The sequence below is a fragment of the Glandiceps talaboti genome, chromosome 17 (genome assembly GCF_964340395.1).
Source record: "Glandiceps talaboti chromosome 17, keGlaTala1.1, whole genome shotgun sequence".
Lineage (NCBI taxonomy): Eukaryota > Metazoa > Hemichordata > Enteropneusta > Spengelidae > Glandiceps > Glandiceps talaboti.
Window position 1 is genome coordinate 23,157,578 of NC_135565.1, and position 144,179 is coordinate 23,301,756.

Here is a 144,179-nt window from a genome sequence, read left to right on the forward strand (position 1 = left end):
ACTATAGGAATCGTCCTTCATTGACATGGCGATTTGACTCATAGCGGTAAGGCTATCGAACTGAGATACCAACCAGTAGTTTTTGCCGCTCCTATAGATAGATAACAGTTACTGTTGTTCTCTCTGGCAAGACAATATATCTTGTGGACCTGTCGAATTTCCACTGAAATGAGTCCACAGCAATGGAACAAAGAGACTTTAATATCATAATAAATGATTGACAATATACAAAGATGTCATGATAAGATGATGGTATAAACATGTAAAGATAGCAACTCTTTCAAATAAACACACTATTGATCATTTTGACGAACAAGTTGGCAGTAAGCTGTTCTGGTAATTGTCGATACCCCTAGAAAAAAACAATAAAATGACATTCAAAAGACCAGTACATTTAGGACATTTACATCCTCAGACAAAGGTTGAAAGGAAATATTTTAATGATGTTAAAGGAGAAGTGGTTAAAAGTAGTGAAGAATAAAATAATCGAGTTTCATTTTGAAATTAAGGTTTCATAATATTTACTTTCTTAATTCTGAAATTTACTTTTCTGTTCTAAATTTCAACTACTTCAGAGAAGTGTACGAACTACAGATTAACGTTATATATAGCACTGGTCACTTTCTTCCTCTGAAGTACCGATTGGGTCCCCCTTACATCTAATCAGTATTCGATTGAATATATCTATGTGTATAATATACACAGCTGGAAATCCGTGTCTATTATTGTACTATCCCCGTCGAGTTCACAGAATGACAGGATTACCACACCTCACTCCTTCTAAGAGTATGTGACGATAAAGTATGCACGGATAATGATATAAAAGAGCCTTCAATAATTACAAAGGGAGGAGTGGGGAATTATAGGGTGGGTCACTGTTTACAAATCCGTCCTTGGGGAGGGCCATATAAGAAGACGGCAGTTAGGAGAGCGTCACATTTTACATTTACTTATTGTTTTATCTGTCTTTGCATTATTTCGTCATTTTGCCATAATCCCACTGGTTCTAAATCATGGTGCTATCATATCCTACCATTGAAAAGTGATATCATAACATGTTGGAGAAATGCATTGAATTAGTGTGGCAATATATTTGGGATCGATAATGTGGTGGGGTGGAGATGTTGACCTCGGCCTGGTTGTCAGTTGCGTTGCATCTACTCTCTGGGAGTTGTGGTCTTCAATTCAATGAATAGATCCAAACACAGGCATTTGATTTAATATAAACACAAACGCACTGTGATGGTAATAGTGGGAAAAAAACAAATGTATTGATAACTATCAATCTTATTACAGAAAAAATTGTGTTGGAGATGAACCCTGGACCTCCAGACTACTAATGCTGAGGGCTAAGGGACTGGACAGAAATGACAGGGGTGGGTCGGTGTTTTTTGGGGTGGGTCACTATTTTCTGCGTAAGGGATTAGGGGGTCACTGATTTTTGTATATGCATTTAGGGGTGCCCACTAATTTTTAAGCAATGACAGGTTGATAGTCAATCAAATAAAAAAAATACTGATAGCCATGAAAAGAGAACAAGGTTTAATATATAAATGTTTTATCAACTCACAACTAAAGTGGTTGTGTGAAAATGAATTATCAAACAGGTTGTTAATCCTTGTCATACGGTTACGAAGGTAAGACAATACTTGGAACATCTAGAACATCTCCAGACCATGTGATGTATGAGGAAAAGCCAAAACCGCAAGAAAAGTGAAAAAAGAAGATATGAAGAAGACATACAGTGATATTGATTGGAAATCTTTGTATGAGAGTGGCCTACTCAGGAAGGAAAAAAGTAGCAGTGCTCAACATTTACATAGTTGCTCATAAGCTTGGGGATGTGAAGACAATGCAGAAAGGGGAGAAGTAAAAACTGATAAATGCACGCATTGCACAAAGCCTGTAAGAGATGACACACAATGCTATTGATCGAGTGGATACCATGGACACTGGTGATGATGATGATGATGATGATGATGATGATGACAGCAGTTTGGAGGATGATTTGATGTGTGAACTTTGAGGTGATTCAACTGAAAACACAGAAGAGGATCCACATGTAGAAGATGGATTCGCATATTGCAGTGATTCTGAGAGTTTCCAACCTATGCTACTAAACAGATATGGCAGAAAAACAACTGCATACTGGATGCGACAGAGATTTTTTTTTTTTTTTTTTTTTTTTTTTTTGGGGGGGGGGGGCTGACATTACTATGTTTTACAGTGAAGGTGCAGTTTCAGGACAACTTAGTGTGTTGAATTGTATTTGTGAACTCATTAGAGTTTGTCCGGGTCACTTTTTCATGCATGGTAGAGGGAGTGGGTCAGAATTCATTGTGCAAAGATTTCACCCCGCCTGTAATTTATGTTCAGCCCCTAACAATTAAAATGCATTTCATTTAAATAGGGGGTGTCATATTTTAGAGAAAGGAAATGGAGGGAGACTCATGTTTTAGCACAACCTTTTAGCACTGAAGGCTCCCTTACTGGTTAACAGTCGGTAAGGAACACACACAACAAACAATCTAGAAACCTGTCGAATTCACCTGAAGATGGCCATACTATGTGTATTTGTCATGTACTGTTATAATGATGTTATATTTGTCATGTACTGTTATAATCATAACATTGTCAATGTGACGTCACTAATACGTCAATGGTACCGTATTATCTTTATGAATCGTATTGAAAATATTGTATGAATCTTTTTTTCAATACTTGCTGCAACGCTTTTCCTCCATGAAGACGATCTCTTACATACATACATACATACATACATACATACATACATACATACATACACACACACACATACATACATACATACATACACACACACACACACACACACACACATACATACATACATACATACATACATACATACATACATACATACATACATACATACATACACAGTGCAATGTAAGTGAAGCTTTGATTGTGAAACAGTCAAGGGTTAATTACACGACATGTTCCGTAAATATTGTGGTAGCTTGGTAATACATGTATATATGTATACTGTACAGTTATGTTTTGAACTCATACGTGAAGTAATATTACATAATGAAAGAAACAGGGACAAACAAATAACACCGTTCAGACAATTCTATATGCCATTGTTGAAGAAAAGGATAGTTTCTTCCATCAAAATCCAAAACACAAAAAACTACTATCCACAATTTTCAAATTAGGATGACCTCCCTACTGCCAATTTCACAAATAGGGTGACCCCCCCCCCCTGCATATACCAATCCACTGCCCCCTCCCCCAGAAGAAACTGACCGGTCATTAATGTCCCGTAAAGACAGATGTAATTTAACATGCAGAACACATATCTCACCAGAAGAGGGCAGCAGATGATAACGAGCATTAAGAGAAAACATTTTTTACGGGTCTCACGGTAAATTTCAAGCGTCCTGATTGGTTTATTCGACGACGGAGTGTCCTACCCCCTTTCACACTGTATTTCTGGCTTTATATAATCGACAATCCCAAGCATGTAATGAGTTAAAGTCAAGACACAAGGAAAAAGTACATTTAAATGTGACCCATACATATTCAGTTGACTTCGGATTTCTCCGGAATTGTTGTCTCATTCCCCTGGTGTATGATAGTTCAGAGTCGCATAGTCGACTGAATGGCCCATGCTGTTCAAAACCATAATGCTAATGGGTATAGTTGTGGATTGGTCGGTTTCCATAACTTTCATTTGTACAGGAATATTGATAAATTATCCAAAATTGAGTTGTTTAACGTTCGAAGTGACTACAATGTACACAGTGTAACAAGTTACATAATCACGCCTGGACTGACCTCAATCACTCGCACTACTCGCGTACATACACCACACATTTAGTTCAGGTACCTTACGTGCGGATTAATATATTACATGCATGGTATTGACTATTTATGGAAGTACAATTTGTAATGATAAAATAATATCCTTGCAGCGTTTTTAATGGACATGACAAACTGTAATACTAAGTTAGTGTAGAGAAAATTAAAACACACAATTTACAATCATTTTTTGGTAAACCATCAGATTTATTCAGTGATACACTCACAACTTCAGCAGTGTTGTGACATACATAACTTTGAAACTTTGATTTTAACATTAATTTTATGGTGTCGGCTTTGATTGATATCGGTACAATATCTGAAAAGTGTTAGAATTTCCTTAGGTTGTCATCATGGTGATTGTGGAAGAGTCAGAAAGTGTCAACAAACTCACTGTCGCAGTTTTTGGACACATACAGACAAGTCCACAATCATCAATATTTTCTGGAATTGTTATATTGTCATGTTAAAGAATTCGCAAGAAAGATGAAGTTCACATTTTCCGAAATTAAGGGCTGATTTTTGAGCCGTGAATATTATATCATATTTATTTTTGACAGACAAAGGTCAAAGTCTAGTGTGACACAGATAAGTCGATTTCGAGATAAAAAGTTCAAAGGTTACAGCCATAGTATTTTAGAGGGGCTTTTCCAAAATCTGAAACTTCATTACATTATTCACCAGCTCAGTGCGCTCTGGGTAAGAAAACTCCATATTGTTTGCAGTAAACTTTGCAACACTGTTTAATCAATCCAAATGCTTTATGGAATACCATACAAATACACTTACATTGGACTGTATTTACATGAATTCGCTGAATGACGAGGAAATTTTACGACAGTTTGCTCTGAAATTCTGCGATGATCTGAAAACAGAAGCGATTACGGCGCATTGCAAATATTTCTTTCAGGGAATGTCATCGACAAAGTTATTAAAAGGTATTTTCACACTGATGTATGTTTTTGTGCACAACATTCATTTTGTTACATACAAATAGCAAGTATTACCACAGTATAATGACACACGTTTGATTTGAATTATTTTATGTTAAATGGTATTTAAGCACGCCCAATTAGCGATAATTACAATAAGGTTCTTATACTTATATATTCATAAACATAACCAGTGCTAAGCTTCAAACTGTAACAACTGGAAGTTTGAAGTAGTTGTGTGTGTAAAACTTTAACCTTTACACCTCCTACCCAACAACCAAAAGTGACATTCCTCTAACGTCATCCACCTATTTGTATTATTATTATGTAATATTAAACCCCTTGATATATAATAATAATAATTATTATTATTATAATTAAGTAATACTACTACTAATAATAATAATAATAATAATAATAATAATAATAATAATAATAATAATAATAATAATATAATAGATATAATAATGTATAATAATAACTTTAATAATAAGATAAAAAATAATAAAATATTCAGAGTAATCAAGATTTTTAGGCGTTGATATTAACTTCTTAAGACGAACATAACTCATAGACCAGGAAACCACTGAAGTTGGATACTGCTGAACTATGTGAAATTAGACGCTGGTTGTTTCCCAATAGAACCAATTTGACAAGATCGCCAGCTTTCAGTTGTAGAATTACGTTATTTGTAGCAGTATCACCTTCATCATAGTCACTATTTTCTTCTACTGTGAACTTGGTGTTGGTGTAGTTGTCATTTATATACAGCTTGACGACTAGACTCCGGCCAACTCTGTCACGATGTTGAATGTTAACGGTTAAGAAATAGAAACCACTGATGGGAACAGTAAAAATTCCTCTTTCAGTGTTAAACACTTCATTGGTATTCGCAAACACTTTATCGTAGACAATCGTAGTGTCTTCTGTGAATGGGCCAAAGCTTTTTGTGAGGGCCACCGAGAAAGCCACCCCATTCTTGATGGTGACAGGGTCGCTTCTTTCCACCATTTCACAGTAAACACTGTGTTCTCCCAAACATGAAATTGTCAAGCAAGCAACCATCGTGATAAAATGTCGAATCATTTTGCTTCTTTAAGTCTGTGTTGAGATTCTGCGATGTGCTGGGATTCTTGGAAAGTTCCGTATCTAGTAAGAATATTTAAAAAGAAAACATTGGAAGTTTACTTTTATTTGACATGTTTCAATTTCAAGAATGCAGACACGAAAAGGGTAATTTGTACATGTACATATAAGATGGCAAATTTATTAATTACAAATTAATTATCTTTGGAAATATTTTCTATGTTTATAATACCTTTACAACACCTTCTTGCCTATACATTTTATATAGCAGTTACAAACGTACTGAGACAAGGAAACACAATCCCTTTTTCATACAAAAATTCTGGACCCTCCGCATTTTATTGGAAGGCTGCAGGTTTCATATCACGAATACATCACTTCCCATAACGAAACGTTCAGACTAACAATTACTGTGATACAAGGTGAATATAGACGTTTTGAGGTGTAAATAAGATACCAAATGTATTCTAATTACTGACCGTGTTTAACAACCACTTAGAAGACCTCGAGCTCAAAGCAACTACTTGGCAATAGTACATAAACAATACAGATTCGATTACTTAATTTATAGTACATCTACTGAAAAAGACATTACTATTAAGGTACTATATGTGTTAACACGGCCAAATATGATTTCAGTGCCGTCAAAGGTGCGAATTGATAGCCAGGTCATCGCATTAGTTTCATCTTATCAATTGATACATACGGATTATGCGAAACTTATATAAAAATATGACAAAATTAAGTTTGAGTTTTATTCAATGGGCCAACATGTAAAACACAGTAGACTATTGGATTATAAAATGAATGTATCAATATTATTTAGTGTAAGCTACTTACCAGACAGGGACTTGATTGACGAGTTTCTTCGATTCAACGTTGTATGCAACAACCTCGTCTCACAGCGAGAGTAGTGGTTAAAAATATTCATTTCCCCCATCATGCACTCCGAAAGAGTACCTTCATAGAAAGCCGTTCTATCATTTAGATTCCGCCCACACTGTTTATATCAGCTTTTGGCAACAACAAATTACCAACAACCCTGTTACAACGTCAGAGCAGGATAAAAAATTATATAAGAATATTAAGTGTGGCTAGGTTTCTTTAATAGTACACTCTTTTCGATTAGGGGGCAGTGATACAGCATGGAACAGCCCATATGATAGTTTGAACACGATTAAAAGTATTAAAGATATAAATTTGTTATTTTGACACCTCTCTCGTGTTATTCTATACTTTCATTATACTGTCATACCAGTGAAATATACAAACTTTACACTTTTATCCTCTCGGGTATTCAAAGGTTGAAAACAAAGAATAACATATTTAGATTTTACATACAACTGTCAAGAAATGTGCTGGTTGTTAAGTAGTCTTGGTCTTTCTGCCTTACTTATACGTTTTGGATCGAATGTTACAAAACGGTTAATTTTCCGTTAGTGTACGCAGGCACTGTTTGTACCATTCCTACACTGTGGTTGAAAACACAGTGTTAAACCATAACACAAGATTGTTACCACGGTAACAACAGTAAATTATTTATATTATTATTATTAAATATATAAGCTTTTGAAGTAACGAATTTTGCAAGTGTGTGTGTGTGTGTGTGTGTGTGTGTGTGTGTGTGAGTGAGTGAGTGAGTGAGTGAGTGAGTGAGTGAGTGAGTGAGTGAGTGAGTGAGTGAGTGAGTGATATCACAACACGTGTTTAATATGATGACATATACCGAATTTAGAATGAATTGAACTTAATGATTGTTAATAATATTAATATTCTGGGATATAGCTTTGAGATGTACAAGAAATGCGAGCTTTGAGTATGAATACAATGCACTGCTGTAAATTCAACTATTAGTCAACCTAGATAAATGTACAGAGAAAAATCTTCTGTGGATTTTCCCTGAACTAAAGTTATCGTCCTTCAACCACTTAGCGATTTGACCAATAGCTGTAAGGCTATCGACCTTATATACCAACCAGTATTATTTTTTTGCCGTTCCTATAGATAACTCTTATTCTCGCCGGCATGACAATATATCTTGTGGACCTGTCGAATTTCCAATGAAATGAGACCACAGCAATGGAACAAAGAGACTTTAATATCATAATAAATGATTGACAATATACAAAGATATCATGACAAGATGATGGTATAAACATGTAAAGATAGCAACTCTTTCAAATAAACATACTATTGATCATTTTGAGGAACAAGTTGGCAGTAAGCTGTTCTGATAACTGTCGGTACCCCTAGAAAACAGACTGAATAAGAAATTCTGGTCGATATTAAATATTAAAGGTGTAGTGATTGAAAATAAAATAAAAATGAAATAAAAATAAAATAATAAAATGTGTCAGTTTATATTCAAAACTAACTTCATACGATCCAGAATAGTATTCGTGTAACTTGTTTAACTTTATAGTATATTTCAACTACTGCAGAGTTATAGTAGTAGCTGTATGTTTTCAATCCTTTCATGGAATACTTCCTATTATACGCCATTTCACGGATGCGTGCGTTTGAGATCATAGTTCTTGTAAAAATATTGCTATACGTTCTAGACATATCTACTGTATGTACTAAGTTGCCTTTCTGGCTATTAACTAATCAGATAAGTGACGACAAAGTCAGGTTCGGAAGTCAATCGCTTAAAACATCCAGGGTGACATTCAACTGATGGAACAGCAGCACGATGGAATGCTCACTATTTGAAGCTGTTTGAATGGAATATTAGTCATATGGTTTAGGTTTAATCTGTATGTTGTTGCAGATTATTAGACCAAAGGACCAAGCCATTTGAAGACAATTTATCAGGTAGGAACCTTTCTACAGCTATACTAATGTTACAGTAATGAATGAGAGAGAGAGAGAGAGAGAGAGAGAGAGAGAGAGAGAGAGAGAGAGAGAGAGAGAGAGAGAGAGAGAGAGAGAGAGAGAGAGAGAGAGAGAGAGAGAGAGAGAAAGAATATTTCATTTTACTTTCGCCAAAGTAGAGTGCTCATTCAGCTTCGAGAGCAATACATACATATATTTTTTGTGTACACTCTGCCGTTATGAAACCTCCTAACAGTGCACATACACCTTTGCTCTGTACCACGGTCGCGTGTGGGCTAGATATATATTTGAGAGATTGATAAATACATGTATTCCAAGACCTCTACATTTTATTTCTGTACACTGTAATTGCTAGTGTTAGCGTTTGCTTTACGCGATAGGTGCATCATCAATTTCAATTCTCACCTTGACTAGATCTTCACTGGGCATTCAGACACAAATGGTAATAAGGCAAAACATATGCAATTGAGGAAATGAAAATAAACGAGTGATGATTAAATTCGACGAATGTTACAGTTTGTGTTTGTGTTTGTGTTTGTGTTTGTGTTTGTGTTTGTGTTTGTGTTTGTGTTTGTGTTTGTGTTTGTGTTTTGATGTGTCAACTAAGTGACTGAACTGTACATTTAATAGATAAATATTTATCATAAAATTATTTAGTTTTGTGATTCCAATACAAGCGATAATTAAAAGGAAGCGTCTACAGAAATCAAAATCGTATTCAACAAACAATAATACTAGACATGTAACTACTATGTCACACACAACTCTGGTTATACGGAAACGTCGGAAAATTCCTGTTTTCTAGGGGACAAGATGATACTAGATGATAAACGTTTTGAATTGCTCCCTCTGAAATATTTTAGGTTATTCGGCTCGAGAATTGTAAGTTTTAACTGCAAGTTAATGAGACTTTATGTAGACTATTTCATCACGATTTCGTACTGTATTGTATTGTATTGCATTGCATTGTATTGTATTGTATTGTATTGTATTGTATTGTATTGTATTGTATTGTATCGTATCGTATCGTATCGTATCGTATCGTATCGTATCGTATTGTATTGTATTGTATTGCTTTATAACTAAATGTAAGTATTCGTTTTTTTAAGTTCAACGACGCTCAGACGCATCGGCTAGCTTTATAGTCGTTTGGGTTAATAATCTAATCTAATCTAATCTAATCTAATCTAATCTAAGCTAAGCTAAGCTAAGCTAAGCTAATAAGCTTTCGGACTCAGCTTGCACCACTTTAGAAGATAATTCGAAATGATATGAAATGAATATTAATCGTATTGAAAGACAACACAGATTGAAATCGTCAAAAACAGCAAGGCGCATTGCCTTTCTTGGCCAACGGCACACACGCTACAGTACATATTAGCCACCGATAAGATCATAACCATTACAACGGTCAACTTGAAGGGTTTCGACTCTTAACTTTACTTAATAACAAAGATCAACAAAAATGTTGGATTTATGGCAGTTATGGTTGATAATTTCCATTGCACACATAGTATATATTTATAAGTTGACTACAAAAAGAAATCTTGTTCAAAACACATTTGACTACATTGTTTCACAAGTACTTTGTTTGCAGGGAAATATCACAAAACTCCTGTTCAATCTGATCTTTCTGTCTCTTAACACTGTAGTCGGGATTTAAGTCCACTCAGGGTTTGATTGAATTTGTTATAGCACTACATATGTAAAGAAAAATCGTGTCCGTTTAGTTCGATTCTGCTAAATCTGACTATAATTTTATGTACGAATATCTTTCGTATATTGTAGTGGTGTTTTGTTTTTTGATTTGTTTAAACTTTATTTTGTTTTAAAATTTGTTGTTGTTGTTATTGTTGTTGTTGTTAATTTTGTTTTGGGAGCCTCTTCCTAAGCAAAGGATCAAATGTATTCAAACCAGATAAAAGACATGAGTTGACAAATAGACAATGTAATCTTGGATCCAAATACAAATTCGTAATAAAGAATACTTAGCTTACACTCTAACGTCATGTGTTCAACACATACTAGAACACTTAATTTTAACACTTTTTTAATGCAGTGTATGTGTTCAGAAAAAAAAACTTGAATGCATGTGTTCAGATTTAGAACATAGAGTGTCTTTATTTGAACACATAACATATGTTCAAAATCATATGAAATAGAACGCTGATGATGCATCAGCATACTGTAACAATTTTACCTGTGTTCAGAGCAAGTATACAGAATGCGCATGTGTTCTGGAAACCAGACCAAACTGAACACATGCGACGCGTCCTAGCGTCAAAACGTTTAGAGAGTAGAATTGATGAAAATGTCTAAACTATTATCATGTTGCTTAACTTGAAAACTCAATTTCTTCTATAAGATTATCTTGATGTCTTTTCACATATGGATAGTATATATTATGGGATAGCGATAGCAACTTGTAATAAACTGTTTTTGGAGCATTTGAGACTCAAAATGAGTGAGAATGGATGTATTATAGGTTGTGGTCATTACCCACATTCTGTTTCTATTCATGTTTTCTGTACTTGCTGACTGGTTGTGGTCATTACCCACATTCTGTTTCTATTCATGTTTTCTGTACTTGCTGACTGGTTGTGTATCGGTAATCATGTTGTTTATCGACAGTAATTGACACCATACACCTGTGCATACACTATAAACGATTCTTTCTCCATGCCCCATGTAAGTTTGTGCAACCCATGCAAAAGATTAAAATTATTAATTACTTTGAAAATGTCATTTTACCCTAATAAAAGCCAGGTGCATACGTATAAACTTTGAATTGAAAAACGACTTGATATTTCATGATTCTATGGTTCTGACTACACACATCTCTGCTTACCTCTCACTCGTCACTAATGACGCACCATATATTTGACTGCCAATACAAGTATCATATTGGGTCGACGACTCGACCCCAGCAAGGTAAACACCAATCGTCATCTGGTAAAGGAAAGTTTCGAAGTTGTGAAATCTTCCAGGCAAAAATGAATTTTAAAAAATAGACATGCATACATATCCCTACAACACACACGGCCTTCAGACACGTGCCTGTAATTTCAATAAAGAAAACACACAATACACAATACACACCACTATTCAATCAATGTAGAAATAAAGGAAAATAAAATAAAACTGGAACTGCACACATTTGGCCTGATGTATGAACATAGCCCTACAAGACATACATTTATAATGGAATAAAGAATATATATTGTATATGTTATATCAATACTACACATCCACCCTTCCTTTGTTATTATGGGATGGTTCTTTATTCGCGAAATCAAGGAACCTGGAATAAAACACACACATTTCACCTGAAATACACACCTCGCCCTCAAATACATACGGCACGAACGATTTATCATAATTAAGTCTATGTCTAGGAAGTCAAAGAAAATACGCGATTTAAAATGTAAAAGAGCACCGCCGCGGCCTGCAGTACTTTCCGCGACTCTATTGTCAGGTACTAGGTAATGTTCACGTTCCGTTCGAGTTTTGTTGACCCTGTCAACCTGTTACGGTGTTTCTTTAATATGTTCAGAAAACTATAGATGATTGCCCGCAATCGCGATCGCGATTGTTAAACTATCGTGCTATATACGATACTATACTACCGACTAGACTCGCACAGCAGTAGTTTATTAATAGTATGGTACAGTGTAGCGTACACACAGTGTGTGGCTACAGTTGGCGATACCCCTGTGAAATAAACGTACTTTAACAGTGTGGGTGTGAATTTGTAATTTAATATATGATTGGAAATAGTATCATTTGGGTATGGATATTTTTTTTCAGAATTTCCCTGTTTTGAAAGATACCTCAGTTTTGTGGTTATACGCTATAACACCAATGTCGAACATTGACCACCATTTTGATGACGTTTAAACGTGAATATCATGACGTTTAACACATTGAAAGTTATATTTCACGTTAAACGTCATCAAGAATGATTGATCTAGATCTAGGCATAAATATATATGATGAACATCCTATGCTAATATTGTGGGGGGGGGGGCAGGATTTGCTGCTATTACGTTCTAGACTTGGCTTTGTTATTTCTGATAAAGAAAACAACCATAGTTCTCTTCAATGCGATATCGAAGATGTGATTAATGTGTGGTTGTTTTCTTGTATACTGCCATTGTGTTTCCGTATTCATTTTTACAGGTGAAGACTTGTGTTGTTTATAGCGATGTTTTCGTTACGAATGTGTGGGTACTGTGTGATCACTATTATCATGGTGGTCCAAACAGAGTCTTTGCCAGTTGCCGCTAATGGAAAGGTACGGGATTTTGGTAAGTTGGCTGATATATTTTGGTAAGTTGGCTGATATATTTTGGTAAGTTGGCTGATATATTTCATGGACTGCAAAATTACTGTTATAGCGCCTTTCCCATAGTTGTGTTTATTTATTTATTTATTTATTTATCTATTTATTTATTTGTTTGTTTGTTTGTTTATTTGTGTCTGTGTGCGTGCGTGTCTGTGTGTGTGTGTGTGTGTGTGTGTGTGTGTGTGTGTGTGTGTGTGTGTGTGTGTGACATGAATGAAGAAGACATGCCCCTCACCTCTGAACTGAATGCGAGGACACCTATTTTAATTTTCTCAATATGTATTGTTACTTCGCTTCGTTACAGACAACATCAAAGGTTGTCTGAAAAGCCGCAGTCACCAGTTTATGTTAATAAAGGCATTTTGCAGTCTCCCCCTGTGCTCATTCCATCGTTTGTTAATTGTGATCTACAATGGGTTTCTTAACGGACCAATAGTACTTAGATATTTGTAGAGCCAGACATTGAAATGTAGCAATGTTAGGACGATTTTTGTAGAGCCAGACGGTGTTCTGTTCAGGTTAACTCACTTTTATTGTACATTGTTTTATACAGAAATTCCGGAATACCTGCATGACGTTTTCAAGAGGGCGTCTTCAATTGACACTGGGGTACCAGATGGGAATGTAAAACACAAACGGGTCGACAGACAGGTAGCGGCTGCTTTAGAGGCACTTGGTCCATTTTCAGACAAAGCCATGGAAATAGGCGGGAAATTGGCGGAAAAAACTGTGGACAAGTTATTTGACAAGATAGGTGAATCGGGAGCTCGGGCAGCAGATTATCTAAAAAATGGGGTAGGTTTTGTTTGAATATTGTATTGTGCATGTATAATTGGCCTTATAGCTTTTTAAAAGTACGCAATGTGCGGGTCAAGCCGATTGTCTATATTGTTGCTGGTTTATTCATTAAACTATTGGAGAAATTGTAATTAAATATACGTACTAATTCAAATATCTTTATTTTGTAATGGATGCTGAAAGTTGTTATTATTTCTTCATACCTCAAATAGAATTCCTCCCGTTGCTCGGTGCATCGTGTCTTAGAATTAACGATAGAATTCCTTCCGTTGCTTGGTGCACCGTGCCTTAGAATAAACGATAGAATTCCTTCCTTTGCTTGGTGTACCTTGCCTTAGAATTATCGATGTAGTTCGATTTATCGATTAATACCTTAACTTGATTAGTGCATAGTGTTTTATAGTTAACAATAGTTCGATTTATCTATTTATACCTTAACTTGATTGGTGCATAGTGTTTTATAGTTAACGATAGTTCGATTTATCTATTTATACCTTAACTTGATTGGTGCATAGTGTTTTATAGTTAACGATAGTTCGATTTATCTATTTATACCTTAACTTGATTGGTGCATAGTGTTTTATAGTTAACGATAGTTCGATTTATCTATTTATACCTTAACTTGATTGGTGCATAGTGTTTTATAGTTAACGATAGTTCGATTTATCTATTTATACCTTAACAAGATTCACGTGCTACACAGTTACTGCTCAGAATAAATCAGTCTTTCTGTTCTCTACTCATCCTCAACCAAATGATGAAATGCAGTTTCAGGCAACCAGACTTCAAATCAGCGGCTGTTAACCCTGACCTTGACGACAGATAGTTGACTGGACATAGTATATGACTGATGAATGATGTATTAATACAGTATTAATTAATAAAGACAACGTATTTGGATAGAACCTCCAGACTGTATCATATTCTCCGCACGACATGATTATTTTTGTTTCGATTGAAGGCCTCGGTCGATGTTGAACCCCAAAATGGATTCTTGTCTAATAACCTATTTGCACCTCCTGCATGGCATGTTGATGCTCATGTTAAATCCAACGACGAGCCAAAAGCCCAAAGCGCACAGCCTGCTTTCGTCTACCCTATGGGCATTGGTGAGTGCTTTCTTTAAAAATCACATATTTTTCACAAGTGTTACCACACCCGTCCCACAATCGAAACAACAACAAATTTAAGCAAATATTGACGGACATTTATCCGAGGAAAACTGTGAAATAGTGATATCGATACAGAAGATTCACTTCATTCATTTCGAAAGTATCTGATTCTATAGATTAATTATAACCCATTGCCAGATAAGGATATTACATTGAGATCTTTTTGGATCAAAAAGAATTACATGACGCTGTTTATACATGTCGCTAAACAAGTAGTTAAAGAAATGAATATCTTTTATTGCAATAGCTCACATGGGTGTCAAGACAATAGGTACACTAATATCGTATGTCTGGAGATGTCATTCAAGTTAAAGTTTAATGTCCTTTGTTTCATCTCCATGACGCTCATAATTATGCATGCCTGTTGTTCTCTCTGGAAACTAATCTCCTATGCGTGACTTATTGTGATTTGATTATTATAACGAACATAGCTCAGAACAGACTCAGGACTTAGATTTTGACTGTGGCGCGGGGAGCAACTATCCGGGCTCTGGCTTTGGAGTGAAGCCGTGAGGCCGAACTTGGGGCTTTGATAAATATAGTATATGTTCCAGTTGTACAACATACGTCGTCTCTCCTTTTCCTAATAATAATTGGTGATCCAAAGAGAGATAGAGAGAGGGGGAGGGAGGGAGGGTGGGAGGACAGACAGGTGTAATCTTTATCAAACTCAGAAAAGTACAGAGTGCACGTGATGTCATAGCTATATGTATTCGTATGCATCTTGATAGTTTGCTTACTGCTAACCCTTGTATGATCCATAACACGATCACGACTAATTAATATTTTTGTGCATGTCAACTCAAAAGGTCCTATAATGTACAATGGATGTTGGGGCACTGGATACAAACCAGGTGATCCTTGTTACCAAGCAAGAGTACCTTCGGCGTCAACATGTATCGTATGTATACATTACTACTTTATTGTTTTATTTTGTCTCAAAACTAACTGGGAGTTTACAACTCATGTCATTCACTCCTATTAGAATTCTTTCAACTCTGGCTTCAAGAATAAACACTCTTCAGCATTTATGAATTTCTCAGGATGGTTTGTTTTTCAAATAGTTTGCATAATGAAAAGCAGTGCCCCCAAAACGCAAATAATTCTGTAGTTTATTTTCATGACATTTTTAAATTAAGCTTGTTCACTGCACACACTCCCATCCACCACTCCTACCAATATCGTCCTGAAGGCTTTCATGTTTAATATATTTATCATGATTTTATCTCATATTGTATAATTTGCACTGTGTGTGTTTGCATTTTATGTGAATTTATATCTCATGGGGGTGTGGTTAAACAACATCAAGGCAAATCCTACTCAAGTTTACAGGTGTTTAGCTCAAAAGAAGTATTCTAATTCCGTTACCTTTATACTCTCTAACGTCTCCCAGAACGAGATTGATGCTGCCTCCTTCATTGGTGTTGGGTTTGATGGACGTGGTGAATACAGTCCAGACAGTCGTAAAATGACTATCATTCAAAGTGAATGTCCTGGCCATTCATCGTGAGTATTAATTCTATGGAATGGCCATTCATCGTGAGTATTAATTCTATGGAATGGCCATTCATCGTGAGTATTAATTCTATGGACTGGCCATTCATCGTGAGTATTAATTCTATGGACAGGCCATTCATCGTGAGTATTAATTCTATGGACTGGCCATTCATCGTGAGTATTAATTCTATGGACTGGCCATTCATCGTGAGTATTAATTCTATGGACTGGCCATTCATCGTGAGTATTAATTCTATGGACTGGCCATTCATCGTGAGTATTAATTCTATGGACAGGCCATTCATCGTGAGTATTAATTCTATGGACAGGCCATTCATCGTGAGTATTAATTCTATGGACTGGCCATTCATCGTGAGTATTAATTCTATGGAATGGCCATTCATCGTGAGTATTAATTCTATGTCCTGGCCATTCATCGTGAGTATTAATTCTATGGACTGGCCATTCATCGTGAGTATTAATTCTATGGAATGGCCATTCATCGTGAGTATTAATTCTATGGACAGGCCATTCATCGTGAGTATTAATTCTATGGACAGGCCATTCATCGTGAGTATTAATTCTATGGACAGGCCATTCATCGTGAGTATTAATTCTATGGACAGGCCATTCATCGTGAGTATTAATTCTATGGACAGGCCATTCATCGTGAGTATTAATTCTATGGACAGGCCATTCATCGTGAGTATTAATTCTATGGACAGGCCATTCATCGTGAGTATTAATTCTATGGAATGGCCATTCATCGTGAGTATTAATTCTATGGAATGGCCATTCATCGTGAGTATTAATTCTATGGACTGGCCATTCATCGTGAGTATTAATTCTATGGAATGGCCATTCATCGTGAGTATTAATTCTATGGAATGGCCATTCATCGTGAGTATTAATTCTATGGACAGGCCATTCATCGTGAGTATCAATTCTATGGAATGGCCATTCATCGTGAGTATTAATTCTATGGAATGGCCATTCATCGTGAGTATTAATTCTATGGAATGGCCATTCATCGTGAGTATTAATTCTATGGACTGGCCATTCATTGTGAGTATTAATTCTATGGAATGGCCATTCATCGTGAGTATTAATTCTATGGACTGGCCATTCATTGTGAGTATTAATCCTATGGAATGGCCATTCATCGTGAGTATTAATTCTATGGAATGGCCATTCATCGTGAGTATTAATTCTATGGACTGGCCATTCATTGTGAGTATTAATTCTATGGAATGGCCATTCATCGTGAGTATTAATTCTATGGACTGGCCATTCATCGTGAGTATTAATTCTATGGAATGGCCATTCATCGTGAGTATTAATTCTATGGACTGGCCATTCATCGTGAGTATTAATTCTATGGAATGGCCATTCATCGTGAGTATTAATTCTATGGACTGGCCATTCATCGTGAGTATTAATTCTATGGAATGGCCATTCATCGTGAGTATTAATTCTATGGAATGGCCATTCATCGTGAGTATTAATTCTATGGAATGGCCATTCATCGTGAGTATTAATTCTATGGAATGGCCATTCATCGTGAGTATTAATTCTATGGAATGGCCATTCATCGTGAGTATTAATTCTATGGAATGGCCATTCATCGTGAGTATTAATTCTATGGAATGGCCATTCATCGTGAGTATTAATTCTATGGAATGGCCATTCATCGTGAGTATTAATTCTATGGAATGGCCATTCATCGTGAGTATAAATTCTATGGAATGGCCATTCATCGTGAGTATTAATTCTATGGAATAGCCATTCATTGTTTTTGGATGATTGTCAGGCTTCATTTCTTTCCTGCCTACACTCCAATTTGATGTATACATACCATCTTAGCCAATGCCATTGCCATATTTGAATGGTTACAGGACTTTGAAATAGTTACCATATTGATGTGAAATGGATACTTATTTTAGATTTCTAATTGATAAATCTACATTACTATTTGGAAAAGAATTACAACAACTGAACTGAAGTATTTGTCTATAATTCATTCGATTTCGAAAAACTAATATAATATATTAAAACGTTTGTTATTGAGGTACAGATTTGTAGACTAATATTTGAAAATCCACCTCAGAACCAGTGACGTAGATGCAAGTTGTCATGACGTAGATCGACCAGGGTATAAATCCTATATTTGTGTTCGAAAACGTTCAATTTGACTACTTCTTATCGATAGATGTAATCTCTGACGATATCGACCGCAATGAGTGATTTCATTTCCCCTTACAATTTCCAGGTTTGATGGCTTTGCTATCCCTGACGCAATGGAAATACACGGCGTCTATGAGACTAGATCCACCATGACTACATTCAAGAGCCGTGAGGAATACAGTTCGTACTTAAAACAAGAAGCTGGTGTGTCGGGCAGTTATCTCTTCTTCAGTGCAGGAGTGACGGAGGCTTATGGTAACGCTAAAATGAGTAACGAACAGCAATTCTTATCTCAGTTGAATATTGATGTTATTAGGTGCGTAACAAACTCCAGTTCCCAGTTGTCATACTCTTCTGTATAAAAAAAACTTCCCAAAGGTTGTAGCTAAAAGCTTACGAATTTTATCATTTCGCAGATTCGTATAATATAACACTCGCGAAATAATACCGACATGTTTGCCTGCCCGCGGCAATCAGGAATGAGAGACAAGGTTCATGTCAAATTAAACATACAATATAATTAGTGTCAGCAACTTATCAAAGTATAAAACCAGGGATGCAAGATTCAATAATCCTGTTTAATGATTTGTCAGTGACCACATCTTGTATCAGTCAAGCGTGAATTTAACAGAAAGTCTATTTAATAACATTCCATAGAAAGAAAGAAACTAATATATGTAAAAAAAAAAAACACTCCGTCCAATTATATCAGGTGCACCCGCTCCTTTTTTTTTATTTGTTTTATGTCTCAGTTATCTTCCTGTCTTCTCTTAGCTGACTTAATGCAAGAAAACGCATCGGGGGTTTTTTCGCCGTGATCACCCATTGTAAAACCTTGCCACACTTACACACCAAACGTTTGGTAAAAGTGAGTTGTTGAAGTATAATAAAAATGTAATCAAGAGTAAGACGACATTCAAGCGTCGTTGACTATTAGTATAGTATTAAGAAATGTGTTCGATCATGTATTCGCAATTAACTCTGTGGACAGTTCTTCCAGGGAGAGTCACAACTCTAGTCAGAATTCTAATAACTCTAGTGAGAGTCACAACTCTATTCAGAATTCTAATAGCTCAGGGAGAGTCACAACGCTAGTCAGAATTCTAATACCTCTAGTGAGAGTCACAACTCTAGTGAAAGTCTTTATACCCCTTAATTTGTTTAAAGGTTTGAGTTATTCCAAGATGACATCACGGCAGATGAATTGTCAACCACCTTTCTTAAAGAGTTTATGGATTTACCGACGTCTTATCTCGCACCAGGAGCTCCATTTAAGTTTCGTAAGTATATTGTATATTGTCACATATCTACATAACACAAGCTTCAACGCCAACAAACTTCTTGATATCACAGAGCATTTTATACAAAGCATTTTATCAGACGCTTTCAAATGATACTTTATAATCCACATAATTTCTCAGAACACGTTGCTGTACACGGTACCATTTCCCTAAAATATATGATTTCTTGTCATTTCATGTATATGAAAATATAATTTTCAAATTAATGTTAGCAGGAGTTAAGATCCGACTGACAACATCGGCAGTCTCTTTAGTTTAATATGTATAGCCAAACTCAAGATTTATTTGCGAAATGCTAATTGGATGCTTTAATTTCTCCTAACCCACAGAGGATTTCATCTTGAGGTGGGGAACGCATTATATCAAATCTGGTTTCTTTGGTGGCAGACTTTCAATCCGAAAAGTTGCTCAGGCATCATACTACAGTGACGTGGAAGAGTTCTCTGTGGAAGCTAAGGTTGACTATGACTCGTTCTTTTCAAGTTTTCATGCCAAATCATCTACCGAGAGTGGATCCACGTCTGCAAAGCAGACCAGTTATTCATCATTAGCCATAGAAGCTCTCGGTGGCGATGCAAACATTGCTGCCCTTGTAAGTGACGGAGGTACCCCAACAACTAGAACCGGTAGGTTAGAATGTGGTGATACATTGTATTATACCAAGATCAAGCCAAATTGTTGTCCTTGAACAGAGTATGCACCCTTGTAGAAATGTGATTGAAAATGTTCCAAATCGCCATTATTATTTTTCCCGATTTTATTAGAAACCATGCTTGTCATATTACTCCCAAATATTTGAATTCTTCAGCTGAGGAAAATACGAGTGACCTAAACGGACCGTGTCGCTACTCGTCTAGCGACACGTACTGGCAAATCCTTAGGTCACTCATACCTTTACCCGGCTGAAGGAATAAAAATGTATGGGAATAATATATCTAATTGTATAAGGCTGTGCATGCATATTTTGGAAGACCCAACTCGTTAAAACCGTAGGCAAGGACACCCCCCCCCCTCCTTCACATCCCTTGATTACTTATACGAAGTAACTTCTTTTTGTAGAATATATATATGGCCGTAATTTGGTAAAGTGTTACCGTTTAATGTTAGTTAGAGGGTTCTTTTATAATTTGTGACTTTTTCATATCTTTTAAACACTGTGGTAAATGTTTCTTGGTATACCTGTATTTATGTTGAGGATATTTTCAAAGAGTTATTCGATTGTACTGGAATTGAAATGGAACAGTATTATTCGATTGTACTGGAATTGAAATGGAACAGTATTATTTAATTTACAGTTTATACCCCATTTATCAAAGTCGTAAGAGCAAATAACCCCACTCACATAGTTTTAAACTAGAATGGCCCCTTACCTATTCCTCCCCTTTCAGATCTCGTCAACTGGCTAGCGTCTATACATGACTACCCAAAGCTGTTCAAGTTTAGAATAGCTCAAATCACGGACCTATTGTACTTCCGACGAGAGGAGATATTTCCAACCAAAGATTCGGAAGACTGTGGTGAAAGAGACGACTTACAGATAGATTCTAGAACTGAAGAAAGGTACTATTATGTCGAGAAGACAGTGCAAAATGTCACTGTAAAGGAGAGAGTTTATTGTGATTATGAATCCGAACAAAAGTTTATGCGTGACCTATCTAATCGACGAAAATCCCTGGAAGAAGCAATAAGTGTATACATGTCAGAGGTGAGTTATCTGTTGTTGTATGTAGCAATAAGTGTATACATGTCAAATGATTACATTTCCAAGTCATATGATTAAACTTCTAAGTCATATTATTTCATTTCTAAGTTATATGATTACATTTTTAAGGGTCTGGTGTCTAAAGATGAAGTGAGTATACCTGGCGGAAGTGGAAACTGTGAGATAGATGAATTCGAACACAAGAAAAAATCAGAAACTCCGGACTGGGAATACATATCGAGTGGAAAATCATTTACTCTCATTTTTGACATGGAAGATAGCATAACTGGTGGTTACCATGACAGATCAATCGGAAAGAAAGCCATTTTAACGGTAAGTCATGTGTGTATTTTCATTCATAATTATATACATATTGCCAATATTCTTCGTAGTTCAGCCAAGGGCTAAATGAGTGACCTAAGGGGCCTTGCAACAACATGTCACTAGACGAGTAATGAAAAACCCTTTGATTACGAGTATTTTCTGAATGAATGAAGCATAAATCACGAATTTCGCGAAAAAATATTGGCAATAATAGGAACCAATTTTGAGTCATATTGTGAGCATCGTAGAACTAGTGACTTTGACATAGGTTGACATGACGTAGAACCACCAGGGTAGATAATCCATATTTATTTGTATAAAGACAATAACTTGGCTTGTACATGGCGTAATTATTATAAATTGCATACATACATACATACATACATACATACATACATACATACATACATACATACATACATACATACATACCGGTACATGTATCGTTTCCATATGAAAGAATACGTCTGAAATGTTGCACCTATAGTATGTAATCACATCGTCGTATCCAAATACATGTGTAAGCACACAGTTTCGACTTAAGCTAGACATGAAGAAGTTGTCCATGGTTTCTATAGCTACTATAAGATTCAAATTTAGCATTTTTCATCTGACAGTTTGCTCAGCTAACCTTTCTGTTGTGTTTGACAATCCCTACTAGATGCATCTCTTTGCTGGTAAGTGGTTCATCGAGGACAACGACGGACGAGCCAGTCTTGCCGATGGATATAGTAATGGTGGCAGTGGTAATCTTGAGAACTATAAAATCTCTATTGATGGTTTGGTGGTTACATTTATTCCTGAGGTACACATGGTTTTGTTACAAGACGAAGATTACAATGCATCAATCATTCCTTGGAAAAATCTCAATGAAGACCTAAAAGGTGAGATTACGTACCCCGACTTTCGTTAGTCATTGTCGTATATAAATGGAAGAGGGGTGGATAGGTGGATGGCTTCAGAGGGAGGTATTGGGGAGGGTCTGGGACAGACAGACAGACAGACAGACAGACAGACAGACAGACAGACAGACAGACAGACAGACAGACAGACATCAGACAGACAGACAGACAGACAGACGGACGGACGGATGGATGGACAGACAGACAGACAGGTAGATACATTGTGTTTTTCTAGATGTACTAGGTACTGTATTTGTCTTTTTAAAACAATACGTATTTCTATCATCACTATAGGTCGCTATGTGGCACGAGTCGAGTGGCCTATATCCCTCAGAAATGCGGATGCAGTAGAGAAGATCTTCATGAATGGAGCTGTTTCTAGTTTACCTTGTAATACACATTGGTCGAACGTTCAAACGTTTGATATAATGAGTAAGTAATGTTAATTCATCATTATTTAATATCAGTTCTAAATCTCGTAATGTCAGTTCTAAATCTCGTAATATCAATTCGAAGTCTCGTAAGATCAATTCTAAGTCTCGTAAGATCAATTCTAAGTCTCGTAATGTCATATTATGTTGTAAAACCACTCCTCTTTTCCAGCAACTCAAGATTTTAGATATCTACAAGCAATGTAGATTAAACACTTATTTACTCATTTTTGACTTAAATAAAGAATAAATACTTTGTACATGATACTAAAAAGTGTCAACAACTCATCAACTACTCAACACGACTTGCCACGAAAGACAATTTCTATATTCCAAAAGTACACATCTCAATAAACCAACATAGCTTCAAATACATTGGCACTCTCTGACTGACTATTTGAAAAAGAAACCCTGCAATAGAGCCGACTTTAAATTTACACTGCATTTGAAGCAACAATTTTCTCTTAAATTGATTTGTACATTGTTTCTATTCTCACTTTACTTTCTATTTAGTGAATTGGAATTTTACTAACTTCCAAGCTGTCAGTCTGACACAGCGCATCGCATAATCTCATCGTGTTCTTCTTTGAGCCCACAAGCTCGACTAGTCTAAGAACTATTTTTTGGCCCTAGCCAGGAATTTGTTTTTGTAATTCTCTATATTATCTATTTTGTGGCTCATTTGACTTGTAAATTTTGATATTTCGTACATTTGTATAATTGTTGTGTTTTGTAAGCCTATAATTTCGGACAATACAGTTATTATTATATTCTCGAGATTGACTTCTATTCTTAGTATTGAACACAAATAGTATATGATGAAATATTCAAATTCTGTCATCGTTCGTTATTTTTACAGAGGGAGGAATTTGCATATATTTTTCTGCTGTCAGTGACGGCTCTATTTACATTGTTTTTGCATCTGTGCCAAAGGACAAGACGACATGGTATTACGTGGAAATATCGCCCTCAGTGGCAGCCATCCACAAGGTAAGTTAAGCCTTTGGGTATACCTCGTGACTTGCATAACAGTAATAACTTTTCCGTACTATAATCTTTACGCAACTTAGTAAACCAGAGCATTTTTCTTTTCGCTGATGTCACGAAAAATGATTATGAAGAGAGGCGTATGTAATGTAGAGTTGCAGTAAAAATGAAAACTGAGTGTTTTGTGACGTCATTCCGGGGGGTACCCGGCAGTCAGTTGATGTCAACAATAAGTTGATGCGAAATACCTATGTACCTTCATGACTAGCAAACGCGAAAATAGTTTTTGAAAAATCACATTGGGATGACTAAGTTGTATTTTCTGAACTAAATATTTTCAAATAATATAGAATTGAATGAATTACTTTAATTTTAAAATGTCTACATATTTGGAAATATTTACATTTTTGTTATTACTCTTCTATTTTTGCCCGTAAGACTCAGCTCTTTATCTAATTATGATCTGTCTTTCCTTATTTCGCTCGAACATAAATATGGCAAATCACAATAAAATGCCAAAATTGTGTTTGCTTAACTGAATACTATCATCTTAAATGAAATGTTAGGGAATTGAATGATTTTTCCTTATTTCAGAGATTCCTAAATAATCTATCCGTGTACTTACTAAGTATCATACAATCTTACATCTATTAGTATTTACAGTTGTATTAATTGTGTCATCTCTAACATACATATATCAATATTTTTTTTTTAATTTCTAGAATAATCATGTGCTGACTGAGACATCAAACAACAATGCACGGGGCCTTGGAGATAAAATACTTCATCAGAATTACTTTGTTTGTATTGATATATTGGCACAAGAGAAGACAACTCTTATTGAATATGGAAAGTACATATATGACGAAGATTCTAAAGTTATTTATCTGTCGTACAAAGATACCCATGATCCTTTACGACCAATGTTCTATGCCTTTGGAAGTGGTGATAAGTGAGTACTGCCAGCTGAGTGTCTGTTTATGCGAGTCTCTCATTCTATGTACTTGCGATTGATATGATGTGATAGTGAGTTAAGTGCCTACTGCTAATTACATGCACATTTCAACTAGCTATCGAGGTCACAAACTTGGTTTAGGTCACTTATATAGTTCCTACGAGTGTCCTACTATCGTTAACTTACAAATGTTATTGGAGTAATTTATATTTAATTCCATTGCCATATTTGTAGAACAATGAACCCATTCAAAATTACAATTGTTTTGAATTGTTTGTAAGTATTTATAAGCCATTTGAAAGTTTGTTTCTGCTCCTCTTAAAATAATAAAAGAAATTTTAGATGGAATGCCATGTTCCTGATACATTTTGTGATAAAAATGCATTTTTTTTATACCTGCGCAGAGAAGTTACTATATTCCATGTGGACGTTCCAAGTCGTCAGCCACCAACGAAGGCGGCACAATGTGGTCCTGGAACTGTGTACGATGCTGACAACATGATGTGTACCTTAGATTGTGATAGCCAATGTGACCCCACCTATGGTAAGCTAATGTAACAATCCTGACAATCTAACTATTCGTTGGGAAAAAATGTAAAAACCGAAAATGCCACGGTGTGTTACAAATAAACAATGGTACTATGGGTATAATTAAAGTTGTTTTGATTCCATGAACATGTTTTTTGTTGTTGTTTGTTTGTTTGTTTGTTTTTGTTTTGTTTTGGGTTTTTTTTGGGGGGGGGTTGGGGGTTGGTTCGGTTTTGGTTTGATTTAGCTTTGGTTGGGTTTCATTTGATTTGGTTTTATTTTGGTTTGGTTTGGTGTGGTGTGGTGTGGTTTGGGTTTGGTTGGTTTGGTTTGGGTTTGGTTTGGTTGGGTTTGTTTGGTTTGGTTGGGTTTGTTTGGTTTGGTTTGGTTTGGTTGGGTTTGTTTGGTTTGGGTTGCGTTGGGTTATTAATTTGGTTTGGGTTGGGTTGGGTTAATTTGGTTTGGTTTGGGTTGCGTTGGGTTAATTTGGTTTGGTTTGGGTTGGGTTGGGTTGGGTTAGTTTAGTTTGGTTTGAGAGATTTGCTTGTGGTTTGATTTAGTTTCGATTTGGTTTTCAAGATTATATATATATATAACTTACTCGCTACTCTTTACTTTTCCAGGCTGTGTGATCTCGGAATCTGGTGCACCTTCTCCGAACCTTTGCAACGAATGTAAGACAATTAAAGTGAACAAGGGGACTACTTATGAATGTTCATCAACTTGTGAAATAGAGACCATTACAATCGATGGAAAGGAGTAAGTACCAAAGTAGACTTAATAGATTTACCAGCCATTGTGGACACTTTCTTATCGCTCCTAAAATTGACATTTACTCAGCCATCTAAATTAACAGTGGAACATTATCTTTAGATCGTGCACATACAGAAAACTGATACACGCCAGATAGTTAGATACATAGTGATGGACAGACAGACAGACAGACAGACAGACAGACAGACAGACAGACAGACAGACAGACAGACAGACAGATAGATAGATAGATAGATAGATAGATAGATAGATAGATAGATAGATAGATAGATAGATAGATAGATAGATAGCGAGACAGACAGACAGACACGATTGTGGATACAGATAAATATAGTCAACGATTCCACAGATACGGGAACAGAAACATGTACATGAACATATACCAAGATTTTACTGAAACTACTTGTGTACCGATCAATAAGATATCGTTTTAAGTTCGGTTAATTACATCTGGGACCATTAGCTATCTTTACCTGATACAAAAGTAGCATAAAAAGTGAACTCTAACGAGATTACTCCCGAGTTTATCAAAAACTATATTTTGTCGGGAAATTTAGAAGTGTATACTAGTGCCAACGTCTATAGATTCAGTTGTTCTCCTCTTGTCTGTTAATAGAATCTGTCCCTGTAAGTGGTTGGATGGTAAATGCGTTACAGAATGTCCGTCTGGTACGAGTATTGATCCAGCTACAAGTGAATGCATTTGTAAGTAACTTCATGTAAAATAAGTGAACATGATGTAATGTGCAATATGTAAGGTTACAACAAATGGGTTCTTGTAATGACTCATATTCCTTAGTATTATAAAACAAATTATTGCTATCTCGGTTCAAAAACTGAGGCTAAAATCTATATTATATTATACTAGTATATTGATGGCTCAAATCAAGAGATCTGATTGGTCTAGACATCAAATTAACACGTCTAACATGAGTGATAATGAACAGTTGGCTCGCGTCCAAGTTTTGATGTTTACGAATACTACATGACTTGTACTTGTAGTTCACTATTTGTTCTCTGCTCTGAACGTTGTCGTCCGCAGTAATAGTGAACTATGCAAATTGTCAGAGGAAGATTTTCTCTATGAGACAGAATGCATAGTCTGTGGGAAATTATGAAGGGAGTTATCGTGTGTTTGTACAAATCCTCGCCTACGGTCCTTACACTGACCAACTTACCATTAATCTAAATAGACATTTGTCTTGGATGATGGCCATGTCCTAGAATATCAGTCATCAATCTGAGTGGGAAATCTCCAAACCCGAACGTCTACTGACGTAACTCCCGTAAATGGATGTAATCAACTTACCGCCATGCCTATCTTTCTTTGATAATTTCATGAAGCTTTCACAAAAGTTTTGCATGGTCCATTCATCAATTAGAGTTTGGAATTTAAGTGAGCCATATTTATCACCCGTCGCACACTGCAAAGCCAAGACCTAATGATAATGCTCTTGCTTTTCAGCGGGATGCTCTGATCCACCTACCATTAGCAACGGTGTTATGACTGGTAGTACTGGTCAGGATTTTTCTCAAGGTTCCACTGTCACTTACACTTGTAATGATGGATTCTATCAGCATGGAGACGCAACTATCACGTGTACCCATGGCGATTGGGCCCCCTATCCACCAACATGTAAGTCAATATTAACAGATATCAAAAACAAGATGTGTTCAGACATTCAAATGTCAGAATTCTTATTTAGTCTAAAATTTGTATGGTGCCTGGTTTGGATCGCAACAGGAACTCATTTTTAATATATATATATATATATATATATATATATATATATATATATATATATATATATATATATATATATATATATATATATATATATATATATATATATATATATACATCACTCTGATCTGTGTGTGTTTGTGTGTTTATGCACGTTACTTGTTGTTTTATTCTGGAGAATAAGGTAGCCATCAGTAATTACAAGCAGGGGGGCAGGGGAATAAGGTGGTGTCACTTTTTGCAAATCAATCCTTGGGCGGGGGGAGGGCCAAAATGGAAATCAGGAGAGGAACACAGTTTATCTTGACTCAAGTGTTCATCTGACTTCAAATTATTGTGATTCTGGCAAGGCATGATCCCATTGCTGCTACCCGTTCCAAATACGTAACTGCTACCAGGACTCACCAATGCCACAATAAAGGTAAAGTAATATCATAACATATCAGTGAAATGTAGCGAATTAACCATTAGTTGTGGTGTGAGGAGAGGAGCAGGTCTCACAGTAGTAAAGGGGGACGGGTATATAGGGATAAATTAAAGTGTTGGAGTGGAGATTTTGACGTAGGTCCTAAGGTTGTCAGTTGTGTACCCATGTACTCTTTGGGAGTTATGGCAGTCACCTCGTCCAATTAGATCCCATGTAATCTTTGGGAGTTATGGCAGTCAGCTCGTCCAATTAGATCCCATGTACTCTTTGGGAGTTATGGCAGTCAGCTCGTCCAATTAGATCCCATGTACTCTTTGGGAGTTATGGCAGTCAGCTCGTCCAATTAGATCCCATGTACTCTTTAGGAGTTATGGCAGTCAGCTCGTCCATTTAGATCCAAACACAGGTATTGATTTAATACAAACACAAACCCACTTGCTGGTTATAGTGGGAAACAAATTCTTGTAAAACTACCAATGTGGCAGGATCTTACTACAGAATAATTACCTGTCTCTAGTGATCGACATTCCAACCCAGGACCTCCTGAGTACTAATATTGAGCTCTAACAACTATGTCACAGAGGGCGGTGTTTAAAATGTTTGTCATTTAAAATATTTGAAGGGGGTCATATTTTAGAGAAAGTGGGGGATGGTCCCCTTTTAGTGCAACGGACAAGGGGGTGGTCACATTTTATAGCACAGACCGGACTTGATTCCCCCCCCCCTGTAATTACTGAAGGCTCCCTAATATAAGAACAATTGCTATAAATTTGGCCGCGTCATTTTACCATTTAATCATGCAATATTACGTATATATACCTACCAACATGATTGGGCCTAGACGTATACCCAAACATGCATGCTACAAGCTGTGACAAACAGATTGACTGACACTTAATACATACATACATACATACATACATACATACATACATACATACATACATACATACATACGTTTATTTCTGTGTAGCATTACTCATCACTCGTATTTTGTTTTGTTTTCAGGTGACTTGAAACCAAGTAAGTCATTGTAAACTTGATATTTGTGTGTGTTGACGAAGTTACTGAAGAACATTTACCCGTGAAGTCCGCATGTTTAGTAATTTGTAGATAAGACGTGATGTGCCGTGTTTGTGCACACCACTCTGAAAAACGATAACACCATTGCTGGTAGAAGAACACAGAATATGTTACAATCTACATTTTGTAATAAAAAGCTTTATATAATGATGATGTTATAGAGAAAGTTATTTGTATTTTTCTAGCGGTAACGACTGTCATTTCAATATTTCATTTGCAGAAGACTGTTCTCAACCAGACCCAGTAAAAAACGGAGTATTGACAGGTGGTATAAGTAACGGTTCTGTGATGACGCTGTCCTGTAAGAGTAGTTACGACAACCCATCAGGTATCACTTCAATTAAATGCTACGATGGCAAATGGGACCACGAATTCGGCACCTGTAAGTTACATCTTTATTTTCTTCTAACGCTAGCATATAACCTAGACCATCGAGTTTTATGGTAGTGGCCAATGACCAAAATACAAAATCATTTATTAAATACAATAGCAATGAAATGTCGCAAACACAAGTAATATCATTTACTATTTTGCTCTGATCGTGGATAAAGCAAAAACAACAGAATAATTTATTTATACTACATCAGATTTTTGAGGAATTATCGTCTCTAGCCTATAAATCTTGGTTAAGGTTTCACATTAGAAGATTTTCGTGTGTGTTTTTAAATATCAAACAAGCAATATGTCAGTGTATTTTGTAAGATAATGATAGAACTGTACATTTAAAAAGGAAATGAACTTATCCCCTAGTTCACTTTTAGACAGTTAAACGACTCACATAGTGATGGCAACGCGAAGCACTATATTCATTTAGTAAAAGCACAATTTATCCGGAGAGACGACAAGTGAAGTTAAACAGCGATAACTTTGCTTCGTGTACGTAAATTTGATTATGTAAAATATTTTCTTTTGACATGGAAATTTCCATTTTTTGCAGGTGTCTTTTTCTGTATTGGTCGACGTTGTTGTTCAGCTGAAGGTCACATGTGTAATAGATGTGTGTAATAATTCGATGTTAAACCTTTATCGTGAAAATTGTGTTTTCAAGTATCTTTACTATTTTCTTTATTTGACGCATGTTTTATTTCTAGAAGACCTGATAGATATAGCTCTATTATTAACGAAAAATCCCTACCATTTAAAATAACTTAGTAACTATTTTAGATATGTTTTATTCGGTTGTTCTACACTTACAGCAGACAAGTTAATATGAATGAGATATTAAGACAACAATCGATTGCTGTGGAGTCGTGATGCATGATGGGCCAATGGTTAGAGTGGCGGGCTTGGAATCTGCAAGTTGTAGGTTTGAGCTCCGTCGATGCCGTTTCTTTCCCTATGACGTAACTCCTTATGTAAGATATGAACCACTATTGTGCCTCAGTCAACCCAGCTGTATAATTGAGGACCTGGTTAGACAGAGATTACAATGTGAATGCTTTAATTCTATGTGCTTATAAAGTCTGCATTGGATCGAATGCTCCCCAGGGAGTTGAGGAAGTAAAGGGCCATTGTGTCGATATAGGTCCATGCCAAATGTAATAATTGTAAATCACTCTGAGCACAGAGTAGGAAAGCGCTAAATAAAAACTAATTTTAACTTCATTTTAAAACTACAATCTTTGAAATGTACGTGACTTTATATTTAGCAATTTGGTATGTGGTACTCTGAATTTAGTACCACTTTGACAGTTTATCCAACATTGTTATATGGAATGACTTCGGATTTTGTTGTACTTTCTGACAGTTTACTCAAACTTTTAAACATTTAGCTCAATAAAGGTTGGTCATTGAATTATGTTGGCCTCCATGTTCGTTTTCAATTTATGTAGGCTGGGAGTGAAATAATGACTGAATCTTTCAGACTAGTAAGTGGTTACATGAGTGAACCAATGACTGAATCTTTCAGACTAGTAAGTGGTTACATGAGTGAACTAATGACTGAATCTTTCAGACGAGTAAGTGGTTACATGAGTGGACCAATGACTGAATCTTTCAGACTAGTGAGTGGTTACATGAGTGAACTAATGACTGAATCTTTCAGACGAGTAAGTGGTTACATGAGTGGACCAATGATTGGATCTTTCAGACTAGTGAGTGGTTACATAAGTGGACCAATGATTGGATCTTTCAGACTAGTGAGTGGTTACATGAGTGAACTAATGACTGGATCTTTCAGACTAGTGAGTGGTTACATGAGTTGACTTTTGACCGCATATTATTTTTTTGTACAACTTACCGATTTGGAATTTTACCGACACTTTTCTAGAACGTAGTTTCCAAGTTGATGATTTTTCGAGAAATGTTTGACTCCTATTTTCTGGCTGGCTGGAGACATTAGGCCCTTAAGCTCTGACTAAAAAGTAAACGTTCACCTTTCGTTTTTTAAATTTTTTGTAGCATTTGTGCTTGTGTGATTTTGATCTACCAGGATACCTCCATGATCATACAGATCTTCCAATAGCATTAAGTTTTCCTTCAATACAGACGTTATTTGATCACTATACGAAATTCTAAAACAGTTTCCCTAAACCTAAATAATTACTTTTGAACTTGATGATAAAAATATACAAAATAGTACACAAAGTCATATTTTGACTTCGACTAAACACCTTGGCAACTACACGACTGAAACTGACTGAAAAATAGTGTACTGAAAGACTGACTACAGGTCAGTGGCAGTTTAATATATGCCAAAAGATAGGTTAAAGTGGCCATTAGGAGTTTTTTGATAAATAATTCAATCAAGGCTTCCTACTTGAAATATACACGTGAAACAACATCGATTTGGCAAAGTCTGTATTTGTAACTCAAAAAAGGTATAAAAATGTGTAAAAAGTTTGTTATTGTACGTACAAAGATTTTACACATTTATTAATATTTTGCCATTTATTGAGTTACATACTTGGCCCGGTGTATGTTGTTAGGCCTTAAGACTTGAACTTAAACATATATAATAATGATCCGCATTAGTCAAGAATATGACTAACCTCGGGCCGCCTGGTGAGTGGCAGTGCGGCGTACTTGTACTATTAGTTTTACTGTTCGCAATGTTCTCTGTGGCAGTATTACCACGTCACGTGTTTAAAGGGTGAAAGTGCAACAGAGAACACACTAAGCTTGAGTGCAAATATCCCCGCATACCCACACTGGCACTTAACGTGGGGTTACCATGTGCACTCCATGGACTGATCACGAGCGCTCATTTGCATGTATTACGTGTATGCAAGAATATCTTTGATATTGTACAGCTGATCATATACCACTGGTATATACGCTGCCACCGATATGCATTAATCACTAGTACACATGTAACAATGTTGACTCCGGACATATCTTCTAAACTTATGTGATCAGAAATAGCTGCTAAGATCAGAGTAAAGGTAATAAACATACGATAGAAATGCACATAAATTTTGTGTCGATGTACGTAAATTTTAAGGAGGGTGGAAAACAAGGTCTAGATGACCTTGGATGATGATGATGGTGGTGGTGGTGGTGGTGGTGGTGGTGGTGGTGGTGGTGGTGACAACGATTTGGTGGTGATTGTTGTTATGGTGGTTTATTCGTGTACCATAATATACTCCTGTGTATTGTTAAGAACAGCATTTCAATTGAATTCTTCCACGCCCACTAGTACTACAGTCTGTAAATGACGTGTATATCTAAATTTAGATACCTCTTGTATTCCCTTTGTTCTCTGACCAATGAGTTCTACCTGTACTCTTTACATATGGTCACCTTTAAACATGTATGAAAGAAATCAAAGAATTAGTCACATGACTAGCGTTCCTTATATGGCCTTGTAACGTCATTATATTGTTGTAAATATTTGGCCCCACTTGGTACCCGGGCCGCCACACAGACGACGTCTTCGACTTCAAGACAGTCGATTCACTTTTGAAACCTCCAAGAGAAATCAACGTAAACTTGACGAGATGACGGGTAGAACTGGGACAGGTAAGTAACACTTTCTTGGGAAATACTCAATAATGATGGCTATGGGGAATATGTTTATAGCAAGACGAAATATTAGGCTGTTTTTAGAGTTGTGCGGTGAAAAGCGTGTTGTCATACGCAGTTCTTATTTATAAGACATTCAAGCAACACTCGCGGTAACTGGGTCTCACAACGTCCGTCAAAATACACGACTAGACACGACGTTGGACATGAACAAAACGTCTAGTCAATGGTACATGTACATGTATTCATCGTCTCAGTTAGTAACTTAGTTTTAACTTTCGAACTTCGCTCATTTCTAACGTTAACATTGCTCTATTACACTCCTACTTACTGCTGGGATTGGTGTATACAAATGTATATCTCTATCTAGATTCAATTATGTATGACCTGTGTTGTCATCCACTGAGTGTACATATGAAATCATTGTTTAATGTTCATCTTTAAAACATTGGTGGTTAGACATTATTTAAAGACCACTGCACATTTCTGAAACTAATATATCAATATTTATGTACAAGTAATAATAAATCAGATGTAATGCTTATTATAGTGCTTGTTACAATGTACAAAATGGAATGGTAATTGGCTTCTAAGTATATCATATCTATGGGAATAGAACACATATTGTACACCATTAAATTCTGCAAACTCATGCACGAGACGTTGGCAAATTTATATGCAAATAAACTAAGTAAATAGGGTCATCCTGGAGGTCAAATCAGGACAATAAATCCATGACGTCAGTAGAACCTGGCACCAGGCACTGACTGTTTTCTCAACAATACCTCTTGCACGACATCTATTCAACCACACCGAATACTTTCTGTATTGTGTCTGGCAGACAGGTGAAAACTACTAAGGGTTTTTATACGTAGCACTCACGAACACATTCATTTGAATCGAGCTGATCCCTATTTTTTTTCTTAAAGATACAAGAAAGCCTTGGAATAAATCAAAATGTCCCTTCTAAAGCTTCTTATACTTAGCCATTGTTACAAACTGGGCTGCAGAGTATTAAATGGCTACTTGATATGGGTATTAAATGACTACTTGAAATATGCTATTTAACTACAGGTCCACTCACAACCTAGACATGCACCACTTCCTTGGGAGACTTTTAAGACTCATATTTTCCGAATGTTTTGAGTTTGTTATTCACTTAAAGAATTTCTAAAACTTTCTTTATTTTTCATATTTACTGGGTCTCTACACAAAATAAAGTTGTCTATAAATACCATTTTATACCATTTTATACGATCAATACGTTAACCAATTATGCAATCCAAATACAGCATTACAAATATGTTATCTTGTACAAAAACTCGCATCTCAATGAAATTTAGATGTAACTCCGTTGGAGAAAACATATCCATCCATCTTTAAATGGTCTATTGGCCATAGCACCACGACCACACCCAGAGAAATTGACGTAAATGATGAAAAACTACGTCAATAAATTGGCTTATTGATAATATTGTATTTAAGTACCATAATTTCTAACATGGTTGACATTGTTTTCCAAATTTCACCATCAAATACACAGAACATGTATCTAATTTCACTTAATATTAATCCTACACTGTGATTTTTATTACTGCGAGGACTTGACACTTTGAAGGGTGTATTCCCGAAAACACCAGTTGTTTCAATTTTATGACATTGAGGAAATTTTACCAGGATCAATATTTTATGATTCGTTTCATTTTTCATATTCTTCGCAAATATTAAAAAATCTTTAATATATATATATCTTTCAGAGAACAAAGTTTCGCCCGAAAAGAAGCCAGAAAAGGATGGACTACCACCCCCGTATGTTGTGAATGATACAATGGTAAGTTCATATATGTAAGACGTTATTAACTTGGCTAAGCAAATGACTGAATGCTTTAATAACTAAATGTGTAGCACTTCTGTTGACAATCATGTTTATTCGATTAAATGTTATACAGATATCAAATACCTTAATCACCCTGTGATCAAAAGGACAAATCAACAACCAAACTTTTCCAATACAAAATAAAATGTACAAACACGGTTACTTTAGGGGTACGGTGGACAAGGAGAATTCTTTCCGGAAATGAGAATGCTTGCTACAGAACATAGATGTTTTGAAACCAATTATGTTATTATTTAGAAGTAATGTCAAATGAACAAAATGCATTTGAGCTATACAAACCAGTATGTAGACCTCAGTTTGTAACACATATGAACTTAAAGCTCAGCTGTCAGTGGGAAGCGACTCAACATACAAACCAGTATGTAGACCTCAGTTTGTAACACATATGAACTTAAAGCTCAGCTGTCAGTGGGAAGCGACTCAACATACTAGTGTACTTTTTATCATAAAAGTTGAAAAGTCTCCTTAATCTATGACAAATTTATCAGTTTAACTTTTTTTGACAACAGGTGTCTATGCCCCCTGCCATCGTTGGTCCACGATCTATTGTGAGTCCACGTGATGTACCTCGGGATTACTTGGGATTCTCTCTCTTTACCGCCATCTTCTGTTTCTGGCCAGTTGGATTGGTAGCTGTCATCAAGTCACGTAATGTAAGTGTTACAACCTTTATTATTTGTGTTGTTGTTGTTGTTGTTGTTGTTGTTGTTGTTGTTGTTGTTGTTGTTGTTTCGTCGTGAATCATCCCATGTTGTCATGGTTCCCGTGCAAGATAAAAGGAAAACAGGGTCCCTTGTAGTCTTCAAACAATTTATTTGTCATATTTGAGGGTAATCTCAATCTGATTAAAATCCGATGTAGATGTCGGCTAATCGTTCATTGCTATTTTACCTTCGTTATTTTGCCTGAATTGAACTTCTTGGTACATGTTTACATTTTTTAGCCGGATTTTAATCAGATTGGGGTAATCTTAAACACGTGCGAAATTACTGGACTATAAGCTTACGGCTAATATGAATCTGAGCATAAATTGATCGCCAAAACTTTGCTTCAGGGTAACCATGGTGATAATGACTATATATAAGTAACAAACAAGCACTGTTACAGTTCGTATATGTATGTATGTATGTATGTATGTATGTATGTATGTATGTATGTACTTACTGGTGGTGGTGGTTGTTGTTGTTGTTGTTGTTGCTGTTGTTGTTGTTGTTGTTGTTGTTGCTGCTGTTGCTTTTTTGTTATTTTTCCTAATGCATGTTTTGTGATCTATTTTAGGTACACCGTGATGTATGGAGAGGTGACATGTCTGCCTCACACCACTCTTCATTGTGGGCCAAACGTCTGTCCATCATAAGTCTGGTTCTTGGTCTCATCTGCTGGGGACTAATCATTGCCTGGAAGCTGCGATGGTTATGGTGTGATAAGAGTTTTGGAGGTGATCACCGTGAGGGACATCATCATGGACGTCATCATGATGATGATGATGATGATGACGACTGGCACTAAACACGGACCGGCGCGACTCCCGCACGTGCGGTGGCATTCGCAATACCGTTGTCCAATGAAACCCTAGCAAATCACTTATAAATTCATTCACACTTTGCTTTGTGTTCATTTTTGTAATCGGTTCACATTATATACAACACTTACTAGTTTTTACTTTTCAGTTCACCTCAATAATCATTATACTATATTTACAATCAAAAATGATTATACATTTACAAGGAACAAACTGATGAGTTTTTGGAGTTTATGTTTTGTTGTTCAAGAAACGAAAAGTACGTGAACAAATTAGACTCTTTTCTTTGGTTATACACTTTGTTTTCATTGTATAAGTGTGTGACTACATCTATTGTATAAGTGTGTGACTACATCTATTGCAAATAAATAAAATGTTTTCTAAATCAAAAGTCTTGTATATTATTGTCAGAGTCGTAAATACAGGCTCTGTTTACAGTTTTAAACACCTCAACAAACTTGGCAATTCGAATGAGTCTTTCGGTATAAATTATAGCATTTTAGCATTTAGCAGACAGACAGACAGACAGACGGGCAGACAGAGGGAGATACACTTTCCCTGTATGGTTATAAAATTGATGTAAAGTCAGTCAATTGGATACATGACTTGATTTATCTCTTCCGAAGTCTAAATTTCCTTGAATAATGATTGATTGACTGGTTGGTTGGTCGGTCAGTTGGTTGGTTGGTTGGTTGGTTGGTTGGTTGGTTGGTTGGTTGGTTGGTTGGTTGATTGATTGATTGATTGATTGATTGATTGATTGATTGATTGATTGATTGATTGATTGATTGATTGATTGATTGATTTGATTGATTGATTGATTGATTGATTGATTGATTGATTGATTGATTGATTGATTGATTGATTTAATGAATATATGTAGTGTGTATATGGACGCAAAATGAATAACATTGAATATCCAGACTTACACCATGCATTATTAAATAGACGTGGATTAGTTCCTGATATGGTTCAGTGCTAATGAACAAAGACTCCATCTGTTCAATTAAAGGAAGCAGAAGATGGTAAATTACTCTGGAAGCCAATCAATAAATTTATGACCTCATTTACTAGCTGTTGCACTGTCAAAGTCTGCATTTTTTCAATCGACACAGCACCCCTTTCCCGACGAGTATGACATAATCGGTCTAATTTTAGGGACGTCTTTCATTCAATTCGTCACGTGACAAGTAATGTATTAAATTTGACAGATAATCACCAATACGTCTATAATATTATATTGTACATATTGTAGACATGAAAGAAAACAAAGAACCGATCACGTGACTGGCCCGCTCTCCTTATATGGCCTAAATACGTCACTATATTGTTATGAATAAATTAGCTTGACTTTGTACTGAAACCGTGCGTCAGCTACGATTAACGACTGTTCCAACAATAAGAAAGTGTGTTTTTACAAAAGACGTCTTCGTTTTCGTTTGGAAGCTAACGTGACAAAATGAACGGTAGGTGGGCTAAACCATAGACAGTGACTGTCTATGGCTAAAACTGTTTTGACAGAGCATATTACAACAAAGATGTGTTTGTGAGCATGTATATGGTAAGACGAAATATTGGACACTTTTCAGACTTGCAAGATGCAGTGCACTATGGGAAACTGATGGCATACGTAGACTAAGTTCTAAATTTATATAAATATCATTATTGAAATAACACTCACGGTTAGTGCAAAATAGAGATGACGCCGAACAAAAGCCTATGGTATATCAAATTTAGTTCTCATTTTCTATCGTACATTTCCAAATGTGAACTTTGACCATAACTACCATTGAGAAAGAGAGAGAGAGAGAGAGAGAGAGAGAGAGAGAGAGAGAGAGAGAGAGAGAGAGAGAGAGAGAGAGAGAGAGAGAGAGAGAGAGAGAGAGAGAGAGGGGGGGAGACAGACAGACAGACAGACAGACAGACAGACAGACAGATTTTGACGGGCTTACTGTCCCTGCTTTAATTAACTCACGCATAATCGCACCGTGAATGAATATTCGTAATTTACTTTCAAAAATAATGTTGATGAGAGAAGAGAAAATATTTATTTATCAGGTAATCTCTGTAAATTTGGCAAACTGTGGCAAAAAACGTGTCCCGTATAAATGTTTAAAAATGACACATTTCATTATGTATAATTTTCAGAGAACAGAGTTTCACCCCACAAGGACGGACTACCTCCCCCGTATGTGTTCCCTGACACAGAGGTAAGTACGTATATAACGTAATAATCCCCTCAGAAATATCAGGGTTTTAGGTTGTGCGACAACTCAGTTTATAATGAAATTCTTTCAAAAACTTAAGGAAAAAGTTCAGACATGCTTATATCTGCTTTAACACACTTTTATTGATTACTTCTATGAACTTAGATAAGATAATGTAGCACTTATTATTATTATTATTTTTATTATTATTATTATTATTTATTTCGCGCTACACATGCGTCTCAGCGCGTTGTACAGACTGAAGTTTAAAAAATTGCAATAAAGTAAAGAAAATAACAGCACACAAAAAGGGACTAAGTGTAAAACTGACCGACTGAAATATTTTATTTTACTCATCAAATTTGAAAAGTTGTAAAGTTCTAATTCATTTGAAGTGTGTTCAGTCATTTGGGGGATTTTCTGCAATAGGTTTATTAGAAAGATTTGTTGATGAAATTACGAACAGTCTAATCTCCTTTTTTTGACATTGTATATAAATGCAAATATACCATATTTATGAAAACAATCTTTATTGATATTTTTTTATTTTATAGGTGTCCATGCCTCCACCAATTCTTGGTCCACGATCAATTGTGCATCATTCTGATTTACCTCGGGATTACTTAGGGTTCGCTCTGTGTACCGCCGTCTTCTGTTTCTGGCCTGTTGGATTGTTTGCAGTCATCAAATCACGTAATGTAAGTCTAAAAATCCGTAATCTCTATACTGCTATAATTGTTGCTGCTGATATTGCTGCCATTAAGCAAGACTATTCTAGCCTTTCGTTTAAATCAAATTTTTCCTGTGTTATTTCACTGATTTATTTTCATATACGTTTGGTGCATAACAAAGAAGATTCGGTACATAAGTTTAACTTAGTATATAATTTGTTTCAACTGTTTCAAACACACTCGAAATTTAACCAAGGCAATTTTTGCAATGCATGTTAATTAAACACGTACTACCAACCTTTATCTAATACTCACAATATTTACTTTAGTGACAAAAGAAAGTCCCCCTTGTAAATGTACACATTCGCCGTCTCTTCCTTCTTAGTAGCTAGATGGCGAATGTTATATATAGGGGATCGAAGTTTGGCTGAGCAGTTATCACGCTATGTGTACTCCTAGAGACTTAGCAATCATCACTCTATGTGTACTCATAGACTTAGAAATCATCACCCTATGTGTACTCATATAGACTTAGCAATCATCACCCTATGTGTACTTATAGACTTAGCAATCATCACCCTATGTGTACTCATACAGACTTAGCAATCATCACCCTATGTGTACTCATAGACTTAGCAATCATCACCCTATGTGTACTCATAGACTTAGCAATCATCACCCTATGTGTACTCATACAGACTTAGCAATCATCACCCTATGTGTACTCATACAGACTTAGCAATCATCACCCTATGTGTACTCATACAGACTTAGCAATCATCACCCTATGTGTACTCATACAGACTTAGCAATCATCACCCTATGTGTACTCATATAGACTTAGCAATCATCACCCTATGTGCACTCATAGACTTAGCAATCATCACCCTATGTGTACTCATATAGACTTAGCAATCATCACCCTATGTGTACTCATACAGACTTAGCAATCATCACCCTATGTGTACTCATATAGACTTAGCAATCATCACCCTATGTGTACTCATACAGACTTAGCAATCATCACCCTATGTGTACTCCTAGAGACTTAGCAATCATCACCCTATGTGTACTCATACAGACTTAGCAATCATCACCCTATGTGTACTCATATAGACTTAGCAATCATCACCCTATGTGTACTCATAGACTTAGCAATCATCACCCTATATGTACTCCTAGAGACTTAGCCATCATCACCCTATGTGTACTCATACAGACTTAGCAATCATCACCCTATAGCTATGTGTACTCCTAGAGACTTAGCAATCATCACCCTATGTGTACTCCTAGAGACTTAGCAATCATCACCCTATGTGTACTCATACAGACTTAGCAATCATCACCCTATGTGTACTCCTAGAGACTTAGCAATCATCACCCTATGTGTACTCATACAGACTTAGCAATCATCACCCTATGTGTACTCATATAGACTTAGCAATCATCACCCTATGTGTACTCATACAGACTTAACAATCATCACCCTATGTGTACTCATAGACTTAGCAATCATCACCCTATGTGTACTCATAGACTTAGCAATCATCACCCTATGTGTACTCATACAGACTTAGCAATCATCACCCTATGTGTACTCATACAGACTTAGCAATCATCACCCTATGTGTACTCATATAGACTTAGCAATCATCACCCTATGTGTACTCATACAGACTTAGCAATCATCACCCTATGTGTACTCATACAGACTTAGCAATCATCACCCTATGTGTACTCATATAGACTTAGCAATCATCACCCTATGTGTACTCATACTCATACTCATCATTATTGAACATAAAATAGTCACAAATATGTGTACATTCGCGCACATTCTTCTACTGTGCCCTGTGACAAAAGATGGTAACACTACATATCCACGAGTGACAGGGAGTGGAGTACATGTACATGTTCGATATATTTTGCAAGCAACATAAACTAATAGAATATTACATTTTACATTGAGAGCATCGTTTGAAGTCCAAAGTCCCTTCTCGTCTTTCGTAGATTCAGGACTTTTTGAATAGAAATGCATTTTCATTTGCTGCGATTCGCACAAGTTTATTTTGATTTATATTGATTGTGAAAATATACAAAGTGACAATCTTTGACAAAGAATATTCTTTCACATTTTATTCTACAATTATTTATGACTATTTAGCTTTTTCTGGATAATTTCTACTACTTAATTCTATTTGTGTTTGTAATTTATTCATAGGTACGCCATTGCATTTGGCGAGGTGACATAGCTGCCGCACACCACGCTTCACTGTGGGCTAAACGTCTGACCATCATAACCTTGGTTGTTGGTCTCATCCTATGGGGAATATACATCACTTGGGAACTCAAACTCCGATGGTTATGGCGGGATAGTGTGGCCGACGATGACAATCGTGACGATCATGATGGCAGTGGTGGTTATCATGGTGACGATGATGACGGGGGTCATTAATTAGCGAAAATTGTCATTATGCATTCTAGTTACTATCAGCTGATAGAAACATCATGAATGCACTCGTATTATACCAGTGTAATTCAGCATTCCGACGCATGTGCAATTTACAATGTACTGTTATATTGATGTATATTATTTCTATACTATTATATTATTTCTACACTATTATATTATTTCTACACTATTATATTATTTCTACACTATTTCTACACTATTATAATATTTATATGCTATTATATCCTATGATATCTTCATCTTATGTGACATACACTAGCAGTAGCCATCGTTAGTAGAGATGATGTTGTTGTTTGAATACCAAGTTACATAATTATATATAATTTACACATATATGTTCTGAGTTCTGATACTATTTACGAACTGGAAGAGGGTGGGCAGGGGGTTTTGGTGTGCAGTACAGTTTATCAATAAAAAGTGTAACTTACGATTTATGAAAACATTAATCCTCCATTTACATTTATGTAAAAAATAGCTTGTTTTTCAAACCATTTACAATGTTTCAAACAATTCATTACATAGTGTCAAATCAATTTGTCATTTTCCAAACAGTTACCTAGCCTAGTACTGATGACATCATTATAGATACAATAGTACAATATATTTGGACATTGATCAAATTTACATGTCGATAGGCAATTAATTATAGAAATTACACCATTGTGATCAGCAGGATAACAGCACCTTAAAAACATGGGTAAGTTAAGGGGACCATTTTTTGTAAAACATAGTAATTAAGCTGTAGATATCATAGGATATAATAGTATATAAATATTATAATAGTGTAGAAATAGTGTAGAAATAATATAATAGTGTAGAAATAATATAATAGTGTAGAAATAATATAAAATATTTACTACAGACGTATATCACAACTTTTTATCAGTTTGCAATACTGTTTAATTTGTAATATTTGTGTAACGTAGCATGTCTTTATGATTACACGTCTTGTTTAATTCCTATATGATGTAAATAGTTGATACATTCAATTAAAAAGGTAACACTACAACAGTTACGCTATTCCAGCAGCTCAAAGCTTCGATTGAGTACATTTCGTGTTTTCGCCTTTCTTCCTATTATCTCAGTAGTGAACCCACCAAAAGAGTTGTCGGTGGCCGAATAGTTAAACAAGTTGCCTCTTACCACTGCGGTCGGGATTCGATATCTAAGGGGTTGATTAAAATTACCACGCTGTAAGTAAGAAGAGTGTCATTCAGTTTGACTCTACTGAACAGCGCATGTATACATACATACATACATACATACATGCATGCATGCATGCATGCATGCATGCACGCACGCACGCACGCACGCACGCACGCACACACACACACACACACACTTACATACATACATACATACATACATACATACATACATACATACATACATACAGACAGACAGACAGACAGACAGACAGACAGACAGACAGACAGACAGACAGACAGACAGACAGACAGACAGACAGACAGTGAGGTGTATTGTGATGAAGTGCGAGGGTAATTGGAAAGGAGAGATGACATTAACTTGTTTCATTATTCATCGTCACTGCAAACCCATGGAGAGACGTTTATTCTAGCTACTTGAATAAGTTGGGACAACGTCTTTTCTTCTGTCATTTTTATTCAGTTAACAATAGAAAACACAGTGTACAAAGACATAACACCAGTATGGTCAACGTTGCCTTGACAACACATAGTAAATAACAAATAAATAAAGCATGTGTTTATTTAGGTCAATCAACGCGCTCTGTCATGTGACGTGAATATTAAATTTTTCTAATTACTTTGCCCAGTGTATTCAATACTATAAAGCGTTGTATCTAATAGTGCATGTCGAACACCGTAACCTACAATATTGCATCAATTCCACATTTACAAAGTCGTTACATGTATTAAAGTTGAATACATTTAAACTACGTAAGGACGTACTGTTAAGTCTCAAATGAGGGTATACATTTTCAGTGACTACGGTACATAGGATGACTCCAGCAAATATTTGATGTCTAGATGACACTAAGCAGCTTAAGAAGAATTCTTAACGTAAAAGGGGTCGGCTCACTCACCCCTCACACTCTAAATGTCCCCCTCCCCTCAATATCACTATATTATGACCCCAAGCTGAGTCTAAAATGGGAGGTGTAATTTCTGCTTATAATCGGTCTCAAATGGGGTCTGGGGTTATTATTGAGGATCAGTGAGAACCTCACCCCCCCCCCCACCCTCCCTCTCCAAAACGAAGAGAAAGTGGTAAGTACACCCAATCCCTGTGTAGTGTATTGATTCAGACGACGAACAGACATTGGGTATATAGATAATTTTCCAACATTTGAATTTCAAGTGAATGTTGCAACACACATGAAACAGTCAAGATAATCGTCACTGGCGTCTCACAATGTTTGTAGCCGTGATCATTCTACTAAAGGTTGTTTATTTGTGCACTACGTTGCACTGGTTCTGATGGGTGTTACGCTATAGTTGACACTATGTATAGCCCAGTGTTGCACTGGTTCTGAGTGATAGGTGTAACTCTATATCTACGTAAAGCACAGTGTTGACACTGTGTTAGGTTAACAACTTTCTTTGACATTTTGCCAACCCAACTAAGGGAGTGATCAGTTTCTACGACGGGAGTGGGCCGTTTGCTATTTCGTTGTTCTGAAATAGACTGATCCCACTCTCTGTGAGGTGAGCCCTTCTCGAAACAAACTAACCCCTTCAACATATTTCAATGTCGAAAATAAGACAACCCCCTCCCCTTGATCCGCTTTGTACAGGTGAAGACCCCCTTCTTTGACCAATAAATTAAGGTAAACCCCTCCCTCTGAATGGTATTTGAATTACTGTAACAGAAACCTAACACAGTCTAGTCCCTATACGGTATCGTTAAGATTTACACCTCATGGTAGACCACGCTAGCATCCAGACTATAGAAGTTGTGGCGAGAGAGCGCTTAAAAATAGGAGATTAAAACATCATTGGATGCATAATGTGGCTGCCTTTATACTTAATTCTATGTATCCCATGACCCGATCGACCCTTTATATATATTCCGTCATTCTCTCAAATTGTTTTTAAAATAGACGCCCTTTACGGCAGGATTAAAAATAATCACAACGTCACAGATAGTCAGATACAACCCAGCCCCACGACCGTAGATCTGAGTGAAATAGCTGGTGGGTGGATGGAGGGGTCGGGTGGCGGGCGGGCGAGCGAGTGAAGTCAGGAGGGAGGGTGGGACGGAGTGGGAAGAGAGAGAATGAGTCTCGAAGAGTTACATCAACACATATTCAAGGACTGAGTCAATGAATGAATGAATGAATGAATGAATGAATGAATGAATGAATGAATGAATGAATGAATGAATGAATGAATGAATGAATGCAAATATATATGAATGAACGAATAAATGAATGAACAAATGAATGAATGAATGAATGAGAAAGTGAGTGAGTGAGTGAGTGAGTGAGTGAGTGAGTGAGTGAGTGAGTGAGTGAGTGAGTGAGTGAGTGAGTGAGTGAGTGAGTGAGTGAGTGAGTGAGTGAGTGAGTGAGTGAGTGAGTGAATTATAACTACATTGTATAAATTTGTTTTTTAATATAAACATCATCGCTAAGATTATATCTGGATTTGAATGATACACTTGTATACATAGTTGTACCGATGTGAGAGATACAATACTGTTTTGTCATCTACTATCAGTTCACCCATAGACCCTCCACCACTTGGTGTAGAGACTATGGTTCACCACACTATCGTAAAAGTTCAAGGTTCAAAGATCATGTGATCCAAATACACTGCATAGCTGTCATCATGGATCCAGCAAACGGAGTTTTTATTGTCACTCTGCTTGTTTTCCAGGCAGTTCTGTTTTCAGTCAGTATAAATCAAAGGTGAGTGAATATTTCAAAATGACAAGGTATCATATATCATGTTATTTTGTATCGTTGTTTCACTGTCGGTTGTCACATTTTCCAAAATCGATTCGGCCTTGAGATATCGTGTTATGTTGTTTTTCCATGGACCTTATGAACTAAGAAAATTGAAGGAAGAAGTTCAGCAGATATGTAATATATATATATACATGTGGGTGTCTACATGTGGGTGTCTGTTCTCAAAGAGTTGGTATGTTAGGCTGGTATAACGTTAAACCTCTCAAATCATAATAATAATAATACCATAATGTTTCATGGTATTTCAAATCATTCCTGTTTTTCATGGACGTTGGTGCTATTGTTTGTGAATGGTCCTTTTAAAAAGTGACTTCTTCGTGGATTTTTTTATTTGTTTGTTTGTTTGTTTTTCGTGTATGTGTGTGTTAATATAAATTAATGTAAATAGGTCTGAAGCCTACTTTTTTCTGAATTATATGTTTCCACATGAATCACTTTTTACATTGCTGTGCAGTACTTCTCGACTCACTTGATCCAAAACTATTAGCAGAAGTGTTGTAACAGTGTGTAACAAGGAGTATTTATAAAAGTTATAATAATACTGTTGGACTTTGGTACTTAGCTGACAGAGAAATAATACTGTCACATGCTAGTCGTGTGCTGTACACTGTGTAGATATAATCGACGTCCCTGAAACTAAGCCCTTAGAACAACGATACAGAGCGGTGAATGAAAAGCATGTGACTACATTCATAGAGGATTAGTAAGTCTCAAGGTACGATACAAGCCAAGTCAAAACTAATCAATTACTTGTTTACTAGTCTGGACAGGAAGTAATAAATTACTTGTTTACTAGTGTCTACTTTGGGGACTGGACAGAAAGTACAAGGGGGGGGGGGTGCATGGTGTTTTAGGGGTGGATCACCGATTTTTATGCAATGATATTTTCATAGTTGAATAAAAATGACATATCGGAAAGATAAGATTTAACTTGAAAATCTTCATGATCTCACAACAGAAGTGATGTGTGAAAATCAATTCAAAACATGTCTTTCTTTTACACCTTCCCTCTCATACTTCTATCAGCTGTCATGTGTCGAATGTTTCATATCCCAACTATCATCTCCCATTTCACTATCATCATCATCTTCTCCAGAACGAGCAGTCTACTTGGTCTTATCTTTAGTGTATAGCATCATCTAAGTGATGTCTCTCAAGTTTGCTAAATGCATTGCAATGGGTTGACCACTATGGCGGCCATATTGGATTTTACGAAAATTTAAAAAATGATAACTTCTCCAAAAGCACTGCACTGATTGACTTGCATTTTGGCAAATAGAATCAACTACTTGACTACTTTAAAGTTTGTAAACGAGAAAAAATTCCAATGCATAGTTTCAGAGCAATCATTGATTTAAGAAATCCAGTGGTGGCCATATTGGATTTTCTCAAAATCATTTTAAAAATGTTCTTCTCTGAAATCAGTGTATAGATAACCTTAGAATTTGGCATGTAGAAGGAAGACTACTCCAACCTCAATACAGCACATCACTGCCTGCTGGGCAAACTGCTTGGAACCTGCAAACGTTGTTTGCAGCTTTAATTTTTAACTCTATTTCTGACCACTTGTCTGGTCTGTGCTCTTACAGTCTTCATTTAAGATATAACTTCTGCTATCTTTCAGGATTCAAAATGACATCACACCAGCTGTCGACAAATCATTACAAGGCCATCATGAAAACCACATTAGCATATCAATTGACAAACGAAGATGGATGACGTCACTTTATAACATCATAAAAAATAAAAATGTCTCTAATTTGATCATTCCTGGGACACATGATAGTGGAACTTTTGGCATCACATCTGACAACGGATATCTTGTTGATAAATCATTCAATGTATTCTACGATCTAGGATTACCGGAACTTCACCTATGGTCGCGCAGCCAGACGGGTAATTTTACAGCTCAGTTGGAGGCGGGTATGAGGTATCTAGACATGCGCATTGCAGCAATCACAAAAGGTGGCAACTTCGAATTCTACTGGTGGCATGGCCTTACAGGTGACAGAATCGAACCAGGACTTCAGGAAATTGCAAATTTCGCCAAAATTAACCCAGGTGAAATATTGATCCTTGAAATTCATAGCTTTGCTATACCAGGGAATTCACAAAGTAACACCCTTCCTATGACCCAGATGCAAAAGAAAAAAGTGAGTGATCTTATTTTCAAATATCTTGGTTCAGGTATCGTTCCCTCATCGTTAGGCAACAATCCTACAGTGCAGGACATCCTTGCATCCAAACGAAACATCATGGCATATGTAGATGATGATTACGTCATAGCCCAGCACCAAGAATGGTTCAGGAAAGATGTTGTCATCAATGGCTGGGTAGGGGAAAATAATCCCGAAGATGTTTTCAATAGTCGCTGTGAAATATTGAATAAGTTCCATACTCAATCATCCAATGATATTACAGTTTTATCCAGCTGTGTTACCCCTGATACGACGAACGTGATTGGTGGACTGTTCTTGGCGGGTATTGTCCCTAAGAACTTGAATGTCTATGCTCCTACTTTTGACCTTACGGAAGAATTAAGATCAAACAACAGTGTTGGTCTCAAAGTCTCTTCAATAGGGGGAGATTTAGCTAAACGCATGGGGTTTCAGGGCGTCGCTTATAATCTATTGGACATGACAAAGAAAACCAATTCATTGGGTATGAATGCCCGTGATCCTAAACGTTATTCATCTATTGGGTCTGTTCAGTTCGAAGGTTCTGATCACATGATACGATACTGGTTGGCGAGACCAAACAAGTATAAACCAAATATGATTGAAGTTGATGATTTTGTGAACAGTAATGTTGTCAGTCTCGCAATCCTTGCCAACTCGAACGAAATCCCACGTGAAGTCAGCATCAGTTTCCAAGGAAACACACGAGATGGTTACGTGAAAGCAGTACTTGATATCTTTTATACTGATGGGGATGAAGGCCTCCACTGTACTCCTGTCATGGTTGCATACACCATCAACTCAACTACAGGGGGCGTGCTTGTGAACATGTCCCGCTTAAAGGAACATACTTCGCTGAATCTGCGTGAAGGTCAATATCCTAAAGATGGCAACGTTACTCTATTTGTCAGCAGTTCTAACAGTAAACAATGGTATAAATTATACAGTGGTAATATCCAACAATGGATTACAACAAACCATGATGTGTATATACGGGGATCAGATCCATCACCAGGTCATGGGTCAGGCTTTGCTTACGTCAGCACCAAATATAATGACTTCGGCCCAACATGTTCCAAAGGTTTGAAGTCAGGTGTTCTTAATTATGTAGAATGGTAGTCATGGTGACTCCTTTACCTTTGATATCGAAATAATTATCAGGGTTAGATCTGCATATTATTCCAGTGATGTTGCATTCAAAATGGATTACAGCCCGTATCAAGTTACCAGTCACCTGTTCTGTTTGATAAAACTAATAATCTCTATTATGAAATAAAGCATTTAAATGTACTGCATCTAGACGCAGGTCTACATGCTGACACCAATGCTTTGACGTCGTGAGCTGCATATAATATCTTCATGGTACATTTCAAGATGATCGAAGACAATTACGACATCACTTGAAAAAAAACTTATTTTTTAGGAGATTTCCGTTTCAACTCATGTTAAAAGAACTACTGTCGCATAAATTAACAGTGTATTATATTACATTCTAGAGACGGATATCTACACTATCTACAGTTAAACACATCAATTATTTGTCGTCTTAGATAAAACTAGATGGGGATTAGATATAAGGAACAACAAATTAAAATGACTATGATTTAGTCAAATTGAATGGCAGGCAGGCAGGCATGCATGTGTGTGTGTGTGTGTGTGTGTGTGTGTGTGTGTGCGTGCGTGCGTGTATGTATGTATGTATGTATGTATGTATGTATGTATGTATGTATGTATGTATGCATGTATGTATGTATGTATGTATGTATGTATGTATGTATGTATGTATGTATGCATGTATGCATGTATGTATGTATGTATGTACCATGGAAGTGTACATAGATCACAGTCACTTTTGAGATAATCTATTCAAGGATGGTCATATATAATTATTCTTCATTTAGTAGCCCTCAAATGATACATAGTTAACTTTACAACTCACAACAGAATAAATAAAAACAACACACACACACACACACACACACACACACAAACTGAAAAAAGGGATGACACTCAATACCCAATGCTTCACATATAATAGTGCATTTTGAGGCAAAAGTTGAATGTTCCGTAATGGTAATCTAAATTGTTAAACAGTTCAGTATGAAGGGACTAATACGGATACTTTCTATTTCGGACACTACATGGAATGAACACTACAAATCACCACATCTCATCAGATTCCAGTTTCTATACATAGTAGGTATGACCACAGTGGGACCACAGTGGAAATAAGTTTTTAACTTTTCTGTGTTATCCCAGCACAATAACGTTTATGTTGTTTGTTGTAACTGTTTTCTGTATAACTATATACTGAATGTTTATTTTATTGTGCTGAAATAAATCAAATCAAAATCAAATCAAATCACTTAAAGTTCTCTCCATACGGTGATTTTATCCTATCTGCAATAGTACGTAATGCCACTATACCAATGTTACGGACACTGCGTAGCCAATGTTTATGTGACATCACGGAACTTTTATTAACCCCAGCTTTTTGAAGCCTTGAAATATTACCTTAAAGGCTTTGAATAGCTTACAAATTGCTTTAATAGAGCCCAATACTCCGGATCTACTAGGGGAAGACCTTCTAGGACTCCTTCACCCCCAGAGGTCATTCATGCAGTCAACCAACAATCGGATTAATTGCTAATTTTTGATGATACTGTCTCTTTAATAAAGATGTGAAACTATTTACAGGATAGTCTAAAAAAATACCAAAATTTTATGTGACGAAACAGAGGCACGGTGAATTAGACCATGGTTCAGGTAGACTGTAAAGATCAGCCCTTGGTGGCGCTCTTCTCATGCGGTTCCGGTGATATATTGTCCAGACCAAGGTTCAAAAAACTGTAAAATATGTCGTGTCGTTCACCTCTATCAAGCCACCTATTATAGTTATCAGCTGATAGCGTGGCAAAACACGTCGCGTATCTCAAAGACTAGTAAGGTAGGGCAAATCGTGACCTGGGCAAATATTGTTGGTGGGGGATGTTTACGATACCGTGTTTTAGTATTCTCTAACACGAAGTAGTTCAACGCCGAGGGCTAGGATAGGAAGTACTGTATATAAATTTTCCAAGTAGCTGCACTACGCTGATTGACATTGCGGTTACATTTCTGAGAATCGACGTTCTCAGTATTTAAACTTAAATGCCACAATCCATTTTATCAACAGCTCTTTCCTGTGTTATGGAAGACGTTTACTTAGAAGGTAATGAATTGGTCAATTTCTAACTTCCTTAAATTCGTTGACTGATTTAATTATAGCATTTGATACGGATGTTTTAACAGAAAGAGACCTTATAGTAGCAGCAGCAGCAGCAGCAGCAGTAGTAGTAGTAGTAGTAGTAGTAGTAGTAATAGTAGTAGTAGTAGTAGTAGTAGTAGTAGTAGTAGTTTTCAATTGAACTTTATTCGTCTTTGCCCTGATACATTGAAGTGCTAAATAAAATATTTACAAAGGAAATCAGCAGAGTACGAATGAAAGTATAAATTTAAAATCCAAATACATCGGTACGGTTAGACATGGAAAACGTTAAATGAGACTTGCGTGTTTGGCGAGAACAAAGTTATGTACATCAGTGTTCATCAGCGATACTATGCTTTCAAATGCATGAAGGGATTAGATTTCTATGTGTAGTTTTCCGCTTGATACGCGACAAATAGTGTTATTAATGCCCCACGTTGAAATAAATACATCAAGTTCTTGTCTCAGTTTATAGTGTTCGAATTCGATGAAAAGCCTTGTCCGAATTCTTGTTTTAAATATTGCGAGCGGGTCGGTCGGTGGTGTGTTACTGGTTCGGTTTCTTCTGGCGAGATGAATCGATAGTTTTGCTACCGATGTGATAAAGGTGAATAGATGTAGGGTTCTTTTGTTGGCGAAAGTGTTGTTTTTCTTGGCTGGTGGATTGATGATAAAACATGCCGCGTTCATCGGAGTGGTCCCGGTGTTCGTTGTAAGGTTTGATGCAATTTTGGTTACATAACTGAGCAAATGTTGGATGCGTTGACATTCCAGAAAAGCGTGGAAGAGAGAATCACTGGTTTCACAAAGTGGACAGTTTGAGTTGGGTCGAAATCCAGCATTATGGAGAAAAGTGCCTGTTGTGTAGGCTCCGTGGATAATTCGCCATTGCAGGTCTCCTTCTTTTTGTATTGTTGGTGGGTAGTAACAAGCCTTAAAGTTTGGTTTTGTTGAATCTGGTAAACTAAGAATGTCTCTCCAAACAGTGTCCAGTCTGATCGGTGATTTGTTGACATGTAGTACCATGATGAGGTATTTGTATATTGCTCCCTTTTCGAGTTTATAAAAGGCCAGATTAAGATCGACTGAGTGATGAAGTTCAAAAGTATAGTGCATATTTGCGTTGTTCTCGCTGGGTGTGTAGTTTACTAGGTTGTTTCGAATAATGTCTTTCAATTTCGGAGGTATTGATTGCTGGGCGGTTTTGATTGTGAGGTCGAGGACGCGTTCAGATCGGATGTTCACCCTGTCCTTAAGGTCATTTGAGGTGAACCAGCGACGGTGATGAATGTCAATGAGGTCTCCTATTGTTGTGATACCGGCGTCTACGAAGTGGGTCAGTGAGTAAGGCGTTGAACGAGTTGGATGTGGTAACAGTTGGTTGTAGAAGAGTGGTTCTTGCAGAATCTGCGTCATATTTTCGGGTTCCCCTTTTCTTATCTTGCTTGTTGTGTTCCAGCAGTGTAGCAGCTCGCCGTAGAAAACGGGTAAGTGGGTTGTTTGACAGTTGTTTCCAGTCGTAAGAAACAGCTGTTTTGTGTACTTTAGATTGTCCACTTTGCCGAGGAAATACTCCATAAACGAGAAACATGGATGAAGGTTGTCTTGGTATAGATACCTCTGGATATGACTAAGTCGTAGTGCGGTAAGGCGGGTTGCTAGGTTTACAAGTCCTTGGCCACCTTTATCGCAGGGAAGACATAAAGTTTCTAGCGGGATCCAATGTCGACCTTGCCACACAAAGCGAAGAAATAATGTTTGGAGGTAAGAAATGGTTGTTTTACTTGGAGTAGTACATGTCAGTCTGTGAATAAGTTTTGATGCGAAGATCTGGTTAATAATTAGAACCCTGTCACGATACGACATACCTGGTGCATACGATGTCCACTTTTTAATTTTATTTTCAATGGTGCATGTTAATTCGGTCCAGTTCTTTTGGGTGTATTTTTCGTCGTTGCCCTGATGTACGCCAAGAAGTTTAAGTCCGTTTGTGTTCCATTTTAAACCAAGGGGGTTGTCAGTTCGATGTCGCCAGCTCCCTGCCCATAATCCTTCCGATTTTTGGTAGTTTACTTTAGCGTTTGATGCTTGTTCATAGACAGACAGACATGTTTTCAGTTTAACGAAGTCTTCATCTTTGGTTTGAAATATTTCGACATCGTCGGCATATGCTGAGAGGTATGACGTGTGTCTTGGAATTGTGGGTATTTTTTGTCCTGTAATGCGGCTAGTATTTCTTATTTTGTGGAGGAGTGGTTCGAGGGAGATGATGTATAACTGTCCTGAGAGGGAGCACCCTTGTCTTACTCCGCGTTTAATGTTCAAAGGGGCAGTTAATGTGTCGTTTATGCGAATGAGGGACTGTATATCGGTGTACAATGTCTTGATGAAATTTATGAAACGTGTGCCAAAGCCAAATGATTCCAGGGTCTGTTGCAGGTAACCGTGATGAACTCTGTCGAATGCCTTTTCTTGATCAAGGGCAACGATTCCTAGTGAAGAATTAGTTTCATTTGCTAGGGATATACTGTCACGGAGTAGGTGAATATTGTCAAAAATTGTTCGTTGTGGAATGGAGCATGTTTGATCTTCGTGGATAATTGTTGATAGTACAGTACGGAGTCGAATGGAGAGGGTTTTTGCTAGAATCTTGTAATCGCTGCAAAGCAAACTTATTGGTCTCCAGTTTTTAACGTTCGAGTTATCTCCCGGTTTTGGGTGCAAACTTATGACCGCCTTTTTGCATGATAGTGGAAGTTGGCCTGTTTCCATGGATTTGATGAAGACGCTGTGTAGATCTTTGCCTATGAGTGGCCAGAATGTTTTGTAGAAATCATTAGGCAGTCCATCTATTCCTGGGGAGCGATCCGTTGATAATTGGGTGACTGCATATGTAAATTCTTCGTATGTAATTTCGTTGTCCAGGTATTTTCTATTGTCGTCATTAAGTTGTGGTAAATTATTTAGAATGATTTCCTGAGATGTGTTATCAACTGGTTCTGGCGTGTACAGTTTTTGATAAAAGTTGTAAATAATGTCACGAATTTCTTTAGGATCTTCGGTGATTGTATTATCTGTTCGTTTGAGATGTAGAATTGATCTCATTTTGCCTTTTTCTTTTTCGAGCGCGAAGAGGAAATTCTTATTCGATGACTGACTGTTGTTAAGGAAGGTGTGGCGGGAACGTACAGCTGCGCCCCTAGTTTCAATGTTTATGAGTTCAATTAGCAGTCTTTTCTTTTCATTGTATTCATTAATGAGTTCTTCATTGCTATTCATTGTTTTTTCAAGGTGTTGAATGTCTTGTTCTAACTCTGTTATTCGTAGTTTGCGATCACTGCGTTTAGATGCACAGTATTGTTGAGTGAGAAGTTTTATCTTTAATTTTCCAAGATCCCACCAAGTGCAAAGGTCTGTGTAATTGTCTTTTTGTTTTCTCCAATGTAGCCAAAAATGTGTGAGTATTTCGCGATAATTTTCATTAGTTAAGATTTCCGTGTTGAGACACCATAACGGACTGCGTTTACTTGTTTGCTTTTGTGATAGAGTCAGTTTGACGAGCGAGTGGTCGGAGAAGGCAAGTGAAGAGTTGTGGATATTTATTGATTTAGTCCGAGTTTTCATCCATTCGCTCATATAGATTCTGTCTAGACGTGCTTTTGTTCTGTTTCTGTGCCAAGTATAGTTTCGATCATTGTCATGGAAATCGCGCCAGGTGTCAATTAGTTTGTATTTGTTTATGATGTTGCTAAGGGAACGAACGGTATGGCGATCTGATTCAGAGCATTCTTGTCTATCTAGTTCTGGGTTCAAAGTGCAGTTAAAGTCACCTCCTAATATTATTGGATCTTCGTTTAAATTGGAAATTGTTGTATCGAGTTTGGCAAAACAGTGTAAGCGTTCCTTTGCATCGTTGTGGGCGTAAACGTTGATGATATGTATAGGTGTGTTGTTAACTTTAGCATGGATATGGAGTAGATGTCCTGGGATGGGTTCTGACGAGTGTATTTGTAGCAAACATCACTACTAGGACAGAAGTTAGATATACTGGGGTCAATTCAAACCAGAGTGAGAATTGGCAGTAATGAACTCTTTCATACAATGTTCGTGGTAAGAGACATGGTCAATCCTGTTATACTTGGTTGGGATTTCTTTCTGCAACATGGAGGACAGGTAGATACAGAGCATTGTATGTTATGGATTAATGGCCAGCCAGTCCCATTTTTGAGGAAAAGTCAGTTGGTTCCAGAGATATGCAGTGCTGTGGCAAATCAGACAGTTACAATACCACCACGTAGTGAGATGCCTGTAACTGTTCGCCTTCAATCTGCAACTATGGGAGAACCGCCACCTCATGGTTACACAGGTATTTTAGACCCTGATGAATACTTTCGAGATGATAGGGGTTTAGCTGTTGCCCGAACTGTTTCCAGAGTTACCAATGGTGTTGCGCTTGTACAAGTTATGAACATCACAGAATGGCCTGTAGACTTGCATGAGGACACGCCTTTAGGATCTTTTGTAGCTACTAAGACTGACGAGGAAAGCTATACAGTGTCAAGAGTATATATATATGAACTATGTGAAACAAGGAAGCCAACAGCAACGGTATCACATGTGGAAATCAGTAAGAACACATCAGAAATGGATAGTGGTATAGCCAAGATTTCACTTAATGATACAGCAATAACAGAACCTCAGAAAAGGAGAGTGGGGAATTTATTGAAGGAGTATTCTCATGTATTTAGTAAGAACTCGATGGATAGAGGTCGGACCCATCTAGTCCAACATCATATACGGACAGGGAATGCTGCCCCTATAAAACAACGGCCTCGGCGTGTACCAGTGCATCTACAGGCAGAGATACAACGACAAGTGAAAACCATGTTGGAAAATGATGTCATAGAAGAGAGCAATTCACCATGGGCTTCTCCGGTAGTATTAGCAAGGAAGAAAGACATGTCCATCCGCTTCTGTGTCGATTACCGCAAAGTGAACTCAGTTACAGAAAGAGATGCTCATCCTTTACCAAGAATTGATGATACCTTGGATGCTTTGTCAGGATCTAGCCTTTATTCAGTTGTAGATCTTTGTTCAGGATATTGGCAGGTTGAAGTGCACCCAGACGATAGAGACAAGACTGCATTTACCACAGGAGTTGGCCTTTATAATTTTAAGGTCATGCCATTTGGATTAACAAACGCACCACCAACTTTTCAGAGATTGATGGAATTAGTGTTGGCTGGTTTGGATTGGCGTACATGTTTAGTGTACCTGGATGACATTATTATATTCAGCAAGGACTTTGAGGAACACATACAGAGCCTTGAGGAGGTGTTCAAAAGGATGGGGGCTGCTGGTTTGAAATTGAAGCCAGAAAAGTGCAAGCTGTTTCAAGGCAGTGTGGTGTTTTTGGGACATAAGGTCTCAGCAGAAGGTATATCTCCGGACCCTGACATAACAGAACGTATACGGTCATATCCTACTCCAACATGTGTAGCAGACGTTCGCCGCTTCTTAGGCTTAGCATCATATTATAGGAGGTTTGTAAAGAACTTTGCACTGATTGCAACACCCTTACACCACCTATCAGAGAAGGAAGTAAAATTTGTGTGGTCCGAAGATTGTAGTCATGCCTTTCAAGTACTTAAAACTGCCCTTGTCAGTCCACCAATACTTGCATACCCAGACTTTACCAAGACTTTCTACCTTCACGCTGATGCCTCACATTCTGCAGTAGGAGTTGTTTTAGCACAGAGACATGAAGGGGGAGAGAAAGTAATAGCATATGCAAGCCATGCCCTTAACAAGGTGGAGAGAAGGTGGGCCACATATGATAAGGAACTTTTTGCTATTGTGTGGGGAATAAGACATTTCCGCCCTTACTTATGCGGAGCACAGTTTCATGTTGTAACGGACCACAAACCTCTGGTAGGATTACGGGATATTAAAGCTGGTAATGATCCCACAGGACGTAGAGAGAGATGGGCTATAGAACTGAGTATGTATGACTTCACCGTAAAACATAGAGGTGGGAAATATCACTCAAACGCTGACGCCATGTCTAGATTAAACTTCAAAGAGGGCACTGACGAAGAAATGTCACTTGAGCAGGAATGGTGTTGTCCAGTCTTGTCAACTCATGGTAACAATAACTCTGAAGTTCACCAAATTCAGAGTACACAGGTAACTAATGAAGCATCATACTCAAAGTTAACTGGTGGTAATACTCTGTTGGACTTTAAAAGGGGACAGCAAGAAAATGCAGTATTACAAGAAGTTTTATCATGGTTACAGACAGGAAAGAAACCATCAAAACAGTACCTGAAAGGGAAGAACTGGAGATTGAAAGCGTTATGGCATAAAGTGGACAGTTTGCAAGTGGTGAAGGGAGTAATATGCAAAAAATGGAGTATATATGATGGTCAAAGAGTAAGACATTTGCACCTTGTTCCGGATGCAATGGTCAACACTGTATTGAAAGAACTGCATGATGGTGCCATGTCTGGTCACATGGGAGTAAAGAGAACAGTAGAAAGATGTAGACAGCGGTTCTATTGGCCTGGAATGAGTCAAGATGTTAGGAGATGGGTTCAAAGCTGTCAGCTGTGCCAAAGAAGGAAATCACCAGCACCAAGGGCAAGGGCACCTATGCAAAATATATCAGTAACCCGCCCATTTGAGATGGTTGCAGCAGACTTGAATGAGTTACCCATGTCTAAAAAGGGAAATCGCTATGCTCTGGTTGTGATGGACTACTTCACTAAATATGTCAACATTTATGCTGTACCTAACCAAAAGGCAACTACTGTAGCCAGAAAGATATTTGGAGAATATATTGCAGAACATGGAGTATTTGAAAGATTTCACTCGGATCAGGGACGTAATTTTGAGTCCCAGGTGATGACAGAACTCTGTGCACTACTACAAATATATAAATCACGCACTACTCCATATCACCCGCAGTCGGACGGGATGGTCGAAAGGTTCAACCGGACTTTGGCGGAGATGTTGGCAAAATGTGTTGCACAGTATGGTGATGAGTGGGACGATCATATATCGAAGATTGCACTAGCTTATAATACAAGTGTTCATGAAAGCACAGGACAAACTCCATATTTTCTCAATCATGGGAGAGAAGCTAGACTACCAATAGATATACTGTATGGAAGTACTCCAGATGAGGCAGTTGCGGCTCCTAGTACACATGCAAGGCGTGTTGTCACCAACCTGAAAACTGTCTTTCAACAGGTACGTGAAACATTGGGTAGATCGCAAAGAAGACAGAAGGTTGGGTATGATATATGGGCTCACCATCAACCATATGACGTTGGAGATAAAGTGTGGCTACATGACCCAAAGACCAGAAGGGGTAGATGTCAGAAACTTAGATTGCCATGGGTTGGTCCATTTATAGTAAAGAAGAGAATATTGGGTCCAGATGGAGAGCCAGGTGTGGTATACCGCATACAACAGGAAGGACCCCACCGTAGGCGATTAGTGGTACATCACAATAGACTGAAACCATGTATAGGCTTACAACGAGATGACCCACATTCACCACCTTCAGTAAGTTTACAGAGACAAGGGGATAAGGAGAGTCAGAGGGAAATAGAAATTGAGAGTTCAATTCCTGCTCCTGGTGGCTATGTGATTATTCCTGGAAGGCAGCAGATTGAAAATGGGGAGGATGAGGATGTAAATGAGAGACTGAATGTAGCTGAAAACCAACATACTGGGGAGATGAGAGATGTGCCAGTAGTAGAAAATAATGTGCCAGAAGTAGAAAATAATGTGCCAGAATTGGAAGAAAATATATTGGATCCAGGGGAGAATGAACATGTGTTGCGCCCTCAGGTGACAAGATCAGGACGGGTAACCAGAGTACCAGCAAGGTACACAGAGTAGAAGAGGAAAACAATATGATAAAATGTGTACTTTGAATGTGTTATCAAGGACAATATCCAGACTGTGACTAAAGTCAATATTGTGTGTTTTGACGGACCCCTACCAGGACATTGCCACTTGGACATTATGCGGAGAATAATATGTACTACCAATAATAGGATATCAATGTGTAATTACTGGTTTACATTACCTGATGCCGTCCATGGATTTATTGTTAATTGTGTACAGTTTGCTGGATTATGGTGCATGCTGCTGTCCTTGGATTTATTGTGATTTGTGCACACATGTTGGATTATAATGAAACTTTCTATACGCTAGTCTGTATGTACTGGATGTACTCCGATCATGTATTTGAACATACGGGTAACTTTTGAACAATGCAGAACTTACTCTAAAGAATAAGAGAAACTGATTGACCAGAATACTTGTCAAGTTGTAAATATATATATATATATAAAAAAAAAAAAAAAAAAAAATGTAGAGTCCTTATTATTATATCTAGCGAAGTACGTTTATTCACCTTGATGAAATGAACAATGAACAGTCATATGAAGTTCTAAAGTTTAGTGTCCAGGAGAACACTCTTTTGGTGGGGAGTGATGTAGCAAACAAAAGGTTAATCACTGTATGACGTTAGGGGCGCTAGGCCTGACTGAACATTAACAGACATGCGCAGACGGGGAAACCCCGTAGACAGACGTGAACTAACTGTTGTTTTGGTGTATTACGTTGGCGGAGGCGCCCCGTTCAAACTGTTGAAGTGTAATATTATTTGACGTACTTGTGTGTGAGAATAAAGACTTTATACCCAACTACAACGTGTTATATATTATTTCTATTTTTGTGTTGGGTTGAAAGAGAATTGCAACTCCTCCGCTGTTGCTGGACTTGTGAGAGAAGACGCATTTTCCTCTCCACACTAGTGGCCAGAGTGATTCTTCATTAACTGTGGTGTGGGTTTCCTGTAAAAGGTAGAAGTCTGCCTGGTTGAACTGTTTCAAGTGTTCAAAGATTTTGTATCTTTTCATGGAGTCGCGACATCCACGGGTGTTTAAAGTCACACAGGAAAGGGAAGCCATGATTAGTGATATGTAAATAGTGTAACTTACTATCATAGTGAAGTTGTTGGTGATTTGACGGGGTTTATTTCGTTGTTCAAACTGTTCGTACGTGTTTCCTTATTTTCTTGACCAGTTTGAGGATTCGTGCTTTTGCGGAGACATTGAGAGGTTGTGTTGTACGATAATTGAGTAATTCTGTTGTGAGTTCTTTGAGGTTAGGATTGAAGTCGATGCATTGCTGGATGAATTTCTTCGAATGTTTTGTTTCCTGTAGAAATTCTCGTATTGCCGTAAATGATATTTTGGAGTTAAGTAGTGTGGTTTCTGAAATGTCTGATATTACGGAATCGTTGTCATCGACGTCACTGTCGTTCGTTGAACAATCTTGAGTTGATACGGTGGGAGTTGATTGGAGAGGTGGATATGATATATTGTACTGACTCGTAGATATTTCTTCATCTTCTTCGACTGCGACGGAGCGAGGCATTTGGGTAAGTCCGCTGAGATCTAAAGATGGTGACTGGTCGAAGGAAGGCACTGACGAAGGGAGGTCAATGGAGAAGTTGAGATCTGGAGTGGGAGGAAAAGGCGAAGGAGGGGTTTGTACCCTCTCTTCAACGGTAGTGGCGTCGGGTTGCGTTTCGTTTTCATTGACTGTTTCAGTTTCCATGTCTGCTGTTCGGACTGCCTCTGGCACAGGTGTTGTTACTTGCTTGTTTACGGTGGTTGCAATGTCGTTATTGTCATTTTGTGTATATTCTTCGTTTCTCTCGGTATTTCTTGTTTTAAGTTCGTTGGACGAGTGTTCTTTGTTTGAGGCTTGTGCGATGATTTCGTTTGCAGGTGATTGACTAATGTTCATCGGTTCTGTTTCGATGTTGACAGGTTGTGCAGTGGTATTGGTATGCGTGCTATTGTTATTTACATTCTGTTGGTTGACATCTTGGTTTTCGGTATTTATGCTATCGTTGTCTTCGGTTTCTTGTGGAGATTTACTTTTTGGACAGTTACGTTGAATGTGACCTTTTTGATTACACTTAAAACATTTCATTTCATCGGTTGACAGATATACTTTGTAGTTTCTTCCCTCATATTCAATTAAAGTTGGCCCGTTTACATGTCCATGTAGGTCGTTGTCTAGTAGAACGAATACTTGTCTGCGGAAAGACTGTACATGTTTTAGTTTATCGTTTTTGCAGCCAAGAGGGATTGTTTTTATTCCGCTCACCAGTTTTCCAAATCTTGACAGCTCGTATTCAATAGGTTCACTTGGTATGAAGGGGGGAACTCCAGAAATGACGATCTTAGTTGCTGGTTTTACCAGGGGTTCGACATAGCTTGTGTAACCACTTACTTGTAGGCCCTTGATGCAGACTGTTTCAACCCAAGTTATTGAGTTAAAATACACAACCACTGATCCGTATACTCTAGAGGCAGCTTTGATGTTATCAGCTCCGGTTATTTCGGCCAATGCAGTGAGATACGTTTCTACCGGGATGCCGTCGATGGGTTCACATTTGATGGCATGTTTACTTGTAAGTCCGGCAATATTTACAGATGGTCTGCCAGTAGCTTGGGCGGCCATCTTGCCTTTGTTGGCCGCCCTACCGACTATGGAATTAAATCCACCGAAATCACTCCAATCGTTCTTCGATAATCTTCTTTCCACTTCTCAAGTTGGATAAAACGGTATATTTAAAGTGTCTGTTGTAAAATTATTTGGCTATTTCCACAAAGAGACGAGAAAAACGTTGAGTTTGAAGAGCGCCTGCTACATACGACTTCCTATAGTAGTAGTAGTAGTAGTAGTAGTAGTAGTAGTAGTGGTGGAGGTGGTGGTGGTGGTGGTGGTGGTGGTGGTGGTAGTAGTAGTAGTAGTAGTAGTAGTGGTGGTGGTGGTGGTAGCAGTGGTAGCAGCAGCAGCAGCAGTAGTAGTAGTAGTAGTAGCAGTAGTAGTAGTAGTAGTAACAGTAGTAGTTGTAGTAGTAGTAGTAGTAGTAGTAGTAGTAGTAGTAGTAGTAGTAGTAGTAGTCACTCTGATTCAAAATTTTACAGCACATAAAATGAGCAGTACAGTAATCTAGTAAAGATATTATTTACGTTTTATCACAACAATGCAAATATATAAAAAATAAATAAATACAAACAAATATAATAAAAGAATTCGCCAGCCAACAGACAGACAGACATACTCACAGACGGACGGACAGACAGACATACAGACGGACGGACGGACAGACAGACAGACAGACAGACAGATATACAGACGGACAGACAGACAGACAGACGGACGGACAGACAGACAGACAGACAGACAGATTGCAAGCAGATATGCTGCAAAAGACAATAAATAAGAAGAGAAACACAACGGCGAGACGCACACACACAGAACATAAAGAATTTTTTTTAAAAACATGACTTTAAACTGGCGTATTACCAATGTGACATTTTGAGCTTTATACAATGTATGTACATGGTTTCAGCAAAAAACGTGCACTTATTAAACCCCGATAATGTACTTAGTCTCCAACATACACCTAAGTACATCTATTGTTTCACGGGTTTCTAGAATGCTATCTTCCTGTCATCACTCCGTCATTGTTCCTCGAAGAGCGGTGTTTTGCACAAGGTCAGATCCCGTTCTTCGTATCTTTCACGGTATAGTGGTCATCAACAGACAAGTCACTGACTAACATCCGGGCTTCGTACCTATAAATAGGTCGTGGTTAGGGCTTGTATTCATCCTACTCTGCAAAGCACACCAACAAGACGTCGACGTAACCACAGGTAAGTTGTTTTACTCAAATTACAGGTGATAGAATTTCATCTGACACTCTATCTTCCTCGGACAGACACAAGTGAACACTATTTTGGCGAAGTTCCATATAATGTAGATATATATTTAGCTTGAGTAATTGTGAGTTTACTTTCTGCCTTTTCAATGACTTGTCGGTCACACTTTCATGGTTAAAATACCTTCTTTTGAAACTCAGAATCGAGAAATATTTTTGACGAGAAAGAAAAACACAACTTGAACAACATCACTTTGCAGAAGTGTTCTGACAGTTTCGCCTGACTGAATGCCTTCTAGTGAAAGCAGTGTAACTCACAAGGAATGAAAAACACACTTGAATTGTAGTGTATAAAATATGCCAATCACTGTCAACGTCAAATTGCGCAAAATTCATTGACGATAATGTTTTCCCGCCAGATTTCCAGCAAGTTTGGGTCTTGTTTTTCTCATTCCTAAATTGTTTCCCAAATAAGTTACAAACAAGTAACTTGAGATTTTTATTTATCCTATATAGAATTATGACCATGAGTGATAGCTTGTTCTATCTTTACACTGACATACACTCTCTCGATCATCCCATCCAAAAGTCTCCCTTTTCCTGCATATATCTGACATGTTTGAAGAATTTAAGACAATGCGTCTACTTTCTTAATTAACTTGAAACGATTACGAAGACCTATTTGTTCGAAACATTACATTACAATAAATTCCGTATTTTTTCATGTATCTAGTCAAGTAGAGATGACCTATATGGTGAATGTTGTTAGATGGAGTTTACAACCACCTGTTGTTGACCTACAAGAAGTTTAAATTTGTCCAGCGTGTGTATTAAAATTAAACAAACCATTTGCAGCTAATATCTTTAAAGTCGAAATCTGTTGGCGTAATTTGAAGTGACTAAGGTGTACGCATATTTTGGGAATGAAGCCTGTATGTCAAATCTTTAACTTTCACATACCTCAAAATTTACCCCCTACCTGTACATTCTTTTCATAGCAGAGCGAAGTTGGCACATAGTTCAACAAATGATGAAGTTGTTGTCTGTCATCACCATTATACTCTCCATTTGTGGCCTAATGCAGGCCAGACCGATGGATAGTACGGGGGCTATGGTGAGTAAAACCACTAAACACACAAACATGTATGTATGTATGTATGTATGTATGTATGTATGTATGTATGTATGTATGTATGTATGGGTGGGTGGGTGGGTGGGTGGGTGTATGAGTGTGTATGAATGTATGTATGTATGTATGTGTGTATGTATGTATGTATTTGTGTGTGTGCGTGCGTGTGTGTGTGTGTGTGTGTGTGTGTGTGTATGTGTGTGTGTGTGTGTGTTCTGACTCCAATACAATTCCTTCGGTGTTTCTGTGTAAGATAACAGTAGAGGGAAGAGGGAAGAGGAACTAGCAAAAAATGACATGTTTGTTATGATGATGAAAAGTGGATTTAATGGATAGTAATTATGAACTGGTTGTTTTCATTGATAGAATTACTTGAAGTCATTTGGTTACCTAGCAACAGATGACTATCAAACCGGCGATGATGTACGTGATGCAGTTATGAACTTTCAACAAATGGCAAACTTGGAAATGACGGGTAAATTGAACGACGCCACCATGCGGATGATGGAAAAGCCTCGTTGTGGTGTCGAGGATATGATTGGCTCAACAATCATGGGGACTGATATGAATGACATCAATAATAGTATGTTTATGCCACGTCACAAGAGATACGCTATACAAGGTAAAATAGAGAAGTTGTTAGTTATTGGACAAAGTGTAACATATTTTGAGACAGAAATTAAGCAAAATATATCTACCACTGTCACTGACACTGATATAACTTTACAAGTTTCACTGATGACATACAACAATTAGCTACAATAATTGCTTCATTATTTTTTTTTAATTATATCGTATGATTCCGGTGTCTTCAATCAAAATTAACTCTGGACAATAAAATCGAGCACTAATAAGTTATCACGCTAACATTATTGCAGCTAATTATAACTCGACCCTCACACTTTCACTGTTTTGTAAGATTGATTTTTTAAAATCACTTTCTTTTTCTGTTCCTAGATCGGAAATGGAGTAAAAACGACCTGACATATAAGTTTATGTCATTCTCTGATGATCTCACAATTGAAGAACAAAAAGCAGCCATTCAACGGTCTTTCACCCATTGGAGTGACGTCACACCTTTAACATTCACTGAAATTACAGACGGGACACCAGACATTGTGATTGAATTTGCTATTGATGACCATAGTGATGGCCCTAATGCTGGATTTGATGGACCAGGTAAGACGGTAAACCAGGGTTTAAGTAAAAACAATCTTCCATCACGGATATTCATGACTATCACTGCTATGAAAGTCAGCCTTTCAACCAATCGATGGCGATAACAATCTTGTTTGTTTTTATACAGCGCTTTTCCAGACTGTGCCCAAAGAGCTTCACAATTCCTACCCTTGGAACAGACCTATAAATCCACAACGTCCTTTATACTTCCTCAATTGAGAGAGAGAGAGAGAGAGAGAGAGAGAGAGAGAGAGAGAGAGAGAGAGAGAGAGAGAGAGAGAGAGAGAGAGAGAGAGAGAGAGAGAGAGAGAGAGAGAGAGAGAGAGAGAGAGAGAGAGAGAGAGAGAGAGAGAGAGAGAGAGAGAGAGAGAGAGAGAGAGAGAGAGAGAGAGAGAGAGAGAGAGAGAGAGAGAGAGAGAGAGAGAGAGAGAGCATTCAATCCATTGCTGCTTCTGTAAACGCGTATGATGAAAGCATTAACGTAACACCCTCTATCTCGGTCCTATTATACAGCTGAGTTGACTGGAGCACATTCGTGGTTCAAATCTTGCCCAATGACTTCAGCCATTGAGAAACAAACAACAGTAGCAAGGCAACCTGTAGATTCCAAACTGATCATTCTATTAAACCTGTCGACTATAACTACCTCCACATCTAGAGTTTCCAATTATCCATGTAAACCAGAATTTTGGTTAACACCCTTGATTTGTTTTCAAGATAGACTCGAAAAAAGTTTTAATTGACAAATCATTCGTATTTATGTACATGTATTTGTTTTATTCATTGAAGGCGGTGTGTTAGCCCATGCATATTTCCCAGAAAATGGCGATGCACACTTCGATGACGCTGAACGATTCACTGTTCATTCATATGATGGAATCAACCTCGATTTCGTTGCCACCCATGAGTTTGGTCATAGCCTCGGTCTGGCCCATTCGTCAGTACCTGGCGCCTTGATGCGACCTTTCTACCAAGGGTATAACCCTGACTTTGTTCTTCCGGAAGATGACGTAGCTGGTATCCAAAGTCTATACGGTAGGTTGTCAATAATGAAGAGTTTATATGTACATATTACTATGTCCTACCATGGATGTAGTAATGAATAAATACACCCATGTAGTCTTACTTGCTCCTGGTTCATTAGTAGTATAGGAGATGATTTTATTTACATTTTGTCTGATAGTGTTATTTGCTCCTGCTGTATTTGTAGTATGGAGATGATTTTATTTACATTTTGTCTGACAAACAAAGTGAGGAGCTGCTAATCTCCCTAAACAATAGCCTCAGCATTATTTTAGCGTCGTTTAAAAGATTAAGATCGATCTCCTCACTTTGTTTGTTTCCCAGAATGCCTCGCTCAGTGCACAGAAGGCCTCTTCTAAGCTATGTATGGCAATTTTATAAAGCTATTGTTTTTACAATGCAGGGTTGATGAAAGGGATTTTGCTGACTCCCCTAAGCATCAAAAAGAAATACACCTAATTTAAAATCAACCTAGCCTTTAACCCTTGTTAATAATTTTGGTCTCAATAATTCAACTCCTACTACACAGTATTCTTACTTTTCTCCATTGTAGGTGATCCTGACGTTACACATCCAGACGACCCAAATGCTAACGGTAATAACGGAGACGGCATGAAGGTGATTCCTGGCGTACCTGATATATGTAATACAACCTTTGATGCTATATTTATGGGTAGGTATATCATAGTCACTGCTTTACTAAATTAATGTAATCTGGAAGTGATTTTCACAATTTTGATGATGATGATGATGATGATGGTGGTGGTGGTGGTGGTGGTGGTGGTGGTGGTGGTGGTGGTGGTGGTGGTGATAATGATGATGATGATGATGATGATGATGATGACGATGTTGATGATGATGATGATGATGATGATGATGATGATGGTGGTGGTGGTGGTGGTGGTGGTGGTGGTGGTGGTGGTGGTGGTGATAATGATGATGATGATGATGATGATGATGATGACGATGTTGATGATGATGATGATGATGATGATGATGATGATGATGATGATGATGATGATGATGATGACCCAAATGCTAACGGTAATAACGGAGACGGCATGAAGGTGATTCCTGGCGTACCTGATATATGTAATACAACCTTTGATGCTATATTTATGGGTAGGTATATCATAGTCACTGCTTTACTAAATTAATGTAATCTGGAAGTGATTTTCACAATTTTGATGATGATGATGATGATGATGATGGTGGTGGTGGTGGTGGTGGTGGTGGTGGTGGTGGTGGTGATAATGATGATGATGATGATGATGATGATGATGACGATGTTGATGATGATGATGATGATGATGATGATGATGATGATGATGATGATGATGATGATGATGATAGTAGTGGTGGTGGTGGTGGTGGTGGTGGTGGTGATGATGATGATGATGATGATGATGTTGATGGTGGTGGTGGTGGTGGTGGTGGTGGTGGTGATGGTGGTGGTGTGGGCTCGATAGAATGGTGACAATGGCATGTATTGCCTAGTCTTTGACTAGATATCGAGTAATCGTATATTTCAATATTCTTCCACAGATCTCTATCAAACTACATACGTCACAAAAGATGACTACATCTGGTTAATTCGTGATGTGGGAGTAGCAGACGACTATCCCAAGAAAATCGATGACGTCTTCCCAGGTCTTCCAGGAAAAGTTACTGCTGTATTTACATCACCATCGACACAGAAAACGTACTTCTTTAAAGGTAGATATCAAGTTCACTGACCCTGCGAGAATTACAATGTTTTAGACATGTGTATGCGAGTCCTTTCATTTTGAATATAACCGTTTCCAGGCTAGTAAACCTCGCGGTGCAAAATTTTGAGAATGACAGAATAATATTTTTTGTGTCTTTCCACTTCTTTAAAGTTTGAAACTTTAAAAATTCCAATGTGATTATATAATTTTAGAGTGATAGCCTAGATCAAAACGTTTAGTGATGGAAAGAGTGTTTTGCAATTTACGTGCGCTTTTCTCCCAATTCCCCATCCCAGAAAAACAATACATGACGTGCACATGTACTATATTAACAGAAAGTTTACCCTGACGTCATTTAATTCACACTCTTTATTGATTTATTTCTATTTTTAAATTACGTTCTTATAGGTCGACGTGTATGGCGCTTCACTGATCATGATCTTGACGAAGGCTATCCGAAGCGAACAGACGATTCGGGGCTCCCACGTGATCCAAGTGCTGCTTTCGTCTGGAGTGGTGATAATAAGATATATATTTTCAAAGGATCTCGCTATTACATCTGGGATGAGTACACAGAAAAAATTATTCCAGGAGCTAACAGGAGAATACGTAAACACTGGCATGGTCTTCCTTCAAAGATTGATGCTGCCTTCAAGTGGAAAAACGGACGCACTTACTTTTTTAAAGATGACGAGTATTGGCGATACAACGATATGGGATTTAAGGTGGATGACGAGTACCCAAAGACTGCTTCTGTTTGGTGGTTGGGATGTGAAGGTTTGGTCATTGCAGGACGAGTAGTTGACACAAATTAGTACAATAATTATGTTCGGAAAGACTCTTCAATATTTTGTATTCGTTAAATTGGTATCTAGTCGTTAATGACTAGCTCCTAAGCTAAAGGCGTACATACATCGGGATAAATTCTACGTTACATGTATTCAAGCTCAGCTTGTAAAAAAGAGAACTAACGTGTACATCATTAAGAGTGTATGACTTACAGTTTTAATATATTCTATTTTTAAGAAATTTCTATCATCCTTTTACGACGAATTCCCGACAATGACAAAAGTCAAATAACTTCTGTATTCACATACTTTGTCGAAATTCCTGTTTTATAGCTTCAAAATGAGAAATAATAATACTAGAATCTGTTATTTTGATACTTTTATTTTGTAATTTTGAGGCGCACTTAACAGCCTGCAGATTATTCTTTTACTATATGTTGTCTCACTTTGACGATTTGTATTAAGGACCGGTGGCCTAAATTAGGGAATAAATCATATCATATCATCATATTCTACGTTACATGTATTCAAGGTCAGCTTTTTAAATTTGCTAGAGAACACTAACGTGTACATAGTTAAGAGTGTATGAATGACAGTTTTAATATTATAGTTTAACCTACTTTATTATGCTCCGGTAACAGTGCGGAAGCTAGTCACTACTTGTGGAAAACCTTTGGGTTGAGTTTTGTTGAAACCATTCCGTTTTATGTGTTTATGTTTATATTTACGTTTATGTTTATATAAAGAAATAAAAAGATTTATACTTTCAATGACTGTCTCAATATTTTGTCATTATTCACATATTAGGAAGTTGTTAAAGTGTAAATTGTTGTTTAATTGCTCGTCACGTGACAACGCTGCTGACGTCATTAGCATATTATCATAATGCAGTTTCTGTCTCTCTTAACTGATATACGAACGTCATACTATTTTTTTAAATAAGTCACCTATAAGGAGAAGGAGTAACCATTGGACAAACAAATAACACAGAGAAATGATACAATGTGTCCTACATTGTACCCAGAACACTACTCCTAGGCAGAGTAGGCAAACGCGGATGTATGTTAGACAATCCTAATCTACAAGCTACAATCTTTAACGTACTTGACCCCCCCCCCCCCATCAATTTTGACCCCAACAAACTGTTCGTGGAAAAGAGGTTATGAGAGAGGATGTGGGTTACCCACAAAAGGAAGCATTTCTTGGAAACTAGGATGAATCCATCTCTCTCTCTCTCTCTCTCTCTCTCTCTCTCTCTCTCTCTCTCTCTCTCTCTCTCTCTCTCTCTCTCTCTCTCTCTCTCTCTCTCTCTCTCTCTCTCTCTCTCTCTCTCTCTCTCTCTCCAAAACCAATGCTCATTAGCAGTAGTTTACCTTGTATTCTTTCAAATTGTTCTTTTCATTTACCTAATGACCAAATGGCCTCATACATGTCCTTATTTTTTTTTAATGCTTACCGTAGGAGGGGGGGTGAAGTGTAGGGAATATAGCCATACAGTTTTATAATAATGTATTGAGAGTAAAATTGGAGTATTGAAGACAATAACTTGGCAACCGGACAAAAATTATGTGACATGAATTCATGAAATGACTCCAGAATTCAAAGATTATGAAAATACTTGATTTCCTGGAATGGCGTTCCCCTTTGATTGTCATGTACACTGACTTGATTTGATTTGGATATTAATTTGGCGGGGTACTTAATAGTTGAAGTACGATAGCGAATTACAAATAGCGAATAAGTTAAATATGTACGGAGACATAAACATCATTATTACATATGTACCACTGTGTACGTTGATCCAGTCAGAAATAAAACTGGTATTTTCACTGCTGGCCATGCAAATGAGATAAATTGAGATAAAATATTAATAAATCCTAAAGCAAAACCAATTCCTGATGAAAATAAGCAAATAAATGCATTTGTAATGCACATACGCCTTTTTGAACAATTTTTTTTTGGTTCATAAAGTATTTCACTAATTTTCTCGACCATCGGAAGTTCTGATGTATCAAATAACTATGCAAATTAGTCGCTTAGCTATCAAATAACTATTCAAATTAGTTAGATATTTTCATTGCAAACAAGTAAACAACACTTCAACTACTTTCCGTATGTAAACAATATCGATCTTGATGCTTAGGAATATATCGAAGGTATCTGGTATTTTAAACGTTTCGACTGGATAATTATACACTTCTATCAAACGTTTTTAAAGCAAATTCATTACTTTATGTCATTTTAAACTGATATCCGACCAGGAAAAGCAAGATTCGCCAACTGTCGATCCTCACACGTCTGCAGCTTACGCAGTAGTCCTGCTTACATACGGAGTAATCCGGGACTCGATTCCTATACTCCATCGTGGTCTCGTAAGGCAAAGTACATTGCTCTTTGCTTTGCATGACGGTGTTGAGGGTCGTGTCGGTAATACAGACCCGTGCACCGTCTGCAAGCAGGACTACTTACACCGAACCGGACGCGAACGTCATCGCTATATTGATGGTGATTAGAAAATAAAGGACAGTCACAAATAATGAAACTATATTCTACTAGACTAGTAAATGTACCTTCCAGTCGATTTTGAAAGGATTTGGCGAATTAATTCAGAAATATGCCCGTTATTCTCTTACAAACATCGACGAACTTAATACTACTTTTTACAACGTAAATGACAAATTTGCATAACAATAGGACAGTATCAAAAGGTTACAGCTGATAGTGAGTGACTTAAATCATTACTCAGTGATGCTTGTATTTTTCTGAATTGCTATTATGTAATAATATTAATAACAGAACCCCACGGCCTGGCAATGGATGGTAGGGCAAACAGAAGTTATTTTCACTAGTGATTCTTTTATTCTGTTTTATTATACGACGGGGTACCCGTGGGGTTCTGTTATATTATTTTATCTAAATTAATATTGTTGACTTTAAAGTACTTGGGTCGATTTGAAGTCGTCAGTTGGACTTGTTTAATTGAACAATTAAGAGCAGATAGTACCGTAGGCAGCCACATTTCACAGTAGTTCACAGCCATTGAACATTCATTTCATCGAAAAAAGATCTCTCTTTTTCAGAACTTTATTGATGATGATGATGATGATGATGATGATATTGTTTTTTAGATCATAACGCTTTCCCACTTTGTGTTCAATGTACTTTACAATGATGATGATGATGATGATGATGTTGTTGTTGTTGTTGTTGTTGTTGTTGTTGTTGTTGTTGTTGTTGTCGTCGTCGTCGACGTCGCCATCGTCCATGTCGTCGTCCTCCTCTTTAATCATCGGAAGTTTTAGTGAAATGCTTCAGTGAATTCAGTGAGCCTATTGGTACCAAATAGTGACAAAATCTGCCACTTTTATGGCCTTGTAGTGTTGTCTGCCTCTATATAGTTGTTTACCTATTAACACCTATCAAACTATATATGAGACTTCCTGAAACTAAGTAAAAGCCTTTTATGGTTTGATAATTGAAGGTATGATGAGTTAGCTTTTTAGTTGTATTATGATATCGTATCTAAATTTAGTAAGGGATATTGACCAGTCTTCCTGCGTTGGTGGTTTTTCCCTATAAATGTGATTGTTCTTCGATAACGTTAACGGATGTAGTTGAAAATCAACACCGTATTGGATGAAACCCAAACCTGGTTATATTGTACATTCAGTCCAAATAACAGGACATAAACAACAATATCTTTGTTTAACCCCTCGTTTCTAACTTTTATACAGCAAAGTAAATACACCTTGGTTAGTTTCGTAAGCTTTTTCATTGGAAAAAGTTTATGGTTTGGTTTTCCTCTCATTGGTACGGTACAATACACCACCTTATCAACAGAAGTCTGACTTTCTAAGTTTGAGATTGTTTATTTACCCACTTACGCCACTAACTCAGAAAGGTGTAATACTCATTGAGTATGGGACCGGTGGGCACAGCTAAAACTATAAACTAATTTCCTATGGCCAACGTTTTCTTTGTAAAGAATCCTGTAGTAGGTAAAACAACTTATAAGTATCCGGTATGTAGGCTATATATACCATCTACCAACTCACCGTGATCAGATTTCTGTTTTTGCCATTAAAGGTTCAGCAAGACAGCTTTGGCTTGCAGGTAAATATCTTTTACTGTATTACTTTGAATTTTTTTAGTGATTTGTGTTCAAACTCGTTAGTTTTCAATCGTCAAAGTAGCTTTCTTAAAAATCCACTTATTTTCTCTGAGTTTGAATTATAACTCTTTATTTGTCCCTCTGTCTGTCTCTCCCTCTCTATGTTTACCTTAACCTCCGTCTATTTCTCTGTGCCTCTCTGTTTGTGTCTTTCCCTCTCTCTTTCCCCCTCTTGTCGCTTGCGCTTTCTTTGTCTCTAAATCTCAATCTCTCTTTATCTCTCCTTGCCTGTATCAGTCTCTATTTATTTCTCTCATCCTAAAATTTATTGCTCTCCCATTCTGATCAGTCTGTCTCTCTCCACATTCGAAATTTTCATTTTGTTTGAAGGATCTTTTATGTCTGTCTAGTCTGCAGTCTGTCTGTCTGTCTGTCTGTCTGTCTATGTCTGTCTACCTACGTCTTTTCTCACCATCTTCGCTGTTTCATATTTAAACCTAGCATTTTAAACGAGTTATTTCTGTTTGTTTGCGATTGTAATTTCCATCCCTCATATTCCGCTATATCAATCTGTTTCTTTCTGTTTGTCATTATAGTGTCATGTTATCTTCTTAATTACGTCTCCTACACTCCACCTTTTCTTATTTCATCTGTCTCCACTGTCTCTGTCTCTGTTTCTCTGTCTCTGTCTCTTTCTCTCTCTGTCTCCCTCTGTCACTGTCTCTGTTTCTCTGTCTCTGTCTCTGTCTTTCTCTGTCTTTCTCTTTCTCTTTCTTTGTCTCTGTCTCTGGCTATGTCTCTGTTTCTGTCTCTCTGTCTGTCTCTCTGTCTGTTTCTGTCTCTCACTCACTCTGTCTGTCTGTCTGTCTGTCTGTCTGTCTGTCTGTCTCTCTCTCTCTCTCTCTCTCTCTCTCTCTCTCTCTCTCTCTCTCTCTCTCTCTCTCTCTCTCTCTCTCTCTCTCTCTCTCTCTCTCTCTCTCTCTCTCTCTCTCTCTCTCTCTCGGTTTAACTTAGCATTCCATAAAAAGCCACACTTTTACAGACAGTGCATATTATTGTTATTTAGCAAAGAGTGTGACCGGAAATTCATTCGAATTGTTTTTGTCAGGTTTTCAAAATGTAACGCTAAACTCCAATGCAAGGACATTCTATTTGAAATATGTCATTGGACAAAATCCAAAAAAAAGAAATGAAAGCCAGTGACTGTATGTTCTGTTTGAAAACTAATGATCCTATTCATTTGACCCCCTAGAAACAACAAAAGATGGCAAACATCACATTGTCAACAAGTGTTCTTATTGGTTGTCTTTGTCACATGGTACTGGCAACAGTGGACCCCATGGTAAGTTTCATTTATTTTCATCATATTGTTTTCGTCGAAGTCGTTTTCAGTGCCAAGCACATTCACAGCCAAATAACTACGAACAATATTTTGTTGTTTTTCTATCAACGTTTAAGTGAATTTAAGCATCATTTTGGACACGTGATAGAAATTATTCTCTGATATGATATGAATCAAGAAATAGATATAATATCTAATATATTTACAAATATTCCCATAAAATTTAGACGCCATGGTATATATAATGGGTAACTTTATCGTTTAGTAAAACAATCCATTCAATTTTCATGTTCCATGTATGGCTCAGAAAGCCATCTTGGTGAACGTGTTGGTATTACGGGCCTATAGTCCTGCCAGTCTTTAAAATACTCATACCACGCTATCGGCTAGCACGCTTGTATAGCCTATCATGTCAGACACCACTCTCGTACAGCCCCAGCAGACGGCACTCTCATGTGTGTGTGTGTGTGTGTGTGTGTGTGTGTGTGTGTGTGTGTGTGTGTGCGTGCGTGCGTGCGTGCGTGCGTGTGTGTGTGTGTGTGTGTGTGTGTGTGTGTGTGTGTAGATAGGGTTGTACAACAGGGTTTATCTGTACAGTTTACACGATATATTGATGGTTTTAAAAATACTTATTTTGTAACAATGACTTGAATGTCACTTCTTCACTACTATCTTTGCATTGCAGGTTTATCTGTCAAGGTTCGGTTACATGGAAAAGCGACAACCTTCGAAAAGTGATATCATAGAGAGTGTGATGAACTTCCAGCGAATGGCAAATCTAGAAATGACCGGCCATCTAGACACAGAGACCATTCAAATGATGCAGGCACCTCGATGTGGTGTGGACGATATGGTTGGATCGGCAATCATGGGTACAGACCATAGCAACAGTCGGACCAGTGCCTTTATGCCTAGAAGTAAAAGATATGCTTTAGGAGGTAAGGTTTAGATTTCTATCATCTCGCATCTATGATCTAGTTCCTTTCAAGTTGTTATTATTGCAGATATTGAGCGACGTCACCAGACAGTAGAATGTCACGCATCGAATCCCAGATCAATGATGTATTAATGCAAGGGGGTGCAATGCAAGGTACCATAACGTAATGTAATGTAATAAAATATATATCTCTCTATCTATGTATCTCTTCCTCTGTCTTTCCTTGTCTTATTAAAGGAGATGTTCGCCATCTCTTAGTAATATATTTGATTATTTCTTACAGGGAGCAAATGGGACAAGACAAAGCTAACATTTCGTCTTTTGAACTCAAGCCCAGACTTGACCGTTGACGAGGTGAGGCGTGCCCTCTATCGGGCATTTCGTCATTGGAGTGACGTTACACCTTTGACATTTACCGAGATATCGTCTGGAGAAGCTGATATTATGATTAAATTTGGAACATATGAACATGGTGATGGACCTTATGCTGCATTTGATGGACAAGGTAAACAATTATTGACAAAACTTTTGATTTGTTTGTTCTTGTTTAAAGATTCGGCAAATGCTTCACCTCAGACTGACAGTATTAGAAAGGAAGAAATAATTGAATGTAGTAGTTTGAGTAAATGAGTATACAAAACAAATACATACAAATCGATCAATAGTTTTGGAACTGAACAATATACAAGAATTGTTTATTTCACTTGAGAGCTAGTAAACATTTGTAGACAACATCAACAACGTATTCATACATCACAGTGAGGGCGTCATTTGTTGATGATTGATGGATGGATGGATGGATGGATGGATGGATGGTTGGTGGGTTGGTTAGTTGGTTGGTTGGTTGGTTGGTTGGTTGGATGGTTGATTGATTGATTGATTGATTGATTGATTGATTGATTGATTGATTGATTGATTGATTGATTGATTGATTGATTGATTGATTGATTGATTGATTGATTGATTGATTGATTGATTGATTGATTGATTGATTGATTGATTGATTGATTGATTGATTGATTGATTGATTGATTCATCGATATTTCAATAAACCATCTCTGCAATGAAAGTTGTAAATAATTGCATCACATACATGACTCGTTCCTTTAACTTCAACATATCAACTTATACCATGAAGTAATGAGTAATTTCCATATTCTTTCCTCAGGTGGTATTTTAGCGCATGCATACTTTCCAAAGGATGGTGATTTGCATTTTGATGATGATGAGTATTTCACCGTTGGTAAATCTCATAACCGTTTAAGCATCGACCTGGACTTCACAGCGACTCACGAAATAGGTCATAGTCTGGGGTTAGGTCATTCCGACGTTAGGGGCGCTATCATGCAGCCCTTCTATCCGGGATACCAGTCTGGTTTAAAATTACATAGAGATGACGTCGCAGGAATTCAACGATTATATGGTAAGAAACTTTTTAAACTTTTGTTCTTATCATCAATTGAAAATTTACAATTCGGATCTCAAATAAAATACTATTTTATCAGCAAGTCTTATGATTTATTTTAGTGCTGATGACACCAAGGCTGAGATGTAGATAAATCAAATAAGATTCCCGTTTCCATGCCACCAGTCAGAAAGTGTGCGATTTAGAAGTATTTGGGAGTCACATATTTTGTTTATAGAAACATGACCAATAAACCATACCATGCATGTTAATCCTACTACCACGGAAACCAAGCTACAACGAAAACCAATTGCAAGCTACCACGGAAACCAAGCTATAAATAAATCTAAAATCCATTTCATTTGTCATCAAGATTTTCAGTTCTTTGGAGTTACTTTCTTGCCATATTTTGAACAAATGATGAACATGAATCATGTAATACAGTTCAATAATCCATATAATTTGTCTATCAATATTTTGTATACATAACTAGCCCTATTCTAAAGAAACCCACTGTTGTTATTGCGCCTACTTACCATTCATTTCGCTTTTAACATTATGTTTTCAAGGACGGAAAGAAGATGAGAGACCAATGGCAACGAGTAGCCCTGACGACCAACATACACCACCACCAAAGCCAGACAAAGGAAATGGTGATGGTGATGGTGATGAAGATGATGGTGATGTTCCTGATACATGTGCTACTGACTTTGATGCTGTTTTTAATGGTGAGATTTACTGATAATAATATGTAAAGTATTTTATATATATAAGTGATGAAAATATTGTAAACGATTTCTAGGAGGAAATACTGTAATTCTTTAGATATGTAGCACTAACTAAACTTCTTTTAGGAGAGGTTATTTATGTATTTTACTTTTGATTTGAGAAAAAATGTGTTTGTTCTTTTCTGTCTGTCTGTCTGTCTGTCTGTCTGTCTGTCTGTCTGTCTGTCTGTCTGTCTGTCTGTCTGTCTGTCTGTCTGTCTGTCTGTCTGTCTGTGTCTGTCTGTCTGTCTGTTTGCATGTCTGTCTGTCTGTCTGTCTGTCAGTTTGTCTGTCTGTCTGTCTGTCTGGCTGTCTCTGTCTGGCTGTCTCTTTGTCTGTCTGTTTGTTTGTTTGTCTGTCTGTCTGTCTGTCTGTCTGTCTGTCTGTCTGTCTGTCTGTCTGTCTGTCTGTCTGTCTGTCTGTCTGTCTGTCTGTCTGTCTGTCTGCTTGTTTGTTTGTTTCTTTGTTAGTCTGTTTAGTGGAGGGGTAAAACAATACATTGTCATTGATTATTTGCGGCTGAGTAATCCCGATACTATATTTCACAAATATTCAACTTTTGTTTTGTTTTCCGTCAGAATCCCTAGGACTTGTAAAGAAAATTTTGAATTATCAGATCCTTTAGTAGTTCGTATACTGGGCTCGTGTATTTTTTAATTATCTAGTACATTTATTTCCCCTTTCTAATTTAGAGTACGTGCTGCATAAAAAAATATGAGATGTGGCCACGTGAATAACGTTTTAAATAGATAAAAGAATTGCCAGATCCAGCTTTCTCTGTCTTTCCCTTCTTCCTGTGTTTGTCTTCTTTTGAAAATGGATTATATATATGCGCGTGTGTGTGTGTGTGTGTGCGTGCGTGCGTGCGTGCGTGTGTGTGTGTGTGTGTGTGTGTGTGTGTGTGTGTGTGTGTGTGTGTGTGTGTGTGTGTGTTTTGAACTCGGTCAAAATATTAAAATAAGAGAGATAGTTATGCATTAATGTAATCGTTTAATTTCAGATGCTGACGGAAACACGTACGCTATAAAGACAAAACACATTTGGAAAATAACTAGCGATGGTGTAGCGGAGGGTTATCCTAAAAAACTTCACGATGAATTTCGTGGTCTCCCTGGGAACATCAATACAGGTTTCACAGCACCCAATGGAAGGACTTACTTTTTTAAAGGTTGGTATTTGAATGTTGTACGATCATATCGAGATTTTGATTGGTTAATGTCAGTATTAGAAAGTTGTACGGTCATATTGAGATTCTGATTGGTTAATGTCAGTATTAGAAAGTTGTACAACCATAGCGAGATTCTGATTGGGTAATGTCAGTATTTGAAAGTCGTACAACCATAGCGAGATTCTAATTGTTAACGGTAACAAATCACTGAGACAAATTTAAGTGGTTACCTTGCAGTGTTTTAAGTTGTGTAAAGAGAACATGGACAGAGTGGACGACTAGACAAGACTAGACTAGACTAGACTAGACTAGAGTACAATACAATACAATACAATACAATACAATACGATGCGATACAATACAATGCAATACAATACAATACAATACAATACAATACAATACAATACAATGCAATACAATGCAATACAATACAATACAATACAATACAATACAATACAATACAATACAATACAATACAATACAATAGCATAGCATAGAATAGAATAGAATAGAATAGAATAGAATAGAATAGAATTGAATTGAATTGAATTGAATTGAATAGAATAGAATAGCAAAGAGAAAAAATAGGTATTCTATATTGAAGTATCGAATAGAATAGAATAGAACACAATTTAAATAAAGGACCTATTGTTACATAACTTTGATTCACTTCTTTACGTACAAATTTAATCTAACTTTGATAATTTTACCTTATACAGGAACACGTTATTGGCGTTTTTACAAACACCAACTAGAACCAGGCTACCCCAAAGAAATTACAGGTATGGGAGCTCCCCGTAACCCAGATGCTGCCTTTGTATGGAGTGGTGATGGTAAAATTTACATATTCAAGGGAAGTCGCTACTACATTTGGAGTGATTACTATGAAAGGGTCATTCCGGGAGGTGTTCGTGAAATCCGTAAACATTGGAATGGCGTTCCTACCAGAGTGGACGCTGCTTTCCGATGGATGGATGGAATGACGTACTTCTTCAAGGGAGACAAGTATTACCTATACGACGATATGAGAATGAGAGTAGCCAATGGATATCCTAAATCTAAGGCAGCTGATTGGCTGGGATGCATGTAATCAATTTACATATGTTGATTACCTACGAACTTAGTACAAATCTAGGATCAGTTGATTGGCTAGAATGCATGTACTTAATTTACATATGTTAATTACATACGAATTTGGTATACATGTAGGGTTCGTTGATTGGCTGGGATACATGTTATTAATTTACATATGTTAATTATTTATTGGAATACTATGATTTTTACTGAAACTTAAAAACTGTGGTGTATTTTGTCTGGACCTAATTTTAACTGATTTAGGAAGGTATACCATGAATAAAATACAGTTTCAATGGAATTTTATTTTTTGCAGAAAAACCCTTAGAAAATAATGAAAATAAATTCCAAGTGAAAAATTTTGTATTTTACAGAAGCTAAGAAATTGATATACGATTACTCGTCTCTTAACTGCCGTTTAAAATATTAGAAATCAAACAAGTAAAAATTTAAAGTAATTGAGTAACTTCAAATATATTCTGTAATTTCACAATGTACCTTCACACTACCGAACAATCTGTTTGAATAATTTGGCGGAAAAAACAGTCTTGTATGCATGCAGCGACGGTGTAAATTAACTTTCCTCATAAAAAATATCCAAGAGATGCATTTGAATCTGGAAGGCTTACGATAGTACATTTACGCCACCGGAAGTGTGTTTTATTAAACTCAACGTTAATCGAAGAAATCGGAGAAATGTACGTAATCCGATTATCATGCACACTAGCAATCAAAATGTCAAGTCGGTTTGTTTCACTAAAACTCTACAAATATTTTATTTTAGCTTATTTGTTGAAGTAGCCCGTTATTTTTGACAGTTTTGTAATTCGTCAGAAATAATTATAAGTATCATAGAGCATGTTACAAACCTTTAGAATAATATTTTGTTTTGTCGTCAAATCAAAGACGCAGCAAAGTGGCGACACGGTGGCGTCCAAGTAAAGGATTCCAAGTCATAGACAAGTCTTCTTACTTCTCTATGGCCAAGCTAATTATAAGTTCAGTGTTATATTATTTTTATACCAGAAATATAAAGTTGTGCTAAATAAACAAATCTTAATGTTTCCTCTAAATATGCATGTATGTATGTATGTATGTATGTATGTATGTATGTATGTATGTATGTATGTATGTATGTATGTATGTATGTATGTATGTATGTATGTATGTATGTATGTATGTATGTATGTATGTATATGTGTGTGTGTGCGTGCGTGCGTGCGTGCGTGTGTGTGTGTGTGTGTGTGTATGTGTGTGTGTGTGTGTGTGCGCGCGCGCGCGTGCGCTATTTTGTATAATGCCGGTGCCAGGACAAGAATAGGTAAACGATAGAGGGCGTCGTTTTGCCGTTTCGTCGTTGCAATATTAGAGATACGGCATAATTGAAATTAATGACAAGTGAATCAAATAAAAGACACATTATTATAAAAATGTTTTAATGAAAAACAACATTAATTCATCGACACATGTACGTTTTCCAAACAACTTGATAAATAATTCGTACAAAAGATGAAAAGTTTCAATCTTTTATAGTATATATATCTGACAAGTAAAAATATAGTTGGATTACGACTGTTCAGAAATTGAAATATTCAAATTTAAAAAAACAGCAGACAGTGGGACTGGCATGATATATTGCTTCAAAGTGAGGTATGACATAAAACTGTAACAAAACTAATAACAGAATAATTTTCGTTATAATGAAAGTCACTGTCGTTTTCCTGCATGACATTTATTCTTTGGTTGATTTTCAATGTTTTCCATCATTGCAGTTGTTGTAACTTTCATCTCCACGTTCTCGTCTTCTCGGCTCTGTAAAGGTTCACGTACTTCGTCATGAACATCTTGACGTGGCAGCAGTGATAAATTTCGTGGAAACCAGATCCCCTCCACTAATCCTCCTTGTAACGATGTTGTGACATTCTCGACAAACTTCCCTTCATCCATTTTCGGTTCAAACATAGGGCTAATTGGATCTTCTAAGTTGGGTTGATAGAAGAGGAAAAGAATTGCTTGTATCACGTGTTCCAGGTTAAAGGTCACCTGCCAATCATCGAGAAGATTAATGCATATTTCTGCCTCGTTTTCGTCGAAGGCTAGAATGTTGTCGATGTTAGGGTGGTAAATAGGTGTCAAACAAACCACATCAGGGGCGTAGAAGGGATACCCTGATCGTAGATGTATCTGTAAAAGTAAAGGATATAATTTTACAGTTAGTTGACGTGCACAGTATCTGAAGTAGGTATTTCTGTAAGTGAGATGTTAAAATAGTCTATAACGTTTTAAATTTCTGTGTCATTTTTATTGACATTCCTGTCTAGTCACAGCCGGTAGTGGTGCTGTACACACTTCGGTACCATCTGCGATTAATTTCATTGTAAGTCTATACCGAATTATTACGTACTAATTTGGCGTACTTTGCCAAATGATTCGATCATGCCATTAATAGCTATAAAATGATAACTTTAATTGATTATCGGACATTTTTCAAATTGTGATCACCTACTTCAATAATTCGACTAATTAACCCATAATTTGACGATATTAATGTATCGTACCTGTATAAACAAATCGTCAGTGAATATCGATCCGATATATTCCATCTCTTCTGATCTATACTGGTACTCAAACATCAATTGCAAAGTAAAGTAAGCCAGTTGTAATGAAAAAGAAGTAGACAGTTGTTAGCTTACCTTAAAAATGAATTTACCACCACAATAAAGACCTCCATTAGGAACTATAGAAACGAAGATCGTATTTTCCTCCTCTTCAATATCAACAACCTCTGCCTGGTCATCGGACAATGCCCGGATGGACCGCATGAGGTGGTAAATGTCTTTGGATGCAGACCTCATTGTGATTGGAATTCGATGACCTTTTTCTTGCAGGTTTTCTTCTCACTTGTGATAATATGGCCAGGTTAGTTAAAGAATTCCTTTTGTGTAGGTTTATGACAATAGTAGTTATACTGAGATTGAGGATTAGCGATTAAAAACAAAAGACTATTGACATTAGTAAGTTCTGTCGACAGAGGGCACTATTCAGTTCTGGCCCAATCCGTACAAACGACCTGTTTGTTTTGCTTGGCAACACTCAGTGTTACGCTGTAACATAGCGTCAAGCCCAAGATTTCAGGCTTGTATCTTCCGTCTCACGGCATGACCAACAATAATCTCCGACGTCGTGTAGCAGTTACACACGGCTGAAGAAAACCCAAAGTTACATGTACATGTTACACACCGGCAACGAACTGTGATCACGGCGGCTGTCTACATGTTTTGATATACGGTGTGTCAACGGTATGGAACGCGGAATTCATACAAATACAATGGTCAGCGTTTTTAACTGTACGTACTACAACGCACGTGTTAATGTTCGCTATCAAATGAAATTGTCTGACTCAGGCAAAATTTCCGATATTTATATACCTTTTCAAAAAGCTGGTGTAATCATCAGTAACTGGGTCAAACCATTGTTTGTCGCGGGGAGATAAGCGTGAAACGAGCTGACGCAATAGCAATGAAATATACCGGGTTTAAAGGATTTCCCAGTTGTTACGCAAGACCAAGTTTATATTTTATCACGCCGTGGACTTATATTGCAAGTTAGCAGAAAAGTGGCCGTTGATGTACATACTGATTTAAAAAGGGGCTTGGAAGTTGGATATAGTTTGACATCATTTTCAGATATTCTTAGTACAGCTGTGTCAAGTGTTGCTAAAAAGGCAAAGTTCGCCAGAATTATTTATTTTCAGATTTTGCAAGTTTAGGTTGTTTTACTTTTAAAATTATTATAACAACACTTTTACTGTTGAACACAACGTGAGAGAAGTTTCAAAAGTGAATGAACGTAAACAAAACTCTTTCTCCATTAACAATCCTACTATGTTTAGAAATGACAGTATCCTTGTCTAGCGAGTAAAATCACAACTTCAACTTGCCGGGGTTTATCATAATTTAAATGCATAATGTCATGTACAGGCTTCTGGCGAACTCTCCCTGCCCTGTTTAGCTGTATTTTCAAAGTTGTTGCCAATAGAAACAATATAGTTGGCTGAGACGTGAGGTGACTGTATTTTGTGACTCTTTTAACTGCAGGAGCAGTTTGACTTGGGCTTGAACAAAATAGCACATCACTTGACAATGCTATTCGTAGAAAATATTACAATCCGTATTTAGATACATACGTTGGGTCACGAGGGCGCTATTTTTAGACTTTGTTTCGTTGTTGTGATACTATTCTGATCTGTTACCTTATATGGGAAACACAGCAATATGACACAACATCAAGTTACATATTAAAACCGTCGCAATTCGGGTACTCCGAGTTATTTGTAACAGTCGATCTATTGTTTTATTATCGAATTTTTGAATTATTCCGATAGGACAAGTTATTGGCCACTCAATGGTACTCTAGAGAATCAATTTGTGACTGTACGTGCGAAATAGTCATCAACAAATCTCTCTCTCTCTCTCTCTCTCTCTCTCTCTCTCTCTCTCTCTCTCTCTCTCTCTCTCTCTCTCTCTCTCTCTCTCTCTCTCTCTCTCTCTCTCTCTCTCTCTCTCTCTCTGTAACATGTGCATACATATTTTTTATTGTAATTCTTCAAGTTGTGACAAACATTCGTTAAACACGGGCTTATCCATTGCATGGTACATTTATTTATCTATACTGAGTAGATGTGTGATATTGTGAGAAATTGAACTCAGTCTCCATCCATGTATTTGTCATGGTATATATATCATGTGTATTTAGGAGAGACGAATTCTAATAAACATGTGGTCAAAGGGATTGATTAAGCGGAAATTGTCCGTGTAATGATTTCTTCATAATCCTTCTTTCAGTTTGAACTTCCGGGTACAACAGAACCACATGATATACACGTCATAGTTACCAGATGTTGTAAAAGTCAAATATACCGGTTGTTTAAATATTTTAACTGTTGTGAAAACACATTCAAGCGTATTTTATAATTTACTAAAATGGCGCTAGTGTTTATGCAAATTAAATCATTTCTGGTATTGTTTGTAGCCTAGGTTGATAATGGGTAAACACAGTATATTATGTACTTTCATCATATTAAGGTTTTGTACATCATTTAGACTTACTCAAACTCTCCAGGCTTTTTTCATTTTTATTTGAATGAAATATCTTTTTACATACATGTTCTTTTCTAAATCTGTAAACTACTGACCTGAGTGAATGATTACCAAATGGTGGTTAAAGGTCTATAGCTACTAATAACTCCAGGGGACAATTTAAAAGGTGAGGTTATTTTCCTTTATAAAACTAAATGAACATCAAAGTCAAAACATTTACTAACAAATAAATCTCTCAAATTACTGGTACCAGTCTAACCAAGTTCCTGAAATAACCCAACCTTTTGAACGTATGCAACATAGGATACATTCCAATCAATTGCAAAGCATTTAATTTGTACAATATGAGTAATCCACTTGTAATCTGATGATGAAATCAAATGAAGTTCTCCGATTTAGTAATGTACTCGTAGTACAGAACATGCAGACACCATTGTGTTAGTATGAAATGTTCATAACATGCATGCTAGATCAAACTGTACAGGGAAACAATGAACACTATATATTGATTATGATAACACATTTCTGTTTGGCAAAAAACAAACTTTATTCAAAGTTACATTTCATTCAAAATAATGACAAGTTTAATGTAAATATTTACAATGAATGGAGTCATTTCTTAGTAAAAGTCGATCCATGTCAAGCACCAATCTCGATAAAGAGTAGACATAATAATATACAATAAAACAACATTGCAAAACTGTAATGCTCTCTCTCTCTCTCTCTCTCTCGCTCTCGCTCTCTCTTTCTCTCTCTCTCTCTCTCTCTCTCTCTCTCTCTCTCTCTCTCCGTTTTGTGCATACATTGATACAAATTTTAAACTGACTCATTGTGGGCAATAGCTTTAGTATCAAAGGACGACAACGTATTTATCTCAACTTCCTACTACATGTACAATGAATTTGACTAGGAATAGTTTCAGTGATCAACACCTAAAACGTTATGAGCTGTCCTTCCTAGTTAGATCTTCACTTATTGTTCATGGTGGTATATAAGTTATAGTAATGTTATAAATTGACAGACTTTAAGACTGTGGTAAAATATTTCACTTCCATTTGCTTCTAGGCAAGAAAAACTAAAATGCTACGTAGGTGAAAGCAATCAAAGTTAAAGTATGCCAGGATCAAAGGTGAGATATGTTTCTCAGTGTTATATGCAAATATATGTGAATACAGATTCAACGATGATTTAACTTATATTTCCTGAAATGTCTGTGGCCCTGCTGAGTACTTGTTGGTGATTTTACTATTTAGTTAGATACATTGTGTTAGCTTATAACTTAATTCTTGGACTTGAACAGATGAGTGAAAATGGAGAACCGGCTCCTGAATCTGTGCCGTCTGAGATGACTGCAACAATTGTTGTTACCATGGTGATCACGTTTTTGTACTGCATCTGTAGTGATTTGGAGATTTTGTATGACATCAAGGTTACCATCTTGTTCTCCAGACGACTTTGTATCATTTGCTGCATTACGAGTCAGTGACATAATTCTTACGTCATCATCAGGTGACCTGACGACTTCTGGTTTTTGGGATTTACACTCGTCAGTCACCAGATTCTCACAGCAATTGATTTTGCCGCACTGTCCACGATTCTGCTCGAAGAGAAACCCGTCAACCACGCCACCTTTTAGTGATTTCTCGACATTTGCTTTGAATTTCTCCTCTGATATCGCTGCTGTAAACATTGCTGACAATGGGTCATCCAAGTTGGGGTAGTAAAACAAATATAGTAATGCCTGTACAATACATTCCAAGTCTAAATTAGAATCCCAGTCAGTTAGAATGTTCAAACAAACGTTGTCATACAGATTTTCATCATACGCATCAATATTTGGATGGTAAATCGCAGTTTCACATGAAACTACTGGTGCTACATGTGGATATCTGTCTTCAAGTTCAATCTGTTGGAAGAAAACAGTAACAATGTGGAAAACAAGGAAAAAGAAATAAATTAATGTACTTCGTCCAGAGAAACAAATGAATATGTAGATAAAATATAATTATCAAATTGAAATATTTATAACTATATCTACAAAATTATTTAGAAATAACAACATAATATAAGTAATGGCTATTTTTAAAATGGTGAGTTCAGTTCATTCATCATTTCTAGGAACTTCAATGTTTGGGTCTCCCCATAAACATGATGATGATAGTCGATCTATACGTTACGACTTTTCCATCCCGACTTCCTCTAACCTTTTAAAATCTACGCCTATTTCTAAAGTAAAAGTATGCAACAAATACCTTAAAAATAAATTCTCCGCCCTCGTAAAGTCCACCATTCGGACTGATCATTATGGTGATTTCGTCCATCGAGTCCGTAAAATCCGTCACTTTCGCCTGGCCATCGCTAAAACTTCCGATATGTTTCATAAGACGGTGGAACTGCCGCGTAAGGTTTTTACGATTCATTGCAAGACTGGTCTGTGATATGGTGTACTGTTAACTCGTACGTTTATCAAAGAATGTGTGGTGTTTCAAATTATCACGCAATATATATACCGCCTACGTACAAAGTGGCACGACTATACAGAACAAAGGCGGTCTCATTTTATGGTAATCGCTATAAATAGATTGCATGCATGACTCACATGTAATAATAGCGATTACGTCACGGGTCACCCTATCAGGTCATCTTTAGTCGAAATTTCCCATTATTCAAGATTGGCATGACTAAATATAACTTGATTCGATTCCTGGCAAATAAATGATAATATTACGTGTAAAATACTAAGTATACAATATTTGAAACTTTACAAGAAAATTAAAAACAAATTAAGTGACCTTTGACCCCGTCAGAGGTAACTGTTACAAACAATCATACAAGCTGTCTGTGTGTCGCAGTGCCTACGAGTATAAAATTGGCGTCAGATTCAGATTCAGATTCAGCTAGCGTCATATTGAGCGTCAGATTCAGCGTCAGATAGCGTCAGCTGGCGTCAGATCCGAAGACACCCGACGGACTCAATCAAACCTGAATTAATACCGTTGAGACGACAGGGGAAGATTCCACTCCACAAGCTTTTGATCGAAGTTGGGATGTCTCTGCTTTTACAATTTTTATTTGTGAAAAACACGTGAAATAGAGTTGAAATACTTATCACCGAGACATTGATAGCCCCAAGTTCGTCCACTGTATGTTCGTTGGTTGATACGTTTTGCCAATAATTTACACGGCGTCAGTAAATGTGTCAGTAAAAATTAAGTTTACGTACGTAATATGTTGCCATACTTATGTTTTATGTACATTTGAATGACTCTGAGATCTAGCTAGACATGTACCAGAGTTTGGTGTTACTGGTAAAACTTTAGGAGGCCTCCAGCTAGATCTAGACGCATTGGTAAGTGTTACATTGTATGCTGCGTTTGGAATACTGTACACATGTAATAACATGGACGTAAAGTCCAACTAAAGGAAGTAAAGTACAACTATACATATACACATACAACATTTGTACATACATACATACATACATACATACATGTCTGTCATCAGGTAAGGTTTAAAATCTGATTATAGCTTTGCTGCTTGTTCAAACTCAAACCAAATGTTGGCTTAGTTGCATGCCCCACCGACCCCCTCTTTACATAATAATTTATAGCATGTAGGGTATGTCTAGATTGTACACCTGAATTCGCCTGACTTGACACGAAGAGTTCTTCATAATTATTTATTCACCACCATATTAGGCCCTAGATTACCATTTTGTCAAGTTCTGAAGATATATAACTTTCTCGAATTGACAAAGGGCAAAAAATTGATCTCTGTTTATTAAACGCATGGTTTTTGGTCATTCCACAGGTGTGTGGGTTCAGTGGGGATAAATTAAATAATCCAACATGAACAAAAGTATGTTTTTGAACTTTATCCTGAGCGGACAGCTAATCACAATTCAGAAGAAAAGTAACTTTAGCAAACCATTCTTCTGTTTAATCTTTCCCTCATTCCAATAACAATCATTTAGAAAGGCCAGTAAATCAAAGCAGCAAAGTGTAAGAGATTAATTAACTTGTTGTAAAAGTTAATTTTGGGACATCAAGGCTGAATATCAATTCCTCCTCAGACTGTTTAATGGATGGAATAAAAATTTTGAGTAACCAGAAAGACATCAACAGATCTCAGTGATAAGGCATAGACAGACACACACACAAATAGATATACACACATGCAGGCACATACATATAATATACATGCATGCATGCATGCATGCATACACACACACACACACACACACACATACATACATACATACATACACATACACACACACATACATGCATATATGGTGCATGTATTCATACAGAGAGTCAATCAATCAAACAAGCAGCCAAAATTATACAGATGAAAATTAAATGTAATGTTCTTTGCTAGCTTTAACAGATTGTAACTTTCTCTTTCCTTTTGTGTTACAGTGATGTCAACTTCAACACTAGGCTGGTGTTAATAAAGTGGTGAAATTATGAAGTGAAATCAAGATTAAATAATATTGAATTTGATTTATTTCCATGTCTGAACATTGGACATAAAATGTACAATGCATCAAGCGCACTACAGTACATTGAAGATAGTACAGTACAGTACAGTACAGTACAGTATAGTATAGTATCGGTATAGAGTATAGTATAGTATAGTATCGGTATAGAGTATAGTATAGTATAGTATAGTATAGTCTAGTAAAGTACAGTACAGTACAGTATAGTATAGTTAGTATAGTATAGTATAGTATAGTATAGTATAGTATAGTATAGTATAGTATAGTACAGTACTTTACAATACAGTACAGTATAGTATAGTATAGTATAGTATAGTATAGTATAGTATAGTATAGTATAGTATAGTATAGTATAGTATAGTATAGTACAGTACTTTACAATACAGTACAGTATAGTATAGTATAGTATAGTATAGTATAGTACAGTATAGTATAGTACAGTACTTTACAATACAGTACAGTATAGTATAGTATAGTATAGTATAGTATAGTACAGTATTGTATTGTATTATATAGTATAGTATAGTATAGTATAGTACAGTACAGTATAGTATAGTTAATAGTATAGTACAGTATAGTATAGTATAGTATAGTATAGTACAGTATAGTATAGTATAGTACAGTATAGTATAGTATAGTACAGTTCTTTACAGTACAGTACAGTACAGTATAGTACAGTATAGTGTAGTACAATACAGTACAGTACAGTACAGTACAGTACAGTACAGTATAGTATAGTATACTAGTTAGTATAGTATAGTATAGTATAGTGTTGTACAGTACAGTATAGTATAGTTAGTACAGTATAGTATAGTTAGTATAGTATAGTATAGTACAGTATAGTATAGTATAGTATAGTATAGTATAGTATAGTATAGTATAGTATAGTATAGTACAGTACTTTACAATACAGTACAGTATAGTATAGTATAGTATAGTATAGTATAGTACAGTATAGTATAGTACAGTACTTTACAATACAGTACAGTATAGTATAGTATAGTATAGTATAGTATAGTACAGTATTGTATTGTATTATATAGTATAGTATAGTATAGTACAGTACAGTATAGTATAGTTAATAGTATAGTACAGTATAGTATAGTATAGTATAGTATAGTACAGTATAGTATAGTATAGTACAGTATAGTATAGTATAGTACAGTTCTTTACAGTACAGTACAGTACAGTATAGTACAGTATAGTGTAGTACAATACAGTACAGTACAGTACAGTACAGTACAGTATAGTATACTAGTTAGTATAGTATAGTATAGTATAGTGTTGTACAGTACAGTATAGTACAGTACAGTACTTTACATTTACAGTACAGTATAGTATAGTACAGTGCAGTACAGTAGAGTATTGCATAGTATAGTACAGTACAGTACAGTACAGTATAGTATAGTATACTAGTTAGTATAGTATAGTATAGTATAGTATACTAGTTAGTACAGTACAGTATAGTATAGTATAGTATAGTGCAGTGCAGTGCCCTCATGTGAGAGGGGCTGACTGATGTGTTAGTGTAGAGTCCCATCATGGCATACCTTCCAGCCTAGAATAAATAAAGTTGCATATTTATATTAATGTATGGTTAACTATGTGCCACAGTGTGGTGATGTTATTAAAGTTTATTTGGCCAGTCAGCAACTTTAGGTTGACCAGTCACACTTGTTTACTTGTTGTGATAATTAGAGACATTATTACTCGCATACAATTTAAGGTATATTGTAAATTAGCATGATATGTTACAACCGATGACTGACTGTACATAAACAACTTTTGTGAATTTGCATAACATATGAAGGACACCTGGTGGCAAGTACAATCATCCAATAATATGGAGTATAGTTGTTTACATGTAACACTAGTATAAATGGACAATATTTGAAAGTTATGGGTGCTGATCCACAGAATTTGATGTGTGATAAAAGTACATTTCTGTAGTACTGTATGCTGTTGGATTCTTATACAATGTATGAGGAAGTTCTGAACTCTGTTACTGCTTGGAAACTCAACACTTTGCTGGGACTGTGAATACTACATTGCTTTGAACATAACTTGGCATTCATGAACAATGACAATCTTATCCATGAGTTGTGCATGTATGTATGTATGTATGTATGTATGTATGTATGTATGTATGTATGTGTGTGTGTGTGTGTGTGTGTGTGTGTGTGTGTGTGTGTGTGTGTGTGTGTGTGTGTGTGTATTGCAGTGCCAACAGTGTGTCCCAAGTCTGTGCTTTGATACAACACAAATGAGACTTTACAATAAACATTACCAGTAGTTTTATTTTCCATAACCAGCCATCAGTAATTTTATAGGTTTAAGCATAGTTTTTTCATACAGGCAGATTTGCTGTACAAGTGTTGTATTTTGTTATTTAGAGATAAATGAGACAAAGTAAAACCTTTGACGTGTGTGTGAGTTCTTTCTTATTTCTCCAGTAGTTGTGTCCCTCCTCCATCTGGTACTTAGAAAAACTTGGCTTTCATGACAATATGGTAATATAGTACCATGCATACAGCACAGTAAATTATAGCACAGAACAGTGTAGTGTAGTATATTGTAAAGTACAGTGCATGTTCCAGAAAATATTAAACATGAGGTTTCTGAGCCTTGGCTTCCACATTTCTAATTAGTGATGTTGGGGAGAGCAATGATGTTATTCCGTTCAGTAATTGCATTGTGGGAATTTATTGGTATTTGAGATATAAACAAGTAGAGAAGAAATAAACACAAACATGCACAATGCAAAAAAAGTACTTTCATTCTCTCCATTGAGATGTTGAATGGGCATGTCAGACTGGTTTATTTGTAAGTCTGATAGGTACTCAGCTGGTAGAAATATATTCAATTATCAGCATAAAACAATACACAATCCTTTGTAAAGATTGTCTCTTCTAAAATAGATTCCATCTTGTAACTTCGACAAGGCAGAACTGTGTGTTGGTTCCTCTTTTTAGCTCCCGTGTGGGAGCTGATGTCATGGTGCTGTGTGTCTGCAGAATTCCACTGCAGAATTTCCACTGATGTCTCAAAAAGCACTGAAGCAAATGTTCTGCAACTTACTATGTGGCATTGTCTGGCAGTAACTTGGCGCTGATTAGGTTTTGGTGGGAGTGGATTCAAAAAGTAATACTAATTTGCATAATGATTTATGCATAATTATGATAAATGGGGCTATACATGGAGAAGAAATTAAATGAAACTTGCTACATCTACAGATCATACAAAGATATAAAAGAGTTGTCAAGTTAATTAAGGGCTAATTTGCATAATAAATGCATGTTTGTAACTCCGGTTATGCATCTAGAAGGGCTTTATTAAATTTGATGAAACTTGCCGCAGATATTGATCATACAGAGATATGATAGTTCTTAATGAAATTTAGTGCTGTCAATTTGGATACTTAACGAATGTTGTCAGTTAGGGCCTAAACCGAGATTACACCAAATTTGATTAAACTTGCTAAATATATTGACCAAGCAAATATTTGATGTTATTGAGTCAATCAATTGCTAATTTGAAGTTTATGAACTTTTGGAACATGGGATATATTTCTCTGAATGGTAGCATGTTTAGTTTATTGTTGGTTGATATGTGTTGTGTTATTGATCAGTACAGAACAAGGGGCAGCAAGACTACATCTTTCACCAATTCCTACCCCAGTTGATGACATTTTCCTCTAGGACATCCTGAATACCGTAACAATTATATACTTCCATCTTGGCTTCTAAGGCATAGATAATTCAGTAGAAGCATTCAAAACTTATTTCAAAGCAATGATGCTCACATCTTTGTTAAATAATTGACCCAGGGAGCACAATTTTAAGTGGAAAAACAATGTTTGATGAATGTTTGATTTTATAATAATGCACTGCCTCTACCCACACAGTGTTAAATTCAATGAATTAATTCTTTCGATGGTAAATGAAAAATTAAAGTTAATGTTGTGATTATTAAGCCTTATATGTACCAACTTCATGGGGATAGGTAAATAATGCAATAAAGCACATCAATTCATACAAACTGTATATACCTATAACTGTATTTGATACTTATTAGAAAATGTAACGAACATCACAATGATAATAGCATTCTCTGTATCTTGTAATTATACATCCTTTTACATCCAATTACGATCCATCATAGGGTGACAGACATTACTAACTAACTCAGATTAATATCATCTTGACTGCACTGATCTATCAGCCCAATGCTGTTGTTTTCTTGATATATAGCCAATGTACTACAGGTTATATATTTTTCAACGTGTGATTTAAATGTGTTAATCTTCAGGCTACTTCAAAATGGACATAAATAATAATCTTATGACACATTACACACATACATACACAAAGTGAAAGGTAGACACAGTTTCATGAACAATACTCTCAACAAAAAATCTTTATTCATTAAATACCTAAAATAGGTTAATACATCCATGGTTACAATGACACAATGTAAGACTTACCAATTGCGTCTAGATCTGGAGGCCTTCTAAGTGTTATCAGTCACACCAAACTCTGGTACATGTCTAGCTAGATCTCAGAGGCTTTCAAATGTGCATAAAAACATAAGTATGGCAACATATTACGCACGTAAATTAATTTTTTACTGACGTCGTGTAAATTATTGGCAAAACGTATCAACCAACGAACATACAGTGGACGAACTTGGGGCTATCAATGTCTCGGTGACAAGTATTTCAACTCTATTTCACGTGTTTTTCACAAATAAAAATTGTAAAAGCAGAGACATCCCAACTTCGATCAAAAGCTTGTGGAGTGGAATCTTCCCCTGTCGTCTCAACGGTATTAATTCAGGTTTGATTGAGTCCGTCGGGTGTCTTCGGATCTGACGCTATCTGACGCTGAATCTGACGCTCAATATGACGCTAGCTGAATCTGAATCTGAATCTGACGCCAACTTTATACTCGTGCAGTGCCTTGTTTTGATCTACAGAATTACATGAATTAGAAGTCGCTTGATTTTCGATATACAGCAGGAAGTTTGCAGTATTAACCCAGATATGGCTGATCCCAAGAAAATAGGTCTTCTCAATTTACACCGAAAATCTACAGGTATTGAAGACATGGAAATGGCGGAGCGGGCGGCCGCTTCGTCGTCGGAAGGATCCAAACTTCAACGTTCTCCTTCTCCGGTGAAACTGCCAGACGCCGCATCTCGACAAAGTGTTGAAACAGACGCTGTGGACCCAACTACTTCTGAAAGTGCAGAAAACCCTAAGAAACGTAAGCGTGAGTCTGAAGCAGAGGAAGAGAGCGAAAAGACTGAAGATAGTCCAAGCAAACGACAACGAAGACCAAGTGTTAGAAGAGACAGTGTTATGATGGAAGACAGGGAACGAGAGCTTTTAATAAAACACAGAGAGGAGTTAGCCAAAGAAGAACGCCAGAAAATGCAGTAAGTGTAACAAATGTGACTAATATTCTAAACCTAACACCGCGTACATATGTAATTTTAGCCAAGCTACAGAGGACGTTGGGTATTTAGCTACAGAAAACATTCATGTACGGTATTGTATAATGGATTGATAGTTCTGTAGTGGAAATACCACAAAATACATGTATTGTATATTATAATTATTGCAGCAAAATTTGACTGGACTGTGTTTGAGAAAACTTGATTTTACTCAAACTTTAAAAACTTCTTTCTTGAAATATGGTGCTTTGACTCTGAGACTTGGTTTTAGGATAAAGATTATTTTACTATAAAAGCGCCCACAATTAGAAAAATGACTGTCGGCCTTGTCACCTTATCCAAATAGAATTATTGTTTAGATTGCACAAGTCAGATAGTAGATTGTAAGATACATTGTTGTGACATTCAGTCCTAACCAGTTTTCTCTGGTGAGTGCAATGCTGGCTGATAGGGTAACATGACATGTACATTTGTGTCTTACAGACTAATCAGATGTTGCGATAACAGCTTATCACAGCACATATTCTAAGTTATGTTTCTGATATCACAGCAATACTACGAATGTAAATAGCCACAGTTTAATATTTATTCTATTTTATTTCCTTCAAAGGGTGCTTGTTTCATCTTTTTCTGAGGAGCAACTAAACAGATATGAGATGTATAGAAGGGCATCCTTTCCAAAAGCAGCAATAAAAAGAGTAAGTACATTAATAAATGACATATGCCACAAATTCAGCTGCTTTCACAGGATCATCATTTGGTTAGCTGTATTAAGTCAACCTGAAACACTTGATCGGAAGCACAGGTCAGTGTACACAAATGTAAGGAGATGATTTCTGGCAATGTTGAGTAGAAGCTTGCCTCCTACATAGCTCTGAATTCATTGTCTGTGTACATACATTATTTCTCCACATGGGGCTGAGCAAGTGGTAGTAGTATTATTGTGATGTGCAGTAGTACTAGTTACTAAATTAGGTCAATCTTTTGTGTCTCTTCGGTTAAATGGGAGCAAGCTAGCTGAGTTTATACATATTTGGGCCTAGTTTATGCTGCATATTTATAAAGTACTCAAAGTATTGTTTTTATTTTGGCATAGTTTATGCTGCATACATTGTATTTATAAGTTACTTGCAGTATTGTACTTACATGTATTTGGGACACACTTAACCCTCACTTGCAATTAACTGAACCTCAGACCTGGTTAAAATTATATAAGTCATAAATGATTTGATAAATTAATTTATATGTATCAAAAATCATGAAATCTTTACTATGAAATCAACTGTTCTGTTTTTTCTTTTCTTCTCAGTTGTGTATCAATTTCTCTTGTGTCTGGTGAAAATAAATAATATGAAATATATGAATATGTAAACAATGGCAGAAGATGACCATAATGATAATGTGACAGAAAGCAGTCATTCACATATGTCATTTAAAGAGTCTAATCAAGGTTATCAATTATCATGCAAGTATTTTCACTTGAGTAAAAAGTTTATAAATTCAAGTTGTGACACTTTAACTTTGGTACACCTTATCAGATTCATAATGAACAGCGCCCTCTATCACTGAATAAATGTTGTGCAATGGTTAAATTTTAAATTTTAAAGTCGTTATTGATTCGTTACTCTCAAAATAAATTTTTCTGTGTATTAAATCATTTTAAGATATTTAAATGACAGTTCAATCTGCAGTTTAATTGCCAGTGATTAATGTATTTGCTATTTTTTCCTCTTCTTTTCACAGCTAATGCAGTCACTAATTGGAACGTCATCTGTATCACATAATGTAGTCATAGCAATGTCTGGTATTGCCAAAGTCTATGTTGGTGAAATTGTAGAAGAAGGTGAGTTGTAACTGTACAAAGGTACATCTGGTTAGTACAACTTAACTGAGGTTCAGTATAGTGCTATAGGGATGGTTAAATGTCTGTATATATGTGTGTGTGTGTGTGTGTGTGTAAACAACTTAGGGGAAGAGATGTCAAATTCAAAAAAGTCGGTACACTTGGTTTTTATCTATTATCACATAAATATGTCCAAATCTTCAATTGCATGACATCAAACAGGAAGGAACAAAACACTTATACTAATACTAACATTGAATTTCTCCGACTAAATATAAGTATATAAATGAAAAGTTTATTGTATTTTCATATAGAATACTATCGATTGCGTTGACACGTCCGCTAACATGTTCATCACTGTCGTAGTGCGACAGTCAAAACATGGTAGTTGAAACAGTATCAATGACGCTTTGTTATGGTACAGAGAAGTGTTTTGATTTCCTGCAGTGCCGATATCTTTGAAATCCTACTTACAGATCCCACTGGTGAAATTTATGCAAAATAATGTTGTGAAGACCACAGTTATCACAATGTATCTAGTTCCCTCAAACGGGACGGGTCAACGCAATCGATAGTAATTAATGTTTTATGCATACATGCATGCATGCATACATACATACATTTTATTTACAAATTGAATGTTGTTTATTTTGTAATAGTAAACAGGTTTCATTATTATTTACTGTTCTTTCTTTATACAGCTTTAGATGTACTAGAATCATGGGGCGATAGTGGACCACTTCAACCAAAACATATTAGAGAAGGAGTCCGAAGATTAAAACTTAAAAATAAAGTACCTACAACTAAATACAAGAAGACATTATTTAGGTAGCACACAGTTCTACACAAGAGTTTGTATAATTTAATGATGTAATAAAAACGTGTATATATATTTTTTGCATTTTTATTGTATATGTAGCCCGTTCACTTTGTTATCATCTGTCAGAATGTACGTAGTTCCGGTTCCACTTTACACGTTATTCTATTTGTCAATCAATACCTACGCCTGCTGACTATGGAATGTAATAAACCAATCAGCAATATGTTTATAAAACAAAATTTAAGTTGCGCATTGATACAGAGTGTGAGATCGATTATTTCCTGGAATGGTATTTCCTTTAATTGCAAAAACACAAATGAAAATTACATTTTGTAATCCACTATGGAACTACTACAAAATGTATTTTGGTCTAAAATTTGTCCTAAACACATGTAAATGGTCTAAAGTGGGGTCTTGGGTTGGCAGTTGGCCACATGCCCCTACCACAGAACTAGCCAGGTTTGTACTACAGCTGTGTCCCTTAACCTTCATCAAATAATACACTGCTTATTCTTTGCATCAATAAACACACACACAACATAAGTTTAGATTCTAGTATTCACATGACTTTTATTTACTAAAATCACCAATAAGACTTACAACGGAGACAAATTCTGAAAATTGTCCTTATTTTCCCTTATTTACATTGTGTTTAAATACAGGGCTAAATGTCAACGTGATTTACTCAATATTCAACACTGAATAGGGAATAGTTTAATACATACTATAATACAGGTGACATGGCAAAACCAAGTTATACGACAGTGTTGAGTGCATACACAGATTTTTCATGATCATTTGTTTCATATATCAAGTCAAGCGCCCTCACAGGTGGTATCGTGTGTAGTGACGGCAGCACGTAATTCATTTGTATTGCCTCAGACCACTAAGGTATTGCATAGTCTGGATTTGAGGGACTGGTACAGGATTGTACCTGCACTTCTCACACAACAAAGTGATTTCTTTTGAGCCTGAAATGTGAATAAAGTCATGTCACACAGACACACAACAACTTTTGTCAACTTTTTGTTTTCCCCTATTTACAAGTAGTTATGGATCCATACGTTTAAACAACACTTGACAGCAAGAGAGATAGAATAATGAAGTTATTGAAAGACGTCAAAATATATTTTACATCTTGTCTAACAAACATTTCCAAACTAGAATAATGTTATGAACAGAATACAACGTTTTCACAATTCCACATAGAATTACATTAGCAATTCTATAGTTGGAAATTTCTTGCAATGGAAATGATATTGAAAATAAAGATAATGTCCTCCTAGAGGATAGACTATTTGTTTGGAAAAAATATTTGTAGCTTTCATGTCAACAAGAAAGTATTGCAGCTTTACTACACATGAATCTAGTCATAATAAAGTGATTATTACAAGGTGAATATATATGACTTTATACTGTGACATTGGTCATTTGTCTGTTGAATTGGCCATAGGAATGAGAATTGGGTATTTATTTTGGATTATTAATTTTTTATCACGGTGTCCTACTTGATATCAATGTGAAACAAATGGTAAAATAAAAATCTAATCCTCATCCATATGGCTACTTTAAGTAAGCTAACAAACTAAACAATTGCATCATGATCCAGAGTAAGTTGTCAGCTCTGGTAGGAATACTGGCAGTGTATGTTTTATTGTTACTATGGTGATTTAACAATAGTGAACAAATTGATATATGCATTTTTTTTCATCAAGCAAATTAAATGTCATCTTTAACCCTTCAAGCCAATGATTTCTAGAAAGTATACAATTACACTCTAAAATAGGTCTTGACAGGGTCAAAGGTCATTCAACTTCATTACCATTTATTGCTCTCTCTCTCTTGCTGATCAGTAAAACTACAATGATCAAACTGTACGAGTGGAAAGCTGATGACAAAGATTTAAGAGAAATACTTCTACCTCTAGTCTACACCATAAAGCTATTTTGATCCTACTGTTTGTAAGTATTGGAGGCTGCATTGCAACACTTCCCTAATAGTAAAGGAGACAAATCAATTGCAGTATATCATACAAAATCTACTCCATAAAGTATTTTTGCTATTTCTGCAAACTAACTGTTCTTTTGAAAACCCCAGTTTTGGAACCTATATCTCAAGCAGCTGCAATATCTTACCATAACGTTGTAACACATTGTAAATGATTATACATATACTCCACAACTTAACCATTTGAATATATTGTTAACCTTTTGTCTTTCCCCGCCAATTTCTACTGAAAAATGTCTAAAATCATTGACATTTATCACAATTTTTAATTTTTTTTGATGAATATCGAAGATTGTACAGTCTCTACTACATCTTGAACAAAAACTTTTTTGGATTTTTTTTTCAATGAATTAGGAAGTTTTTTACTTTGCATGACATTTTTGGTAAAGATTGAAGAAACCCTGCCACTTGGAGAAATTGGGGTTTTAAAATGGCAGTGTAAAAATGATATCTAATATCTAAATACAATCACGTCATCAGCTTTCCACCTTGGATCCTGTACTACAAATTCAACACAATAACTTAAATTACTATACATACAAAAGAAGCAAAATATCTGCTGCACCAAGTAAGTTCAGAGGTCATCATTTCACCTTTGACCCTGAATGACATCATTAGACAGCTGGCAGTGCAGTGAATTTTACTCCGAAAGGAAATTAAATTTGAATAGAATTGACAAGAATATATATATATATTTATCCTCTGTAATCTACAAAAATATCACACAATTTACACTTTAATTTTTTTTTAATTTTTGCATATTTTCATCATTGTTTGGACTATCAATAGTAATAATGCGTAGAGGACGTGAAGGGGCCTGTGTATGACTGCTTGCTGTGAGGGAAAATAGAGGTGTGGATGCTATCTTCAGGCAGTTAACATTACTATTAACGAAAAAAATCAGGATTGTCAATTTTGGCCCATATGTGGCCGAAGTAAAGCAAAAATACATAAACTAACCAAACTATTTTATGTAATAACATTCTAAGTTCATACTAATAGTAATATCTATCAGACCATCTCAAAGTAGGAGTGCTTCCTTCATACCGCCACACTTTAAGTTAAACAGTTTAGAGAAATAACTTAAGAAAACCTGGCACACACCCATACATAGAATCTAGGAAAGTTGAACACTCACTGACAAAAAAAGTTAATATATTTAGGATCTACAGATTTAGAGACACTGCGATTTCCATGGTAACCACAGTTACTTCTATAGCAACCACAGGGTAATTTCCATAGCAACCACAAGTGATTAATAAAGTGATTTTCATGGCAATCAGAATGTTATTCCCTTTGCAAACAGTCATACACAGTATTAACACTATAACACGCCAGAACATCTGGCACAAAAAATAAATTCAAACATAGTAACTAAGGGTTCTCCCCAGCACATTATAGAGCTGTGTGTACAACCCTGCATTCTCAAAGAAGACTTTAACTTACATAATTACATTCTCATTTTGCCATTTCCCATTAGTCGGCCATTACTGTATGAGGAGAACCCTGCCCAATAGAAATCAAACAAAATGGGCATACAAAGCAAAACTAGGAATTCACTTAAACAATGATAATAGTCAATTGACATAGGAAAGGAAATCTAACATCTACTGAAAAATAAGACATTAATATCTACTTGGATTATATGCTATGTAAATATCATAGCAACTATATTGCACATTATCACATAGAACTGACACATGTACAGTGCATGTCGTAATGCATTGTGGGAAATAACTAACGTTCAAATGTCATGTCTAGAATTACACTCACTATTTTCTGCATATCATTAGACGTTTTACATATTTTGAATAATTTTACAGCCACTTCTTTCAAGTGCCTATCATTTTGAAGTTCACAAAAGTACTTGTGGAAATTCTATTCACAGGAAAAGTTCTAAATACGTCACAGTTTATTTCCAATATTAGACATGATGTATATTCATCCATACCTCTAGCCTTGTCCATAATATCACATGCATGTATTTGATTACTATTATCTTCAGCAATCAACAAAACAGTTTACTTCTCATCACAGAGTGTCATTTATGGACCAATCACAATACTTTGAATTAATCAACACCTGCCCAGTGTATTTCTAAACCAATCAAATTGAGAGACTTGCTACGTAAACATATCATTTCAGTTTTCAAGAATTAAGTACTACAATAAAATCTCTCATTTGACTGGTTGCCATTGAAATAACTTTTAATCAAAGCCAGAGCATTCTCTTTGTTTTGTGTACAATGTTGTATCACACACACTTCTTCATACCAGATTGTAAATTATAAATTGTTTTATGATCATAAACTTACTGACCACATTTTGGAGCTTCAAGATGCAAATTAAAGCAATTACCTATTCACCACTAAAAAAGCAACATTCACTCAAGGCACAAGACATTAGTACTGTGAAGACATGATACGGTAACCACTTTACACACTACACAGCGCCCTCGTACAATAATTATAAAACTCAGTTTTATGCAAATGACTTGATTTGCATATTATTCATTAGACTGAATTTCGCATAGATTATTCTATCATTCATTGTTTGCAAGATGTGTGCACAACAATTACAAGAGGCAAAAGAACAAGAAAATAATCTCAGAGCTTTTGTGCAAGAAGTTATTTTGTGTATCTTGAGTTCGTGAAACCTGAATTAACAATTGCATATTATTTATTCCCCATGATCTTCTCTCATACTCTCAAAGATGCATATTACATGAGGGAAGCCGTTTGCACTGAAAAACTGGACACTATGTTTACACCTTGTGTGAATTTCATTGGACCAGACGATACTTAATTTGACTATAATTTGCATAAAATTCACCATTTTGTGTACCAAACCATACAGGATATAGGATTGGCATATTGGAATGTTTGTGATTTCCTTGTATTTCTTTTGAATAATCAAATATTTCACATTTCCTTGAGCGCAAATGCACAGAAGCTCTAAGAATAATTTCAGAATCACATAAAGGTCAGAATATTGGCACACATATAATAATGTAAATATAGACAGCAATATACTTATACACTACAACATCCAATCATTCCCTAAATTTCTCATAATTTTTTAAAAACATTCTAATCATTTTGAAAGTTCTGAGAAAATGGTAAATATGTATTGCTGATACTTGTGTTGATTGGTTTTCATTCACAATCATATAAATGCATGCACATATAAGCAAACACTGATTGCACGTACCTTGGGTTTTTTCAATCTTTTTTTTTTTTTACACTAACTCTATAAATTCATCAGTAAATTTTTCAAAATGTACACTTAAATTTGACTCTCATCACTGGCCTGTGCTTTATCTAATTTTAGGTGTCGTGAGAAATACAAGCTAATTTGCATAATCTAGCATTACAACTCTATTCATGTTATAAGTGCCTCAGAATTAACATTTTCAACTTTTACTGTTACTTTCTTTTCAAAAACTCCAACCTATTTTCAGTTAATATAAAAAGAAATCAGGGGTCACCACCTAATTTCTTAAATAAAGCTCACAATTAGAATAAACTGACTTATTTTGGAGTCCAACATGGCCACCAAATACTGTGCCAACCTTTCCAAAAGGGAAATTGGTCCTTGTATCACATTCTACCTTAAATTGGTCCTTGTAGCATTCGACCATAAATTGGTCTTGTAGCGCATTCTATCATAAACATTAATAATCCTTTCCTCTAAAATTAATTCTTTGAATACAAGCTTCCTGATTTAGTTCAGGTTTTCAAAACCGCTTTAAATACTTAATCTAACAGCCAACTGACCTACAAATACTCCCATTTGATGACATTTTGGTAAATTTGGGCTTATATTATTTTCCTATACAGCTTATAAGACACACCACGTTGCTCTGCCCGGCCCCCAGCAGTGAAATGGGTTGGCTGTTGCATGAAGGCACCCAAACATGGTATACATTACAGACTACATTCCTGCCATGTTGAGGAGATAAAGGTGATGTATTGTTGGCTGATTGTAATTTTTTTTAAATAACTTTTCTTGATATATTTGGTGGGAATATTTCATAACACTGTGGGTATTGGCCTATGTTATTTTAATAGTGCATGCATAATTAATTAACTTACTATTTTTTCTCAGATACTGGGAGGGAAGTTGGTGGTAAAATTTCAAAAAAACATTTTCAGTCATTCTAATTTTACTTAACAATGTCACAAACATTTGAACTAAACTCTATAACATTCATAGAATAATTTGCTTTCAGTGCTAGGTGGTCATTTTTGGACTTTCTCCTGCTATTTGCATAACTCTGGTTTACAGGTACTCCTTACTGAATAATTAGAACTTTACACTATGATTACAAACATGAATTAAATTAGAATGTTATTAACATAGTTCTTATTTAATATCTGTTATTACGTAAAGCTGCTTGCATTGTAAATTCAAAATGTTGCAGTAAAGAACCCTACAACTTACAACTAACCTTGGTGAATTCACAACATTTTTTTTTTGGATGACTGAATTTTTTAGACTGATGCTTGCATGTTGAAATATTTCAGAGCAAACTGCCACTGATACATATAATTGATGAGTTATTAATTCACTTAGTTGACATTCTTATTTGTCTACCTAACTTTGACATATAGATACATTTTATATACAATATTGGAACGCAAGCACCTTGTACAATTTCCTTCTTTTTTATGATAAAGTAGGGAGACAGGTGTATATTTACAAATCACGCTGGGTTCAATTTCCATCCTGCTCAACAAAATAACCACTTGGTGGTTCCCTTCTAGCTCTATCACAATAAAGGAAAATATTGAATTCTATATACATATAAGTACTGCACATTACATGACTAGGTGTAAACCAGTGAACCTTGATGTAACACTCCCTAGTGTACTAGTAATTTATCTTTTCTACACATCAGTACACAGACAACTAAAATGACTCCCTAGTGTACTAGTAATTTATCATTTCTACACATCAGTACACACAACTAAAATGACTCCCTACATCACTGATATGCAATGTCTATTTTTACACAACAATGTCATGTTCATACGGAACTCCCTAAGTGCACTATTTTTCATATCCTTGTTAGTGTTTACAACTCCCTAGTGCACTGCTAAAATTACTAGTTGACCACTGAGGTAAGACATATTCCAAACACAGATCACTAATTTGACCATTGACACACACAAAGCACAAGTCATGTACTGGATTTCAATTGACTCCTTAGGGTAGGCAATTCATGTAAATGAACCCCCTAGTATGAAAGAGATACATTGACTGTAAATACTTAGTAACCCCTTAAAGCCTACTGTCAGTTTGCAAATTGTGAAGGTTCACACAGGCCACTCTATATTGGCCTTTTAGACTAGGTTTTCAAAGCTCAAGATCATTTCCATGTCTAGAGGAATGGATGGATGTGGCACGTCACTCCATGCTAAATTTTAAATTACCGCCAACAGCTGTATTCATCCAAGTCAAGCATTAATCCGAACCAATGACATTATCACACCTACACATGACATAATATTAGACTTGAAAGTGAATGTTTGGCCATAAATATTATTTGCATATCACAAGTGTGTTTTTGTGAACGTACCCAATTATAAGTGCCTGTCAAAATGTGATGGGTTACTACTAGTATGTGTTCCTCATGTGGTCTTAGCCAGATTTTCCATAGAAAATAGTGTTCCACTAGACTTTGGAAAAGATCTTTAGATTTAAAGACAATGGATAGTGTCTCTAGCATAATTCTACATTGGCATAACTACACAGCATCAATAGGTTTGTCTGTAACACTAACATAATAGATAAAGTGTCGTATGTAAAAAACACTGACACACAAGTACCATGATGAATAGTCATGCCAAAATGTATTCCATTTAGTACCCTGGTGGTGTAATATGTACATATGTACATTTACAGAATGCATAAATACACTTTTTGGTCCTAGTACATATAAATACCCTGATGTAGATCATATAGATTAAAAGCTATTTAAAATTTCATTATTGTTTGGTCCCACTTGTTTGGAGAAGACATTTCAGTTGAATCATTTGATTACATTTGTAGCATGACAACTTTAATACACTTACAACTACTCAGTTTCTATTTGAAACACAAAAATCAACCACTCTTTCTGCTTGCACACTGGCTAACCCCTTGCTTTCAATACCATAGGGTGATATCAAATTACTGGTCCATGCAGGGTTGGTAGGCATCTAAAAACTATTTAACAATGTAAATCCCTGACAAAAATAAAATGTACTCTATACCAGATGCAGGATATCCGTCATCTCTCAGACACACACATAGCAACACCAGTACAAAACCACTGTTAGTAATGGCCCCTCAGATGTTGCCATAGTTACAATCTGTTGTTATAGTTACAGACTGTTGTCATAGTTATAGTCTGTTGTAGTTAGTCTGGTTCCATCTGACTACACCAAGTGGACAGGATCACCAACTTTAACTATTTGGGCAGGGATGCCAACTTTAACTATCCGGGTAGGATTGTCAACTTTAACTGTGTCCTGTATGACATTTCTCTAATCCACAGTGTCTGGCAGGTATTTCTCATACAGACATAAAGCCTGATGGATAAACTCATATTGTTCATTGGTCTGTATCATTCCACCCCTGAAACGAATAAAACAACAAAATGATGAACTTGCTTCCATCAAATGTTCTCATATTATTACTACCTTATTACCACTATTTTCATGATTATTTTTATAAATTATGCATGAGGCAGCACAATTATATTTCCATATTTTGCTTTATTCACCTGGAAAGTACTTAAATGACCTAAGGGTTTTGTCACTACCAACCTAGTGACTTGTAGAAAAAAATGAGATAATAACATTGAAGAATGACTTTGAAACACAGCCATATCTTACCTGTCCAATCGCATTTGACATACAATTCCAAGAATGTCCACCATACTTTCCTCCTGTAGTTGTCTCACACCAATACTAATTGCAATAAAACACCCCGTACGACCAAGTCCAGCACTATAACAAACAAAATATTAAATTTGTTTTTAAAAAATTATGTATGACAAACTTGCAAACAGTATTTTACAAATTGTCACTGTTCTGATAGTTCATCAAGTGCATCACTGACTGTCAACCTACATTTGTAGCTATATTCAGTAAATGTCACTTTACTTGGATAAAAGTAACAAATAGCACTGTATATATGGCTATAAGGACCAGGTGTATTCCAGCAGACCATGGTATAGTGTCATAACAGCCATGCCATAGTGCTGTACTATGATAGCCATGCTGTGTGTAGTGTTCGTAACAGCCATGCCATAGTGCTATACTATAATAGCCATGCTATGTGTAGTGTTCGTAACACTTGGTGTTGTAACATAACAGCCATGCTGCAGTGATGTAACAGCCATGCTATTGCCTTGTACCAGGTTGACCTGGGTTGCCAGGTACAGAGAAGAAATAACCCTGCCTTAATATACATATAAAACATTGTATTCCAGAGTACAAATTGCCATGCCCTACTATACAGCATAGACTGTGGGTGACTAACAGTCATGGATTTGAGATACAAGGTTACAAATAATCAATAGATGCTTTAGAATTATTTATAATAGTAATAGTAGCATGTCTACCTGCAGTGTACAACTACAGGTCCAATCGGTTGTTCTTCCTCACCATCTTCATCAAAACGATTGCGTTCCACTTCTTCAACTAACTCTAGTAATTGTTTGGCAGTGTCTGGTGTTTTATTGTCAGGCCAGGCAGTGTACCAATAGTGTTTGACTGACTTCGCCTCATCTAAGTACTGTAATATATCAATAACATCAACTGGTCATCACAAGATAATACAATACAGATAACTTTCAAATGTTTTTGTTAAAAGGGGCAGTAAATACACCAAATTTACCCAAGATCCTCACTTTACAGCAGTTTCTTACCTTTAGTTGTTGTTATTTTTTGTTGAGTACCAAGATTTGCAAAATTACCTGAATTCTAGATGGTCATTTCCCTTTGGGTTACCCATCAAATTTATTGGGAAACGTATTTATAAGAGAAAACCATGCACATTTTACAAGATTATTTGTTACTAGGGTGTACAATTCTTTGTAACAACATGGACAATGTACCCTCAACAACATGGACAATGTACCCTCCTCCTGTATACGATACAATCAAATGACTACATGTATGTAAATATGTATGCAAACAAATTATTATGAAATGAAATGAATTTATCAGTAGAGAGAAATTTCAACAATACTTTTTAGAACGAATAGTTCTATATTAACTAACTTCCTAGACACATCCATATAACATTACTAGGACAGCCTATGGAAAACTCAATAAACAGAGTTAATATTTACTAGTGTCCATCATACATTTTACGTTATTCTACAAACTGCCATATCTCATGAAGAGTGCCACCATGTGGTATACAATGTAAATCCTTTATTTATGTGCATGTGCGTTCTCTGTCATATTTCTGAATATATAAGTCTTTTCTTATAGTAGTCCAGCTATCTTTTTAGCACCACAAAGAGCACCACCATATAATTTACCAGGTAAATGTTTTGTTTAGGAAAACCTACCTTCATTGTCATATTTCTAAGTATATAACCGTCCTTTCTTATAGTTCTGTCCACAATTACTTCTATATCACCATAAACTCCCTGTTTATGTGGCCAATAATGTTCACATTTCACCTGAAAATATAAATAAATAAAGTCAAGGCAAAAGTTGATTTTAAAGTAATTTTACTAGTTTTTAAGGCTTTGAATGGTAAAGCACCTTTGTATATCCAGGATTCGTTCACACGTACCAACAATTCTCGTTACAATTTGTGTAACGACTGTAGTCAACATCTTGTTATACCTCGATCGTATAATACACTAAATGACAGAGTGCTTACCATTTGTGGACCAAAGCTATGGAACTCAATTCCTGGAGAACTAAAGCTGATCACTGATGTTGATTTTTTTAGATGTGAACTTAAAACACATCTGTTTAAACAATATTATAAGCTGTATTAATTTTTTACCAAGTGTCTTTTACGAAATTGTCATTTTAGCCTTTTTGTAATTATTGTAACCAATTTGTTGTTTTTAGCTTTATTATATTGTTTTACTTTTAAATCTATTTTATGTACAGCGCTTTTGAATATTAATAAATAGAAAAGGCACTTTAGAAAATAAATAAACTTTCTTTAAACTTAAACTTTAAAACCAAATACAAAAAAATCTCAATTGTTTCCTTTCTTGTTCTTAACTGATAAACAGTGGAATATGATGTAAGATGTATCTTAATTTAAAAAGATCATTAAAAACAAATCAGTTGTTTTCTTGAAATTGTGATGTAAAAAATTGCATGTCCAGCCAAATGTCTAGCTAATAGTTTATTCACTAAGAAACTCATGTAAAAAGGTGAAAATATGTAACAAGCAAGTTAAAATTAATAATTATAACAGTAAGCCCCAAACTTTCTTTTAATATCATTTCAAATACACCACAAACACTTTAAGTCTTCCTATGGTAAAATTGGGTGTGATTATTAGAACTTTGATTTTCAGGAGAATTAGTCCCCCTCCAGTGATTTTTACGGAGAATTGGTCTCCATGGGATATTCTACCTCAAGTTAACTTTATATGCATCTTTTATGATAAAAAATAATATATAATATATATATATGCTGAATATCTCACTTTTTTTTCCAGAATTAAATATACCAATGTACCTCTCACTACAAACTGATTAATATTGTGTGTGTGTGTGTGTGAGTGTGTGTGTGTGTGTGTGTGTGTGTGTGTGTGTGTGTGTGTGTGTGTGTGTGTGTGTGTGTGTGTGTGTGTGTGTGCTTGTATGTATGAGTGTGTCAGGTGGGGTGTGTGTATACTGGTATGTGTTTTACAATATGTGGTTCAGTGGGGGTTTTTCTGTCAATTGCATGTAAATGTGTTATCTCATGATGTCTATCATGCAATTCACAATAATATGACAAATATAATCACTTCAATCCTGTTTTTCATTGAATAACATTTTTATTACCAGCTATAAAAATATAACCTTCATTTGGATACACATTTAGGCCATAAATTGTTGCATGTCTGGAGGGGTAATAAAAAATTCCTTTGTGTAATGTCTGTCTGCATCATTTGTTTTATGATTACATCACATATCACAGACAGCAACATATTGTGGTTATACAAACCAATGTAAATCACTTTGAAAGTAAAGTACTGGTACTCTTATTTAGGAATATTGACACAGAATCACAAACCATTGGAAAAACAACAACATTGCACGGCACCGTAATTGATTTCAGTACCTCCGCAGTCATTCTAAAAACTTTGAAATGATGTATTTATTTCACAATTTTGTCAGCGCTTTTTTTTTTACATTAGAAATTGATTATAAACAGGATGAAATATGAATTACTAATCATTACTAAATGTGAATTTTACTTTTTCAGATTAACACAAATAAAATTAAGAGAAGATAATGATTTGTGAGTACCGTACAAGAGTAGATATACAGGGTATTTTCACTCCTACTTCCAGTACTTTGTATCACACTTTCACTCATTGAGTATAATTTTAAGGGGTAGGATCTATACTTTGATAGTTTTTTGGCGATTTCTTATAGTTTGTTTGAGCAGACATTCAATACATACTAGCAATTTATATGTACCAAATTGAATACAATACTGTATATCGGTATTCTAATGAATATGCTAAAGATTATGCAAATGACAGCAAATAATTGCACAGTATGATTTTTACAGAATTTTGCAGAATTTTTACTCTCATTAAAGTAGAGCCAGAGAGAACACAGCAACCTTTCATCCAAATACCTAAAGTACACCACAATTGCACTGATGCATGATGGGAATCCTCTTATAATATATACTTACCTTATTTCTCTCTTTTATCTTGGTGATCATTACTATAATTGGTGAGTTTGTAAACCAAATCATTCTCCAGAAGTCGTTGACAGTGTGTGGCATTGCACCCTGTGTAGCCACAAAGGCTACCTCTTCTTGGTCATACCCCTGTTAACCAACAACAAAAATATATGACCATAATGTACCTCAACCATATTGTGCATACATTTATCACTTACCCTTTCAAAAATTTGCATAAATTACCAATATTTGCTTAAACTTATTTCGCTTACCAGTATGTAACTTGTACAAATTACCATATTTGGTTATACATTATCACTTACCTGCATAAATTACCAGTTTGCCATACTTCTATCATTGCATATAATTTGCATAAATTACCATATTTTGCCATACTTCTATCATTGCACATAATTTGCATAAATTATCATATTTTGTCATACTTCTATCATACTTCTATCAATTTCCATATTTATGAATGGTTCTATCACCTACCTGTATGTAATTTGCAAACATTACCATAATATAGCATACTTCTATCACTAATCTGCATATAATTTGCATAAATTACAACATATTGGGCGGGTGTTTTCACTTACCCATACAATTTGCATAAATTACCATATATTTCCATATATAATTTGCATGATACCATATTTGGGCATTATATTTATCACTCACTTGTATATAATTTGCATGATGCCATATTTGGGCATATATTTATCATTTACCCATATATAATTTGCATGATACCATATTTGGGCATATATTTATCACTTACCCGTATATAATTTGCATTGATATATGTTGACAGAGGATCATCACTAATTTCTGGCAGTACAACTCTAGTATGAGGATTAGGCAGAATTGTACGATATCTGTTTTTTGTTCCTGATCCTGGAACATCAATGGATTCCGGGTAATTCATTGGAATATCCTAAAAGAGGAAAACATACTTTATACTAAGAAATCAACATTACTATGAAAATACTTCCTGACTGTCAAAAATGTAGAAAAATGAAAACATTGAGTTGGATGATTACAATTCTATTATCAAAGTTCATCATGTCAGTAAAACATATCAATCGTACATTCTTGTACCACAACCAAGAGTTCTTATTAGTTATAACGTTTCTCCTGTTTAGGTCGACAGGCTTTTCCAAAGTGTCCGTTTGCTGGCATTACTGCTACATCATTACATCATCACCACCACGATGCCTAGCAATTTTAGTTTCAATACATGTATTCTTTATAGTGACTTACCCAGAACTCCTCATGCAGAGCTCGAACATTTTTTAAAGAATTGCGTAACTGTTTTCTTGTCATTCTATTACCAGCAGATGAAAGATACTCTTCACTGGAGCTGAAATGCAAATCATAAATATTATGCTCATTAGTATAAAATATTATCTATGTAGACAATGGTACCAGGTCAACCTAACTTGATATCCTAAGAAAGGTATTCTGTGTATACAATGGTACCAGGTCAACCTAACTTGATATCCTAAGGAAGGTATCTGTGTACAATCACCTTTCCTTTGGTGGTGTACCACAGTGAAATTCTACACTCACCTTTCCTTTGGTGGTGTACCATAGTGAAATTCTACACTTACCTCTCCTTTGGTGGTGCACCATAGTGAAATTCTACACTCACCTTTCCTTTGGTGGTGTACCATGATAGTGAAATTCTACACTCACCTTTCCTTTGGTGGTGTTCCATAGTGAAATTCCCCGGTAGCACCTCCTTTACCATTCAAATCTATTGTTAATGAAGCATTGGAACCCCTCCTACAAAAAAAAAACACAAAAAAACTTACAATAGGAAAGCCATAGTTTTTTGGGTGTTTTTTTTTTCGTATTTTGTGATTTCTATTGGGTACATAAAGATTGACATGCAAACGCACATGTTCTCTCTCTAACTTCTAAGTTATATACTTTAATTTTTTACCAGATATATGGAAATAATATTTAAAATAACACACTGATTCAAGTTGTGATTGGACACCCATACAATTTTGCATATGATCTGCATATACATTCAGATAATCCAGGTGTATTTATAATTTCAACAGGTTAATGTCTGGGACTGATTGATACCCTGTTCAGACATACACAGTTACGTCAGTGCTGCATGGTGTAATCTTACAACTGGATCCTATCACCCTACCAAGTTTGCTTGCCTGATGGTTTGCTAAAACTATATACAGTGTGTGGCATTACCGTGCATGTCTGAACAGGGTATATGTCTGGTGTTTTGGTTGTATATGAATACCTTTCAAGCAGTCCAGGTGTTTTGATGATTTTGATTGGTTGACTTCTTGCCACTGGTGCATACATCTGGCCAGCTTCTGGTTGTACTTTTCTCCCTGATTTGAATTCTGGTTTAATAGGTGGATACAACACATGTGTGGCTTCTTTTTCTTCCTTTTTCCTTTTAATTCTTTTTATACAACAATAGCAAATCTAAAAAAAAAAATAGCACAAAATATACAACAATATCATATCTGTACAAATATCACAGAATATACAACAATATCATATCTGTACAAATATTACAGACTACACAATACCAAATCATTAATTTTTTGTATTTTGACACACTGATCACAACTCAACGTATCTTGTAAACAAACAAAAATTATTCCAGACATACATATCATACAACCACTCAACTTAAAGCTATGCAAGTTTCCAGAGATGTAAATCTAACTTACCAAGGCTAACAGTAAAATAAAGACTGCAGTAGCTGCTCCTATAACATATGGAAAGTAACTAGTCTCCCAGAATGGTACATCATCATACGTAACAATATATTTCTCCTGTGTGGGAAAAAACAAAACAGTATTGATAACAACAATGGCAAGAATATCTTTGGTTATCGTTACACATTTTGTTCATCTTAGTGTTATCTGTAATGAACACATTTTGTTCATCTTAGTGTCATCTGTAATGAACCCATTTTGTTCATCTTAGTGTTATCTGTAATGAACCCATTTTGTTCATCTTAGTGTTATCTATAATGAACCCATTTTGTTCATCTTAGTGTTATCTATAATGAACCCATTTTGTTCATCTTAGTGTTATCTATAATGAACCCATTTTGTTCATCTTAGTGTTATCTATAATGAACCCATTTTGTTCATCTTAGTGTTATCTATAATGAACCCATTTTGTTCATCTTAGTGTTATCTGTAAAGAACCCATTTTGTTCATCTTAGTGTTATCTGCAATGAACCCATTTTGTTCATCTTAGTGTTATCTGTAATGTTCATATTTTATTGGACAATTCTTTAGTAATTATCCTACTGAAAATAGGTCAATGTCAACAACATAATATACACTCCAATGTACTAGTAGTCTGTCTACTTGCTAACTCTGTCACTCAGTTTTACCAATGTTCTCTATCAGCTTGTCCTGGTATCAATTCAAACCTGTTAATATTAACTATGTAAGGTTGTTTTTGGTGTATCATACATGTACATGTACATACATTGGTAAATGTTTGCACGAGAGAATTGTGTCAAAACTGTAATAAACATTACAAAGCAGTAGGTCTTTAATTATTTTTATATCTTCAACCATTCTTCCTAAATTAAGTGATATCAACATCGTTCATTTCTGCAATAATGTATGGTACATAAGTATTACATATTCGGCCGAATACTCGCCCTGGGCTTCTACAATCTATGTAGCTGCCTCTTTGAGTCCCCGAATTTCACTATTTGAAATAATCACCTAGGGCTGATTTTCAGAAAAATTTGGTATACATGTATATGTGTTCCTTAGGGTAGAATAGGATAGGATGTGAAACTGTTGCCATTCAAAACAACACCAGGTCAGATTGTAATTACTACATTGTTAACTTCATACCTGAATGATTGAGAACATTCATCAACTATGGATATCAGATCGCGATATTAATGTTAAATTTTTAATTTTTAATATGTCTGTGTGTGTACATATTGCATATACATTGTATTACACATAATACCAGTCGTGTACATATTACATATATAAATAATACCAGACTAGTAACCTTTACAATGTAATGCTAATCTACATGTATGTATATATATATGAACCCTGTCAGTTTTAAACATCATCACGGCCCAAATGTACACACTTCAACTATTAACTAAAACATTTTTGTCACTTTTTCAATAAGTTCAACATAAAATACATATTATTCCAGTATTTCCTCTGATGTCTGAATGTATTTTTCTATGGACACTGGGTGTATAGGAATCATTACTCAGCCTTGGGGGCTGGGTCACACAGTGCATGACATTCTGTGGATTAGTATATTGTGTATGAGTCTGCATGTATACAATGTGCATGTATTGTTTGTGTGTGTGTGTGTGTGTGTATGTGTGCATACATAAAATTGTGTATTTATCATGTTACATATCAATACATTATATGTGTATCTGCATATATTACATATAATTCATATGTAAATGTGTATGTGTGTCTGCATAATATAAAATTTGACACAAATATTTTGCATGTGTATGTGTATGTTTGAGTCTATGTATGTATGTATGTATGTATGTATGTATGTATGTGTGTGTGTGTGTGTGTGTGTATGTATGTATGTATGTATGTATGTATGTATGTATGTATGTATGTATGTATGTATGTATGTATGTATGTATGTATGTATGTATGTATGTATGTATGTATGTATGTATGTATGTATGTATGTATGAATGTATGTATGTATGTATGAATGTATGTATGTATGTATGTATGTATGTATGTATGTATGAATGTATGTATGTATGTATGTATGTATGTATGTATGTATGTATGTATGTATGTATGTATGTATGTATGTATGTGTATGCGTAGCTGTTGTCAAATATTTTGAATGTTCAGAAGCATACATGTATATTGACACAGTACTATAATTTTACAATAATTTGAACTCACCTGGGCAGTTATATTTTCTACTGAGAATCCTGGTAGTAATTTGTTAAGTTGTACTATATCTAGTGCGTCTTTTAGATTTACTGCTGGTATAAGTTCTTCTCTATTACTATCACTAAATACATACATATCAAAGACATTGCCCTGAAAATAAATAATAACACTAAATGTCAACATCAGTAATTATTGAAAACTTTCTAAAACTCTTCTAGGCATAATCCTTAATATCTGAGTGGATTATTACACAATAAAATAATCTGGTGTCAATTTGTCAGTGTACTGGTAATTCCACATACAGGAAATGTACCAATTATATTGCCAAGTCAGACAATGTAGCAATGTTGGTAAGATTTTTGATGTGCCAGACAATAAAATGTAGCTATATTAGTAAGATTGTTGTTGTGCCAGACTATAAAAGTAATGTTAAGTAAGATTTTCATAAAGTTTCATACGTGCAGGTCCATCAAACATGCCATCTAACGGACAGTTTGACAGAACCTGTCGACCTGTGAAACATTACTTAGAAGTAATTAGAACCCTTGGTCATGATAAAAGAACTAATTAGTACAATAATTTATGTAGATTTATAATGCAATAATGTACTTACTTGACTATTTTCTAAAAATATATTTTCTCTAGGAACTACTAATTTTGTTGATATGGCAGATAAAAGTACTTCTTTTTGAGTATCATTTAGAAGTTTGTTACCAGCAACCTCCTGTAAAATACAATACAATAAAACACAATGATTACTGATATGAATATAAATGAAGACTGAGTCAAAATGTTTTTTTGGAAGTGAATACGAAATTAGAAGGCTTAGAGGACCCTGTAGAAAACTAGCACTTAGCTAGCCCTGTATGATAATTGGCCCTCTTAATATAATTTTTGTGATGTCTCGTTCCACATCGATCATCAGGATCGGAGTGTACTACACTCCATAAACATTTTTATAGTTTATAGACATAAAAGTGAGATTCATTAAAAGATGTGACTGTCAATGTCTCTTGTAGAAATTATTCACAAATGTGGGTACAGCACAATGTAGGTTACTGTTCATTGGCTCTCAATGTCACTTATAGAAATTATTCACAAATGTGGGTACAGCACAATGTAGGTTACTGTTCATTGGCTCTCAATGTCTCTTGTAGAAATTATTCACAAATGTGGGTACAGCACAATGTAGGTTACTGTTCATTGGCTCTCAATGTCTCTTGTAGAAATTATTCACAAATGTGGGTACAGCACAATGTAGGTTACTGTTCATTGGCTCTCAATGTCTCTTGTAGAAATTATTCACAAATGTGGGTACAGCACAATGTAGGTTACTGTTCAATGGCTCTCAATGTCTCTTTAAGAAGTGATTCACAAATGTGGGTACAGCACAATGTAGGTTACTGTTCATTGGCTCTCAATGTCTCTTGTAGAAATTATTCACAAATGTGGGTACAGCACAATGTAGGTTACTGTTCATTGGCTCTCAATGTCTCTTTAAGAAGTGATTCACAAATGTGAGTACAGCACAATGTAGGTTACTGTTCATTGGCCCTCAATGTCTCTCATACAAATTATTCACAAATGTGGGTACAGCACAATGTAGGTTACTGTTCATTGGCTCTCAATGTCTAGTGATTCACAAATGTGGATACATCACAATGTAGGTTACTGTTCATTGGCTATCAATGTCTCTTTAAGAAGTGATTCACAAATGTGGGTACAGCACAATGTAGGTTACTGTTCATTGGCTCTCAATGTCTCTTGTAGAAATGATTCACAAATGTGGGCACAGCACAATGTAGGTTACTGTTCACTGGCTCTCAATGTCTCTTTAAGAAGTGATTCACAAATGTGGATACAGCACAATGCAGGTTACTGTTCATTGGCTATCAATGTCTCTTTAAGAAGTGATTCACAAATGTGGGTACAGCACAATGCAGGTTACTGTTCATTGGCTATCAATGTCTCTTTAAGAAGTGATTCACAAATGTGGGTACAGCACAATGTAGGTTACTGTTCATTGGCTATCAATGTCTCTTTAAGAAGTGATTCACAAATGTAGGTACAGCACAATGTAGGTTACTGTTCATTGGCTCTCAATGTCTCTTATAGAAATTATTCACAAATGTAGGTACAGCACAATGTAGGTTACTGTTCATTGGCTCTCAATGTCTCATAGAAATTATTCACAAATGTAGGTACAGCACAATGTAGGTTACTGTTCATTGGCTCTCAATGTCTCATAGAAATTATTCACAAATGTGGATACAGCACAATGTAGGTTACTGTTCATTGGCTCTCAATGTCTCTTATAGAAATGATTCACAAATGTGGATACAGCACAATGCAGGTTACTGTTCACTGGCTCACAGACAAGCAGAAACCAATAAGACCTAGACTGAACATTCTTCACTATAGTATAAGTTAGGAAGATTGTAATTTATTGCATCTGAAAGATTTAATTTGATGTTAAGCAATTAATAGTAACTAGAAACAGACAAGTCATATGCTGGAACCAATGTTTTCATCTCTACATTAGTTTATTTCACAAACTAAAGCAAGAAACCATAATCATTCAAACTTGCTATCCAAAAGTGTAGTATGTGTAGTTCTCATTGGTTTCTGTATGATTGCATCAAACAGGGTCAGTGAGCAGTAACCTGTAATGTGCTGTACAGCATTTCTAAGCATACATGGTCCTGTAGTTTTAAAACTGATAAACTGGTTAAAATAAATCATAATGAGAAATACTATTTTTGGTTGATTTCGGGGAATTTCATTGTACTTATTTTTTTTATTTTCGGTGTCCCTTGCATGCTAAAACACATCCAATGAAAGAAAGAGTAGTCATCTGTCAATATATAATGTATGCATGTACTAACACACCTCTACAGATGACTGTTGTTTTAATGCAAGTATAAAATTCAGGAGAGCATGTACATGTAATAAAACAAAACAAGACTTCACTATTGTTTAAATGAGAGCAAATTTGTGAAAAATGTATACTCCAGAATGTGTTCAAGTTTGTATACAGTTGACTGAACTAGGTTGCAGTGTGGAGATTTGCAATTTTGGCATAGATAGTTTATATACAGTAGACTGTACTATGTTGTAGAGTGGAGAATCTGCAATTTTGGCATACTGTAGATACTCTATTATATACAGTAAACTACCGACGTATACTAGGTTGCAGAGTGGAGAATTTGCAATTTTGGCATAGATAGTTTATATACAGTAGACTGTACTATGTTGTAGAGTGGAGAATTTGCAATTTTGGCATACTGTAGATACTCTATACACAGTAGACTACCGGCGTATACTAGGTTGTAGTGGGGAGAATTTGCAATTTTGGCATACTGTAGATACTCTATACACAGTAGACTACCGGCAGATACTACGTTGCAGTGTGGAGATTTGCAATTTTGGCTTAGATAGTTTATATACAGTAGACTGTACTATGTTGTAGAGTGGAGAATCTGCAATTTTGGCATACTGTAGATACTCTATATACAGTAAACTACCGGCGTATACTAGGTTGTAGTGTGGAGAATTTGCAATTTTGGCATACTGTAGATACTCTATACACAGTAGACTACCGGCGTATACTAGGTTGTAGTGTGGAGATTTGCAATTTTGGCATAGATAGTTTATATACAGTAGACTGTACTATGTTGTAGAGTGGAGAATCTGCAATTTTGGCATACTGTAGATACTCTATATACAGTAAACTACCGGCGTATACTAGGTTGTAGTGTGGAGAATTTGCAATTTTGGCATACTGTAGATACTCTATACACAGTAGACTACCGGCAGATACTACGTTGCAGTGTGGAGATTTGCAATTTTGGCATAGATAGTTTATACAGTAGACTGTACTATGTTGTAGAGTGGAGAATCTGCAATTTTGGCATACTGTAGATACTCTATACACAGTAGACTACCGGCGTATACTAGGTTGTAGTGTGGAGAATTTGCAATTTTGGCATACTGTATACTCTATACACAGTAGACTACCGGCGTATACTAGGTTGTAGTGTGGAGATTTGCAATTTTGGCATAGATACTCTATAAAATCACACTACAAACACCTTTCTCAATCACACAGCAAACACTAAAAATTTGGTACCAAACAGCTAGTACTAGTAGACCTTGGTACCAAACAGCTAGTACTAGTAGACCTTGGTACCAAACAGCTAGCACTAGTAGACCTTGGTACCAAACAGCTAGTACTAGTAGACCTTGGTACCAAACAGCTAGTACTAGTAGACCTTGGTACCAAACAGCTAGCACTAGTAGACCTTGGTACCAAACAGCTAGCACCAGTAGACCTTGGTACCAAACAGCTAGTACTAGTAGACCTTGGTACCAAACAGCTAGTACCAGTAGACCTTGGTATCAAACAGCTAGCACTAGTAGACCTTGGTACCAAACAGCTAGCACCAGTAGACCTTGGTACCAAACAGCTAGCACTAGTAGACCTTGGTACCAAACAGCTAGTACTAGTAGACCTTGGTACCAAACAGCTAGTACTAGTAGACCTTGGTACCAAACAGCTAGTACTAGTAGACCTTGGTACCAAACAGCTAGTACTAGTAGACCTTGGTACCAAACAGCTAGTACTAGTAGACCTTGGTATCAAACAGCTAGTACTAGTAGACCTTGGTACCAAACAGCTAGTACTAGTAGACCTTGGTACCAAACAGCTAGTACTAGTAGACCTTGGTACCAAACAGCTAGTACTAGTAGACCTTGGTACCAAACAGCTAGTACTAGTAGACCTTGGTATCAAACAGCTAGTACTAGTAGACCTTGGTATCAAACAGCTAGTACTAGTAGACCTTGGTATCAAACAGCTAGTACTAGTAGACCTTGGTATCAAACAGCTAGTACTAGTAGACCTTGGTATCAAACAGCTAGTACTAGTAGACCTTGGTATCAAACAGCTAGTACTAGTAGACCTTGGTACCAAACAGCTAATTACTAGTAGTCCTTGGTGCTGTTCCCCCCAAACAATTCTCTACACCAATCATGAATATTTATAACATGACCTTGCAATTGCTACAAATCAGGCCGGATATGATCTATTTGTCTGACCATTGACATGTGATTACTGATACATATTAATATTGTACTTACATAATGTTACATGTATCTATATTCTATTATTACATTTATTATATACCAGAGAATAAGTGTACTAGTGCACAGCCATATGAGTGGTATTTTCACTGCAGTGCAATACTGACATTATTGCATATCTACGTACATGCAAATGATAAGTAAATGATATGCAACTGAAAGCACAATCCTACGTTGAACATGAAAGTATGTGATCACACATTATCATTTTTACAGAAATTTGATGTTTAGGAAAAACATATGTAATAATCATAACAGAACCCTATTCCTTGTGAGTTCTAGGGTGGGTACTCAGGGTATTTGTACTCATGCTTGTAGTGTTTTCTGCTACACTTTCACGAGCTATATGCTTGTGAAAGTATGGGCGCAGAAAACACTGCAAGCACTCATGCAAAAACCTTGAGTACACCACCATAGAACTCACATATCATAGGATTCTGTCATATTATGTATACATGGAATGAATTATACATTCTGGGTTAAATAAGATCAGCAAGGGTATTGTGTTCTAGATTTATACCTGGAAGGTTAAATTTGCATAAAATATTGGAAATAGAAAATTGAGTATTAAGCAGGTGTTATTGATCTGCAGTGTGATATTTTATGAGTTAGTCCACTTTAGCTCTAGGCAAAAGATAACATGTACTTTAAGGTTGCAAACACTTACTGGGGAAAAAAAGCTGTTAAAATTGTGCACTGATAAAGGTTTCTATCTTTTGTTCTCCTTTATTACTACATTTTACACATTTTTATATTTCATTTCGTGAACTTTAATAAATTCTACAGAAATCACAAGGTAGTTGAAATTAATCAGCCTTAAATACAACATATAATCCTAATAACTAAACTGAAAGTACCAATAAACTAAACATTCACAGTTTACAACAAGGAACACAAGTGCATTCCTTAAGTTTCAACTATCATCTTTTATGAATACCTCCTTTCAAGTAGTTTAGATGTGTGATTAGCATGGAAATACTTCACACGCAATCATATATATGTACTTCCTGAAAGTCTGTATGAAATGAATGAATATGGAATTGAAAAACTCACAAATTCAGACTTCGCTATTCCTTGCGCTCTTTATCATATTCTTTCTACGCCACACTATGACATGCACAAGCTAATAAAATATTCTCGAAAATAAGATGCAACATGTAAATATCTACATATTATAGAAATTAATTTTTTGATTTACATATTAATATTTGTGGTAGCTATCTTAATCTGATGTTCAAATCAAGACTTTTAAACAATCTTAATACAAAATCTCAAAGTTACTCGTATCTGATGTTAAAATTCAAGTGGTTCAATCCACTATAAATACACAAATTATCTCATAAGTCACTTTTATTACATACTAGTTAAAAGCCATCAGCTCAAAATCCGAATACAAGCTTACATACGCAAAACTAATTACAGTTCCGATTCAATTATTTTCTTCTGTCATGATTCTTAATTAGTAATAAATAAAGACAGCAAGTCTCTGCAAATCATTCACTCTATCACTTGTATAAATCTTTATTATAGACATATTGTGGAATGTATTTGGATCTGAATACACAATCTAAATATTTCATAAACTTACATGTTTGATTACTACAAGCTACAGATTGGGACTGATATTTATTTTATTTATAAACAAAATCATTACTTTAATATGGTAATGATGCTACAGATTTTTCCACAAAGGCAAAAACAAATAACTGTGTGTTTCCGATAACATGACCTCGGAGAATGTGTTAGGTAGGTTGAGATTTGAGTTGATTTGATACTATCTTTTTAATTGATCTTATATTGTATTTTTGAAAAATACTACTATGACCCAAAATGAAACAAAATGTCAGCTCCTTCTGTAAAAGTTTGATGAAATATGTACAGACATGACTGGGGAAAGACGGTTGGTTGCGTTATTGGAAACATGCATTTTTTTTAATTTTGTTTCAAGGTGTCAATTTGACAAATACATTTATTGTCAATTTCAAAATATCAAATTTATAACCGATAACATTAACGTGACTATCCATTGGTTATAACTTATGTTATTGTTTTTAAATGCAGCAGTACATGCTCACATGTTGGTCAGAAAAATCTGAAAATTGGGGTTACATGACCTACATTCTGAAAACGTGACAAATGATTTCTATTCAAACATTTAATGATATAAAGAGGATTTTGAAGGAAGAAGACAAATGAATGCTTGATTACTTTGAAATCAATGCTCTCTGTAGGACTGCTGTGTATACAATAAAACAGGAAAGTAACTATACACAATTACACACTATGAACTACATAATTGCTAGCTTTTTGTTGTTTCCATGACAACATCATCTCAAAGTACGTCATTGACATAAATTTGCATTAATATGGTTAATAAACACTATTCATCTGTTCATAGTTAATACGCTGTCATTTCTGACCTGATAAAAAGGACATTGCAATCAATACATGTACCATCCCTTTTGACAAATAAACTATCAAATACCATGTTATCAAACCTTCTATAAAATAGGTATATATATATATATTTGTGTGTGGCTGCAGACTATGCACATAATACAGAGGTGAAACCGATAAAAACAAAACTTTCCCTTTATATTCCATTCCTAAAAAATAGATCTTTCTCTACATATATACACCATGTACCAATATGTGTGTGGCTGCCAGAGGTGAAGACAATGAAAGTAAAATTTGCAACTTCTGTTATTTTAAAATATTATCAAAATTTGGATGAAACAGGTTTTTTATCAGCGGATATGAAACTGATTTTTTTTAAAGTTGCTAATGCCAGACTTAAAATTTTGAAGACGTTTTGTGAATGCTGTACACTATAAGTGACAGAGAAAATCTTCAGAAAGTTGAACACAAATAAAAAAGTGTTGTTTTATGATGACTATTAATATCTTTTTATATATACATGTTTACAAGTTTTGGCTGTTGGTGATACACATAAGGCCAAAGAAAAAAATTGTGTGGTTCCAATTACACCCAATTTCAAAACAGGGTGGGTAGGTATAGCATTTTCTATTTTATTTTATTTTATTTTTTATTTTTTTGGTCTGGTTCAGGATGTTACAATGTACATAGAGGTCAACATCGATGTGTTTGCATTTTCCACATGGTATACAGACAACATGGTATACAGACAACATGGTATACAGACAACATTGTGTACTGCTGTATGTTCTATTGATCACAAGATGATAATGTCACCAAATCTAACTATTTCTCTCACAGCTTTGTGCAAAATATCAGATTTCTCAATATTTTTTTGTCGAATCACCTCAAAAAAAAAGTTTAGGGGTTGGCAATGATAAACTAGGTTAGTTCAGATTATCAGCATCAAACAATTAATCAGTAACAATGAGGTGAAATTGGTTTTTCCTTTTAATTTCCTTCTGTAGATGGGCCTTGCTTTCAGACAATGTATACTGTTAATATCTTTTGTACTACAAATGGAAATTAATCTATGTTGGTATATCACAATATGAAATCAAACCAAAATCAGTTCTCCCATCCCTAAATGCACTAAACCAGGTGAGGTTAGAGCTAATTTAGTTGAAACAGTTCGATATGTCACTTTAGGTGGGTGATTTCAACTGATTCAAAGAAAATTAATGAGAAACCAACACACAAGCAAAAGTGAATTGATTCAAATCCATTGCTCAGTTTTCTCAGGGAACAGAAACCAGTTCTGTACCAATCTAACCGAATTATTCAGTTCAAATAATTTGTTTAATTGATTCAGGTGAGGACAGGGCTTATGTGTCAGTACACAAACATACCATAATGTCACTATTCTCATTTGTTTGTTTACGTCATACATACATATGTACATGTACATGTTAAAAATTGTGTTTACGTCATGCATACATGTTCCACGTTACAAACTGTATGGCTGGTTACAACGTATGTTCATGTAAGGTTTATAACATTGTATTGCAATTTGGGCTTAATACTGAGGACTGGTGAACCATATTGTATTTAGTATGGCCTGATGACTGTTTGTATATAAACACAAAAGAACTTATAGTTCCATTCACTGAAATGCAGCAACAACTTAATCCCCAATTCACACAAGCCAGCCATATGTTTACTCTTCCACTATACATGTTATACCAAACTGAGATATTTTAGCTGTACTTTTCCGACATAGTTCATTCACTGAAGAGTCTTTTCCTGTTTCTGTGCTCACACTAACATATTGGCCTAGACATCTACAGATTTTAAAACAATATTTTTTATAAGACATTTTTTAATGGATTTCTGACAATTTTCACTATTTTTCCTAATTATTTCATTCACTGAACAGCCTTTTCCTGTTTCTGTGGTCACACTAATAATAGTAATATATTTGCCTAAACACCCACTGATTTAAAACAACAGCTTTTTTTGTTACATATATATCATAACAATAATATATGACTGGTTTTTTGGTTGGATTTCTGATAATTTTCACCAAGGTGTCACAACATTTCATGTTTGATTAACACTTGAAATATGAGTGTATTTACTTAAGAATATCACCAGACATAGAATAGAAGTGCTATGTTCTGTTACTCCATTTAATTATTCATAACATTAGACAAAGTGTTCACAGCTTTTAATACTTTTATATGATAATTTCATATTTTAAATATGTATCACTCACAAAAATAGGACTGATATTAAGTCTATATTTCACCAACTTACTAATAAAATTGTAGACAAACATTTCAAAGCTTGGCTATTTTCTCTGTAATATTCATATTTTTATGTTTTAATACATTTTATAAATACTTTTCATTTGAAATAGTCTTTACTACCTGGGGAGATTTTCTGCATTTAGTTACCTGACAATTTTTTTTTTTAAAAACCCATTCCATATTACTATTAGTAATAACTTTTTTTTAGGGTTTTATCATTTGGTGAAGTTCCTTGTATTCTATCAAAAAAATCATAAAATCAATTCGAGTTTGATCATCATTTTTGAATTTACATAACAAAATCTGCAACACTTTGAAAACAAAATTACATATGTATTCTGAATTGAATATAATTAAATATTTATAATTAGCAACTTACACAATAGTCTAGTTACTATACATGTACATGTAGTCCTTCCCTACAATCTCTTTCCAACGTCTTGTCAAAGGGACAAATACTATCAATATCTAGCTAAATCTCCTGCTGGGGAAGGGATGAACAGTGCATGTCAGTAGTAATCCATCACAAATTGAAAGGTGGTTGCAATTGGTTAGTTCCTTTAGACAACTGCTCATTAACCGAACTCCACTTCTCCAGTCTGAAACTAAAATCAAGTGGGGACGCGATAACATCATAAGGTTTATATGAATGCAGTTAAGGGTAGCACATTTGACCATATGGTGGCGAGGATTGTAATGCATATATATAACTAGACTACTTACTAAACAATTACGTGGTCATCTCAAAGAATGAAACTTTATATTGGCATCTTAGTCCTACATTGTGCAATCAGCATGTACATCTAACTCTTACAATAAGTAAACCAATCTTGTGCTCTTCAAATCTATCGGAATGCAGATCATAACAACGACACTTTGTAACAATTTTGTGAGTGGGTGCGAAATTTGAGAAAGAAAACAGACTGTTGTTATACAAAATCCGGCATTTTATGTAAACTTGTCCAACTTTAAAACCATTACAAGCACACTTCAATTAGACTTGGATGAATATCATTTTGGTTCCAATAGGTCCTTAGATGATCATCAATTATGAAATGTTGTCATCTGCTTGCATCAATAATACCTTTGAGACATTTCATGTTCTCACAATTCAAGTTAAAATGGAATTATTTTACTCAGATACGATGTTAAGGCTTAATGAATTGTTACATTTGGTCTAAGTGCTTTGGGTGAACCATCAGCAGTTGTTATTCATAACCCAATTAACACATCACATTGTGCTTCACATTTTGAATGGAAATGAGGCATTTCTACCATAATGACCTCAGCAACCTACGCCCACGTCAAATTTAAGACACATCTTTTATCCAAGAATCTCTAAACTTTATCTTCTAGTGATCTGATACATACATCTAATGGACTTGGTAAGTAGTGTTTGGGTCAATTTTGCACATATCCAACACTACCTGCTTCAGAACCAAAGTAACAGAGAGTGAGAAATGATACACTTTGATTTGTGTCGTAAGTGGAAATTCCCATAAACCATGAGACGAACACCAGTAAAACTGTAATTTTTTATGAAAATATGGCTTTACTCATTTCTGTTGTTGAACACAAATAGAAACATATTTCAAAATATCACTATTATAACAGGAACCATGTGGAGTTTGCAGCAAACTGTATTAGTTGCAGAAATATATACCTATGCAGATCCAGATGTACACATTAAAAGAACAGTTTTTAATCTTGGGAGCAATTATTCAGATCTATAGCATGGACTTATGCAAGTTACAGGCAAGTCAAGTTATAATATACCTACTTCTACATTACTAATGTCAAGTAATTGTCTTGTGTTACTCCCAAGTGAGCTTTTTTTTAGGAAACTGTACATGATTGTAAATCCTTTTTTTCATTTGACTGACTGCTGCATTCTAAGTTCAATTCCATTTTCCATAACATATTATTAGACATTCTTTCATTTTGGAAAATTGTACAGAATATTATTATTAGGTAAACTTTCATGACTTTTATATGCTAAACTTTACACAATTACATAAAACAAATTGTTTAGCTTTGTATTGTGTCCAGCTTGTTACACAACAGTAGTTTCCTCTCATCTTAAAATGTAGATAAGAACAGTAAGTACATTTGTACCATCCACAGTAAGGATATTGAACAATCTGAACAGTAAGTGCATTGTAACATCTGAACAGTAAGTACATTTGTAACATCTGAACAGTAACTACATTGTACCATCTGAACAGTAAGTAAGTGCATTGTAACATCTGAACAGTAAGTGCATTTGTACCATCTGAACAGTAACTACAATGTACCATCTGAACAGTAACTACATTGTAACATCTGAACAGTAACTGCATTGTAATATCTGAACAGTAACTACAATGTACCATCTGAACAGTACCTGCATTGTAACATCTGAACAGTAACTACATTGTACCATCTGAACAGTACCTGCATTGTAACATCTGAACAGTATTAACTGTATTGTACCATCTCAACAGTAACTACATTGTACCATCCGAACAGTAACAGCATTGTACAATCTGAACAGTAACTGCATTGTACCATCTGAACAGTAACTGCATTGTAACATCTGAACAGTAACTACAGAACAATCTATGAAAGTGAAATGTCTTATAACTACCAAAATTTGAAAAACAAATCAACTTGTATTCTCCAACTTTAGGGTGAGAATCACTGCATCAACCCACACAACTTATCAAAATCCATGGTACATTCTCCACAGCAAAATCCCTTGGTACCTTTTGTTCAGACAATATGAACCACGGGCTAATAAAATCATAAACTATCTGATAGGCCGAGTAATCCTGGCTGTTATACATATACATAAAATTCAAATTCAATCAGGCATCTTTCCCCAAAATCAATTTGTTTAGATTTATTATACCGTATTATGTGTACAAGTATACAAATATATTTAGATTTATTATACCGTATTATGTGTACAAGTATACAAATATGTTTAGATTTATTATGCTGTATTATGTGTACAAGTATACAAATATGTTTGCTGACAAGTGATTAAATCCTATGCTGGGTGAACAATATTTTGATTAAATCATTGTCTTCAACAAAACATTTGTTAACTTGAAAGGATAAAAGTGTATGATATGATACTACTTCTATATTTTTGCTGAGTCAGTTAGAAGCTCCACATGTTGAGTTCCATGTGGCCCAGATATGCAACATTCCAGACATACCTGCATATTACCGACTTAACAACATGCAAGGGTTTTGCACTGCCTGGTCACGGGACGGATTACCCGCTTAAAATAAACCTGTACCAGTACAGATGTGTCAAAAAATAGCCATCAACTCAGAGATTAGCAGACAGGAAACAAAACGTCATATTTGACCATCATAACCTTTCACAAAGATACCTTTCCCCTATGATACAAATATCGGTCGAAACGATAAACCTGTGACTGTCCTTTCCAATTGTACATACATTAAAATGCTATTATGCAAATTGAGAAACAAACACATACAAATGTATGCACATTCTGGCGCCATCCAATCCAATGAATTGTCCTTTCCTGTTTTCACTAATTATTGTGGAGCATTTCACGGACATCAAACAGACATCTGTTATTTACATAACAATGAATATATTTTCCTAGTATTATGAATATGGATAACCAGTACATGCCTATGCTTGTTAATGCCAGCATAGAAGGAAGCAATCAATAATGTTCCTTTTGATGATTACACTCCTGTGTCCTCCCTGGAATGTAATGGCTTCTGTACTTGCCAGTTATGCATACTTTGTAGGTCTTGTGGTTGCTAGTACCGGTACTATAATATGACAGCTCCCCATGACATGGCAGTGAAAGTATAGCATGCTCGGGGTATTTGTACAAGTTCTCTGAAGCCGTACTTACACAAGCGTAGTGAATAAAAAAGTGCAGCAGAAAACACCATAACTACGAGTGCAAATACTCCTGAGCAGTTAGTACCCATACTGGAACTCACACAGAATGGAGTTCTGTTATTATTACATATATTTACAGTAAATTTCTGTAAAAATTAAACTCTGCGATCAAGTGCTTTTGTTTACAACTAACGAATGCGACCTTGTTTGCATATCATTTGCATGCAGATAAGCAATAATGTTTTCAATATTGAACTGCACTGCAAATACCACTAGTATGCACACGCAACATGCATAATCTCTGGTACATATGTAATAATACCACTTTTGTATAAATTAAGGTATCTGTGTGGGCTAGGACGTCAGGTGAATTTATCAATAAAACTATGTAAATCCACTCATACATTTTTATTTAGACGCACTGGAGTCGGAACTAGCAAAGGGCATACCGTCAATAAGCAGTAACACAGCCACAAACTTTGACCAACTAAGAGTAATTGACATTTTGCTGGGGAGTCTGATGCGCCCTCTACGACAAATTCCTGAGTAACACACACACGGGGAGTGTGAGAGTCTGCCGTAAAGATGTTTTAGTATTTTAAATGCCTGACTGTAAAACGTTGAGTGTCGGCATTTTTGTCAATTGTTATAAATTTAAAGACGAAAAAAAACGTTTGATGGATGACAATTTTTTTGTCATCGTGAGCATGTGCTTCTGACAGAATCAGGTGCCCGCAGAAGTATTGCCCACACTCCGAGTTTAGCATAAGTTCAGAAGTACGGCGTTGATGTATTATGTACACACGTACACGATCTCAAGTCAAATGATTTTCCTTCCACGTTTTGTTTTTCAAAATTCGGTGAAGGCTGTTTTATGATTGATTAAACTTGTTCTATTTCCAAAAGCCACGGTGTCATCTCTGAAAGCAGTCAATCTTAACTAAACTACATGTATTACTATTCACGTCGTATTCGTTTCTAGACTAAAAGGCTAATAATATAACATCACCGTGTCACATGTGCGAGTACGAGTTCACATCGATACAATTACCACAAGCGATGTATTTCAAAACAAATGCATGCGGTACGGTGAATACTGATCGAGCCAAGTTTGGTCTCCGTAGCGGTAAATATAATCCCAGTATGTCTCTACGATGTTAGTCGATGTCATGACTAGCTGATAGTGCCAACAAATATTGAACATTTTATGAACGGCTTAGATACATTTTAAGAGTCGCTTTCCTGAATAAAACAACCATTTTCAGATTGCATGCCGACATGGGCGACACATCAAGTAATCAAAGACACAACAATAAACAAATCAAAGCAACTGTGTTTATTTATAGCAATCTGCGGATGGAAATCATGATTTTCCCAGGGAATGATACGTAACTACACTGAGGACCTAACTGAAACATTGAAACATTTTAATTTTGCTCACATTGTACATTTGAGTCGTCATGGACTATCGAACAGGCAATTTCAGGAACGACGATTTGCATCATACTCATAGACCTCATGTTTGCTTGTACCGCGCCGTTCACACGTGTGAGCTCACACTAGGCAAACTCGCTCTGTCTTCTTTGGCTAATGGAATGCGTATGGTTGCCTGCAGACACAATTTTTTCTATGTAATTTTTATTGAAAATGCGTAAAATACATAAGATTTGCTGTAGTCCGGTGCGTAGTTTCAGAGGGAGTAATTCGAAACTCTAGTCTGACAATTGTCCTCCAAGGTCATATTCATAATCTATCGTCACCCCGCGCGTACAAGTTACGTCTGCAAGCATGAGTCATGACTAGATATGATCACACGGAAACACTGTCCCTCCATTCTCAGCCAAGGCCTCGTAACGAAGTTTGGAACGTCGTTTACCTAGTTTCGTTTTCGGCATCGTGGTAGTGTATGCCAAATATGGTAGTGAGTCTTCGAGGGTTGTCCAACGGCAGCTAAAAGTTTTCATATCACGCTGTAGAAAGTAACTGAGTGACCGTACGCTCCGTATTGAAATCAAAGATACGCATGCGCAATATGCATGAGTTTGTTGATGTCCCCCTAGCCTTGACACAGTTGATCGCATTACCGAAACGCTACATATTAGCAATGTAAGCGGCCATATATCAGAGTGTTAACCTGTTTTCAAGCCATATTACGATTTTCATTCATTCTAGAGGGTTCAAAGAGACAGAATCACTTACGCGTTCGCAAGTATTGTTTTTACAAGTACCGCGAAATGGTTGAAAAGTTGTCAAAAAATGGGATTTTTTTTGCCTTTTTGACCATTTAGAACGTTTCTTCATTTTACTCGTTCTAGCTTATTATACATGCTAGGGAATTCGGGTTTGTTTTATTTGATAATTGAGATGAAGGACGAGAAACTGGTTAGAGGGATTTTTTGTTAGTGAAACAGGCACTCGGCACTACTTTGTTGAAAATGGGGTACGCATACAACAAAATTTGCCTTTTTGACATTTAATTTGAAGCATTTTGGATCAAAATTTCAAAATTTTGTCTAGACAGATTTTGACATGTATATTTATGATCACAACTGTAAAAAAATTTTTTTTAAAAAAATCAAAATTGCCTATTACAGAGTGGAAAATATGAAAAATATGATATAATAATATACACAGGTGTCAAATTTCATCATAATTTAAACAAACTCTACTTTAATGTTTTTAATGTTATGATGAATATTAAAGGGACAAACTCAGAAAATTTGGTGTCAATATCTTTATATTTAACAAAGTTACAACAATATTTGTACAATAAAGAATTGGATGAAAAATAGCCTATACAACAACCTTAAGTGGTTCAGGCTGATTTCATCAAATGAAACTTACCAACTAGTGGGTTCAGAAGTTACAAGCTGACTTGGTGCTCCTATTACTTTGGTAGAGTGAACAATGCCAACACTGTAACCATTAATATCATAATGTACAGTATATTTGCATACCAATAATTCTTACAATTACTCTAAGTTAACAGCATTTAAAGGTTCTCCAGTACCTCTGGGAACAACTGACAATTTTAACATCTGGACAAGAGCAGTAGATGGACAATAAAGATATCTTATTTGTTGTATTTAAATGCTTGTAAATTTCTAAATTATCATTTTGAAATTATATTTCTTACTATTGCTGGTGGTTTTTTTTGTTTATATGATAAAATCTCTCTAAAAGTAGTTTTTTACTCAAGATTACAAAACTTTAAGGTCCACACAAAAGTCATGACATGATATGAATGAATGACATGATGCATTCAATGGCATATAAAACTTAAATGAATGAATGACATGATCTACTATAGTATTACACGAATGAATGACATGATCTACTATAGTATTACTTGAATGAATGACATGATCTACTATTATATGAATGAATGACATGATCTACTATAGTATTACTTGAATGAATGACATGATCTACTATTAATATTACATAAATGAATGACATGATCTATTAATATTATATGAATGAATGAATGACATGATCTACTATTACGTGAATGACATGATCTACTATTAATATTACATAAATGAATGACATGATCTTAGACTATCAAAATTACCTTAAAAAATTCGCTTTTGTCTGATTTTATCCATACCATCAATGGAATGAGTAAGGTAAAATTAAATGATCTAACTTTTGCATTTAGTCATAATTAAGAAGCAAGGTAAAACACAAGTGATATTCCTTAAACTTAGTGTAGCTGCTACAGCTAAAAGTGTTGCCGAGGTCTTCCTAAGTGGTACTGTCATCCTCTACTTTTGTTTGCCAACCTTCCAAGTGTAGACATGAGCTCTTGTTACAAGACTAGCCTAAACTTTAACTGTAAGTAAATATGATGCAGTGTAAATTTCTGAAATTCAAGTATCTCATGACAACATTATAAATTTTTAAATGTGAATTTCTGAACTTCAAATGTGTCATGACATTATAAATGTATTTTCTCCACCATACATACATTCTGGCTTCCTCTGGTAACGTAACCTGCACTGTCCTTGACAACACATTCATTGTCACTACATTCATGACAGGTATTTCCAATTTTACACTGTCTATAATGTTTCCATGGCAACACTGTATGACTGAAACACCGCTTGAATACAGCTTCTTGTAATCATACAACTGTACTTCCTTGCTATTCAAAAAGCTGACAGAAAAGTAATTAGAATAAGTGTAACTTATCATTGTCATACAAATGGAAAACTCTTTAGTGCCATCGGTATGAGAAAACCGATACACTTCAAATACCACAATCATCTTTATGTGAAATGATTAGCCTCTGGTATGAACAGCTGCATACAACACAAATCAAGGAATTTCTCATCTTTTATCATATATACCATCTTTAGTTACTTGGTGTAAGCTGAATTACAATTCATGACTCCATCTAGTACAATTTAATAAGTATACATTAATGGTGTATTTATGCACTAGTAGATCCAATATCGTGGACTAATAATCTACAAGCTGGAACATTCTCTACGAGGACAAAATAAAAGAGTCTGAAGTATTATTTTCTTGTACCTATTAAACCTAGCGTTTTGTCCTTCTATATCTTCATATAAAAATTACATCAGATAATTTGAATAGTAATACTACTACCTGGGTAGCAGTAATATATACGTTGACATGTTTTCTACGAGGGAAAAACCATTCTTGAGTTGTTGGGTTTTTTTATCTCTTAGTCAGGGTTTGAATTCACTAATATATTGACATTAGCTGATACAAATAATGATAACTTTAGCACCTGGCTAACAGTAATATTCAAATGCAATAGCATCCAATCAAATTTAAGTTTGTTAGTTTATACATTCATGCAAATGTAATGTCCACGGTGATCAACTGCATAATAATGGCATGGACCCCTATCATAACCCTAAAGTGACAGTCCCAATTTAGGACCTTTGAAAACTTCAACATCCACAACATACTGACTAGCATGTACTCCCTCATCAAAACCCTTATGTGACAGTACCAGTGTAGACTTTTAAAAAAGTTCAATATAATTATCCACAAAGTAGTTTTCATTGTTCTATCCTTGGTCAAGTATTGATTTAGTCTTTAGTCCAATAAACGACATTGGTTATTTCCCCTGACAAACCAATCAAACTATTGTAAAGCACAGAGAACTTTCAGTTTTTGAGGTTTTCTATACAATGTACATATTGATTATATCTCACTAGGGGACCTCAATGTTTGCAGTTCTTCTGTCATACACCAATGCTTCATTTCACTTGTCTTAACCCTACAAAGAACTTACTAAATGTTTAATGTGGAAACGTTATTGATTATCCTGACTTTTGGTCACTGTAATTTTTTCTATTGTATACTTAAGAAGTGATGAAGTCCCAAAGTTGTATAGACAAGCTCTTTATTACTATATAGAACTTTGCTGGTTTGATTACAACAAATGTGCATTGTGTATGGATTAATGCATACACATACACACAGTAACAATTCAAATAAACTGACTACAGTATGCAATATTTGAATACCTCCCACCACATGTTAATGGCATATTAATTGTGTTGATGTGATAGAATGAATTATAAGAAAGTTTTACCAACCATCAAATCAATAAAATGGTCATGACAATCACTAGACATATGTATTAACTCTGAGAACACACACAGTTTGGCACTCAGACCATATACTACCAAATTTCACATGTAATCAATGGCAAAATGGATGGGACAAACAGGACACACACGAAACACACACACACACACACACACACACACACACACACACACACACACACACACGTACACACACTATACAGTGTACTGTACACATACACAAATACACACACACACACACACACACACACACACACACACACTATACAGTGTACACATACACAAATACACACACACAAGAGAGACACACATGTACTTAATCATTTGAGGATTAGCTGACTTAAGTCCACAATTCACCAATTTCTGTCAATCATAGCATTACACATGTATATACTAAATATCAACCTCCTGAATCATTATATTTTAATACAGATAAATATTCCTTGATAATGAAACTTTCAAGACATCAATTTTTTCAGTGTGGACTTAAAATATTCTGCACAGCAAGCTGCTGATGTTACTAGATTAGAATTACGAATACGTACAACATTTTCACACTAATAAAGTATATATATAACTAACAATGGTGGAATGGAGAGGTCAGTGCACTTAAAAGAATTACGTGAACATCATAGGCCCAGCTATACATCTTGCATTGATATGCATGCTGTCAACAAAGTCAATATCATTTATGACACAAGATTCAGTAGTTACCACGGTGACCTGAGTCTATCTGAATATACATGCAATAATGTAACTAATGCTATATTGGTGTACATGTATCAACTGCTGTAAGAGTCTAAGCCATACCACAAATATTATGTATACCAAAACAGTACTATATAGACAATTGTAATGCTTACAGGATCTTGGATCTTTACATTTTAAATGAATATTCAAAAGTGTCCTCCCTCCCGTTATTTTGACTTCCATAATGACAATTTTTCTCTTATTTAATCAATGAAACATAAATGTGGAAGTACGTAGTTGTTAACATACCTTACAACCACGCAGTATGTAAATGCAACACATGCATGCAAGATGTGAAAATTAGTCTTTCAAAACTAGAAGACTCAAAATGTTCTTCCCTTGGAAAGTAAAATATAAATTTTACACTTTCATTATGGATGCTAACAGAAATCTTGGACAAATTTTTCACAAACCTGATCTGCTGTGCACGTCTGGAGTTGGTACCTAGATGCACTGTCACTCTCCTAACAGAAATACCAACTATAACATTGCAAAAAGTACCTAGACCAATGTTTGTAATTGTGGACCCTGGGGTAATATAATAACAGATGATGTCCCGTGAGACTATAACATATGTCAAGTAATTTCACATATTTGTAAATTAAATTTGATAACATTGTATCTCATTTGACACCTGCGACTTTACTATACATTCCTAGATATATCAATGACAGCATGAACTTGTCCTTCTGATCATTTGCATCACAGTAACATCATACACTTTGCATGATGACTCATAAACAGGCCTGCCACTGACAGAGTTATCTGATACAAGGCACTTTGTTATTGACACTCGGAAGGTTCAAAATGGTTAAATGGATAAGAAAATATGAAAAGAATATCATCATAACATAATGAGCTAACCACTCAGTCACCGATAACCCAGACTGCAGTGGTAACAGGCATATGAGCTAACCACTCAGTCACCTACAACCCAGACTGCAGTGGTAACATACATATGAGCTAACCATTCAGTCACCGATAACCCAGACTGCAGTGGCAACAGACATATGAGCTAACCATTCAGTCACCGATAACCCAGACTGCAGTGGTAACAGACATATGAGCTAACCACTCAGTCACCTACAACCCAGACTGCAGTGGTAACAGACATGTGAGCTAACCACTCAGCCACCGATAACCCAGACTGCAGTGGTAACAGACATATGAGCTAACCACTCAGTCACCTACAACCCAGACTGCAGTGGTAACAGACATATGAGCTAACCACTGTCACCGATAACCCAGACTGCAGTGGTAACAGACATATGAGCTAACCACTCAGTCACCTACAACCCAGACTGCAGTGGTAAAACAGACATATGAGCTATAGCCACTCAGTCACTGATAACCCAGACTGCAGTGGTAAGAGGCATAATGAGCTAACCACTCACCCACCTACAACCCAGACTGCAGTGGTACGAGGCATATGAGCTAACCACTCACCCACCTACAACTCAGACTGCAGTGGTTAACAGGCATATGAGCTAACCACTCACCCACCCACCTACAACCCAGACTGCAGTGGTAACAGACATATGAGCTAACCCCTCACCCACCTACAACCCAGACTGCAGTGGTACGAGGCATATGAGCTAACCACTCACCCACCTACAACCCAGACTGCAGTGGCAAGAGGCATATGAGCTAACCACTCAGCCACCTACAACCCAGACTGCAGTGGCAGGCATGATTTGTGGACTCTTATATTCATAATTTCAATTGTATAGATTATGATACATACAATATTTGTACATCAATAAAAACTCAATTCATAAACCATTTACTTCAATAATACTCCAGGATATATCAATTTTAAGTGAATGAGCTGAGAATTCAATTTAACTGCATGGTTTCTATAGTATGAATTATGTACACTGAATTTAAAGTGAATGCAATGTGAATGGATTGTCAGTCTGAGCTGTGACTTAGATATAGAATAACCATAAAACTACACAAAAAGTATACCAAATAATATCAGTTATTTCAATATGTCTTTTCAAACTGTTTCTTTACATTCAACAACAAAGATGTACCAAGGATGATTTCAAACTGACTGGCACAGTTTTCTCACCAAGTCCCTAATTACCATTACACAATGATACATGTACATCTACCAACTTGCAAACACAGTGACAGAGATATCATCTCAAATCCCACTCTAATCTCCAATTCTCCATTACCATAATGTGACATCTAGTAGTCCACATTTCAATACAGTTGTACATATATCAGGATGATATCATGCTAAGGTGTGTATTCATCCCTTCCCACAGTGACAGCAGAAGAGATATCATATATTTTGTATATATTGTATTCGTAGTGATATCATAGTTGTATTGGTGTAAATTCACCCTATTCCCCTATTATCATATATTTTGTATATATCGTATTCGTAGTGATATCATAGTTGTATTGGTGTAAATTCACCCTATTCCCCTATTATCATATATTTTGTATATATTGTATTCGTAGTGATATCATAGTTGTATTGGTGTAAATTCACCCTATTCCCCTATTATCATATATTTTGTATATATCGTATTCGTAGTGATATCATAGTTGTATTGGTATAAATTCACCCTATTCCCCTATTATCATATATTTTGTATATATCGTATTAGTAGTGATATCATAGTTGTATTGGTATAAATTCACCCTATTCCCCTGTTATCATATATCTGCCAGGGGATATCATCCCAGTGTTAATGTAGATGTGAATTGGCACAAAATAACTTAATTAATAAATTCCTTTTCATATCCATGAGAGTGACTAGATTAATATGACAGAACACTTGTAGTAATCTTATCCAGGAAATCACACATTAATTTTCGGAAAACTAATTCCATAAACAATTATCTGCTTCCACATCAGGTAAATTTTGAAATTGTTCTTCCATTGTTGCTTAGCAACAGGACAATCAGGTTTAACTTTCAGATCATACACAAAGTCCCACAGATTAATTTTACAAAATTACAATGTCTCTTACAATAGGTGTATGACTTCATCAATTGCTATTTATTATTGCTATTTTCAGTCAGCATAATCACAAAAAACATTAATTCATGAAATTTGCATTTAATAAATTAATGAAACAATAAACCTCTCTGAAATATCACTTCTCATATTCTTCATCTGTAGTTGCTAAGCAACCTAATAATCAAATTTTACTTTGAAAGCATAGTATGAAATTATGTAAACTTTGTTTGCTTAGCAACGGAGTACTTACTTAATCAAACATTATTTTAACATCTAACAAATCAGTATACATTTCTGAAAGAACACTCCAAAAATTTGAAATCAAATATAGTTCATTTGTCCATAGTTGCTTAGCAACATATTAGTCAAATTTCATTTTTTTTCAAAAAAAAAAATAGGAAATCCCATAAAATTTGAAATTATATCTTGATATTCATTCATCCATGGTTGCTTAGCAACATATTAGTCAATTTTATTTTCAAAACCAAGTAGGAAATCATGCAAATCACTTTTTGAATATTAAATTATGATATAATAAAACCATGTTCATATATAGAACTTGGTATGTAATTTCAGATATTCAAAATCATGACTCACAATTAAATTTCATTTTTCCTATCCATAAGTTTAATTCATACTACTGGTTTCATTGTACGTATGTGAGGTGACCTCAATTCACAAGTTCTTCTCAGTGTAAACAGCTTTATAAAACAGAATCTACTTATAGCAAATTAATGACTACATTTTTAATGCGTGCATTCAACCAATCATCGCATCATTATGACTACATTTTTAATGCGTGCATTCAACCAATCATCGCATCATTATGACTACATTTTTAATGCGTGCATTCAACCAATCATCGCATCATTATGACTACATTTTTAATGCGTGCATTCAACCAATCATCGCATCATTATGACTGCATTTTTAATACATGCATTCAACCAATCATCGCATCATTATGACTGCATTTTTAATACGTGCATTCAACCAATCATTGCATCATTATGACGTCAACACATTATATACCCTCAGCCATCCTTCAGTTATTCATTATCTTACAAATCAAAAGAGAATATGTGAATTTTGAGAACGATGACAATATATATAAACGATTTAACTTCATTTTTTGATAGTTATAAGTTTAAGTTTTTGTTCGTGACATCAATGCATACCTTGAGCAATCTTTCATAATTCACCATGGTAACCTTATAACTCATAAGCCAAATGAGAATTTTAAACATTTTGATATTTATTGTTTATATGTATGGATAATTTTATTGCATGTTGTGATTTTGATAAATCATTTTGTGACATCAATATAATAAACCTTTAGCTACTTTTTCTGACTCATCTTTATAGGTAAAAAATCAAACACAGAAAATTGAAAATTTTTGTGATTTCATAAATTAAAAATGTTATTCATGACATTACATACCTTGAGCTATCTTTCTTTATCTTATAAATCAAACAGAGAAAATATAAATTTTGAAAAATGTTGAAAATTTATTGATATAGCTATAATCATATCAGTTACTAACTATATTTGGTAATCTTAATAAAATAATAGTTTTGTTCAACACATTGTGTAACTTTTAGAATTCATTTTCTTTATATATCAAAAGAAAATTTGAATTTTGAAAATTTATTGTTATAATTACATTTTTAGTAATTTTATTGTATGAGGTAATTTTAATAACTCAAGATCTTAATTTTAAGACAATGTCATATCTTAATCCATAATCTTACAAAATTGTTATGAATAATGTGACTATATTTGTGATTTTAATAAATTAAGGTTTTTGTTGATGACATCAAATATCTTCTGGTATACTTGTATTATACAAAATTTATCAATCAAAAAATGAAAAATTTGACAATTTGGGAAATTTCATTACATTTTTAAAAATATTTTGTTGCATGAAATGTCATGTTTTCATTCATAACATCATCATTCAATCAGCCTACATAATTTATCTAACAATCTCCAAAACAGAAAAACATGTACCGTTTCCATGGAAAATGTACAATAGTACATCAGCAATTCAGACAGCTTCTGTATTCTTTGTAAACATAATGTATAGTTCCCATGGTAGATATACCAATGTACATTCTGTATTCATGTTTTTCACCTCTAATTAATTTAAATATGTATTTCATCCTATACATCAACTTTCTTATCATCTCCAAAAACCTAACATGAATATATCGATGTGATTTGATTGATGTGATGTGACTTACGTCTATTCACATCTCCATATGACCTGTCACTTACGTCTATTCACATCTCTCATATGACCTATCACCTACGTCTATTTACATCTCCCATATGACCTGTCACTTATGTCTATTCACATCTCCATATGACCTGTCACCTACGTCTATTCACATCTCCCATATCACCTGTCACTTATGTCTATTCACATCTCCCATAAGACCTGTCACTTATGTCTATTCACATCTCCATATGACCTGTCACCTACGTCTATTCACATCTCCCATATCACCTGTCACTTATGTCTATTCACATCTCCATATGACCTGTCACCTACGTCTATTCACATCTCCCATATGACCTGTCACTTATGTCTATTCACATCTCCATATGACCTGTCACCTACGTCTATTCACATCTCCCATATCACCTGTCACTTATGTCTATTCACATCTCCATATGACCTGTCACCTACGTCTATTCACATCTCCATATGACCTGTCACCTACGTCTATTCACATCTACCATATGACCTATCACTTACGTCTATTCACATCTCCATATCACCTGTCACCTACGTCTATTCACATCTCCCATATGACCTGTCACTTATGTCTATTCACATCTCCATATGACCTGTCACCTACGTCTATTCACATCTCCCATATGACCTGTCAGTGTCACCTACGTCTATTCACATCTCCCATATGACCTGTCACTTGCATCTATTCACATCTCCCATATGACCTGTCAGTGTCACCTACGTCTATTCACATCTCTCATATTATTTGTCACCTACGTCCATTCATCTCTCAGTTTAATTTATACTTAATAGATAATGAAACATTTTAATCAAAATGGAAATTTCCACTTCAATACATTCTAATATTTCTGTTAAGTTCATTTCATTACTTGGAATTGATGGTATTGGTGTGGATTTCCAAACCACTAATGACACACAAAATATTGCATAACGGGTTAAATGATAAAAAGTATGTAAGTAAGAGATACAAAACAGTAAATGTTTGTGGGTGACAGTCACATGCACAATTTGCCACTGACACACACAATTTCTAGTGACCACCAAAAAAATTGTTTTTCCCTATCTCTTAGTCTTACTAGGTATTGACTCACAAGAAATCCAGTTTTTCTCATATTTGACACACAACAACAAAATGTGGCTATCAGTAGCAGGCTGATTGCACTGTTTCCATGGTAACAATGTATTATGATTGGTTGTGGAAAGGTTTTCAAAATGACCAAATCCATACAAAACTGGGTGTCTTCAAGACAAATAATCAAAATATATCTTTTGGGTGTCATACGGCAGATGGACTGATTCCTGTTTATTTTGCAAACTCAAGAAAATGTGTTGTTGGGTTTTAGATCATCAGGTACTACAAGTTGCTCCCCAACGTATAATTCAGTGAAATATTTGGGAAATATAAATGTAAGATTAATTTCTGTCTTTGGATTCTAAAAATCAAAAACAGCAAAATATATACAACATATATGATGGCTATGAATGAAACACCTTTTTCAGGCTGTTGGGTATTTAAAAGTATTTCACGACATGATAAAAATATTCCCCAAGCATTCATTCACCATCTCTATCTAACATGAGGTTACCAAGGGATTTGTCACAAAAGAAGAAAATTTCTATGGTAAAATCCCTCAAGAAGCATACTATCTTTCATTGAGAAATACCGCACATCGCCACAAAGCACAATATCTCCATACTCTTGACTATCATAGTAAACATGGTGACAAGCATTGTTATCAGCTCTTTCTCTACCCTAGAATCTAGTCCTGTGCATTTACTTTATCGGAGCTTTGGCCAGAAATAAAACATGATATTACTAATTCCTATAAATTGATATCTTCTAGGTATATGTTTAGAAACTACATATGTGTTGGCTCGTTTTTTATCTTTCTCTCCACACAGTGTATAGTCAAATGGCATTGTGTAGCACAACATTCCGTTCTTATTACTGATCACAGTAGTTTAATGCTGTTGGAGTGTTGATTTTTATGTGATCATGTGACTTACGTTCAGACTGGAGATGGCGTTTGTAAGTAAACTTATCAAAGTAACCAATTACAACCACCTGTCAGTGTGTGATAGATTACTACTGACATGCACTGTACACCATTTCCCTAGCAGGAGATTTAGCTAGATTTTCAGTAGAATTTGTCCATGTGACTAGACACAGAGAGAGATCATAGAAAATGAACCCACCACATGTATAGTTACTAGTCTACAAGTAGTCCAAATGAGCTAGATATAGAAAATGAACCCACATGTATAGTTACTAGTCTACAAGTAGTCCAAACGAACTACTTAAAGATAGTCATCTGTCCTTTTCTAACTACAGAATTTGAAATCCTACAAAGTGCTTGTATGTCACAGCAGTCAGCTGTGTGTGACAGTACATATGATACTAAGATTAAATCTACCTTCCTGCTGTCAGTGTTTGCATGTACTTTGTAATCCACTATGTCTCAAATAGTGAATACTTAATTTACGTCATTTTATTCCTAATTAGTTCCTCGGAATATTATCGCATTTTAGTCACATTTGTGGATTTTTTTAAATTTCTTTTAAACAAGCTGAGTATACACAATAAATAAACAAACACAAAAACAAGGGGGTTTTTTGGAACATATTGCAGCTTTTTTCCACAACAACAAAATAACATTTTGATCAAAGATATTTCCTAGATGGCCTACATGTTGTTGACTGTACATAAATAAATAATCAGCTAAATCTGAAGGTAATACGTCAGCATTTTGTAAAGAAAATTAATAAGCCACAAGTCAAGTTTATACATTTTTGGGTGTAACTAACTTTTACTGTAAATTTCAATATACTAATTAATGGTATGTTACTCACTGTACTCAGCATACTTACCCACAACTTGCAATTGACTCAAACCTGGTATACTAGATACTTATATAAAAGAACTGATTACATAACTTTATATCATGTATAAAACAAATGTTTGGGGAAATCCCTTCTTACAGTGCCACAAGTAATGTCATAAAATACATGCATTGATATTAA

General features: G+C 35.7%; 11 protein-coding genes across 11 annotated transcripts; 7 read left to right on the plus strand and 4 right to left on the minus strand.

The window, feature by feature from the left end:
- Positions 1-5,327: 5,327 nt before the first annotated feature.
- On the minus strand, positions 5,328-5,840 carry LOC144448210 (complement C1q tumor necrosis factor-related protein 3-like). The gene has a single exon (XM_078138363.1). The coding sequence runs from the start codon at positions 5,838-5,840 to the stop codon at positions 5,328-5,330; it is 513 nt and encodes a 170-aa protein (XP_077994489.1).
- A 15,849-nt stretch (positions 5,841-21,689) lies between these two features.
- On the plus strand, positions 21,690-29,804 carry LOC144448211 (uncharacterized). The gene is made up of 11 exons (XM_078138364.1): positions 21,690-21,698; positions 21,825-22,028; positions 22,681-22,903; positions 23,216-23,353; positions 24,212-24,342; positions 25,062-25,291; positions 25,699-25,838; positions 26,446-26,581; positions 27,213-27,301; positions 28,062-28,232; positions 29,776-29,804. The coding sequence occupies exons 1-11, from the start codon at positions 21,690-21,692 to the stop codon at positions 29,802-29,804; spliced, it is 1,500 nt and encodes a 499-aa protein (XP_077994490.1).
- A 3,884-nt stretch (positions 29,805-33,688) lies between these two features.
- Positions 33,689-37,623, plus strand: LOC144448367 (proline-rich transmembrane protein 1-like). The gene is made up of 4 exons (XM_078138586.1): positions 33,689-33,810; positions 35,571-35,644; positions 36,220-36,363; positions 36,989-37,623. The coding sequence occupies exons 1-4, from the start codon at positions 33,789-33,791 to the stop codon at positions 37,217-37,219; spliced, it is 471 nt and encodes a 156-aa protein (XP_077994712.1). The 5' UTR covers positions 33,689-33,788; the 3' UTR covers positions 37,220-37,623.
- A 953-nt stretch (positions 37,624-38,576) lies between these two features.
- On the plus strand, positions 38,577-42,793 carry LOC144447917 (proline-rich transmembrane protein 1-like). The gene is made up of 4 exons (XM_078138014.1): positions 38,577-38,698; positions 39,381-39,442; positions 39,994-40,137; positions 42,332-42,793. The coding sequence occupies exons 1-4, from the start codon at positions 38,692-38,694 to the stop codon at positions 42,563-42,565; spliced, it is 447 nt and encodes a 148-aa protein (XP_077994140.1). The 5' UTR covers positions 38,577-38,691; the 3' UTR covers positions 42,566-42,793.
- Positions 42,794-46,379: 3,586 nt separating this feature from the next.
- On the plus strand, positions 46,380-50,207 carry LOC144448481 (uncharacterized). Its single transcript, XM_078138745.1, has 2 exons — positions 46,380-46,475; positions 48,160-50,207. The coding sequence occupies exons 1-2, from the start codon at positions 46,396-46,398 to the stop codon at positions 49,829-49,831; spliced, it is 1,752 nt and encodes a 583-aa protein (XP_077994871.1). The 5' UTR covers positions 46,380-46,395; the 3' UTR covers positions 49,832-50,207.
- Positions 50,208-63,623: 13,416 nt separating this feature from the next.
- LOC144448328 (matrix metalloproteinase-19-like) lies at positions 63,624-70,289 on the plus strand. Its single transcript, XM_078138524.1, has 8 exons — positions 63,624-63,715; positions 64,719-64,834; positions 65,216-65,471; positions 65,807-66,028; positions 66,818-67,063; positions 67,605-67,724; positions 68,597-68,767; positions 69,169-70,289. The coding sequence occupies exons 2-8, from the start codon at positions 64,748-64,750 to the stop codon at positions 69,573-69,575; spliced, it is 1,509 nt and encodes a 502-aa protein (XP_077994650.1). The 5' UTR covers positions 63,624-63,715; positions 64,719-64,747; the 3' UTR covers positions 69,576-70,289.
- Positions 70,290-73,633: 3,344 nt separating this feature from the next.
- Positions 73,634-80,368, plus strand: LOC144448212 (stromelysin-3-like). Its single transcript, XM_078138366.1, has 8 exons — positions 73,634-73,661; positions 74,912-75,001; positions 75,687-75,939; positions 76,222-76,443; positions 77,107-77,361; positions 77,913-78,071; positions 79,111-79,278; positions 79,998-80,368. The coding sequence occupies exons 2-8, from the start codon at positions 74,924-74,926 to the stop codon at positions 80,366-80,368; spliced, it is 1,506 nt and encodes a 501-aa protein (XP_077994492.1). The 5' UTR covers positions 73,634-73,661; positions 74,912-74,923.
- A 1,691-nt stretch (positions 80,369-82,059) lies between these two features.
- On the minus strand, positions 82,060-83,370 carry LOC144448213 (uncharacterized). Its single transcript, XM_078138367.1, has 2 exons — positions 83,046-83,370; positions 82,060-82,536 (listed from the first exon to the last, which is right to left on the minus strand). The coding sequence occupies exons 1-2, from the start codon at positions 83,205-83,207 to the stop codon at positions 82,060-82,062; spliced, it is 639 nt and encodes a 212-aa protein (XP_077994493.1). The 5' UTR covers positions 83,208-83,370.
- Positions 83,371-86,216: 2,846 nt separating this feature from the next.
- LOC144448503 (NEDD8-conjugating enzyme Ubc12-like) lies at positions 86,217-87,963 on the minus strand. Its single transcript, XM_078138765.1, has 2 exons — positions 87,704-87,963; positions 86,217-87,357 (listed from the first exon to the last, which is right to left on the minus strand). Exons 1-2 carry the CDS (start codon positions 87,869-87,871, stop codon positions 86,731-86,733), a joined length of 795 nt encoding a protein of 264 aa, XP_077994891.1. The 5' UTR covers positions 87,872-87,963; the 3' UTR covers positions 86,217-86,730.
- A 6,962-nt stretch (positions 87,964-94,925) lies between these two features.
- On the plus strand, positions 94,926-98,227 carry LOC144448381 (uncharacterized). The gene is made up of 4 exons (XM_078138604.1): positions 94,926-95,388; positions 96,017-96,104; positions 97,150-97,249; positions 97,951-98,227. The coding sequence occupies exons 1-4, from the start codon at positions 94,994-94,996 to the stop codon at positions 98,079-98,081; spliced, it is 714 nt and encodes a 237-aa protein (XP_077994730.1). The 5' UTR covers positions 94,926-94,993; the 3' UTR covers positions 98,082-98,227.
- An 8,324-nt stretch (positions 98,228-106,551) lies between these two features.
- LOC144448214 (tyrosine-protein phosphatase non-receptor type 5-like) lies at positions 106,552-117,493 on the minus strand. Its single transcript, XM_078138368.1, has 13 exons — positions 117,447-117,493; positions 116,489-116,633; positions 115,885-116,025; positions 113,667-113,771; positions 113,225-113,415; positions 112,651-112,740; positions 112,216-112,315; positions 111,734-111,889; positions 110,962-111,099; positions 108,645-108,758; positions 107,688-107,860; positions 106,957-107,070; positions 106,552-106,696 (listed from the first exon to the last, which is right to left on the minus strand). The coding sequence occupies exons 1-13, from the start codon at positions 117,491-117,493 to the stop codon at positions 106,606-106,608; spliced, it is 1,605 nt and encodes a 534-aa protein (XP_077994494.1). The 3' UTR covers positions 106,552-106,605.
- Between the last annotated feature and the right edge of the window lie 26,686 nt (positions 117,494-144,179).

Bases quoted from the DNA above. Each gene is read 5' to 3' on its own strand.
- LOC144448210 (XM_078138363.1), bottom strand. From the start codon at position 5,840: ATGGTTGCTTGCTTGACAATTTCATGTTTGGGAGAACACAGTGTTTAC.
- LOC144448211 (XM_078138364.1), top strand. The intron at 23,354-24,211 runs GTAAGTAATGTT...TTATTTTTACAG, and splicing joins TCAAACGTTTGATATAATGA to AGGGAGGAATTTGCATATAT. The intron at 25,839-26,445 runs GTAAGCTAATGT...TTACTTTTCCAG, and splicing joins CCAATGTGACCCCACCTATG to GCTGTGTGATCTCGGAATCT.
- LOC144448367 (XM_078138586.1), top strand. From the start codon at position 33,789: ATGACGGGTAGAACTGGGACAG. The intron at 33,811-35,570 runs GTAAGTAACACT...TATATCTTTCAG, and splicing joins GACGGGTAGAACTGGGACAG to AGAACAAAGTTTCGCCCGAA. The intron at 36,364-36,988 runs GTAAGTGTTACA...GATCTATTTTAG, and splicing joins CTGTCATCAAGTCACGTAAT to GTACACCGTGATGTATGGAG.
- LOC144447917 (XM_078138014.1), top strand. The intron at 39,443-39,993 runs GTAAGTACGTAT...TTTATTTTATAG, and splicing joins ATGTGTTCCCTGACACAGAG to GTGTCCATGCCTCCACCAAT. The intron at 40,138-42,331 runs GTAAGTCTAAAA...ATTTATTCATAG, and splicing joins CAGTCATCAAATCACGTAAT to GTACGCCATTGCATTTGGCG.
- LOC144448481 (XM_078138745.1), top strand. From the start codon at position 46,396: ATGGATCCAGCAAACGGAGTTTTTATTGTCACTCTGCTTGTTTTCCAG. The intron at 46,476-48,159 runs GTGAGTGAATAT...GCTATCTTTCAG, and splicing joins TCAGTCAGTATAAATCAAAG to GATTCAAAATGACATCACAC.
- LOC144448328 (XM_078138524.1), top strand. From the start codon at position 64,748: ATGATGAAGTTGTTGTCTGTCATCACCATTATACTCTCCATTTGTGGC. The intron at 64,835-65,215 runs GTGAGTAAAACC...TTTCATTGATAG, and splicing joins TGGATAGTACGGGGGCTATG to AATTACTTGAAGTCATTTGG. The intron at 67,725-68,596 runs GTAGGTATATCA...ATTCTTCCACAG, and splicing joins CTTTGATGCTATATTTATGG to ATCTCTATCAAACTACATAC.
- LOC144448212 (XM_078138366.1), top strand. From the start codon at position 74,924: ATGGCAAACATCACATTGTCAACAAGTGTTCTTATTGGTTGTCTTTGT. The intron at 76,444-77,106 runs GTAAACAATTAT...TTCTTTCCTCAG, and splicing joins TGCTGCATTTGATGGACAAG to GTGGTATTTTAGCGCATGCA. The intron at 79,279-79,997 runs GTTGGTATTTGA...TACCTTATACAG, and splicing joins AAGGACTTACTTTTTTAAAG to GAACACGTTATTGGCGTTTT.
- LOC144448213 (XM_078138367.1), bottom strand. From the start codon at position 83,207: ATGAGGTCTGCATCCAAAGACATTTACCACCTCATGCGGTCCATCCGG. The intron at 82,537-83,045 runs GTAAGCTAACAA...TTACTTTTACAG, and splicing joins GTGGTAAATTCATTTTTAAG to ATACATCTACGATCAGGGTA.
- LOC144448503 (XM_078138765.1), bottom strand. From the start codon at position 87,871: ATGAATCGTAAAAACCTTACGCGGCAGTTCCACCGTCTTATGAAACAT. The intron at 87,358-87,703 runs GTATTTGTTGCA...TTCTTCCAACAG, and splicing joins GCGGAGAATTTATTTTTAAG to ATTGAACTTGAAGACAGATA.
- LOC144448381 (XM_078138604.1), top strand. From the start codon at position 94,994: ATGGCTGATCCCAAGAAAATAGGTCTTCTCAATTTACACCGAAAATCT. The intron at 95,389-96,016 runs GTAAGTGTAACA...TTTCCTTCAAAG, and splicing joins GAAGAACGCCAGAAAATGCA to GGTGCTTGTTTCATCTTTTT. The intron at 96,105-97,149 runs GTAAGTACATTA...TTCTTTTCACAG, and splicing joins CAAAAGCAGCAATAAAAAGA to CTAATGCAGTCACTAATTGG.
- LOC144448214 (XM_078138368.1), bottom strand. From the start codon at position 117,493: ATGAACAGTAACCTACATTGTGCTGTACCCACATTTGTGAATAATTT. The intron at 116,026-116,488 runs GTAAGTACATTA...ATTTATTTTCAG, and splicing joins TATTTTTAGAAAATAGTCAA to GGCAATGTCTTTGATATGTA. The intron at 111,100-111,733 runs GTAAGTGATAAA...GTTGGTTAACAG, and splicing joins TCAATGCAAATTATATACGG to GGGTATGACCAAGAAGAGGT.